The sequence below is a fragment of the Ranitomeya imitator genome, chromosome 2 (assembly GCF_032444005.1).
Source record: "Ranitomeya imitator isolate aRanImi1 chromosome 2, aRanImi1.pri, whole genome shotgun sequence".
Classification (NCBI taxonomy): domain Eukaryota; kingdom Metazoa; phylum Chordata; class Amphibia; order Anura; family Dendrobatidae; genus Ranitomeya; species Ranitomeya imitator.
In genome coordinates this window covers 763,135,156-763,259,581 of record NC_091283.1, presented here as the reverse complement: position 1 = coordinate 763,259,581, position 124,426 = coordinate 763,135,156, and the positions used below count along the sequence as shown (strand labels likewise).

At 45.1% G+C, this 124,426-nt stretch overlaps 1 protein-coding gene across 4 annotated transcripts; it reads right to left on the bottom strand.

Moving 5' to 3' along the window:
• Positions 1–20,186: 20,186 nt before the first annotated feature.
• Positions 20,187–111,721, bottom strand: PDLIM1 (PDZ and LIM domain 1). Of its 4 annotated transcripts, XM_069753397.1 has the most exons (9): positions 111,473–111,721; positions 75,542–75,693; positions 57,430–57,514; positions 39,389–39,459; positions 38,222–38,530; positions 33,917–34,068; positions 23,470–23,529; positions 22,040–22,151; positions 20,187–20,588 (listed from the first exon to the last, which is right to left on the bottom strand). In XM_069753397.1, exons 1-9 carry the CDS (start codon positions 111,566–111,568, stop codon positions 20,402–20,404), a joined length of 1,224 nt encoding a protein of 407 aa, XP_069609498.1. In that variant the 5' UTR covers positions 111,569–111,721; the 3' UTR covers positions 20,187–20,401. The 4 variants fall into 4 exon arrangements, with proteins under 4 accessions (XP_069609498.1, XP_069609495.1, XP_069609496.1 ...); XM_069753394.1 differs by lacking the exon at positions 23,470–23,529 and having other exon boundaries at positions 111,473–111,691; XM_069753395.1 differs by lacking the exons at positions 38,222–38,530; positions 39,389–39,459 and adding an exon at positions 39,715–39,905 and having other exon boundaries at positions 111,473–111,684.
• Between the last annotated feature and the right edge of the window lie 12,705 nt (positions 111,722–124,426).

Sequence of the window (124,426 nt, the reverse complement as noted above, 5' to 3'; positions counted from 1 at the left end):
ATACACCACCAGAACCACCATCAGTTTTGTGCAAGCTCTATTTGCCCCATGCCGGACGCAAAACCTATGAAATATATTCCTTTATCTGAATGGGGTCTGTTTATTTTCCATTAGGGCATCTGCCAAATGCTGGGCACTTTAATTGAAACCAAACAGCCACCATTATAGTTAAACTATATAGTTTCCATGACTGTCCTTGGGTTTGACATTAAAACTATAGGACATCAGAGATGAATATTGCCATTGTTCCCCGTATTGTGTAAATGGTCTGCAAAAAATTATTTTATATCTAACTTTGAAATTGCACTCCCTTACATACACCAATTTTTATTTTGCTGCCATTTTTGCTGAAAAATGAAACAATTCTAGAGGAAGAGGTCATGACGGTATGTGTATACGATCCAGAGTTGCTGCGGGTTGGACACTGCGTACTTATTCAGCGTCCAACCCGCAGCGGCCAGCTGTGACAGCATAGTGGATGGGATTTCTAGAAATCCCATGTCCACTATGCGTCCATAGACACCTGCAGATCAAGCATGGAGACTGACATGCAGCGCGTCTTTCTAGATCGTAGCATGTATTTTTCTTGCGGAGACCCTAGTCTCCAACAGAAATTTCACCAATACAATGTATTGGACGCTGTGAATCCGCACGATTCAGTGATCACATGCGGATTCTCCCGCGTTCAAAAGACAGCAGCACTTTGGATGCAGAGAACATGCAATGCATCCAAAGCTCTGCTACTTCTGGATCGTGTGCACCCGCCCTCAGAGCTCGTTACCTAACCCATCGGTGGTGGAGGGGAAGGGCGTTTTAGATGTCCTGTTACCTTAATCGGATCCATTCCTTTGCTTTACGGTTGGTCTGGCTGGGCAGCATGGTGGCTCAGTGGATAGCACTGCAGCCTTGCAGCGCTGGGGTCCTGGGTTCAAATCCCGCCAAGGACAACATCTGCAAGGAGATTGTATGTTCTCCCCGTGTTTGCGTGGGTATCCTCCGGGTACTCCGGTCTTCTCCCACATTACAAAGACATACTAATAGGGAATTTAGATTGTGAGCCCCATTGGGGACAGTGATGATAATGTGTGCAAACTGTAAAGTGCTGCGTAATATGTTAGCGCTATATAAAAATAATTATTATCATCTGCGTAGGTCACCAAACTACCTTGTCCCGGCCCTGCATAAGGCTATGTGCACACGTTGCGAATTAGGCTTAGGAATTTCTGGTGCGGATTCTGCCTCTCCTGTCAGAAAACGCACCTGTGGATTTGTTGCGTTTTTTGTGCGGTTCCGCAGCGTTTTTGCTGTGGTCTTCTTGCGGATTTGCTCCGTTTTTTACCCCTGCGGTTTTCTATAATGGAATGGGTACAAAAACGCTGCAGAGTCACAAAAAAGTAGTGACATGCTACTTCTTTTAAACCGTAGGGGGCGTGGTTTGCCAAGGGAAGGGAGCAGACGTGTCTCACAGGAGCTCCTGACAATCTCCCTTAGAAAGCCTACAAAAAGCATACAAAAGTGGAATTTTGTCTGCCTGGATCACTCATACTATGCCAGGAGCCAGTCAAGCCAAGAAGGGATGAATTCCCAAGAAGTTTAATACAGCCTGGAACCAGAGAGGAGCTAAAATGAATGGAGGCCTAAAGTCACAGGAAAAGACGCTGACTGGGTATGCCGAGACCAAGAGGTCCCCTCCCCTCACCCAGCACAAGCCGAAGAAGCAGGAAGCACCACCGCACAAAAAGCCCCTTACCGGTAATAAACCCACCGCTGCCGCGGCCCCGGATCATACCTGCAGCGCCGAGCACAGAGACCGGGACGAAGAGGTAACTCAGCATGTCAGATGCGGAGCGGGAAACAAGATGGCGCCCGCCCCGTCGCGGCTGAGGCACAGCGCTCTGGTGTTTGTGCCGAAGCTGCGGACGGGAACCAAATCAGCGGCGCCAGTGAGAGAGACCGCGACGAAGCAGCAGGGAAGACCCGGTGACCCTTATAATGGTAAGGAAGCGGGAGCCCGCAGTGGAACATTCCCGGAGGCAGGAGATTGCAGGGGGGAAGATAAAATGGCGGCGGCTGCTGGCTACGGGACTCTACAGGGGGATGGGGACACCCACATACTCCGGAGGTCTTATGGAGACAAGCTATCTGCACCGGCAAATGGTCAGCATACTAACGGACTAAAGGCTCACAACATGCCCACACAGTTGAAATCTAATGGGGAAGACAGTGCTGCACGGTGCACATCTGACACAGCGTACTCCACACCGCTCCAACAACGCGACGGTATAGTGCAGCCCCATAAACTTCAAACGAGGTGTGCCACCCCTAAATCTCCTAATACGAGCCTGAAACTCACAGGGAACTTACAGGGGGACAAGACCTACAGGGACATATCAGTCAAAAGACAATATACAGAAAATTCTGGAGATGACAATCACAACTATAATCATAAAGAAATGCAGCTAATGGCAGATGCAGGATCTCCTACTGAGCCCTATGTAGCACCTCACACTTACTCTACAACAGGGGAGGACATCACCCTTTCCCCTCCTGACTCTTCCTGCGGCCCTAATGAGTTTAACCTTGACGAATGGAAGGTATCATTCGCAGAACTGCTTAGAAATTTGAATTTTAAATCATCTCAGGTCTCTGGAAAGGAGTCGGTCCCTACTATAGGAGATGGAAATGATATGGAGGAACATTTGGAGCTAGTGACTTCATGCCAGGTCGCACACCCTGACTTCGACGTCCTTTCTGACTCTGTGGGGGAGATGGGGAGTATCTACTCGGAGGACCTCTCAGATACGGCAGAGTCCTCTTAGGAGGGGAGTGAGTTTTTGTATGGGGAAGAGTCTTCCTGTTCCTCCTCTTTACACTCTTACTCAGAGGGCCCTAACGATCCCCAAAATCCCAACTCTCAGGGTTCTCTTTCACAACACTCTACTACAGAGAACCCTAATCTGAGGCATACTTCGAGGGAGTCTGGGATAAACTCCCATAATTTGCTCATAATGGACAGCATTCCCGCTTCAAAAAATTCTCCATCTGTCGGATTTATGGTTAAAATATGTGAGGCCTTTTTAGCATCGGCGAACACCACAGGAGGAGACTTTGGCATCAAATACAATATGACATCTGACCTTGAAACAACGGCCTCAGAGGCTTTTATCAAAAACTACTAACAGACACACTGTCAGCCATTGTGAAAGCCCCCAAACCTATTCCCACTAAGGCCCACAACCTCTCTTTACTCACTTCAACAACAGCAGACAAGATACCACAAAACGGTAAAACCCCACCTCCAAAGGAGACTAACAACCCGTCCCTATACTCAGACTCCATGGAAAGGATAAAAAACGACATCCTCTCATTTAGGGAAGACCTAACCAAATATGAGGACTTTAAAAGAAAAAACAACTTAAAAATCAGAGGGATCCCGGAGGCGATCCAACCCTTCCAATTAAAAAACTACATCTCCACCATGATATCCAAACTGTTACCAACCTCAAGAGTGACGAATCTGGTTGAGAGGTCATACAGAATCCCAAGGCCACCATCTCTCCCTCCAGACGTTGCAAGAGACGTTATAGTATCCTTTTACCCTGGGTGGGTTAGGAATGACCTTTTAGACTTGGCAAAGAATTCAAAAACCCTCCCAAGCCCATATGACAAAATAACTCTGTTTAAAGACTTGTCTAAAGCCACGATCCAAAAAAGGAAATCATTTGATTGCGTTACTAGAGAACTACTACGCACAGGAATTCCCTATTATTGGTCTCAGACTTCCACCATACGAGTCAAATATGCATCAAAACTAACTCTCATTGCAACTCCGGAAGAAGGAATCGTCTTTTTGAAAAAAAAAAATCGGCATACTTCACTCATCGGCCTCTCATAACCGCTCTTTCTCACCCTCAACAGACTCTTCTTATCCCATGTAATATCTCTTCTTGGCCTACAAGTAGTCCAGCCAACTAACAGTCCTCATGCTATTTGCTAATTCTCCACTTACTAATCTTACTGATTTGAACCGGACATTGCCCCACCAACGGACCGAGGGTTATATGGAGATGACCTCGCGTCGACAGACCTTTACATACTATCCATTTTTACTGAGCAGTTTCAGAGTTGATACATACCATACATTAAGCTAAAATTTATAACAGACTTTCGTATACTACTACCTACTAGTTAATCATTATGGTATTAGATGCTTACTCAACGATTCTACATAAAACTTTACCTATGTTAGTTTAATAGCTTATTGCGTTATTCCATCCTAAACTACTATGTTTTAGCAAAACTGCACAAAGTACTTATTATCTTATTATGTTTACCTAAGTCAGTTTAACAGCCTATTGCGTTATTCCAACCTAAACTACTATGTTTTAGCGAAACTGCACAAAGTACTTGTTATCTTATTATGTTTATACAATTCTACTGTATGATCGCCTGTCTCCCCTATTGCCAGGGGATTTGTTTTTCCCTACCTCCATACCCCACCCTTTCCCCTCCTCCCTTCCCTAACCAATCCTTACCGGTTAAAGTTAAAAATTTAATAAAATATTTTGAAAGTAAACCGCAGCCTTTCCGCAGCGGATTTTCCGCAAAGTGTGCACAGCATTTTTTTTTTCTCATTGATTTACATTGTACTGTAAGTCAATTGCGGATCTGCAGCGTTTCTGCACCGCAAAAAACGCTGCAGATCCGCAGAGAATCCGCAACATGTGCACATAGCTTCAGACATACATTTATGCCGGGTCCTCCTCTTTGATGCGAGCTCAGGCAGAGGCATTGTCTGCGAGCTTGTTCAAATAAATGTATTATACGATCATGTGCTGTCCCATATGCAAAACTGCTGGCATACAGACAACGCACTGACATGAGCGTTTCTATGCACAGGCCAATGGTCTGCATGTAGAAAAAAAAAATCTCAGTATGCACTACTGTGATCCATATTCTGGATCAGACTTGCCCACTATATGTCACTGGGGACGTAAAAAATCGGATCACTTATGGGTTACCATTCGTATATCATACTTTTTTTTTTTTTACATCTTAAATGTAATGGATCCGTTAAAAATGTATTTGTCCTTTATTAAATTGTGCATCTAAAAAAATGGCCGCCATACGATTGGACATACGGATGTAAAAAACTGGAGGCAAAACAGGTAATTTTGCATACACATGTGAACCTGGCCATAATTCAAACAGCATCTGCTCCAACAGCAATGGGTGGATCTGAGCTCTGCTCGCTGCTAGGGTTGAGCGAAACGGATCGTTCATTTTCAAAAGTTGCCGACTTTTGGCACAGTCGGGTTTCATGAAACTCGACCCGATCCCTGTGTGGGGTCGGCCATGCGGTACGCGACTTTCGCGCCAAAGTCGCGTTTCAATGACGCGAAAAGGGCCATTTCTCAGCCAATGAAGGTGGACGCAGAGTGTGGGCAGCATGTTGACATAGGTCCTGGTCCCCACCATCTTAGAGAAGGGCATTGCAGTGATTGGCTTGCTGTCTGCGGCGTCACAGGGGCTAAAAAGAGGCGTTCCCGCCGACCGCCATCTTACTGCTGCTGATCTGAGCATAGGGAGAGGTTGCTGCCGCTTCGTCAGAAGCAGGGATAGCGTTAGGCAGGGTCCATTAACCCCCAAACCGCCTGTGCTGTAGCGATTTCCACTGTACAACACCACCTTTTGTTTGCAGGGACAGTGGAAGCTACATTTTTTTTCCTCAGCGCTGTAGCTCATTGGGCTGCCCTAGAAGGCTCCCTGATAGCTGCATTGCTGTATGTACACCGCTGTGCAAACCAACTGCTTTTTTCAAAGCACAAATCCTGTTGTTCCTTCCTTTCTGTACAGCTATCTTTTTTGTTTGTCCACACTTTTGATTTAATTTGTGCAGCAGTCCACTCCTTCTTATTGCTGCCTGCCATACCTGGCTGAGATTACTGCAGGGAGATAGTAATTGTAGGACAGTCCCTGTTTTGTTTTTGTTTTTTAATTCTCCCTAAAAAAAAAAAGTAGTGGGAAATTAAGATTGGCATTTCTGCTAGAGTGCCAGTCCTGCGTGTGCCATCTCTCTCCAATTTTGGGGCACAGAAAGCCTAGTGTGTAATACTGGCCCTGATTTCTTGGCAATTCTCCCTAACCAAAAAAAGTAATGGGAGATTAAGGCCATGTTCACACGATCCTTTTTTTCATGCGGAATTGCCGCGATTTTCCCGCTGCGGGTCCGCAGCTGTTTTCCATGCAGGGTACATTACATTGTACCCTATGGAAAACAGGAACTGCTGTGCCCACAATGCGGAAAATCAAAAAAAAAGCCGCGCTGAATAGCTGCGGGAAAAAAGAAGTACCATGTCACTTCTTTTTTCGGAGCCGCAGCGGTTCTGCACCCATTGACCTCCATTGTGAGGTCAAACCCGCAGTAAAACCCGCAGATGAAAAAAATATCTGCGGGTTTTACTGCGGTTTGTGGTGCAGAACCGCTGCAGCAGGAAGTGCGGGGAAGCGGGCGGAAGTGCGTGGGCGGAGTGTGGCTGCCCCCCCGTGCTCCGATCCCGCCCCCCGTGCTCCAATCCCACCGCCCCGTGCTCCGATGGCCCCCCCCAGTGCTCCGATGCCCCCCCCCCGTGCCCTAATCTCCCCCCCTTATACTTACCCGGCGTCCCGGTGTCCGTCCGGCCGTCTTCTCCCTGGGCGCCGCCATCTTGCAAAATGGCGGGCGCATGCGCAGTGCGCCCGCCGAATCTGACGGCCGGCAGATTCGTTCCAAAGTGCATTTTGATCACTGAGATATAACCTATCTCAGTGATCAAAATAAAAAAAAAATAGTAAATGACACCCCCCCCCCCCCTTGTCACCCCCATAGGTAGGGACAATAAAAAAAATTGAGAATTTTTTTTTTTTCCACTAAGGTTAGAATAGGGGTAGGGTTAGGGTTAGGGGTAGGGTTAGGGGTAGGGGTAGGGTTAGGGGTAGGGTTAGGGTATTTTCAGCCATTTTAACCCTAAAAAACTTCCTAGAAAACACACAGACTCTGCATAGAAAACTGCATAAAAAAAGGATCAAAAAAAGGATCAAAAACGCATCAAAAAACGCATCAAAAAAGGACCAAAAAAAGGACCTGCGTTTTCTGCCAAGAGCTGCAGTTTTTTAAAAAACAGTCCTGAAAAAAAAAGGATGGAAATCAGGAACGTGTGAACATACCCTTAGATTGGCATTTCTGCTAGAGTGCCAGTCCTGTGTGTGCCATCTCTCTCCAATTTTGGGGCACAGAAAGCCTAGTGTGTAATACTGGCCCTGATTTCTTGGCAATTCTCCCTAACCAAAAAAAGCAGTGGGAGATTAAGCCTAGTGGGTTTTTTTTTAATTTGGTTTATAAATTCTCCCTGACAAAAAAAAACAGTGGGAGATTAATATTGGCATTTGTGCTTCTGTGCCAGTCGTGTGTGCCATCTCTCTCAAATAGTGGGCCACAGAAAGCCTAGTGCCTGTTTTTGGTTTTTAAATTCTCCCTTAAAAAAAAATAAACAGTGGGAGATTAATATTGGCCTTTGTGCTTCTGTGCCAGTCGTGTGTGTGCCATCTCGCTCAAATTGTGGGCCACAGAAAGCTTAGTGTCTGTTTTTTTTGGGGGGAAGGTTTTAAATTCTCCCTGAAAAAAAAACAAAACTGGGAGATTAATATTGGCATTTGTGCTTGAGTGACAGTCCTGCGTGTGTGGCATCTCTCTCATTTGGTGCCACAGAAAACCGAGTGTGTAACATTGTGCCTGATTTTCCTTGCAGTCTCACCCACCTCTAAAGGGATATCTAAATCCTACAGAAGTTAGAGTTCACCTTGTAAGTTGTTTTACAGTAACAAATACCGTTACTTTGGTTACGTTTTTAAAACAATGAGGAAGTCTGGTGGAAGAGGTCGTGGTCGTGGGCGTTCATTGCCAGCTGGTAATGATGGTAGTGGTGGTGGAGCATCAGATGGTCGTGGGAAAAACAATATAGCACCTAAGTCTCGAGCTGTGGAGCCAGGTTCGTCGTCTGGCTACACAAGGCCTCGAACGCTCCCTTTTCTGGGAGTAGGAAAACCGCTTTTAAAGCCGGAGCAGCAAGAGCAAGTTTTGGCTTACCTTGCTGACTCAGCCTCTAGCTCTTTTGCCTCCTCTTCTGAAACTGGTAAATGTAAAAGCAGCACGTCGTTAGTGGATGTTCACGGTCAGGGACAAGTCGCTTCCTTGTCCTCTTCAGCAAACACAACAACAGAGAAGTCTGGATCAGGACGGGCTCCTGTGCTCCGCTTTCGATGGTCTGGTTGGTGAGCTGGCTGCGACTTTTTTAGTCGTTTTTTTTTTTTTTTTTTGTATCAACAGAGAAGGATGCGGCAGGCGACAACGGGTTACTCCATGGAGCTCTTTACACATACCGTCCCTGGCTTAGAAAGTGAAACAGTTAACAGGCCATGCCCATTACAAGTTGAATCGGACATGGAGTGCACTGATGCACAGCCACAGCCAGATTACTATGCTGTTCCTTTGACTCAGACCACAACATTGCCCTCGCAGTGTACTGATCCAGAATCAGACCCTGATGAGACTATGGTGCCCCGTCACGAACACTATACCACCGACTTACACGGTGACACAGACGAAGTTGCACACGAGATAGAAGAGGAGGTTATAGATGACCCAGTTGTTGACCCCGATTGGCAGCCATTGGGGGAACAGGGTGCAGGCGGCAGTAGTTCTGAAGCGGAGGAGGAGGGGCCGCAGCAGGCATCAACATCGCAACAGGTTCCATCTGCCGGGCCCGTATCTGGCCCAAAACGCGTGGCAAAGCCAAAACCTGTTGGAGGATAGCGTGGCCATCCGGTTAAAGCTCAGTCTGCAATGCCTGAAAAGGTATCCGATGCTAGAAAGAGTGCAGTCTGGCATTTTTTTTAAACAACATCCAATTGATCAGCGCAAAGTCATCTGTCAAAAATGTTAAACTACCTTAAGCAGAGGTCAGAATCTGAAAAGTCTAAATACAAGTTGCATGCATAGACATTTAACCACCATGCATTTGCAAGCCTGGACTAACTACCAAACGTCCCTTAAGGTTGTAGCACCCTCGGCCAATGAAGCTAGTCAGGAACGCTACATCCCTTCCGTCACTGTAAGGCCTCCATTTTCCGCACCACATGCAGTATCTGTGCAGGTTTCGTTGCCAGGCCAAAGCAGTCAGGGTCAGGGAATCACCAGTTTCGTAGTAGGAAACACTGCATCTAGGGCACCGGCGGCAACAATACCGTCTCTCAGTCTGCCATGTCCACCGGCACCCCCGCTAGTTCCACGATCTCCAGCTCTCCAGTCCAGCTCACCCTACATGAGACTATGGTTAGAAAAAGGAAGTACTTAGCCTCGCATCTGCGTACACAGGGTTTGAACGCCCACATAGCTAGACTAATCTCGTTAGAGATGATGCCCTACCGGTTAGTTGAAAGCAAAGCTTTCAAAGCCCTGATGGACTACGCTGTACCACGCTACGAGCTACCCAGTCGACACTTCTTTTCTTTTTTATGGGGCAGCTACTGGCAAGCGTCAGCAGGCTGTATTGGCTATGAAGTGTTTGGGCGACAACAGACACACCGCGGAAGTTCTGTCCGAGTTCTTGCAGAAAGAAACGCAGTCGTGGCTGGGCACTGTAGATCTTGAGGCAGGCAAGGTAGTGAGTGATAACGGAAGGAATTTCATGGCTGCCATCTCCCTTTCCCAACTGAAACACATTCCTTGCCTGGCTCACACCTTAAACCTGGTGGTGCAGTGCTTCCTGAAAAGTTATCCGGGGTTATCCGACCTGCTCCTCAAAGTGCGCGGACTTTGCTCGTACATCCGCCGTTCGCCCGTACACTCCAGCCGTATGCAGACCTATCAGCGGTCTTTGAACCTTCCCCAGCATAGCCTAATCATCGACGTTGCAACAAGGTGGAACTCAACACTGCACATGCTTCAGAGACTGTGCGAACAGAGGCGTGCTGTTATGTATTTGTGGGAGGATACACATACACGGGCAGGCAGTAGGATGGCAGACATGGAGTTGTCAGGTGTGCAGTGGTCGAAGGTACAAGACATGTGTCAAGTCCTTCAGTGTTTTGAGGAATGCACACGGCTGGTTAGTGCAGACAACACCATAGTAAGCATGAGCATCCCCCTAATGCATCTGCTGATGCAAAGTTTGACGCACATAAAGGAGCAGGCGTCTGCAGCAGAGGAAGAGGAAAGCCTTGATGACAGTCAGCCATTGTCTGGTCAGGGCAGTGTACAGGACGAGGTAGCGGGCGAACAGGAGGAGGAGGAGGACGAGGAGGATGATGGGGATGATTATTTTTGTAATGAGGAAGTTTCTCCGGGGCCAATAGCAACTGGTGGCGTTGCAAGGCCGGGGTCTGGTTTTTTTAGGGAGACAAGTGACTTAGATGTGCCTGAAACTGCCCCTCAACCCAGCACAACCGCAGATTTGACAACTGGAACTTTGGGCCACATGGCGGATTATGCCTTACGTATCCTCAAAAGGGACACACGTATTTGTAAAATGATGGCCGATGACGATTACTGGTTGGCCTGCCTCCTTGATCCTCGCTATAAAGGCAAATTGCAAAATATTATGCCACATGAAAACCTGGAACAAATGTTAGCAACCAAACAATCAACTCTTGTTGACCGTTTGATTCAGGCATTCCCAGCACACAGCACCGGTGATCGTTATCACACGAGCTGCAGGGGGCAGCAGACCAGAAGTGTTAGAGGTGCACAAATCAGAAGTGGCGTTGGACAGAGGGGTTTTCTGACCAGGTTGTGGAGTGATTTTGCTATGACCGCAGACAGGACAGGTACTGCAGCATCAATTCAAAGTGACAGGAGACAACATTTGTCCAGTATGGTTACTAACTATTTTTCATCCCTTATCGACGTTCTCCCTCAACCGTCATTCCCATTTGATTACTGGGCATCCAAATTAGACACCTGGCCAGAATTGGCAGAATATGCATTGCAGGAGCTTGCTTGCCCAGTAGCTAGTGTCCTATCAGAAAGAGTATTCAGTGCTGCAGGTTCAATATTAACCGAAAAAAGGACTCGTCTGGCTACCCAAAATGTTGATGATCTAACCTTCATTAAAATGAACCACAACTGGATTTCGAATTCTTTTGCCCCACCTTGCCCGGCTGACACCTAGCTTTCCTATGAAAAGGTCTTGCTTGTGGATTGCTCTGACTGACTTTTCCAATCTCGTAATTTGCAGCAGCTGTTTGTCCAGCATACGACATGTTTACACCTCCCTAAATGGCCAAACTCCCCCCACAGGACCGTGGTCTCGCCACTTGGAACATGCACCCGTGAGAGTGCCGTTTGTCTGAAGAGGTGGGTGCACGCTTTTGGTCGACGGCACTGCCACTGGGTCCCTCATAGTACAATAAAGTGTCTCTGGCGGTGGTGGTGCGCACCCAACGTCAGACACACCGTTGTAACATGAGGGGCCCTGGGCCTGTACCGCCGGCCACAAGAGAGTTCCCCCCCCCCCCCAGGTCAAACAGTGCTCTACCACTTGCAAAATTATCTCTCACAGTTCCACCAATGTTTAGTCTATGCACTGACATCCTTCAGTGCCTGGCACTGACAATACCATTGTGTTGACATGTATGATGGTACTTAAAATAGTCAGGGGCAGTGTCCTATATTTACACCAGTAAATACTTAGCGCCAAATTACTAGGTCTGAAACTCAGCAGAGGAGCCCACCCCTGTACCTAAGTATTCCACCCTTTTGTGTTTTGGTTTTGTTGTATTGCGAGACATTAACATCTATTTATTTTTTGTGAGTACTAACTGTCAGACACTCATTACAATCAGCCTCCGCTGACAACACCAATGCTGCCTGTGTACCCCTGCAAGATAATTCCAAGTGTCTACAGCCCACTTTTGTTATGTTAGGCCTACTAAGCCTGTCTGCGGTCCCTCCTTCCACTAATCCTCCACTGACCAGACCACTGCTGCCCGTGTACCCCTGGAACCTATTTTAACCCCTTACCGGCATCGGATGTACTATACTGTCCGATGCCGGCTCCCCTGCTTTGATGCAGGGCTCCGCGGTGAGCCCGCATCAAAGCCGGGACATGTCAGCTGTTTTGAACAGCTGACATGTGCCCGTAATAGGCGCGGGCAGAATCGCGATCTGCCCGCACCTATTAACTAGTTAAATGCCGCTGTCAAACGCAGACAGCGGCATTTAACTACCGCTTCCGGCCGGGCGGCCAGAAATGACGTCATCGCCGACCCCCGTCACATGATCGGGGGTCGGCGATGCGTCTGGATGGTAACCATAGAGGTCCTAGAGACTTCTATGGTTACTGATGACCGGTGGCTGTGAGCGCCACCCTGTGGTCGGCGCTCACAGCACACCTCCATTTCTGCTACATAGCAGCGATCAGCAGATCGCTGCTATGTAGCAGAGCCGATCGACTTGTGCCTACTTCTAGCCTCCCATGGAGGCTATTGAAGCATGGCAAAAGTTAAAAAAAAAAAAGTTTAAAAAAATGTGAAAAAAATAAAAAAAACATAAAAAAGTTTAAATCACCCCCCTTTCGCCCCAATCAAAATAAATCAATAAAAAAATATCAAATCTACGCATATTTGGTATCGCCGTGCTCAGAATCGCCCGATCAATTAAAAAAAAGTATTAACCTGATCGCTAAACAGCGTAGCGGGAAAAAAATTCGAAACGCCAGAATTACGTTTTTTTGGTCGACGCGACATTGCATTAAAATGCAATAACGGGCGATCAAAAGAACGTATATGCACCGAAATGCTATCATTAAAAACGTCATCTCGGCACGCAAAAAATAAGCCCTCAACCGACCCCAGATCATGAAAACTGGAGACGCTACAAGTATCGGAAAATGGCGCAATTTTTTTTTTTTTTTTTTTTTTTTAGCAAAGTTTGGAATTTTTTTTCACCACTTAGATAAAAAATAACCTAGTCATGTTAGGCGTCTATGAACTCGTACTGACCTGGAGAATCATAATGGCAGGTCATTTTTAGCATTTAGTGAACCTAGCAAAAAAGCCAAACAAAAAAACAATGTGGGATTGCACTTTTTTTGCAATTTCACCGCACTTGGAATTTTTTTCCCGTTTTCTAGTACATGACATGCTAAAACCAATGATGTCGTTCAAAAGTACAACTCGTCCCGCAAAAAATAAGCCCTCACATGGCCAAATTGACGGAAAAACAAAAAAGTTATGGCTCTGGGAAGGAGGGGAGCGAAAAACGAACACGGAAAAATGAAAAATCCCCCGGTCATGAAGGGGTTAAAGTGCCTACAGCCTAATTTTGTTATGTTAGGCCTACTAAGCCTGTCTGCGGTCCCTCCTTCCACTAGTCCTCCACTGACCAGACCACTGCTGCCCGTGTACCCCTGGGACCTATTTTAAAGTGCCTACAGCCTAATTTTGTTATGTTAGGCCTACTAAGCCTGTCTGCGGTCCCTCCTTCCACTAGTCCTCCACTGACCAGACCACTGCTGCCCGTGTACCCCTGGAACCTATTTTAAAGTGCCTACAGCCTAATTTTGTTATGTTAGGCCTACTAAGCCTGTCTGCGGTCCCTCCTTCCAATAGTCCTCCACTGACCAGACCACTGCTGCCCGTGTACCCCTGGAACCTATTTTAAAGTGCCTACAGCCTAATTTTGTTATGTTAGGCCTACTAAGCCTGTCTGCGGTCCCTCCTTCCACTAGTCCTCCACTGACCAGACCACTGCTGCCCGTGTACCCCTGGAACCTATTTTAAAGTGCCTACAGCCTAATTTTGTTATGTTAGGCCTACTAAGCCTGTCTGCGGTCCCTCCTTCCACTAGTCCTCCACTGACCAGACCACTGCTGCCCGTGTACCCCTGGAACCTATTTTAAAGTGCCTACAGCCTAATTTTGTTATGTTAGGCCTACTAAGCCTGTCTGCGGTCCCTCCTTCCAATAGTCCTCCAATGACCAGACCACTGCTGCCCGTGTACCCCTGGAACCTATTTTAAATTGCATAGAGCATCCTTTTTTTAATAGTAGGCGTACAAAGTCTGTCTGCGGTCCATAATTGAAATTATTCTCCACTGAACAGACCAATGCTGCCTGTGTACCCCTGTAACCTTTTTTAAACTGCATTGAGCCAAATTTTGTGTTTAATGCCTACTACCTGTGTGTCTGCGCCACTCAATACAGCGGTCCTCCTTTTAAAAAAGCTGAGCGTCAATAGTCTGGTTTTCAGCCTATAGGAATTTGAAAACTGCATTGGGGCTACTACTTCGGTAGGGCCTACTAACGGTGTCTTCCACTCCAAGGTGTTCCCCAGGTTTCCTCTCCATAGCTTCGAGCTTCTAGCTCTCGTTTAGTAGTTGTTGAAAACAACACTGCATTAGGCCTACAAGTTGGGTCTGGGTTGTAGAGACTGTGTCTGCCGCTCCAAGGTGTTCTCCAGGTTGCCACATAATCGAAGCTGCATAGAGCCTATTTTGTAATTTTACGCCTACAAAGTCTTTCTGCGGTCCCTCCTTCCAAATGTCCTCCACTGAGCACACCAATGCAGACCGTGTACCTATGTGACCTTTTTTAAACCTGCATCGAGCCAACTTTGTGGTTTAAGGCCTACTTGTAGTGTCTGGCTGCGCCACTCAATACAGCTGTCCTCTTTACAAAAAATGACCTACAATTATCTGGTTTTCAGCCTATCAGAATTTTAAAAATGCAGTGGGCCTACTAGTTGGGTTGGGGCCTTCTATCGGTGTCTGCCGCTCCTTGCTGTTCTCCTCCAGTGAACAAAGCTGTGCCGCCTGTTTACTACTGTTGCCAATTTTGAACTGCATTTAGACTACTTACTGATTTGGGCCTACTCTCTGTGTCAGCCTCTCATTCCACTTGTCCTCCACTGAACAAAGCAATGCCCCCTGGTTAGTCCTGTTACCAATTTTGAACTGCATTTAGCCCACTTTATTCTTTGGGCCCATATCTGTTTCCCCCCTCATCCTGCCCATTGCCCAGCCATGGATAGATGAGTCTGCTGGTACATTGACCCAGAATGCTACATTCCCCATGCACGCTACACAGCCAGAATGTGACCCTGCTGAAAGTCAGGTTCCCCTTCCCGCATACCATACCACCTTACACGGGGACAAAGAGGAAGGTGCAGATGAAGGTGCAGGTTCCTTCATCAGGTGGGGGGAGGAATACTCGTTGGCGACGTCACTGGCACAGGGCCCCTCATAGTACGCAAAAGTGTTGCTGTCGGTGGGAGGCGCCCCCGCCGTGCAAACACACCGCTGTACTTTGAGGGGCCCTGTGCCAGTGCCAACGAGTGGGCCCCCCCTGCTTGCTCAGGACCACAGCACTTGCAAAGTTGAAATACGTACCTCTCCCTGCTCCACTGCCGAGACATGGTCCAGATTTCCTGGGCCCACTAATTACTTGAACCAGCCCTACCCCCCACAACTTTAGCCAAATGACCCCCAATTTCCAATGCCTTACTATTATTATAAGGTAAATTAAGATTGACAAGCTTCAGTAACAAGAATGGATGTTTTTGCCATTAAAATGGGCTCTGTACATGTTTTCCTGGCCTCCACTCACTGCCGACTATGCTCCCCCATTGACTTGCATTGGGTTTCGTGTTTCGGTCGATCCCGACTTTTCGCGATAATCGGCCGATTCCACTCGACTCGACTTTTGAGATAGTCGGGTTTCGCGAAACCCGACTCGACTGTAAAAAAGTCAAGGTCGCTCAACCCTACTCGCTGCTGTTAACCTCTTAAATGCTGCAGTCTCCGAAAGCTGTATTTAATGTGCGCAAGCCGGGCAGGTGCGATTACAGAATGCTGATGGGATTCTATGGCAGATTCTGTGAAGACCTGTATATAGTTGGGCTTCATAGGAGAAAGAAGAAGTGCATACAAATAGTTTAGAAGTCATAATAGGTCCACATCCTCGAAAGATTACGTAGTTATCTTGTCTTCCTTACATCACGCACTTAATTTTTTAAATATCTAATCAGACAGGATATTCTGGTAACAGGGAGAAATCAGAGAAAATATACAGGAGTAAGGTGAGATGTTGTATATTACATGAGAGATGGAGAGAATCCTTCGGGTTGACGCACCATGCCATTTATTCATTCATTCATTCAATCTACTTGCAACCCCACTTCATCCAACTTGTAATGTGCATTATGCATTGCCCTAAACGTAAGATGCCAGTCACTACCTTCAGGCAGGACCACATCAGTGCATTTCTGGGAAAGGTCCTCCTGTATCTAAATACCAAGTGGTCCATCAATCTACCTTTAGAGCAGTGTTCCCCAACTCTGGTCCTCAAGAGCCACTGCAGCGTCCCAGAGACCTGGTCATTGCAGTAGTGTCGCTCTGCCACTAAGGGGAGTGATGGTACGTCTGATGGCACTAAAGGAGTTCATCTGACCAGGTATCACCAGCACACATTACACTTCACACTCCGGCCACTAGGGGGAGCAAAAGGCTTTATTTATTGGGCCACTCCTCACTGGTAAAACTAGGGGTTGGATAGGAAGTTAGTCAGAAGCTGACTGGGTTTTGTCCAGGCAACATCCCGTGGCAGGGGGTGTTGCGGGGAAGATTCAGGGGGGTCCCTGTCAGGCGTGGGAACCTGGCAGGTACCTAGCGACAAGGCAGAACATTACAGAACCGCGCCTGCACTACCTTGCGGCGGTATCCTAAGAAAAACACGAAGCAAAGGATATTGTGGACAGTGAGAAACAAGATCAAGCACAAAGGAGAGCCAGTAGGAGTCGTGCCCGGAGAACGGCAACATCCTACTGAGGTGCGTAGCCGGTGCCCGGAACACCGAGGAAGTAACTGACTTTATGCCTTACTTCAAATACCGCAGGACAGTTAATTGTAGGTTGGCTGTCTACCTTACATCACCTAAGCAGACATAGGGGGCAACACGTGGAGAGGGGCGTCTCTAGGGTCCCGGAAGAGCTCCGAGCCTACCCGTTAAACGGGTGCGTCCTAGCCATAACACACTTGGGGGACGGAGAATAGAAAGAACTGGAACGAACGAGAACAGAAGTTGTGAGGACTATCCCGAATTCTCAGCAGGGAAGCACTACAACACACAGGCGCTAGTGGTAGGCAACGATTTCCACCTGCAAAGGGAACTCTGGATGTGCCTTCGGACTGGCCGGTCTCAGACAGCCCTTTTAACTGTGCTCTGGATTGCGGATCCCGAAGTCATCAGTAAAGAGGTAAAGAGGCTGCAACCCTGTGCCCTCGTTATTGTCTGCACCTCACACCATCACCATCACCATCCACCTTACTGGGAAGCCCTGGGGACATACTTCACCTGTGGGAAGGTTTACCATCTAGCTGCCATCACATCACCCCAGTGGACCCCAAGCAGCGTCGGTCACCCTGACCGAATACCACAGGTGGCATCACAAAACCTTGACAAACTACTATCACCCTTTTATTGGACGCCCCTTAGCAGGGTCACGGACCAGGTCCAGCCACAGTGACATCCCCAGAACAGAGCTAGCAGAGGACCGGTACCGAGTAACCCACGGTCCTGCGTCTGGGGGAGCTCCACCACCAACAGGTCATGTTTTCAGAATTTCCTTAGAATTGCACAAGTGATAATGGCATCACCTGGACAGGCAAGCATTCAGTCACCTGTGCAATACTAAGGAAATCCTGAAAACATGACCTGTTGGTGGATCTTGAGGACCGGAGTTGGGGAACACTGCTCTAGAGCCACAATTGCTCCTCTTCCAATATATTAGACTTTACACCAGTGCATTTACCTTGGGAACTGTGCCTCTCCCAACATCTTGACAGGGGAAAGTTAAGACACCCCATACACATTAGATGGCTGTCTGCCGAACAATAGTTCTGTGAACTGTTCTGTGCGTGAAAGAGATGACCAAGATAGCTGCCGGCAGGAGTCAGAAATGCCAGATCCTTTAGGCTATGTGGATTGTGGATTGGCCACTGCGGATCCGCAGCAGTTTTCCATGTGCTGTACAGTACCATGTAAACGTATGGAAAACGAAATCTGTAGTGCACATGCTGTGGAAAATACCGCACGGAAACGCTGCATTGTATTTTCCGCAGCTTGTCAATTCTTTGTGCAGATTCCGAAGCAGTTTACACCTGCTTCTTAATAGGAATCTGCAGGTGTAAAACCGCAGGTGGAATCCGCACAAAAACTGCTGGAAATCCTCAGGTAATCCGCAGTGCGTTTTACCTGCGGATTTTGCAAAACCGGTGTGGAAAAATCCGCAACGTGTGCACATAGCCTAACTCTCCCGAGAATCAATTGTCTGAGGGACCCATACAAATTAGACTGTAGATCAAACCCATTGATATCTGTGGCTTTGGGCAACGGTCTATTCTGTATGGGGGTATTTAGCCAATCTACAGTTAGGTCCATATATATTTGGACAGAGACAACATTTTTCTAATTTTGGTTACAGACATTACCACAATGACTTTTAAACAAAACAATTCAGGTGCAGTTGAAGTTCAGACTTTCAGCTTTCATTTGAGGGGTATCCACATTAAAATTGGATGAAGGGTTTAGGAGTTTCAGCTCCTTAACATATGCCACCCTGTTTTTAAAGGGACCAAAAGTAATTGGACAGATTCAATAATTTTAAATAAAACGTTCATTTTTAGTACTTGGTTGAAAACACTTTGTTGGCAATGACTGCCTGAAGTCTTGAACTCATGGACATCACCAGACGCTGTGTTTCCTCCTTTTTGATGCTCTTCCAGGCCTTCACTGTGGTGGTTTTCAGTTGCTGTTTGTTTGTGGGCCTTTCTGTCTGAAGTTTAGTCTTTAAACAAGTGAAATGCATGCTTTTTTGGGTTGAGATCAGGTGACTGACTTGGCCATTCAAGAACATTCCACTTCTTTGCTTTAAAAAACTCCTGGGTTGCTTTGGCTTTATGTTTTGGGTCATTGTCCATCTGTAGTATGAAACGACGATCAATCAGTTTGGCTGCATTTGGCTGGATCTGAGCACACAGTATGGCTCAGAATACCTCAGAATTCATTCGGCTGCTTCTGTCCTGTGTCACTTCATCAATAAACACTAGTGACCCAGTGCCACTGGCAGCCATGCATGCCCAAGCCATCACATTGCCTCCGCCGTGTTTTGCAGATGATGTGGTATGCTTTGGATTATGAGCTGTACCACGCCTTCGCCAAACTTTTCTCTTTCCATGATTCTGGTAGAGGTTAATCTTGGTTTCATCTGTCCAAAGAATGTTCTTCCAGAACTGTGCTGGCTTTTTTAGATGTTTTTTAGCAAAGTCCAGTCTAGCCTTTTTATTCTTGATGCTTATGAGTGGCTTGCACCGTGCAGTGAACCCTCTGTATTTACTTTTATGCAGTCTTCTCTTTATGGTATATTTGGATATTGATACGCCGACCTCCTGGAGAGTGTTGTTCACTTGGTTGGCTGTTGTGAAGGGGTTTCTCTTCACCATGGAGATTATTCTGCGATCATCCACCACTGTTGTCTTCCGTGGGCGCCCAGGTCTTTTTGCATTGATGAGTTCACCAGTGCTTTCTTTCTTTCTCAGGATGTACCAAACTGTAGATTTTCCCACTCCTAATATTGTAGCAATTTCTCGGTTGGGTTTTTTCTGTTTTCGCAGCATAAGGATGGCTTGTTTCACCTGCATGGAGAGCTCCTTTGACCGCATGTTTACTTCACAGAAAAACCTTCCAAATGCAAGCACCACACCTCAAATCAACTCCAGGCCTTTTATCTGCTTAATTGAGAATGACATAACGAAGGGATTGCCCACACCTGTCTATGAAATTGCCTTGGAGTCAATTGTCCAATTACTTTTGGTCCCTTTAAAAACAGGGTGGCACATGTTAAGGAGCTGAAACTCCTAAACCCTTCATCCAATTTTAATGTGGATACCCTCAATTGAAAGCTGAAAGTCTGAACTTCAACTGCATCTGAATTGTTTTGTCTAGAATTCATTGTGGTAATGTCTATAACCAAAATTAGAAAAATGTTGTCTCTGTCCAAATATATATGGACCTAACTGTATATGTGTGCTAAATAAAATGGATGAGTTTATTTAGATGGGCACAAATCATAATAAAACACAAGTGACACAGGTCTCTGTAATAAAGATTTTTTGTATTGAATATCAACAAAAGCAAGGATGAAAAACATCATAGATGTTGGTTTGAAATAACTATCATGTATAAAATTTCCACAGGTCTCCCCCAGTATATTCTCAAGAAGCTTTACTGCCAACATTCATGTTCAGGTGAATTGGAGGCTCGCTTAGCATTAAACAGGCTCCAAAATGTCACTTCTGTGCTCCGAGAGTTTACTTGGGGTATACGGTAACCACGTCATAGCCTTCCGGTGGAGTCATACGTTCCCGGGCATGCTTTTCACAGTATATCTTATCCTCGACAAAAAAGTGCCCCTTCTGTTTGAGATTGACTCCACAGTCAGTACACACGTAGCATTCAGGGTGACGCAGCTTGTCTCTGATCTTCACAAAGATTCCCCTGAAAAAAAAACAAAAAAAAACCATATCATTCCTAGAAGGTAAAGTTAAGTGTGTTGTCTCCTTTCAAAAACCTTTGCCCATAGGTCAAATTACAAGTTAAAAACTAAACTAAGCTTTACTTAGTCTCCTTGGATTCAGCAAATTATCTCCACCACTGCTCTGGTCAATCTTTTGTATATCAGTTAAGCTCAGGAATTAGCTGCAGTGCTGTTGATGCGAGGTCACCGCTGCAGTCAATCACTGAGCTCAGCTGATATACATGGCAGCATTAGAGACAGCGCTCGTTCCATGGAGGGAAAGTAAAGCTCACTTAGGTTTTCATTACAAGTATCTGAGTCTATGAGCAAATGTTTGTCATTAGCGGTAAACTCCTTTTAGAAATCTGAAACGTCTCTTAGGCTCCTTTCACACTTGCGTCGGTATGTGGCCGTCGCTAAGCATCAGGGCGACGTACCGACAGACGTTGTGACAATTCGGCACAACGTGGGCAGCAGATAGTTTTTCAACACATCCGCTGCCCATTCTAAAGACCCGGGGAGGAGGAGGCGGAGTTCTAGCCGCGCATGCGCGGTAGGAAATGGTGGACCCGACGTACGAAAAAACGTTCAAGGGAACGTTTTTTCGTGACGGTCTGCCAAAACACGACGCATCCAGTGCACGACAGACGCGACGTATGGCCATACGTCGCGATCCGTCAGCAATACAAGTCTATGGGGAAAAAAAGCATTGCGCGGATCTAAAATGACGCAAGTGTGAAAGTAGCCTTAGGCTTTATTCACACATCAGTATCTTGTATCAATATTTGTAACAAACTTAGAAGCGAAAGCTACTGTACTAAAAGAGCAAGTACAGGAGCAGGGCTCGTGGGGTTTGTTAGGTCATGGGTGTTAGAGGAGAAGGTGTATGGAACTCCAGTTGGCCAAGATCTAGAGGCACAGGGCTAGGGCAGGTGACGGAAAGCCTAGTATTAACCTTAGAAACATTGAGCCCTCAAGCAGAGTGTTTTAAAGCTCGTCTTTAAGGTGTCTTTTCAAGCACATTCCCCTACATGGCGTAATGGCAATAATTAGTGATGAGTCAATATACTCGTTACTCGAGATTTCCCAAGCATGCTCGGGGGTCCTCCGAGTATTTTTTAGTGCTCGGAGATTTAGTTTTCCTCACGGCAGCTGAATGATTTACATCTGATAGCCAGCTTGATTACATGTGGGGATTCTCTAGCAAGCAGGCAACCCCCACATGTACTTATGCTGGCTAACAGATGTAAATCATTCAGCTGCAGCAAGAAAAACTAAATATCCGAGCACTCACAAATACTCAGAGGACACCCGAGCATGCTCGGGAAATCTTGAGTAACGAGTATATTCGTTCATCACTAGCAATAATTAATGGTGAGATTATATATACAGTATTTCATATTGCACAAAGTGTTCTAGAGATGCCACTTACACAATCCCATTTCCACAGTGATCACATGTTGGCAGTTTCTGGCCATTGCCGATGGAGGCAGCCACTTTAGTAGTAGGAGCTCTTACACTACGGAAACCCGAAGGTTTCTCCCCTGCACCATAAATGGAGAAATACGTACAAATTAGACATAAGAATTGGCATACAAGAATACTGTATATTGCACATTTCAACATGGGAAACGTAGAAGCTGAATTGCCTTTGAATTTGTGAACTGTGCATTCAAGAAGCTGCAGGAGGCAGTCAGTACATGAGTCATTATGGCAGTGACCACACTTTCTTCCAGTTATTTAAAAAAAGAAGTTTTTTTAATAATGAATACTAGCGTTATAGAAATAGATTTACAATTACTTAAAACAGTTTCCAAATACTATTTGTGTAGGTAGCTATGGGGGACAGACACACCAGCTCCAACTGTCTACTACTCACAACTTTTATGTGTCCTGGAGTAATTACATATGCTGCAAATGCAGTTGTAATGCGCTATCAGTGGAGAATTGCCGTAGATGCTTTGCCAGATTTACATATTCCAAATCTACGAGATATCAGATTTTTTTTCCCCCAGTTGTGCAGTGCGAGTACTAATCATATTTTATGAGGCCAATTCTGGCTTATTCTTTGTCTTTTTTTAAATGGGAATATATGGGATATTTCTGTCGCATGTGAAGGGAATTGCGGAAATCCTTTTCATAAGCATGGGATGTAGAGTATTGTTGATATTAACATGAACGTTAGTGCAGAATCCACATTGAAATTTGTCAAATCCTCGACTCATGAATATACCCTTACTGATATTGTTTCTATGCTGTGCTGGTTTCTCTGGCATGTTTGCTACCGTTTTAATGTTTAGATCTACTATGCTCATTAGTTTGGAGGGATAATTGCTTTACATCTAAAGAAAGAAAGGGGTGGGTAGGAGCTCACCATGTCTGTAGAGCAAATTCATTAAATGATTCCCTGAAAGGTGCCAGGATCCAGCTGTCAGATCACAGCCGAGGAACAACGAAGAGCAGGAGTAGACGGCACCTCAATTTGGTAAAAGGAATCTTTGAGTGTCCATTAAAACCAGGATACAAAAAGGAGGAATTTTAAAACCGGATACATTTCTGTTGCATGGAAGCGATCTATGATTAAAGGCACTTCCATGCGCCATAAATTTTAAACCTCCAAACAAATCTGAAGAACTAGAAGTAATGTATTTATAGCAGCAATTTTCCGTAGATTTCTGTGTAATGTAAAACAGATAACAGAGCAGATGCGATCCTGGTCACTGCCATATCATGTACACGGCACTGCCTTCCCTTCATAGACACACCATGCAAAGGGCCAGAGGAATAGAGCACGCGGAGATAGACGTGACAGCCTTCACGTGCATGTGAGAACGAGCAATGGTTCGGCATAACGTCCTCTACCTGGGTCTATAAAATAGTCACCTCCTGGACCTGTGTATGCAAGTTCTGTGCCCTCAAAATCTGCACCAGGAAAGAACAGTAAATCGTTTATTAATATATTTATTCCCTGTTTGTACAGTGCTATAAAGTATGTTTGCGCTATATAAAGAGATTTATCTTTCACATCAGACCCTGTCCCAATGACGCTGGGCTCAATTTAATAGGAAACCAATTGACCTCTTCTTTCTTGAGTATGGAAGAAACAGGAGAGAGGAAATCAACCCAAATGGGAAAGCGTACAAAACCCCATACAGTTTCTTGCCCTTAGTCACATTCAAACCAAGGACTTTAAAAAAAAATATAAAGCAACCATGTTAAGGTACCGTCACATTAAGCGACGCTGCAGCGATATAGGCAACGATGCCGATCGCTGCAGCTTCGCTGTTTCGTCGCTGTGTGGTCGCTGGAGAGCTGTCACACAGACAGCTCTCCAGCGACCAACGATGCCGAAGTCCCTGGTAACCAGGGTAAACATCGGGTTACTAAGCGCAGGGCCGCGCTTAGTAACCCGATATTTACCCTGGTTACCATTGTAAATATAAAAAAAACCAAACACTACATACTTACATTCCGGTGTCTGTCCCCCGGCCTCAGCTTCCCTGCACTGTCTCAGCACCAGCCGGCCGTAAAGCAGAGCGGTGATGTCACCGCTGTGCTTTACGGCCGGCCGGCGATCACAGTCAGTGCGGGAAGCTGACGGCGAGGGGACAGACACCGGAATGTAAGTATGTACGGTTTGTTTGTTTTTTACATTTACAATGGTAACCAGGGTAAACATCGGGTTACTAAGCACGGCCCTGTGCTTAGTAACCCGATGTTTACCCTGTTTACCAGTGAAGACATCGCTGAATCGGCGTCACACACGCCGATTCAGCGATGTCTGCGGGAGATCCAGCGACGAAATAAAGTTCTGGCCTTTCTGCTCCGACCAACGATGTCACAGCAGGATCCTGATCGCTGCTGCGTGTCAAACACAACGATATCGCTAGCCAGGATGCTGCAACGTCACGGATCGCTAGCGATATCGTTGTTAAGTCGCTCAGTGTGAAGGTACCTACTAAGGTACTAGTCACATAGCCACCAGGGGAGCCGTTCTGTAGTCAGTTTCAACATTTGGAAGCTAATTTGTCCAGTAAAGTGATGAACACCAAACTAACCCTATTGAAATCAATTAGGTCGGTTTGGTGAAGTTTGTATCATGTTATATTTCTTCTCTGAATAAATTTGATCTTTATGTTTCTATAAAGAACCAAAAACACAGAATTCCTAACACCGGTGAGGCCTCAGCAATAGATATTTGTTATTGTACAAAATGTAAGGGTAAAAGGTACCCGGTGAACCATGAGCCGATGAGCAAGCAGATATGAAGATGTATGGACTCCTTGAACCTTGGATGGGTGTAAAGGATCCACTTGATGTTATAAACTTATCAAAATAGAATTCCCACACATTTGCATAGTATCATTAGAGAGTGAATACAATTATTCAAGAGGACAAATCACAGAGGTTTACGTACTGTAGCCCCCCAAAGTCCCGGAGTGTAGGAGAATAAAGTGGCAAAATGATTAGCAAAACGGGTATGCACTTAATAAGGGTCTGATCGCTCTCCAGCTCTACTTGTATTTCCTGTAATATTACATTTCTGGAGCATCTTTCTTAAAGGTCTGCCATTTCTATTTTAATCCTCCTAGAAGTTGATAAATAAATTGACAAACGGGTGTTACCAGTGAGGGGTATGTCCCTACACAGTCTGACATGGCAAGCCACGGCTGATGGTAGATACTTTGCTGAGACTCACCCCATTGACAAGTAATGGTAACACCCAGCTGTCAGCTGATTCATGAATAATCAGGAAGAATGAATAGTAACAGCACAATGTAGAGTTCTAAGACAAGATGTCCCAGAATTGTTATTTCTCAAGAACTTACATATAAGGAAAGCCAAGGGCTCTTTAAATCTCTGGCATTTAAAGAACTAAATCTAAGCCTACCAGGCTTCTTCCATTTGGGGCATGTGACATGGAAGAAGCCTGGTAGGCGAAACGGTGCTGTCGGGGTGGCAGCAAAAGGGCGCATATTGCAGCACATTCTCCTTAATGTACCGTAAGTCCTTAGCTATTATATACAGTGCACCCTGCATTTTGGCAGTTTACTCTTTATTCACAGAGACTTTATTTCAGCACTCTGTTATTTACACCAGTACTTTACCTTATAAAAATGTGCAGCCTGCATTTTGGCAGTTTATCATCCACAGGGTTTTTAGTTCAGCATTTTGCTATGTATACTAGCATTTACCAAGCCATGATTAAATTTATTTTATCGGAGTCTGTATATATGTACATAATCAGTCACTTGACTATAATATTACTAATATATATTATCAGACCCATGTATTAGTATTGCAGCACTTTTTGCACTTTTTTTTGCATTTGCACTTTTTTCTTGGCATTGGATAGGACTGTATAATTTTTTCAACAGTGAGCATCTCCTTAATATAATAAACCAAAATATTAAAAGACCAGTAGCGCTTCTAACCTCAAAAACCCACAGCAGGTAATGATACAAATCCACCCTTTTGTATCGTAGTCTATAAGAATGATAGATAATATAATAATACCTGTGCTGGGTAAAAAAAATCCTCCACTCTATATCAATATGACCAAATGTTACCACAAGAAAAAACAAGATGTAGAATTCACCAGACACTAACCAAACTATTGTGAAATTGAACACAAAGGAGCGAAAACCAAGCTATGTAAGAGACCAGGACAGCTTTGTCTCAGAATACATCGATAGTGCAGATGATATAGACTTTTACCTCTATTTTCTACAGTGGTGACGTAGGGTCTTCTTGTAGTGCTCTGTTTAGGAGATGTCAACTGTGACCAAGGGTCCAATGGTAATCTTTAGGTAGACCGGCTTTGGACGCTGCCCCGGCCGGTGGCAGAACGCTCCAGGCCCGCCTACCACGTGGAATGAATGACCGCTTGTAGAGCCGCTAGGTTCTCTGCCGAAGCAGGACCTTCCGTGACGTCACGGTCACGTGAATGTTCACGTGACTGGGCTAAGGAGAGCGAAATTGACCAATTCCAACGCGTTTCGGAACTGACGTGTTCCTTCCTCAGGGATCATCATCATGATCATCATCATCATCATGATCCCTGAGGAAGGAACACGTCACATATTTGCTGCTGATATTATCTCAATGTTATAATATACAAGTTGTTTCCCCCATTTTTGCTGCCTTCATCAAGATTTTTTTGCCTGGAAAGATTTTTTAGAAAGATTATTTTAAATAATTTATGTTATAAAATATTTGATATTTTATTTTTTTCTTTGTTGTTGCCTCTTTTCCCCTAATATTATTTTGGGATGTTGTATTAAAACTTTAAACTTGCAGGTTCAACTTTCCTAAGAGAACTTTAAAATAAAAATTAATTTTTGATGCAAAAAATATAGAAATATACACACACCTCTTGAATCGCCTCAATTTTTCCAGTGTAAAACTAAAAAATCATATTTAGTATTGCTGCATTTGTAAAAGTCTAATCTATCAAATTATAACGTTAATTAATACAGTAAGTGCCATAAAAGAAAAAAATCAGAACACTAGAATTCTTCACATCTTCATAAAAAAATGCAATAAAAATCGCTTAAAATGGTATGAATAAAAACCATCAACTCCCCGCATAAAAAAAACTAACCCCCATACTGGAACATTAAATGACAAAGCCTAAAAATCTTAGAAAATGTCAACGCAAACCAAATTTTTCTGTTGCCAAAGTTCTGAAATTTTTAGCCCAAAAATAAATATATATATATTAAAAAAAAAAAAAAAAAAAGAAAATCACACTACACAAATTCAGTATCGCCCCCGTAATCATACTGAGTTGAAGGATCTGTTATGTCATCTTACGGCACAATACAGGTCAACATCAAACCTGCAAGTGTTTTTTTTATTTGATGTACAACTTCCAATAATTCCTGAAGTTACTGATCTTTGACTAAAGTTCACATTGTGCCATCAAATGATCTTCTGCTTTTATTTGTCATTGTCATGTCGTCCTTTATAACCACTCGTCCTCTCTCTCACAGAGTTTGTAATGCTTTCTAGTTAATGCATGCCTACCAAAGCAGGACAGATTTTAACTTTTCAAGGCAAAAAATATAGCGGCACTCACCGTCGATCTTTTAAATACCCTATGGAATAAGGATACAGAGAAAAACAAGCTATGGCCATTTTACATATATATGTTTATTGGTTATTCCCAAAACTCTTGTTGTGAGAGCTTGGTAATGCACATAAACCTCCCTGCCTTCATCTTTAACCCCTTCAAGACCCAGCCTATTTTGACCTTAAAGACCTTGCCGTTTTTTGCAATTCTGACCAGTGTCCCTTTATGAGGTAATAACTCAGGAACGCTTCAACGGATCCTAGCGGTTCTGAGATTGTTTTTTCGTGACATATTGGGCTTCATGTTAGTGGTAAATTTAGGTCAATAAATTCTGCATTTATTTGTGATAAACACGGAAATTTGGCGAAAATTTTGAAAATTTCGCAATTTTCACATTTTGAATTTTTATTCTGTTAAACCAGAGAGATATGTGACACAAAATAGTTAATAAATAACATTTCCCACATGTTTACTTTACATCAGCACAATTTTGGAAACAAAATTTTTTTTTGTTAGGAAGTTATAAGGGTTAAAATTCGACCAGCGATTTGTCATTTTTACAACGAAATTTACAAAACCATTTTTTTTAGGGACCACCTCACATTTGAAGTCAGTTTGAGGGGTCTATATGGCTGAAAATACCCAAAAGTGACACCATTCTAAAAACTGCACCCCTTAAGGTACTCAAAACCACATTCAAGAAGTTTATTAACCCTTCAGGTGCTTCACAGCAGCAGAAGCAACATGGAAGGAAAAAATGAACATTTAACTTTTTAGTCACAAAAATTATCTTTTAGCAACAATTTTTTTATTTTCCCAATGGTAAAAGGAGAAACTGAACCACGAACGTTGTTGTCCAATTTGTCCTGAGTACGCTGATACCTCATATGTGGGGGTAAACCACTGTTTTGGCGCACGGCAGGGCTTGGAAGGGAAGGAGCGCCATTTGACTTTTTGAATCAAAAATTGGCTCCACTCTTTAGCGGACACCATGTCACGTTTGGAGAGCCCCCGTGTGCCTAAAAATTGGAGCTCCCCCACAAGTGACCCCATTTTGGAAACTAGACGCCCCAAGGAACTTATCTAGATGCATAGTGAGCACTTTGAACCCCCAGGTGCTTCACAAATTGATCCGTAAAAATGAAAAAGTACTTTTTTTTCACAAAAAAATTCTTTTAGCCTCAATTTTTTCATTTTCACATGGGCAACAGGATAAAATGGATCCTAAAATGTGTTGGGCAATTTCTCCTGAGTACACCAATACCTCACATGTGGAGGTAAACCACTGTTTGGGCACATGGTAAGGCTCGGAAGGGAAGGAGCGCCATTTGACTTTTTGAATGAAAAATTATTTCCATCGTTAGCGGACACCATGTCGCGTTTGGATAGCTCCTGTGTGCCTAAACATTGGCGCTCCCCCACAAGTGACCCCATTTTGGAAACTAGACCCCCCAAGGAACTTATTTAGATGCCTAGTGAGCACTTTAAACCCTCAGGTGCTTCACAAATTGATCTGTAAAAATGAAAAAGTAATTTTTTTTCACCAAAAAATTCTTTTCGCCTCAATTTTCTCATTTTCACATGGGCAGTAGGATAAAATGGATCATAAAATTTGTTGGGCAATTTCTCCCGAGTACGCCGATACCTCATATGTGGGGGTAAACCACTGTTTGGGCACTCGGCAGGGCTCGGAAGAGAAGGCGTGCCATTTGACTTTTTGAATGGAAAATTAGCTCCAATTGTTAGCAGACACCATGTCGCGTTTGGAGAGCCCCTGTGTGCCTAAACATTGGAGCTCCCCCACAAGTGACCCCATTTTGGAAACTAGACCCCCCAAGGAACTTATCTAGATGCATATTGAGCACTTTAAACCCCCAGGTGCTTCACAGAAGTTTATAACGCAGAGCCATGAAAATAAAAAATAATTTTTCTTTCCTCAAAAATGATTTTTTAGCCTGGAATTTCCTATTTTGCCAAGGATAATAGGAGAAATTGGACCCCAAATATTGTTGCCCAGTTTGTCCTGAGTACGCTGATACCCCATATGTGGGGGTAAACCACTGTTTGGGCGCACGGCAGGGCTCGGAAGGGATGGCACGCCATTTGGCTTTTTAAATGGAAAATTAGCTCCAATCATTAGCGGACACCATGTCACGTTTGGAGAGCCCCTGTGTGCCTAAACATTGGAGATCCCCCAGAAATGACACCATTTTAGAAACTAGACCCCCAAAGGAACTAATCTAGATGTGTGGTGAGGACTTTGAACCCCCAAGTGCTTCACAGAAGTTTATAACGCAGAGCCATGAAAATAAAAAAAAAAAATTATTTTCTCAAAAATGATCTTTTAGCCTGCAATTTTTTATTTTCCCAAGGGTAACAGGAGAAATTTGACCCCAAAAGTTGTTGTCCAGTTTCTCCTGAGTACGCTGATACCCCATATGTGGGGGTAAATCACTGTTTGGGCACATGCCGGGGCTCGGAAGTGAAGTAGTGACGTTTTGAAATGCAGACTTTGATGGAATGCTCTGTGGGCGTCACGTTGCGTTTGCAGAGCCCCTGATGTGGCTTAACAGTAGAAACCCCCCACAAGTGACCCCATTTTGGAAACTAGACCCTGAAAGGAACTTATCTAGATGTGTGGTGAGCACTTTGAACCCCCAAGTGCTTCATAGAAGTTTATAATGCAGAGCCGTGAAAATAATAAATACGTTTTCTTTCCTCAAAAATAATTATTTAGCCCAGAATTTTTTATTTTCCCAAGGGTTACAGGAGAAATTGGACCCCAAAAGTTGTTGTCCAGTTTCTCCTGAGTACGCCGATACCCCATATGTGGGGGTAAACCACTGTTTGGGCACACGTCGGGGCTCAGAAGGGAAGTAGTGACTTTTGAAATGCAGACTTTGATGGAATGGTCTGCGGGTGTCACGTTGCGTTTGCAGAGCCCCTGGTGTGCCTAAACAGTAGAAACCCCCCACAAGTGACCCCATTTTAGAAACTAGACCCCCCAAGGAACTTATCTAGATATGTGGTGAGCACTTTGAACCCCCAAGTGCTTCACAGACGTTTACAACGCAGAGCCGTGAAAATAAAAAATCATTTTTCTTTCCTCAAAAATTATGTTTTAGCAAGCATTTTTTTAGATTCACAAGGGTAACAGGAGAAATTGGACCCCAGTAATTGTTGCGCAGTTTGTCCTGAGTATGCTGGTACCCCATATGTGGGGGTAAACCACTGTTTGGGCACACGTCAGGGCTCGGAAGTGAGGGAGCACCATTTGACTTTTTGAATACGAGATTGGCTGGAATCAATGGTGGCGCCATGTTGCGTTTGGAGACCCCTGATGTGCCTAAACAGTGGTAACCCCTCAATTCTACCTCCAACACTAACCCCAACACACCCCTAACCCTAATCCCAACTGTAGCCATAATCCTAATCACAACCCTAACCCCAACACACCCCTAACCACAACACTAACCCCAACACACCCCTAACCCTAACCACAACCCTAATTCCAACCCTAGCCCTAAGGCTATGTGCCCACGTTGCGGATTCGTGTGAGATATTTCCGCACCATTTTTGAAAAATCTGCGGGTAAAAGGCACTGTGTTTTACCTGCGGATTTCCAGTGTTTTTTGTGCGGATTTCACCTGCGGATTCCTATTGAGGAACAGGTGTAAAATGCTGCGGAATCCGCACAAAGAATTGACATGCTGCGGAAAATACAACGCAGCGTTCCCGCGCGGTATTTTCCGCACCATGGGCACAGCGGATTTGGTTTTTCATATGTTTACATGGTACTGTAAACCTGATAGAACACTGCTGCGAATCCGCAGCCAAATCCGCACCGTGTGCACATGGCCTAATTCTAAAGGTATGTGCACACGCTGCGGAAAATGCTGCGGATCCGCAGCAGTTTCCCATGAGTGTACAGTTCAATGTAAACCTATGGGAAACAAAAATCGCTGTACACATGCTGCGGAAAAACTGCATGGAAACGCAGCGGTTTACATTCCGCAGCATGTCACTTCTTTGTGCGGATTCCGCAGCGGTTTTACAACTGCTCCAATAGAAAATCGCAATTGTAAAACCGCAGTGAAATGCGCAGAAAAAAACGCGGTAAATCCGCCATAAATCCGCAGCGGTTTAGCACTGCGGATTTATCAAATCCGCAGCGGAAAAATCCGCAGAGGACCAGAATACGTGTGCACATTCCTAACCCTAACCCTAGCCCTAACCCTAGCCCTAACCCTAACCCTACCCCTAACCCTACCCCTAGCCCTACCCCTAACCCTACCCCTACCCCTAACCCTACCCCTAACCCTACCCCTAACCCTAACCCTACCCCTATTCTAACAGTGGAAAAAAAAAAATTTCTTTATTTTTTTTATTGTCCCTACCTATGGGGGTGACAAAGGGGGGGGGTCATTTATTATTTTTTTTATTTTGATCACTGAGATATAATCTATCTCAGTGATCAAAATGCACTTTGGAACGAATCTGCCGGCCGGCAGATTCGGCGGGCGCACTGCGCATGCGCCCGCCATTTTGGAAGATGGCGGCGCCCGGGAGAAGACGGACGGGACCACGGCTGGATCGGTAAGTATGATAGGGTGGGGGGGGACCACGGGGGGGGGATCGGAGCACGGGGGGGGAATCGGAGCGCGGGAGGGGTGGAACGGAGCGCGGGGGGCGTGGAACGGAGCACGGGGGGGCTGGAATGGAGCACGGGGGGGTGGAACGGAGCACGGGGGGGTGGATCGGAGTGCAGGGGGGGTGATTGGAGCACGGGGGGGTGATTGGAGCACGGGGGGAGCGGGCACGAGCACGGGGGGGAGCGGAGCACTGGACGGAGGGGAGCCGGAGCAGTGTACCGGCCAGATCGGGGGGGTGGGGGGGCGATCGGAGGGGTGGGGTGGGGGCACACTAGTATTTCCAGCCATGGCCGATGATATTTCAGCATCGGCCATGGCTGGATTGTAATATTTCACCCGTTATAATGGGTGAAATATTACAAATCGCTCTGATTGGCAGTTTCACTTTCAACAGCCAATCAGAGCGATCGTAGCCACGAGGGGGTGAAGCCACCCCCCCTGGGCTAAACTACCACTCCCCCTGTCCCTGCAGATCGGGTGAAATGGGAGTTAACCCTTTCACCCGATCTGCAGGGACGCGATCTTTCCATGACGCCGCATAGGCGTCATGGGTCGGAATGGCACCGACTTTCATGACGCCTACGTGGCGTCATGGGTCGGGAAGGGGTTAAAGGGACTGTCACCTGAATTTGGAGGGAACAATCTTCAGCCATAGAGGTGGGGTTTTCGGGTGTTTGATTCACCCTTTCCTTACCCGCTGGCTGCAATATTGGATTGAAGTTCATTCTCTGTCCTCCATAGTACACGCCTGCGCAAGGCAAGATTGTCTTGTGCAGGCATGTACTACGGAGGACAGAGAATGAGGATTGCCTTGTGCAGGCGTGTACCACGGAGGACAGAGAATGAGGATTGCCTTGTGCAGGCGTGTACTACGGAGGACAGAGAATGAGGATTGCCTTGTGCAGGCATGTACTACGGAGGACAGAGAATGAGGATTGCCTTGTGCAGGCATGTACTACGGAGGACAGAGAATGAGGATTGCCTTGTGCAGGCGTGTACTACGGAGGACAGAGAATGAGGATTGCCTTGTGCAGGCATGTACTACGGAGGACAGAGAATGAGGATTGCCTTGTGCAGGCGTGTACTACGGAGGACAGAGAATGAGGATTGCCTTGTGCAGGCGTGTACTACGGAGGACAGAGAATGAGGATTGCCTTGTGCAGGCGTGTACTACGGAGGACAGAGAATGAACTTCAATCCAATATTGCAGCCAGCGGGTAAGGAAAGGGTGAATCAAACACCGAAAACCCCGCCCCTATGGCTGAAGATTGTTTCCTCCAAATTGAGGTGACAGAGTCACTTTAAAAAAAATGTGTCAATGCCATGAAAATGCGCCACTGCTGTTCATAGGCCGTGTCTGGTATTGCAGCTGAATCAGACAATACTGCACACAGCCCATGAACTCGAGTAGTTTTGTTTGTTTTTTACACTGCTATACACTTCAAAGTAGGAGACAGACATCTCATAGACAAAATATAATTTTCCTACAAAAAAAAAAAAATTCCAATGACCATGTTAGAATTGCCTTTCCGTTCAGCAATTTTGGGGGTTTTGTTTTTGGCTTTTGATAAGTGTTACTTGCCTTTTTCATCAGTCTCTAAAATTTCCTGCAATACTAAGAATGAGGCCGATTGCCTCGGTGGTTCATTGGATTCTTGATTCTCCTGCAGCATCTTGTAAACCTCAGAATCTTTGTCAATTGGTCGAACACTGGTTGGCTGCGGTTGCTCCACACTGAATGCGACAGAAAATGAAGACAAGCAGAAGTCTGAGTACACCTTGCTTTTATGGCACTTTTTTTATATAAGGGTTGCCGGAGATTTGTAAGAAAGGGCCTTTTATTTCGTTAAAGGGGACCTGTCATCAGGTCAGAAGCGTCTGTTCTTATTTTATTCCCGATGCTCCCAATGTTTGTTTTTTGTACAAATCCACCATAAGGTTCCAGAGATCCAAGCCTTTATTTATTGCTAACTTTTCTGGTGTTTAGTACAGAGGTGGTTGCTCGGGGGTAATAATGCAGAGGAACTAAAAGACACGCCCCCAAGGAGTCCAGTGAGCCACTCCCCCTTCGTCGAAACAAAAGAATTAGAACTAAATTAAAAACTTTTTCTGGATCTGATTGGCAGATTTGAAAGCAAAAAAATAATACTCAGGGGAGCAGCGGGAATAAAAGAGGAGGAAAAACTGTCCACTTCTGACCTGGTAATAAGTCTTCTTTAAATGTCTATTCCCATCGTGTATATTTTTTAGCATACCCTTAGGTTATGCCATAAATGTCTGATAGATGTGGATCCCATCATCAAGCCTCGATCTCAACAGCGAGGCCTGATCAGACTCAGCTAGGTGGAGAAGTGGCCATGTATATGCGTCTTTTTCCATTTATTTTACGGAAGTTCTGAATACTGACAAGCACGCTTGTACTGTAATTTTCAGAACTTCTATACCCGTCTATTCGTGGCAGCATGTGATGGGGCCCCATTCTCAAGATGGATGCGGGCTTCACACCCACACGTATCAGGCATTCATAGCATATACTGAGGATGCATCACAAATATACAAGAACGGACAACTCCCTTTAAAGCAGTGCAACCTGTCCATGGCTTATGCCTGGTGTTACAATTTATCCAGATCACTGGAGCTGAGCTGCAATACAAAACACAGCCCCTTGATTAGGGTGGCGCTGTTTCAAAGAGGGAAAAAAAAACTAACAGAACCTGTTTTCCAATCTCTGCCAACCCCCTGGACATACCCATGCATTGACAATACCAGCACTACAACTCCAAAAAAAGAAATAAAAGCACGTAGAAGCACAAAACTAGAAGAAATTCATCATTTTTTTCAGATGGTTGTTACTTACCAGTTAAACATTTACTTTGCATCATATTAGCAGTTTTTGGTGTACATTCATTTTCCTCCCACTGTAATGAACTGAACACTATCATCCTATTACTATCCTCCGTAGTACACGCCTGCGCTGTGCAAAGTTGCCTTATGCAGGCGTGTACTACGGAAGACAGAGAATGAACTTCAATCCAATATTGCGGCCAGCATGCAGCCAGCGGGTAAGGAAAGGGTGAATCAAACACCCGAAAACTCCGCCCATATGACCGAAATCTGGTCCCGCCAAATTCAGGTGACAGGTTCCCTTTAAATCAGCAGCTCAAGCAAGCTGGTAGCCCCATAACCATGTGTAGAAAATGGGATGAATAAAAATCTTGCTTCAGAAAACAAACAACAACAAAAAAAGTTTTGTAAAAAAAAAAAAAAAAAAAAAGCATTTTAGTAACAATCTGGTTTTAACCAGTAAGGCCATGTTCACACGTTGCTTTTTTGCTGCATTTTTTTTTACATGCATACTAAAAGCTGTGTTTTACAGTAAGCTATGAGTTTTGAGAAATTTCATGCACACCCTTTGGGTTTTTTTCCTGACTGAATTGGAAAACTGCTGCCTTTTTGAAAACTGCAGCATGTCAATACTTTCGATGTTTTTGCATTGTTATTTTTTCACCCGTAGAAAGCAATTATAAAGTGCAAAAAAAAAGCAAATAACACCGCCATCAGTTTTTGCAGTTTTTTTGTGTGGAAAAAGCAGGTATAGTAGTATGTGAAACCCATTTATTTTTGTGATTTTCCCAAGTTTAAACCAAAATTTCATGTCTCGCCTCACCCAAGAATGGCAGTTAGTATTAATTAAATGTATAGTTTAATTAAATTAGTGATATGTGTTAAAGTAAACTAAGGGTACCGTCACACTATACGATTTACCTACGATCACGACCAGCGATATGACCTGGCCGTGATCGTAGGCAAATCGTAGTGTGGTCGCTGGGGAGCTGTCACACAGACAGCTCTCCAGCGACCAACGATGCCGAGGTCCCCGGGTAACCAGGGTAAACATCGGGTAACTAAGCGCAGAACCGCGCTTAGTTACCCAATGTTTACCCTGGTTACAAGCATTAAACTAAAAAAAAACAAACAGCACATACTTACATTCTGGTGTCCGTCAGGTCCCTTGCCGTCTGCTTCCCGCACTCAGTGACTGCCGGCCGTAAAGTGAAAGTGAAAGCACAGCAGCTGTGCTCTGCTTTCACTTTACGGCCGGCAGTCACAGTGCGGGAAGCAGACGGCAAGGGGCCTGACGGACACCAGAATGTAAGTATGTGCTGTTTGTTTTTATTTAGTTTAACGCTTGTAACCAGGGTAAACATCGGGTAACTAAGCGCGGTCCTGTGCTTAGTTACCCGATGTTTACCCTGGTTACAAGCGAACGCATCGCTGGATCGCATCGCTAGATCGCTAGATCGGTGTCACACACACCGATCTAGCGATAACAGCGGGAGATCCAGCGATGAAAGAAAGTTCTAAACGATCTGCTACGACGTACGATTCTCAGCAGGATCCCTGATCGCTGCTGCGTGTCAGACACAGCGATATCGTAACGATATCGCTGGAACGTCACGAATCGTACCGTCGTAGCGATCGAAATGTTATAGTGTGACGGTACCCTAAGCCTGAGCACCCAATGCCCGACCATTGTGTGAGACTAAACAATGCCTGACCAACTAAATGGCCCGCAGGCCTGAGGTTCCCTAACCATGTCCTAAAAACAAGAAGTAGGACTCTAGAGTAGCCTTAGTGGCCAGTGTGGAAAACTGCAAGATCTAAAATAAAAAAAAAATAAAAAAAATTGTATAAAAATGTTTAAAGAAAACCCTCAAAAACATACATGCAGGATGTGATTTCCACACTAGGTCATTTGTGAATGAGAGCTGTCGCACACTTTACTCCAGATCTCCACTCATAAATGAAGAAGAGTAAGGACAAGCTGGACATGGCATGCTTTGTCTAAACTGAGCCAGCTTAGCTTTGTCTCAGTCCTAAGATTAAACCCCATTGAGGCTGATAAGCAGCATTTTTACATTATAGACCCAACCTGCGCCTGCAAATGAGTTAATGGCTCCTCCTAAGGCTATGTGCACATTAGGATTATGCCACGTCCCTGTGGCTCCATTGGGGCTTCTGTCTGATGCCTTAAAAAACGAATAGCCGCACTTAAAAAGATGGACCCTGCCGGAACGGAGGCCACGCAGCATGCAGTGGCTCCAATGGGGGTTATATCTGAATGACGTTTTTCAGGGCCTTAAAGGGACACTGTCACCTGAATTTGGAGGGAACAATCTTCAGCCATGGAGGCGGGGTTTTTGGGTGTTTGATTCACCCTTTCCTTACCCGCTGGCTGCATGCTGGCTGCAATATTGGATTGAAGTTCATTCTCTGTCCTTCGTAGTACACGCCTGCACAAGGAAATCTTGCCTTGCACGAGTGTGTACTATGGAGGACAGAATGAACTTCAATCCAATATTGCAGCCAGCATGCAGCCAGCGGGTAAGGAAAGGGTGAATCAAACACCCAAAAACCCCGCCTCCATGGCTGAAGATTGTTCCCTCCAAATTCAGGTGACAGTGTCCCTTTAAACAAAAGCCTCAATAGAGCCACAAATGTGTGCTCCAAATGTGATGTAAACCCGGCCTAAACCGGTGAACGACATAACCAAGGAGAACCACAAGTGGTGATAGAAGTTATTGGTGCTCCTCAACTATTCACGGAATCCTGAGTGTCCATTAAAAAAAAACACCCAACTTTTCATCAAAACTGCAGTATTGGTATAAAAATGCTCAAATATTACACGTTACACAGATTTATAGGCATTGCAAGACAGTACATTGAGAACGGCACATAAAATCAGACAAAACGGTGCATTCTCCATGACACGGAGGAGTTCAGAGAAGATTACATGGTATTACGAGGAGGTGCCGAATGTGGAGCAAGCAGTGCCAATCCACAACACATGCAGGGTGCCAGGTACTTGTGCCGCAGGCAAGGTTACCTGGAGTAAGTTGGGTTAATGCAAGAGATCTGCCCCTGCAATGTGTCCAGAATGTTTTCCTGAGAATAGAGTTGTAATGGGGAGTTAAACTGGACGTGGGCGACTTTGAGTCCAGGAATTTCCACTTCCATAAGACTGTTGGGACAGATCTGTGCAGCTTGTTTTAACTCTTCAGGTACCACGCGCACTTGATTTGGGATGGAGGAGGTGCTGTGCCTTCTTTGTAAAGAGGCAGGGGTAGTACGTGACTGGAGAGGGTTAAAGACAGAAGCCGAGGGAGCCTTAAACATGGCAGAGGGAGAAACGGGACTAGAAACCAGGATGAGGTTAAAGAGAATAGAGAGTGGTATATGACAGGTGAGCAAGAAAAGGAAGGAAATGGAAAAGTTAATATTTTATGACACAGCAATGAGGTTTGTACATTAGGTGCCTACATACAGAACAATCCTCTGTGACACTGAAGTATGGGGTTTGCATAAAAATGCTAAAATACTTCACAATTTACTAATAATACAAATATCACCTGGGCAGTTACACTGCTTATGACGTTCGTTGTGCCAGTCACTGGCATTATACTGCGGCATGGTACTTTAACTAGAATGGCCATAGGCTCTCTCATGGAGAATAACTTTAAAAGGGTATTTCCATCCCAAGATCCTATCCCAATAAAAATAATATTAGCAAATAGCTCCAATTAGAAATGTAGTATAGTTCTTCTGATTTGCTATGTTGCTTACCTCACGTGCAGGGATTGCAGTGTCTTAGATATCCATAATTATCCATTATTAGGTATCCATGGTTACAACCACATATAGTGACAGTTAGAAGTTAGTGGTTGTAACCATGAATAACCTAATCTATTGCAATGCCCTGCACATGAGGTAAGTCACATAGCTAATCAGAAGAACTATACTTCATTTCAAACTGGAGGTATTTGCCAATATTAATATTACTACACCTACTACATATTGGGATTGGATATTGGAGATGGAAATACCAGCATTAACTGGGGGAGAAGCCATTTTCCTGATAAAACAATCAATTATTTAGGATCTAGTGGCATCACAGGGGCACTAACTTTTCCAGTCTGGTGATTTAGCTCAATCTTGCGTCACGCTAACTAGTCTGGTATAAACTAGGAGCAGACTGTTTTGAAGGAGAAAGCACCTGATGGAGCCTGGTGGTGATTTTAATGGCTGGTAAGTCATGCTGAAAGCACGCCGAAATTGGGCAGGTCTCTGGTAAATGAAGAAAACAAAAACATACGGTTAGTTTCCCATCTGTCAATCCTCAGTAGATGGCTTGTGAAGAGAGAGAAGAAAATGTCAGAAGTTAAGACACTTGTACAGAATTCTCAGTAACATTTGTAACCTATGTAATTGCCTGAAAAGGAAAAATCACATTAGTGACCGTGGTAAAATGACAAGAAATCATAGACAGTCCTGAGGGTGAACACTATAGAACATACAGACCATTATCACACGGATACTTACACTTGACTTGGCGCTTGGGCACCAGAGGATTTGGTCTCCAAAGTGTTATTGAAGTTTTGGATATTGTCAGAGGAATAGAGGCCGGCTGGGTTGTTGTACTGAGCAGTGATCACTTTGGGGGTGTTGGAAGCGGAGGCGGCAGTGAACGGCATAGCACTTCGGTTGTGTGCAATTCCTATTTGTTTTATTTCCTGCATGCAAAGGGACCAGAAGGAAAATCAGAAGTGTCTAACATGCAGGCGTGGAGTGACAAGACAGCCAGAAGTCATGCAATGCCGAGTTACAACTCCACGTGTCAGCCAGTGCCGGCCACGGGCAGAACGGAAGGCTCCAGATGCATCACACATAATGGGAATATGTCAACTCCAACATCGCTAATCAAATAGCTGAAAAGAGGATTATTCAGAATCCGCCATTCTTATCTAGCTACTCATTTACCGTACATTTCTCCGCTGTAAGCAGGGAATGTACTGAATGCTATTGATGGAGACCTAGGACTTGCATGAAGCATGAAGATAGTGGCCCCTAAAGCAAAATCTCCAACTGGGACCCCAACTATTATGGGTCTTTATTAGTGATGAGCAAGTGTACTCGTTGCTCGGGTTTTCCAGAGCACGCTCGGGTGGTCTCCGAGTATTTGTAACTGCTCAGAGATTCATTTTTTGTTGACTCAGCAGCATGATTTACAGCTGCTAGCCAGCCTGAGTACTTGTGGGGGTTGCCTGGTTGCTAGGGAATCCCCACATGTATTCAAGCTGTCGATCAGCTGTAAATCATTCAGCTGACGTGACAAAAACTAAATCTCCGAGCACTAACAAATACTCGGAGACCACCCGAGCAATGAGGTTACTCGCTCATCACTAGTCTCTATAGTATTAGTCTGTTAATATGGGCCAAGGACACCCTTTGGTCCTGATGAGACAGCAGTCCTTCCTAGGAGCGCTCTTCATTAAAATTGAACACTTAGATGTCCTCTCTAATACACCTGCACACGCCACACCGTCCATACGCACCACACCATCCATACGGAGGCTTAAATTGGGGGAATGTAGATTCTAAATTTAAAGTCAACTTGTCACTAGGTTAGAGTGGCCAGTTTTTGTGCTTATTTTATTCCTGCCGCTGCCCTAAGTATGCTGTTGATTTTTCTGTTTTAAATCTGTCATATGGATGCAGAGATATGGGGCTTTATATTTAGAATCCATTTCTATGGTCTTTACTAAGGGGGCATGGCTCACAGGCTAATTATGCAAAGCAGCCTAAAGACACACCCTCTTGCTCCACCCTCTCCCAAAATATGGTGAATTTTACCAAAACAGAAACTGGAATACTCAGGGGAGAAGGGGGAATAATATGTGAGCAAAATCTGGTCACTGTTGGCTGGAGCTCTTTAAATTAAAGTTCTGAGTGTCATTCTTAACTATTTATTGAATTATATCATTTAGAGTTTGGAGGCATCACAATTCTCCCAAGATCTGATTTCAACATTTTTCTCCTAAAAACTAGGGCATAAGGGTGAAATTTTTTTTTCGACAAGTCAACCCAGCGGCATTAGCATGATACTGGCTTGAACTGTGGGCTATCCCATCCAGCCAGCTCTTGAGCAGTGCTTACAGGCTCTATAAAAAGAGCTTTTAAGCGCTGTGCTCCAAATCTCGGAGAACTCAGACTGCGGCGATGTCCGATAACCTTGGCTTTGAGCAATAAAATTTAAAAACCCTACATTCTTTAGAACGGAAATTTTCAATAAAAAGCAATTTACAAATTTGCTCGTTTCTGCTCGTACTTTACAAGTTTACCCATTTATGATAAGACCACCCCTTTAAAAATCAAATTAAAGATATATGTAAATGACTTGTAAAGAGCATACAACATTCATTGCCCTTTGTACAAAAGACTTCTTGATCAGATTAATTGGATGCAATATTCTGTACAAGCAACTTTCATAGGATAATTTATCACATTAGAATCAAGTGCAATATTGTCAAATTTATTTTTAATTCTAAATAGTATTGAAAAATATTCACTTGGATTTTCTTGAAAGATTCAAATCAATATATTCTAAAATAACGTAGACCAAAAATGAGTTATTCACAGTACGGGCAAGTATAATTTTGGTTTACATTTATTTTACAAAAATTCTAGGTTTAGTTTTCCTTTATGTAGGAAAGCCGTGGAGACACCATCACGTGTTTCTCAATGCAAGCAATAAATAGCCTGGTCTTTCACCGGGAAGGAACAACCACGGGAAGGGCAGCATCCAAAAAGGAAAACCACCTATGCCAAAACATGGTATCCATCCACAGACAGCTGTTTCGGGGTATTTGCCCCTCATCAGTGTGGAGTAGGAAACTGGCTATTAGGAGCAGTGCCTAGCAAAAGGACTATAAACATAAGGATGAATGACCTCGAGGAGGATTTTCTGCGCCAGAGGGGGAAAGCCGACAGCCGGGGGCCAATATTTGTAGCCTGGGAAGGGGTTAATACCCATGGCCCCTTTCCAGGCTATGAATATCAGCCTGCAGCTGTCTACGTAGCCTTTACTGGCTATTAAAATAGGGGGACCCCCCAAAAAATGACGTGGGGTCCCCCTATATTTTATAGCCAGAAAGGCTACGCAGACAGCTGCGGGCTGATATTCATAGCCTAGAGAGGGGCCATGGATATTGCCACACCCCCCCCCCCCCAATTCCGGCACTTAGCCCCTCTCTTCCCACTCCCGTGTAGTGGTGGGATATGGGGTAATAAGGGGTTAATGTCACCTTGCTATTGTAAGGTGACATTAAGCAGGGTTAATAATGGAGAGGCTCAATAAGACGCCTATCCATTATTAATCCTAGAGTACTGAAAGAGTTAAAACAAATAAAGACACAGCCAGAAAAAAATATTTTATTATTCTAAATTTAACCATACTTACCATACTTGAGCGCCTGCAAAAAACATAAAATAAACCGTATACTTCCTGTCCGACACAGTCCAATTAACAACGAGTGTCCCACGACGATCTCCCCTATAGAACAGTGACATCGGGTGATGTCACTGCTCTATAGGACCCTCAGTGACACACTGACAAGAGACAATGGCTCCTGCAGTGCATCACTTAGAGGTTACTGTAGTTCACTGGTCTCACTTTATGGCATTTGCTGAGTGGGAACTTTCTCACACAGCAGAGCCAAAAGTGAGACTAGGGACTATTTTTACAATGGCGGAGGAATACACAGTGCGGTGGATATTTATTGGATTCCTGGAGCCCCTGGAGAGCGGTCGCATCAGCTGATGCTCTCCACGGGAGATTGTCGTGGGACACTCGTGAATTCCTGCGGATCGGAGAGTATAGTGTTTGTTATTTTAATATTTTTTACAGGTGACACTGGCTTCGGGGAACAAAGTGACAAGTGATGGCGAGTATGTACTCTTATGTGCTGTATGTTATATGTATGTATTGTGATGTTCGTCCTTCGTTTTTTTTCGAAGATGACCATGACTTCAGGGTTAGAAGAGAATTAATAGTTATGGGTTCAGAGGTGGCTGATGAGTCCAATCCGGGCCCTGAAGGTTCACCCACATACTTGACATACGAAAGCAGATGTGGTCAGTACACCAGATTCTGCTTGTGCCTTGCGTACAGCACGCTTTCTTTTTGCATCACAGATTTTCCCATCTTCAGCTGCACGTGCTCCTGAGGTGATCCTGCCCCGCCAACCTGGATGATCCAGGGCAAGCTCTTCCCATTCATTGGTGTTGACTTCCAGGTTTTTGAGAGACACCTTAAGGCAGTCTTTATAGCGCTTCTTCTGCCCCCCAACTGCTCGCTTTCCTTGGCACAGTTCTCCGTACAGCAGTTGTTTCGGTAGTCGGCTGTCCGGCATTCGGACCACATGTCCAGCCCACCTGGCTTGGACTTTCAGCAGGAGAGTGTAAACGCTGCAGAGCCCAGTTTGTTCCAGAATTGCCGTGTCTGGGACATTGTCTTGCCACCTAATGTGGAGGAGTCTGCGGAGGCAACTCATGTGGAAATGATTAAGCTGTTTAGCATGCCGGCTGTACACTGTCCAGGTCTCGCTAGCATAGAGAAGTGTAGTGAGGACCACCGCGCAGTAGACCTTCAGCTTGATGGTAAGGCTGAGTCCCCTTCGTTCCCAGACGTTCTTACACAATCTCCCGAAGGCGGCACTGGCTTTGGCGATTCTGTTGTTAACCTCAGCGTCTATGGTTACTTCACGGGAAAGTGTGCTGCCTAAGTAGGTGAAGTTATCGACTGCTTTGAGGTTTTGCTCCTTCACCGTGATACGTGGCTCCTTGTACAGTTTTCCTGGAGCCGGTTGATACATAACTTCGGTTTTTCTAATGTTGATCTCGAGACCAAAACTGTCGCAGGCTTGCGAAAAACTGTCCATTTCATGCTGCATCTGCTGTTCCGTGCTAGCGTTAAGTGCACAGTCATCAGCAAATAGTAATTCACGGATAACAGTCTCATGCACTTTCGTAACCACCTTCAGGCGTTTTGGTTTGAATAGCTTGCCATCAGTCCTGTACCTAACCTGGATTCCATCTTCACAGTTGTTAAAGGCATCACTTAACATTGCAGAGAACAGCATACTGAACAGGGTTGGAGCCAACACACAGCCTTGTTTTACACCATTTGTTACTGTCAAAGCCTCAGATACGTCTCCATCGTTCAGAACGTTCACCATCATGCCATCATGGAACTGCCGGATGACTGAGATGAACTTGCTCGGGCAGCCGAATTTTGCCATGATCTTCCACAGGCCATCTCTACTGACTGTGTCAAAAGCCTTGGTCAAATCAACAAAAGTTACATAAAGGTCACGGTGTTGCTCCTGGCACTTTTCCTGAAGTTGACGTGCTGAAAAGACCATATCTACTGTTCCACGTTTAGCACGGAAACCACACTGGCTTTCGGGTAATAGTCCTTGCTCAAGGTGATGTAAAAGGCGGTTGAGCAAGACGAGCCAATATCTTGCCTGCAGTGGACAGAAGGGAGATGCCTTGATGGTTGTCACAAGATTGGCGATTACCTTTCCTCTTGTATATGTGGATTATGCTGGCATCTTTCATCTGTTGTGGAACCTGTTCCTTTGTCCACATATATTGGAATAGTTCGGTCACCGTTTGCATCAGAACAGGGCCGCCAGATTTATATACCTCAGCAGGTATAGCATCATTTCTGGGTGCTTTTCCACGAGAAAGTTGTTTTACTGCTTTCCTGACTTCATCTCCACTTGGAAGAACATCAAGCTCCTTGTTGATTTCTACCTGGGGCAGGCGAGCAATAGCCTCATCATTGATATTGGCAGGGCGATTAAGATTATTATTAAAGTGCTCAGCCCACCGTTCCAGAATTTGTTTCCTTTCTGTCAGCAGCTTAGTTCCATCTGCGTTAAGCAGAGATGAAGAGCTTGATGACTGGGGTCCATATACAGCTTTGAGCGCATCGTAGAAGCGTTTCTGATCATGGGTATCTGCATAGCCCTGAATTTCGTCGGCCTTCTTGCTAAACCAGATATCCTTCATCTCGCGTAGCTTGATTTGTACCTTTCTTTTTATGTTGGTAAAGGCACCTTTCTTAGCCAACGACGTGGGGTCATTTTGGTACACCTTATACCGCTGATGTTTCTCTTCTAGGAGTGTCTTTATTTCCTCGTCGTTTTCATCGAACCAGTCTTGATTATTTCTGGTTGCTGATCCAAGATGCTCCAGAGCAGTATTATAAACAGCATCTCTCAGAATTGTCCACTGTTCCTCAACGCCAATCTCCTCTGCCTGTAGTATATTTAACAGTCTGCCATCAAGGTCATTGGCAAATTCCCTTGCAATTCTTTTATTTTGCAGCTTATAGATATTCAGCCTCTGTCGTTTTCTGCCCTTGGGGTCTCCTCACAGGCAGGATGCGGAGCCTGCACTTAGACACAATGAGGCGATGGTCAGTCCAGCAGTCTGCACCGCACATGGCCTTCGTCACTCAAGTCCATCTCATCCCTTTTCCTGGCAATGATGTAATCAATGAGATGCCAATGCCTCGAGCGTGGGTGCATCCATGATGTCTTCTTGCGGGTGGGTAAGCGGAATAAAATGTTGGTGATGACAAGATCATGTGTGGCACACATCTTGAGGAGCAGCAGGCCATTGCTGTTACACTTGCCAGTGCCGTGTCTCCCAATGACCCCTTCCCAGTTTTGATGGTCTGTTCCCACTCTGGCATTAAAGTCTCCAAGTATAATGAGCTTGTCTGCCTGTGGGATTGCTGAAATAAGTGTGTCAAGTTCATCATAGAACTTATCTTTAATGTCATCTGGATTAGTCATCGTGGGAGCATAGGCACTGATCAGAGTCGCGTGTTTCTTGTTTGTAAGTGGGAGCTGAAATGTCATCAGACGGTTGTTGATGCCCTCCGGAAGCCAGGTAAGTTTACGAGCAAGATGAGTTTTGATAGCAAATCCCACGCCTGCTTCTCGTTTTTCAGTGCTGCCTCGACCACTCCAGAAGAATGTATATCCACCACTATGCTCTGTCAATTGACCCTTGTCTGCCAGGCGTGTTTCGCTGAGAGCTGCTATATCAACCTTGTAACGAGCTAGCTCCCGAGCAACCAATGCCGTTCTTCTCTCTGGTCTGTCTGCCTTGGTATTATCCAGCAGAGTTCTCACATTCCATGTGCCAAGGTTGAGTACCATCATTTTCTTTTTCTTTATTGTGTGTCGACCGCTGTATGGGAAACCCGCCAGCTGCGGTAGGCTGGCCAGGTGAAATGAAGCAGACTATGTTTGAGGCACCTTTTCTAGCCCCTTCCTCGATTGAGGTGAGCAGAGTGATCCTGAACAGGACTGCTCAGACACCCAGGAGGCTGCCGAACTCCACTGCTGCTTCGGTCCAGTAGAGAGCGACCATATGGCCTGGGCCGCCTGTGTGCAGGTTCGTGACTACAGCTTCCAGTGACTCCACACCTGCTGCTTTGCCACTCTCCCATCGCCACAGGACTTTTTGTTACGCAGTGGTTGAAGTCATGACTTGCGCTTGACTTGGATTAAAGTGAGGAGGAGTTGCGCAGTCGTCAACCTCACTCTCTCGCCCGTACCTATCGAGCCCCAGTGGCAAGAGCTAGGCGAGACAACGGGGTATATGGGGTATCTAGATAGAGATAGCACCTCTGGTGGAGTGCTTGCCGTGTCCTCTTTGGACAGCTCTTCCATCTTTGGTCCTCATCTGATGCTCAACTCTCACCTGTACCTCCAAGTAGCTGCTAGCATGCGGCAGCGGGTACACCCCGGAACACCGCCTCAGCAGGCGGGCCAAACCAGGTGAGGGTAGCTGTTGGGTTTCTTTGAGACCTACAGTGATTTTCAAGGGTTTGCCTACCCTTGCATGTGAAGACTGGATATGGCAGACTGTGCGGAAGAAACCAAGGTTCAACGGACAGACAAGAGATTTCCAGCACAGTGTTGTGGAGCGCTGAGAGGGCGCAGCGAGGCACGTATAGGACACTGCTGGCCATCCACTGCACCTTGACCTATCTCCAGTATATATTGTATGTAATGTATGAATGTACTGTATGTATTGTATGTGTACATGTATGTATGTTATGTCATATGTTGTATGTTCTGTCATATGTTGTATGTACTGTCATATGTTGTATGTTTTGTTGTATGTTCGCGTTTTTTTTTGTTTTTTTTTGTACATTCAACACATTAGCCGGATGATGGGACTACTACTGTCCCATCATTGGCAAGTGTGTCAATCATTGTCACTGGGAATTGTAGTCCCATCGGACGATGCCTGCACGCGCACACACCCCCAAGGACTCCCCACAGCCTGACAGCTGTGCACAGACACCCCATTGCCCGCCGCAGCCCCGCAATCGCAGCAGACACAAACACCCGCACACAGACAGGCACATCTTCCCCGAACACACACTGTCTCCGCCCACACTCTTCCCTCCCTCCCGATCTGCAGCGTTTCTCACAGCAAAACCGCAGATCTTTTTTAGATCTGCGGATTTGCTGCGGATGTGCCCGACTCAATGCAAGTCAATGGGTGCAGAAACGCTGCAGATCAGCACGAAAAAATGACATGCTCCTTCTTGTAACCCGCAGCGTTTTCAGTGCGGAGTTTTCCGCACCATTTTTTTTTCCATTGATTTACACTGTACTGTAAATCACTTGCGGATCTGCAGCGTTTCTGCACGGTAAAAAACGCTGCAGATCCGCAGGAAATCCGCAATGTGTGCACATGGCTTAAGAGTCACAATGGATGAATCAGACAAAAATATCTGGAAACCTCGTCCACAATGAGGAACATAAAAACAAAACAAGAGAAAACAAACAACCTTCTGAAATTAAAAGAATAAAGGCACAAATGAAAAACAGGAAGAAAAACAAAAAAAAAGTAGACAAAAAGGTGCAAATACAATAATGAATAGCAAGCAGAGATTTTAAAGATCTTTAGGAATTTATATATTTATTGAAAAGATTTATAACGTTTCATTTTCACATATTAAACAGTCGCTAAAATCTGTTAGGACACAAGTGACTTTTCCATGTCAGACAATCCCCTACATGATGGGCCATGACGGTGTGAGGTCACCTCCCCACAATCCATACCCCGACATTCCTTACCCATGAGGAAATGATGAAACAATAGTCCTGTTATATCTTGTGCCTGTTATTCCATTCTTATCACACCTAGCGCTGGTTGACGCACCCTTGTAATTACATCACGTCGCTCAGGAAACAGATCAACAAGGACAAATACAGCACAAAATGATGAAACCACAATCATGGCACACCACGAACACCGTGTGCGCTGACATTTCCTCTGCATTTCTATACATGAGATTTCACAGGAAATTACACCGCAATAAACTTTTAAACAACTCTCCAGTAAATGAACTACAATTGTGTCCTATGGGCTGGTGATAAAAGCCGGCGGCCATGAAGGAGATTTCTCAGAGGTTACTGTAAAGGCAACGTCAGTACCCAGATATTGGCACCAGGGGGTGCTACTTTATCATTAAGTTTATGGAGAGGGAATGGTCAGCCGATTTGTGGACCACAAACTAATGTCATCTACGCTAGGCCTCAATAAGGCTCTGTCCACACGTCCAGTAGTCAGGATGGCTCCTGCGGCAATCTTAAAAAAGTTGACAGCCTGAAACAAAAAAAAACAACAACTGGATTTCAGATGGATCCATTTTTTTACATTGAAGTCTATGGATAACAGATCCGTTAAATAGGCATCTGTTTTCCCATTTGAAAAGGATCCTTTTTTGGCTTACTGGATCAGTTTCAAATAGAGGATTACTTGAAAGTTTACATGTCCGTAGTAAATGATACGGTATTTATTTTTCCACCTCCACTAAGCAGCAGACAGAACCTTTTCAAGTGGATGAAAAACTGATGGCTATTTAACGGTTTAGTTTTCCATAGACTTCAATGTTAAAAAACAAACCTGATCCAGTTGAAACCAGTTATTTTTTAGAAGGACAAAAAAAAATTGTGACCGCACTTTTTCTGCCAATGGTTTGCTGCTGGATCCGTTCTAACTGCTGATTACGGCGCTGCAGGGATTCACCAGTGTCGGACCGTGGAATGGAGGGTACGTATGAGTTATAGAAGTGTATGGAGAGAGGCCGCGCTCACTGGCCGAGGATATGTATAACTCGTACACACTCTCCATTCCGGGGTCTGCTGGGGGGATTCATGTCTGCAGTCACACATACTGTTTTAGCACTCCATGTTTCTGTTTCAGAGAAATCCCTTGTCCAATTTTTATGCTAATCAGCTGCACGTGCTGTGTACTCCAGTCTGCATTAACAGCTCCCCCATCCTCTTTTCCCACCGGCCACATGTCTGACAAGTCAATCTCAGTGATCTGCTCCCCGCTGGAGGTTTGTGTAAGCGCCATCATTCCTGGAGGCGACGTGTGCGCAGATCACTAGTGCAGCATTCGCAGTGTCCCGAGGGACTCACCGCCGCCAGAATGGCAGCTCTTACACGAGATCTCCGTCTGGGATCAGATCACTAAGAGAAGAGTGACCTGTCAGTCAGTGACAAAAGTCCTATGGTGGGTAGGAAAAGAGGCGGGAAAGCTGTAAGTGCAGGGCCAGGCCCCCTGCAATTGTGGCTCATTAGCATAAATATTGGTCACCGGATTTCCCTGAAAAAGAAATCTGGAGTGCTTAAATGGTGACATGGACTTATTCGCCATCATAGTGCCTTACCATAGATGATTTTATTTTGGGGTACAAAAACCCCAAACTTTTGTTCATTGAGCATTTCAATGTTCCTCTAGGAAATATGTAAATCGTGTCTTCGCTAGAGATCTAGTCCCCTTCCTCTCCGCCATCTATAGGATGTAGCAAACCCAAGTGTCAACATCGACCCTCCAACAAGACTTGTCACATGACTTAGGATAAAAGCCAAAACCACCAAAATCTTAATTTGCAGACACTGCGTTTCAGAGTACGGCCCCTCTTTAGTGCAGTGTCCGCAAATTGAGGTTTTGGGGTCTATCCTAAGTCATGTGACAAGGCTTGTTAGAGAGTCGATATTGACTTTTAGGATTTCTACTTCCTGACTGACAAGTGCTCAATGAAAGTCTATGAAAGCCGCGTTCATCAAGACTAGCGTCCAATATGGCATTTTTGATGAATCGGGTCCATAATGCCAAGATATATGACAAACTTAGCTCTGCCATATCTGACTGAAAATAATTGTCTCCATGTGTTGTGCAGGATATAAGAGATGCCGTGTGTCAGGAGTATAATGTTATCCTGGATTGGCCTCGCCATTTCTATGATAAATGAGCTCACAAAGGTTCAGATTTGGAATGAAACTAAAGTAAAATAGTAATGTATTTCCCCTGTGCGCTCACCGCATTACGTCAGTTTCCTACACAGCACTGGAAGAATTACTTCTCTATAAATTATCTAGAAAATTACCACAGAAAAATTAAGAAACTTCCTTGTTTGACAAAGATTTGAGGCGGTCATACCTGCTCTAGCTCAGTATACTAAAGCATACTAATAGTGATGAGCAAGCATACTAATAGTGATGAGCGAGTATACTCGTTGCTTGGGTTTCCCCGAGAACGCTCGGGTGGTCTCCGAGTATTTATGACTGCTCAGAGATTTAGTTTTCATCGCCTCAGCAGCTTGATTTACAGCTATTAGCCAGCTTGATTACATGCGGGGATTCCCTAGCAACCAGGCAACCCCCACATGTACGGACCCTGGCTAATAGCTGCAAATCATTCAGCTGCCGTGATGAAAACTAAATCTCCGAACACCAACAAATACTCGGAGGACCCCTGAGCAATGAGTACACTCGCTCATCACTACATACTAATGTTACCCCAGGGGCATAGCTGAGGGGGTGGGTGGTCCAGGTGGTGAGAGACAAAGACTGCGCCAACAGGCCACTTTGCATTGGTCTTGGTATTAATATACAGGGCTGGGTCAGCATGTAAGCTTTGCCCCAGGAAAAAGAAAGCTGAGCTATAGCTCACAGTGAACCTGTTAAAGTTTTTATGATGCTCCCACCTTATATTTTACTGATGGCAATGAAAATGCAGTTCAGTCTACAAGCAGCATGTTACTACACATCAGATGAGCAGAAAAGTCAGTGGCGGGAACTCCTCTGCCTCCTCTCCCTGCCCTCGCAGCAATGACTGATGGCTGACAATGTGCACAGGCGTTTACATTACAAAACCGTGACTAGAGTGCAAGAAAGTCTCATAAAACATAACATCTTTTATTAATCTATCATTTAAAAATATGAAAAACACATACAGAAGAACAGTATTCCTACAAATGCCAGTACACACCAAGTGTAGAAAATGTATAAACTTGAAAAGACAAAAGTTTAGAACATGCAGTGACCACCCCTAGTGTAAGAGCTTAGTGCTATGACTATCCATAGAAAATCTGGTAAAATAATGAAGGCAAGTAGTACTTACACCTAAATGTTATGTACAGATGGGGAGAGAGTTAAGTGTGTACTGGTTCAATGGCCCCTATGTGCGTTTCACCCGCAGCTTCATCAGGGGACATACATTAGCAGCTGCCAATCATTGATGAGGAAGTTGAGCAAATTTTTCAATATCCGGTTCGAATTACGATCGGTGGTGAAAATTGAATTTGCAATATTCGCCGAACATTATTTCAGTCAATGGGAGGAGAAATTAATGAATATGTTCAGCACCAATTATCAAACATAAATTTGGCACAAATAGGGTACCAATATGGCAAATTCAGATTCGCCAATCATTTCTGAACATATTTGCTCAACTCTAGTCCTGACAGGGCCAGGACATGCATGGGAAGCAATGTTATACACGTTTATTTCCTTTGTGGGTATTGGAACAAAAAAAAAGAGGCAAATTGGACATAATTTCACACAAAAACCCCAAAATGGGCAGGACAAAATTGTTTCACGCCCTTTGAAATAAATACCTGCAATCACTTCCTATAACCATTGATCATCAGCTTCTTACATCTCTCATCTGGAATTTTGGACCACTTTTCTTTTGTAAACTGCTCCTGGTCTCATATTTGAAGGCGCCTTCTCCCAACAGCAATTTTAAGATTTCTCCACAGATGTTCAATGGGATCTAGATCCTGACTTATTGAAGACCCTTCAGAACTCTCCTGCGCTTTGTTTCCATCCGTTTCTGGGTGCTTCTTGAAGTATGTTTGGGGGTCACTGTCCTGCTGGAAGTTGTGTGTGAAATTATGTACAATTTTTCCCCTCATTTTTTGTGTTGTTCCAATACACACTAACGAAATACACGTGTAACTGCAATAATTTTCTGGGAGAAATACTTCATCTTCTGGAAAAATTTCAGGGGTGCCAACACTTTTGGCCATGACTCCTATATTATGTTGTTTCTTTTAATGAATATTCTTACGTAATATTTTATTACAAAATTTTAAAGCCATGAGATAGTTACAGAGGGATACATTTTATTTTTTATTTCCCAAGGGATTAATGTGGCTCAAAAACTTGGAATGTATTTATCGCCTTCCCAAGTAGAAATAACATTCATGTTGGTTAATAAGAATGCCAGACAATAGAAATGAGGTCCAAGTTATAATTGCTTCAATATCCCTCTTATGTGTGCAGTTGACTTTAATAAGGCTGAAGTAAAAGGTTGAAGTAAAAGGTTGAAGTAAAAGGTTGAAGTAAAATGTTTAATTGTGCCCACTACAAGGAAATCTGGCAGCAGGTTTCTGCTACCTCATCTGGAAGCAGCAAAATGTAAAAATAGAGAGACCCTGATTCCCAGTGGCGTAACTTGAGACTCATGGGCCTTGATGCGAAAGCGCCAACGGGGCCCCCAAATATTTTAAATCTTTAATAGCAATAGTCTTTTTTATAGGTCAATGCAATGCAGAAGAGCTGAGAAAGCTAACCCCCCCTCACACACACACACAAAGCTCCCCATGTATATTGTCTATTGACAGTGAGCTGCATATCACAGAAGGGGCGGAGTTGGACCTGTAGCTGCTATAGGTCAGGCAATGATAATCACCACATGATAAAACCTTCAGTGTAAAAGGGGGTCAGACCAGCAAGCACACACCAGCTAGTCACAGCAATGATAATGTCCTAGTGATAAAACCTTCATGGTAAATAAACTACAGAACACAGCCTGAAATGACATCACTGAATTCAGTGCTTTAACCCCTACCTCATGCTGTCCTCAGATAAAAATTAAAATTATGAAATGCTAAAAACTTACTGAGGTTTTTTTTTTTTTTAACTATATATACACACACACACACACACACACACACACACACACACATTCCCTCTGTAAGCAAACCCTGTTAACTGTAAACAGGACAAGTCCAGATATTTAAAAGGGTTAGTCACAAAAATCAAGTTCTCCACTAGCGATAGGATAGTGGATAACTTGCTGAAAAGCTGGTGCGTGACCACAGGGAAACACAGCGATTCATAGATCAGGGCTCTGGAACCACAAGAACAGATGCATCAGTGGAGTAGAGGTGCACATGCTTGGCCTCCGCCCCATTCATTATCTATGGGACAGAAGGACAAAGCAGAACACGTTACTAGTCAGCTCCACATAGATTAAATCGAGTGAATGCCGAAAATGCACTCCCCCACTCCATTCAGGACAGGTCTGCAGAGCCCCATTCTTGAGTTTCCAGAGCTCCGTTCTTGGAATTGCTGTGGCTCCCAACAGTAGGACCCCAGCGATCAGCAAGTTGTCCACTTTCCTACGGAAGTCTGGATCCTGATCAGCATTATAGGGGTCAATTAATGGGTAATATTTTAACAATATTCTATTTTAATAAGAATTTTACCAAGCAACATTTCTGTACAACTTTAAATAGTCTTACAAGCTGAATTTACCATAAGCGGTCTTAACAGAAGTGATTTATAATGTCTTGTAATTACAAAATATTTGTGTCTACAAAACAGACATTAAATGAATAAAGTTCATGCTCTTGTAATGCAAAAACTAGCAAACGCCAAGTCACACAATCCCATTCCATACAGTGGTGGTGCAACACATGCAAAATATCCCACGTTGTGATTTATTAAACTTCTTTGTGCAAAAAAAAGGATTTCTACTGTGACGAGAAAATTACCAAAATATGACTTATTACCGTAACTTTACATGCCAACATCCACCTCCTAACATGCAAAGTGCAAGTGTAGTCCTCGTTCGAGTGACTGCTTTATTATTCTCATTTTATTACAGTTCTACGTATAGAGATTTGTGAGACAGTTCTAGTAAGTGTAAGGCCGCGAACTTCACCATCCGTATAAAGACCACAACACCTGGACTGACCGTGGGTCTCCCGGCCCCAGAGGCCACAAGTCTGGGTTGGGAGACTAGCATTCAGTTGGGGCTTTGCGGTCTATATGCAGGCTTTGAAATGCGCCCAGCCTGATCAAAGATTGCAAGCAGCGAGGTTACAGGGCTAAACCACCAGACCGCCTGTTATTTGTCAGGTAATGTAAGATCTAATGGACATAGCGTTATTATAGATCCCTGTATACATCTGTAAAAGGCCATCCATAATAAAGCTATGTTAACCTTTTTCACAAAAATTCTGTAAGAAAAATATGACATACTCCATCATGTCACATTATGGATGCATTTTCTCCCAGAGGCACTGCATTTAGGGTAAAATATAATACCTTACATAGATATCATAAAAAGAGGTGAATAGTGTGCCTGTTAGACCATAACCTAAACCTATAGGGTTTTGCGGTGCTCCCATAAAGTTGCCCAAACCCACCAACATTGGTGGGCTCAGCCATCAATCTAAGGTGTAACAGGGTGATAGACTCTACCCCGGCAAATAATGTTTGGACAGAAGGATCTAGCATGTTCAATTTTGTAGTCTGGCTTTCGTAGAGACCACAGGAGCGCATGGCTGAGCAGGTTGCTCCTGTGTATGCTGAACAGATGGTGGGCCGGCAGCTAGTCATCCTATATCTAAGGGGTGCCTCTGACAGCTAGTCATTGTGTATGGAGGGGGCCACCGACAGCTAGTCATTGTGTATGGAGGAGGGGCCCACAGCTAGTCATTGTGTATGGGGGGCCCACAGCTAGTCATTTTGTATGGAGGGGGCCGACAGCTAGTCATTGTGTATGGAGGAGGGGCCCACAGCTAGTCATTGTGTATGGAGGAGGGGCCCACAGCTAGTCATTGTGTATGGGAGGCCCACAGCTAGTCATTGTGTATGGAGGGGGGGCTGACAGCTAGTCATTGTGTATGGAGGAGGGGCCCAAAGCTAGTCATTGTGAAGGGGGGCCGACAGCTAGTCATTGTGTATGAAGAGGGGGCCCCAACAGCTTGTCATTGTGTATGGAGGAGGGGCCCACAGCTAGTCATTGTATATGGAGGGGGGCCCACAGCTAGTTAGTGTGTATGGGAGGCCCACAGCTAGTCATTGTGTATGGAGGGGGGGCTGACAGCTAGTCATTGTGTATGGAGGAGGGGCCCAAAGCTAGTCATTGTGAAGGGGGGCCGACAGCTAGTCATTGTGTATGAAGAGGGGGCCCCAACAGCTTGTCATTGTGTATGGAGGAGGGGCCCACAGCTAGTCATTGTATATGGAGGGGGGCCCACAGCTAGTTAGTGTGTATGGGGAGGGGCCGACAGCTAGTCATTGTGTATGGAGGAGGGGCCCACAGCTAGTCATTGTATATGGAGGGGGGCCCACAGCTAGTTAGTGTGTATGGGGAGGGGCCGACATCTAGTCATTGTGTATGGAGGGGGGCCCAACAGCTAATCATTGTGTATGGAGGGGGCCGACAGCTAGTCATTGTGTATGGAGGGGGGCCGACAGCTAGTCATTGTGCATGGGGGGGCTTTATAAAAGTTTAAAAAAAAGAAAAAATAGCCTTTTGGTTTTAGTCAACAGTATGTGTACTATAAGCGTAAAAACATCCTATTTCCTCCTGGTAGATGAGAGCATAGTTTACATTGTGTGAAGGCGCAGCTGTGCTCTATATAAACACATTCTTTAGGTAGGGAAGTATAGAAGAGGTGCAAAGCAGCATGACGCACGGCTAGAAGGATCTCTATATACAGCAACTCCACTGGAGAATCCATCATTCTTAACAAGCAGAAATATTCTAAGTGCACTTAGTAATTGTGGAGGAACAATTACACTGTTTACAATGTGTGTCAGACACTTCTGGTGCTGAAATATTACAGCAAACAAGCAGAAAATTAGTTTTATTACTTATTAATTTGACCTTCCATCCTGAAAATGAAAAGTGACTATACATTTCTCATCAACAATACTACTATGGTGCCATCTGTTTGCCTGCAGCTGCCCAGATGGGTGCCACCCTGCTTGTAAGATGGGTACAGAGGCATGGGATGTGCAGTGGTAAGGCTGAACCATGCCGCCACTGCCTTTCCTGCTGGATTGTAAAGGTGTGGCTAAGAGTCAATTTACACTGCAAGATTACCCTCACTGCCAAGGACAATGATAGAGGAGGATGGTGACTGGTGAGTAGAACACTAAGGTCAGGGAACTTAGATTATTGGCACCACTCCAACACTGAAAAAAAACAAAAAAAAAAAAACAAAGAAATGCAGGAGTGGTGCTTTCAACTACCTCTGACAGATAAACATGCTGCCAGTCAGCAGCTGCTTAACGCTGCACGGTGAAAATTGACTCTAAGGTCACATTCACACGTTCAGTATTTGGTCAGTATTTTACCTCAGTATTTGTAAGCCAAAACCAGGGGTGGGTGATAAATACAGAAGTAGTGCATATGTTTCTATTATACTTTTCCTCTGATTGCTCCATTCCTGGATTTGGCTTACAAATGCTGAGGTAAAATACTGAGGTAAAATACTGAATATGGCCTTATGATTTACTGTTGCACTCCCCATAACACTGTGGTGACAATCTTAGAAGAAGGAGGAACGGAACACCGATCTGAGGAGGCAGCGGGAGGAACAGTAGGAATCAGGTTGAGGGACTATTTGTGAGAAATGTCACTTTTCAGTTTCTGGTTGGAGGATCACTTTAACCTAAGGCAATGGTTTAGTTTACTGCACAAGTACAAGCCATCAACTTGTGCCCTCACTGAATATGGAGCATGCTGAAATCGTGATTATTGCCTGAAAATTACCTTTCAGTTTTATTAATAGTTCCCCTAACAGTAAAGCAAAGTGTTCATGATATAAGGATATACCTGAGGATTTGCTGCCAGGTTCATCTTATACGGGTTAGTTTTGCCTTCTTCAGTTACAAGAGGCGACCATATTTTAGACTCAACCCTATAAGAAAAAAAAGAAAAATCAGCTTAGTTTAGTCTTTGTAATCTTACAGGCATTTATATAAGAAGATATACATAATGTCCCTTTTTTTCAACCTAATTTTCTGGTATTTCCTACATCCAGCAAATCTATTGTTTCTATTCATAGATATTTTTCTGTAAGTGCATGATAGTCATGGAAGATACTAATTCGTCTCCTAGACTAACCAGTCCATATGGTGAGAAAGGTAGGAATGGCACATCCAAGAATCATTATTCCATCAGAATTAAAATATCCACATGTTGATGAATAAAATAGACTCTAGACTAACTATAGGCTATCCAGTCAGGTGCGGTCTTTGGCTTGACAACCAAGTTGGAGATAGTTGTTGGTTTCTATGTCACACTTTGTGCAATCAAAGTGTAGGTAAATCCTAAGATCTGTGTGTTGTCCTATAAATGATCATAGACATACGTTTTCCTTCACTGGTATATCTTATTCCAATCTCAGGGTGTCTATACAGCTGATTTTCCATGTTCAATATTTATTAACCCAGTACGCACCCTGATGTCTGCACCAGCGTGGATTTCCTGACCTGAACTCAACAGTCCCATAAAAGCCTATGAAGCTGTTACATTTAAGTCCGGTGACCTGTGATCAGTCCAGTCATCGCTACCAGGTCTCGGACTGAGTGTCTGACATAGCAAACTGACCATAGGCAGAGGGTTCAGCCAACAGCTATTCCTCCCTACTACTCATACACATGCATGCACGAATAAGGCGAAGAAGCTTCTGCAGGACACATCCGGCAGGGCCCATCTACTGTCACACACCCCCATCCCCAACAGCTGCTGAAATGTAGATAGCTGCAATGATTGACACCAAAATGTATTAAAAGATGCATGGGTTTTAAGAAAACTGGAGCATTTTTTAACTTGAGAAGCATAAAGTCAAGTCTTTGTTCACTTTGTGAGAACGGCAACAAAATTTGCTCCTTTATTACTAGACATCTCACTTAACACATCAGACATAACATTGCCTTGGAGAGACCAAGCCCAGTTTTCTTGTCACTTTCCAAATTGGTAAATGTCCTAATTCATACCAAATCTTTAAGTGATCTGCATGATAAATACAGACCAGTTCTCCCCAGTGTATTAATTTTTATTTTGTTCCTTATTACTGTTTTATGCAAGAACCAAGCTTGTTATTTTTTTCTGTTTTTTTTTTTTTTGGTATAGAATATATTTGCGTTACTATCACTTGAAGATAACCAGCATCCATACGTTCTATTAGGCCCTATGAACATCATAGAGGGGAAGGTCCTCGGTGAGATCCCCCAGGAGTTAGGGTACCGTCACACAGTGGCATTTTGATCGCTACGACGGCACGATTTGTGACATTCCAGCGATATATCCGTGACGTTCCAGCGATCTCGCTGTGTCTGACACGCTCCTGCGATCAGGGACCCCGCTGAGAATCGTACGTCGTAGCAGATCGTTTGAAACTTTCTTTCATCGTCTAGTGTCCCGCTGTGGCGGCATGATCGCATGGTGTAACAAAGGTGTGCACGATATTGTATACGATGTGCGCATAGTAACCAACGGCTTCTACATCGCACATACGTCATGAAATTATCGCTCCAGCGTCGTACATTGCAAAGTGTGACAGCAGTCTACGACGCTGGAGCGATATTGTTACGATGCTGGAGCGTCACGGATAGTGCCGTCGTAGCGATCAAAATGCCACTGTGTGACGGTACCCCTAGAACCGAGAGACGTTCGGTCATCTGAACGATCGCCATGTGATATTACAAAATCAACAGTTTGTTAAGGTTGTCTGTTCCCACATGAAAATGGCAGCGTATGCCGAGACCACTCATTTATGCACATTTAGAAATGGACGAGTTTCTTAACATTCCAGGCGCACAACTTAATATATGGGGCTTTAATGTATTTTTTTCATCTTGTGAGTTCGTGTTAGTTTATGTTTCACAAGCGTTCCTTCCAAGAATGACAAGTAATGGGAATGGGAAAACTAAGATACCAATGTTAACATTCAAAAACATAATCCAGTGTGATAAATAACAGGATGTCTTGGAATCTAAAGAAAAATACTACTCAATATAACTGCTTATTTATATCTGTCCTGTGCCAAGCAATAAACAGAGGTTCTGAAATTTCATGAGAAAAAAATTACATTAATTACTGCTAGGAAACGTCCTAAAAGGAACTCTTCATTTTTTAAGTTGGAAATCGGAAATATAAAATGAAAACCCTTTAAAAAAAATGTAAATAGGAAATAGAATCCTCCAGGTTGCCTTTCTTAGTAGTTCCCTACAAAGTAAACATAGGTCATGCCACATGGTGCAGTGGTTATGATGTCATGTCTTTGTAGTTATTTGACATAGTCATTAGAATGGAACTTCTTTTTGACAGGGGTTGCCAGGGACTTTAACTCTAATGGCCTATCCGGTCTGATCGGTGGGGGCACTACACCTAGCACCCCAGCCTATCAGCTACACAATTCAGTTCTGTCGACTGTATACTGGCCGTGGCTGGGTACTGCACATCCATCTGCAGCGCCCCAGAGTCCTGGTCATTGCAGTAATGTCGCTCTGCCACTAAGGGGAGTGATGTTATGTCTGATTGCACTAAAGGAGTTCACCTGACCAGGTATCACAGTCACACATTACACTTCACACTCCGGCCACCAGGGGGAGCAAAAGGCACTATGTATTAGGCCACTCCTCACACTGGTAAAACTGGGGGTCGGATAGGAAGTTAGAACCGAACGCAGCCTGGGAGAGCTCCAGGGAGGACCTGTCAGGGGTGGGTTCCTGGCAGGTACCTAGCAGAAAGTAGAAAGTGACGGAGCCGCGGCTGCACTACCTTGCGGCGGCATCCTAAGAAAGGACATGAAGAGAAGGATATTGTGGAGAAGTGAGAAACAAGATCAAAGCACAAAGGAGAGCCAGTAGGAGCCGTGCCTCGAGAACGGCAACATCCTACTGAGGCGCGTAGCCGGTGGCCGGAACACCGAGGAAGTAACTGACTCCAAGCATTACTTCAAACAGCGGCAGGACAGTTGATTATAGGTTGGCTGTCTACCATATATCACCTAAGAAGACATAGGGGGCAAGCGTGGAGAGGGGCGTCTCTAGGGTCCCAGAATAGCTCCGAGTCTTCCCGTCAAACGGGTGCGTCCTATCCAGATAAACTTGGGGGACGAAGAGAGAGAGAGAGAAAGAACGAACACGAAAGTTGTGAGGACTATCCCGAATGCTCAGCAGGGAAGAACTACAACACACAGGCGCTAGTGGTAGGCACTGATTTCCACCTGCAAAGGGAACTCTGGATATGCCTTCGGACCGGCCGGTCTCAGCCAGCCCTGTTAACAGTGCTCTGGATTGCGGATCCCGAAGCCTTCAGTAAAAGGTAAAGAGAGTGCAACCCTGTGTCCTCGTTATTAACCGCGCCTCACATCACCACCTACACTACTGGGAAGCCCTGGGGATATACTTCACCTGTGGGAAGGTATTCCATCTAGCTGCCATAACACCACCCCAGTGGGCCCCAAGCAGCATCGGTCATCCTGACCGAATACCACAGGTGGCGTCACTAAACCTTGGCCGACTTTCATCACCTTTCATTGGAAGCCCCTTAGCAGGGTCACGGACCGGGTCCAGCCACCGTGACAACCTCAGAACCGAGACAGAGAGGACCGGTTTCGAGTAACCCGCGGCCCTGCGTCTGGGGGCGCTCCACATCCCAATTAAAATTAAATAGGGGGTGAAAGTAGTACCCAGCCGTGGCCATTATTCTGGAGCTGTGCTGCGCAGGTTCACAACTGTGCATTTCTTGCCACTAACATCGGGAACCGCTGATCGGCGGGTGTGCTGGATGTCACATCCCCAAAGATGAGACAATAGATAACTTATCCTAAGGATCAGTCATTAATATTAATGTCCCGTACACAGGGCCGCCATCAGGGAATTACAGCCGTGACTGGCGTAAGGGGCCCGGTGAGCAGAGGGGGCCCGCATCGGGCCCCCTCTTACCTGCTCACCGGGCCCCTACCGGCAGCCGCAGGCTGAACCGGGCCCTTAGCGGCGGCCGGCGCTGCAGCTGTACGCTATTGACATGCGGGCCCGCGCCCGCACGTCAATAGTTAACAGCCGCCAGCCGCAGCGTGCAGGTCGCCGGCGTCTGACGTCATTGTCAGTCGCCGGCGAGTGCACAGTGCAGCTGCGTGGAGAGAGGAGCGCGGCAGGTAAGTAGAACTTTTTTTTTTTCTATTAAGAGCGGAGAGCGGCGATCGGGGGGGGGGGGGGGGTTTGGGCAGAAGGCCGCTGGACACAGAGGGGGCAGAAGGCAGCTGGACACAGAGGGGGCAGAAGGCCGCTGGACACAGAGGGGGCAGAAGGCCGCTGGACGCAGGGGGGCAGAAGGCCGCTGGACGCAGGGGGGCAGAAGGCAGCTGGACACAGGGGGGCAGAAGGCCGCTGGACACAGGGGGGCAGAAGGCAGCTGGACACAGGGGGGCAGAAGGCCGCTGGACACAGAGGGGGCAGAAGGCAGCTGGACACAGAGGGGGCAGAAGGCCGCTGGACACAGAGGGGGCAGAAGGCCGCTGGACACAGGGGGGCAGAAGGCCGCTGGACACAGGGGGGCAGAAGGCAGCTGGACACAGGGGGGCAGAAGGCCGCTGGACACAGGGGGGCAGAAGGCAGCTGGACACAGGGGGGCAGAAGGCAGCTGGACACAGGGGGGCAGAAGGCCGCTGGACACAGGGGGGCAGAAGGCAGCTGGACACAGGGGGGCAGAAGGCAGCTGGACACAGGGGGGCAGAAGGCAGCTGGACACAGAGGGGGCAGAAGGCAGCTGGACACGGGGGCAGAAGGCAGCTGGACACAGGGGGGCAGTAAAGCTGGACACAGGGGGGCAGAAGGCAGCTGGACACAGAGGGGGCAGAAGGCAGCTGGACACAGGGGGGCAGAAGGCAGCTGGACACAGAGGGGGCAGAAGGCAGCTGGACACAGGGGGGCAGAAGGCAGCTGGACACAGGGGGGCAGAAGGCAGCTGGACACAGAGGGGGCAGAAGGCAGCTGGACACAGAGGGGGCAGTAAAGCTGGACACAGAGGGGGCAGAAGGCAGCTGGACACAGGGGGGCAGAAGGCAGCTGGACACAGGGGGGCAGAAGGCAGCTGGACACGGGGGCAGAAGGCAGCTGGACACGGGGGCAGAAGGCAGCTGGACACAGGGGGGCAGTAAAGCTGGACACAGGGGGGCAGAAGGCAGCTGGACACAGAGGGGGCAGAAGGCAGCTGGACACGGGGGCAGAAGGCAGCTGGACACAGAGGGGGCAGAAGGCAGCTGGACACAGAGGGGGCAGAAGGCAGCTGGACACAGGGGGGCAGAAGGCAGCTGGACACAGATGGGGCAGAAGGCAGCTGGACACAGAGGGGGCAGAAGGCAGCTGGACACAGGGGGGCAGAAGGCAGCTGGACACAGGGGGGCAGAAAGCAGCTGGACACAGGGGGGCAGAAGGCAGCTGGACACAGGGGGGCAGAAGGCAGCTGGACACAGAGGGGGCAGAAGGCAGCTGGACACAGGGGGGCAGAAGGCAGCTGGACACAGAGGGGGCAGAAGGCAGCTGGACACAGGGGGGCAGAAGGCAGCTGGACACAGATGGGGCAGAAGGCAGCTGGACACAGAGGGGGCAGAAGGCAGCTGGACACAGGGGGGCAGAAGGCAGCTGGACACAGAGGGGGCAGAAGGCAGCTGGACACAGAGGGGGCAGAAGGCAGCTGGACACAGAGCGGGCAGAAGGCAGCTGGACACAGAGGGGGCAGAAGGCAGCTGGACACAGAGGGGGCAGAAGGCAGCTGGACACAGAGGGGGCAGAAGGCAGCTGGACACAGAGGGGGCAGAAGGCAGCTGGACACAGAGGGGGCAGAAGGCCGCTGGACACGGGGGCAGTAAAGCTGGACACGGGGGGGGGGGCAGAAGGCCGCTGGACACAGAGGGGGCAGAAGGCAGCTGGACACAGAGGGGGCAGAAGGCAGCTGGACACAGAGGGGGCAGAAGGCAGCTGGACACAGAGGGGGCAGAAGGCAGCTGGACACAGAGGGGGCAGAAGGCCGCTGGACACGGGGGCAGTAAAGCTGGACACGGGGGGGGGGCAGAAGGCCGCTGGACGCAGGGGGGCAGAAGGCCGCTGGACGCAGGGGGGCAGAAGGCCGCTGGACGCAGGGGGGCAGAAGGCAGCTGGACACAGGGGGGCAGAAGGCCGCTGGACACAGGGGGGCAGAAGGCAGCTGGACACAGGGGGGCAGAAGGCCGCTGGACACAGAGGGGGCAGAAGGCAGCTGGACACAGAGGGGGCAGAAGGCCGCTGGACACAGAGGGGGCAGAAGGCCGCTGGACACAGGGGGGCAGAAGGCCGCTGGACACAGGGGGGCAGAAGGCAGCTGGACACAGGGGGGCAGAAGGCCGCTGGACACAGGGGGGCAGAAGGCAGCTGGACACAGGGGGGCAGAAGGCAGCTGGACACAGGGGGGCAGAAGGCCGCTGGACACAGGGGGGCAGAAGGCAGCTGGACACAGGGGGGCAGAAGGCAGCTGGACACAGGGGGGCAGAAGGCAGCTGGACACAGAGGGGGCAGAAGGCAGCTGGACACGGGGGCAGAAGGCAGCTGGACACAGGGGGGCAGTAAAGCTGGACACAGGGGGGCAGAAGGCAGCTGGACACAGAGGGGGCAGAAGGCAGCTGGACACAGGGGGGCAGAAGGCAGCTGGACACAGAGGGGGCAGAAGGCAGCTGGACACAGGGGGGCAGAAGGCAGCTGGACACAGGGGGGCAGAAGGCAGCTGGACACAGAGGGGGCAGAAGGCAGCTGGACACAGAGGGGGCAGTAAAGCTGGACACAGAGGGGGCAGAAGGCAGCTGGACACAGGGGGGCAGAAGGCAGCTGGACACAGGGGGGCAGAAGGCAGCTGGACACGGGGGCAGAAGGCAGCTGGACACGGGGGCAGAAGGCAGCTGGACACAGGGGGGCAGTAAAGCTGGACACAGGGGGGCAGAAGGCAGCTGGACACAGAGGGGGCAGAAGGCAGCTGGACACGGGGGCAGAAGGCAGCTGGACACAGAGGGGGCAGAAGGCAGCTGGACACAGAGGGGGCAGAAGGCAGCTGGACACAGGGGGGCAGAAGGCAGCTGGACACAGATGGGGCAGAAGGCAGCTGGACACAGAGGGGGCAGAAGGCAGCTGGACACAGGGGGGCAGAAGGCAGCTGGACACAGGGGGGCAGAAGGCAGCTGGACACAGGGGGGCAGAAGGCAGCTGGACACAGGGGGGCAGAAGGCAGCTGGACACAGAGGGGGCAGAAGGCAGCTGGACACAGGGGGGCAGAAGGCAGCTGGACACAGATGGGGCAGAAGGCAGCTGGACACAGAGGGGGCAGAAGGCAGCTGGACACAGGGGGGCAGAAGGCAGCTGGACACAGAGGGGGCAGAAGGCAGCTGGACACAGAGGGGGCAGAAGGCAGCTGGACACAGAGCGGGCAGAAGGCAGCTGGACACAGAGGGGGCAGAAGGCAGCTGGACACAGAGGGGGCAGAAGGCAGCTGGACACAGAGGGGGCAGAAGGCAGCTGGACACAGAGGGGGCAGAAGGCAGCTGGACACAGAGGGGGCAGAAGGCCGCTGGACACGGGGGCAGTAAAGCTGGACACGGGGGGGGGGGCAGAAGGCCGCTGGACACAGAGGGGGCAGAAGGCAGCTGGACACAGAGGGGGCAGAAGGCAGCTGGACACAGAGGGGGCAGAAGGCAGCTGGACACAGAGGGGGCAGAAGGCAGCTGGACACAGAGGGGGCAGAAGGCCGCTGGACACGGGGGCAGTAAAGCTGGACACGGGGGGGGGGCAGAAGGCCGCTGGACACAGAAGGGCAGTAAAGCTGGACACGGGGGGCAGAAGGCTGGACACGGGGGGCAGAAGGCTGGACACAGGGGGGCAGTAAAGCTGGACACAGGGGGGAAGTAAAGCTGGACACAGGGGGGCAGTAAAGCTGGACACAGGGGGGGCAGTAAAGCTGGACACAGGGGGGGCAGAAGGCTGGACACAGAGGGGGCAGTAAAGCTGGACACAGGGGGCAGTAAAGCTGGACACAGAGGGGGCAGTAAAGCTGGACACAGAGGGGGCAGTAAAGCTGGACACAGAGGGGGCAGTAAAGCTGGACACAGAGGGGGCAGTAAATCTGGACACAGAGGGGGCAGTAAATCTGGACACAGAGGGGGCAGTAAATCTGGACACAGAGGGGGCAGTAAATCTGGACACAGAGGGGGCAGTAAATCTGGACACAGAGGGGGCAGTAAATCTGGACACAGAGGGGGCAGTAAATCTGGACACAGAGGGGGCAGTAAATCTGGACACAGAGGGGGCAGTAAATCTGGACACAGAGGGGGCAGTAAATCTGGACACAGAGGGGGCAGTAAATCTGGACACAGAGGGGGCAGTAAATCTGGACACAGAGGGGGCAGTAAATCTGGACACAGAGGGGGCAGTAAATCTGGACACAGAGGGGGCAGTAAATCTGGACACAGAGGGGGCAGTAAATCTGGACACAGAGGGGGCAGTAAATCTGGACACAGAGGGGGCAGTAAATCTGGACACAGAGGGGGCAGTAAATCTGGACACAGAGGGGGCAGTAAATCTGGACACAGAGGGGGCAGTAAATCCGGACACAGAGGGGGCAGTAAATCTGGACACACGGGGCAGTAAATCTGGACACGGGGCAGTAAATCTGGACACGGGGGGCAGTAAAGCTGGACACGGGGGCAGTAAAGCTGGACACGGGGGGGGCAGTAAAGCTGGACACGGGGGGGGCAGTAAAGCTGGACAGGGGGGGCGGGGCAGAAAGCTGGACACGGGGGGGGGCAGAAAGCTGGACACATGGGGGGCAGAAAGCTGGACACATGGGGGGCAGAAAGCTGGACACATGGGGGGCAGAAAGCTGGACACATGGGGGGCAGAAAGCTGGACACATGGGGGGCAGAAAGCTGGACACATGGGGGGCAGAAAGCTGGACACATGGGGGGCAGAAAGCTGGACACACGGGGCAGAGTGCTGGACAGAGATGGGGCAGAGTGCTGGACAGAGATGGGGCAGAGTGCTGGACAGAGATGGGGCAGAGTGCTGGACAGAGATGGGGCAGAGTGCTGGACAGAGATGGGGCAGAGTGCTGGACAGAGATGGGGCAGAGTGCTGGACAGAGATGGGGCAGAGTGCTGGACAGAGATGGGGCAGAGTGCTGGACAGAGATGGGGCAGAGTGCTGGACAGAGATGGGGCAGAGTGCTGGACAGAGATGGGGCAGAGTGCTGGACAGAGATGGGGCAGAGTGCTGGACAGAGATGGGGCAGAGTGCTGGACAGAGATGGGGCAGAGTGCTGGACAGAGATGGGGCAGAGTGCTGGACAGAGATGGGGCAGAGTGCTGGACAGAGATGGGGCAGAGTGCTGGACAGAGATGGGGCAGAGTGCTGGACAGAGATGGGGCAGAGTGCTGGACAGAGATGGGGCAGAGTGCTGGACAGAGATGGGGCAGAGTGCTGGACAGAGATGGGGCAGAGTGCTGGACAGAGATGGGGCAGAGTGCTGGACAGAGATGGGGCAGAGTGCTGGACAGAGATGGGGCAGAGTGCTGGACAGAGATGGGGCAGAGTGCTGGACAGAGATGGGGCAGAGTGCTGGACAGAGATGGGGCAGAGTGCTGGGCAGAGATGGGGCAGAGTGCTGGGCAGAGTGCTGGACAGAGATGGGGCAGAGTGCTGGACAGAGATGGGGCAGAGTGCTGGACAGAGATGGGGCAGAGTGCTGGACAGAGATGGGGCAGAGTGCTGGACAGAGATGGGGCAGAGTGCTGGACAGAGATGGGGCAGAGTGCTGGACAGAGATGGGGCAGAGTGCTGGACAGAGATGGGGCAGAGTGCTGGACAGAGATGGGGCAGAGTGCTGGACAGAGATGGTGCAGGATTGGAAACAGATGGGGCAGGATGGATACGATGGAGACAGATGGGGCAGGATGGGGAGATCATATGGGGTAGAATGGATACTCATGAGGGCAGGATGAGAGAACATATGGCTGGAGCCTGAAATGAGACACACGGTGGCCAGGATGGCGAATATTACCATAGGGGCTAATTAAGGGATATTATTATTGCAGTGATGTATTTATTTTATTTTTTGAGTATACTGTTTTAAATGGGGGGGAGGTCCTGTTACTGTGTAGAGTGATACTATGTTGCCTTCTTCATGTGGTGTAATGTAGAAGTTGGGAAAATTAAGTAATGTGTTCTACAAGCGGAACTCGAGATAACTGTTTTATTTCCTGCAGAGACGAGTCCTGGCTGGATAAAATGATGGCGGTCTGTGCTGGATGAAAGATGAAGGACTTCACCTAGAGACGTCACTGGTGAGTCAGTGTTACCTATACACTTACACTATACACTGTATACTATATACAGAGGTCCTGTGTACAATGTCACCAGTGATCACTGTATTATCTATACATTATATACAGAGCTCCTGTGTGTAATGTCACCAGTGATCACTGTATTACCTGTACACAGACACTGCTTACTAATTACAGATCTCCTGTGCATAATGGCACTGATGGTGATAGTATTGTGGGTTTTTTTTGTATTACTGATCAGTATTGTAGTATTCAGTCATTGTTGGTAATATGTGGTCTGGTCATGATGTGGAGGTAATATGTGGTCTGGTCATGGTGTAGCGGTATTTGTTCCTTGTATTTTATATTATTCGATCACTGTGGTGGTAATATGTCATCTGGTCATAGTGTTGTGGTATTTGTTCCTTGTATGTAGTATTATAGGTCATTTTAAAAATTGAAAAATAAATAAAAATATACCTAAATTGTATTGCATATTTTAACAAATATTTAGTAGGTTACAGTAGAGTAGGGCCCGGCCAAAAGTGTCTACCTTGTTGTGGTGGCGGCTTAAAAAATCTTTTGGCCAAAACAAAAGCTGCCGGCTATATGTGTGATCTGGTGATGGGAACTGTCAATGTGTGATAGGTGAGAAGTGGAGATTTTCCAAGAGAGTGGTGGGACTGTGGACAGTTCGTGGGGTGGAGCCTGGAGGCGGGGCTGGGGTGGAGCCTGGGCGGAGTTTCAAGGGGGCCCCGAAAATTTTGCCAGTATGGGGCCCCGAAATTTCTAGTGGCAGCCCTGCCCGTACAATCCCTTTAAAAAGGACCCCTCAGTCCTGTCATCTCAGCTAAGGACTCTGATATTTTTCCTTTTTGCATTTTTGTCTTGTCTGCTCTATATTCCAAAAGCTATAACAGATAAAAAAAAATGTCCAACTCCGCTATATGAGGTCTTGTTTCATTCTTTACTGTTTAAAAAAAATAAATTCAGAACCTTGTGGAAAAAAAATATTTGTAATACCATTTTCTGAGACCTGTAACTTATCTTTTTGTCTATGGAGCTGGTTGAGGCATTGTTTCTTCTGTGCTGGGTTGTAGTTTTTTAATTATACTATTTTGTGGTATATATGAAGTTTTGATCTCTTTCTTTATTGTATTTTTTTTAAGAGATGTGCAAAAATAAAAAAACTAAATTCTGGAATTTGTTATTTTTTTTTCCTTTTTGACATTTAAGTGTATAGACACAAGAATACCCAATATGTTTTGTTTGTTTTTTTTAAATGGGGAAAAGTATGGAGATTCGAAATTTTATATATTTAATATTCCATATTTTATTAAATTCTTAAATTTATGTTAGACACTCCTAGGTGACTTGAACTGAAATTTGTTTGTGCACTTAAAGGGAACCGGTCAACCAGCAAAAAAGGTATTAACCTGCAGATATGGTGGTTAATATGCAGGTTAATGGTGTTATTAGCCTGCCTGGCGCCTGCACGTAGCTGAGCGCTGCAGAAAGAAAATTAAGTTTACTGTCCCCGGTTGCATTGGGTTTCAGTCATGGGTGTGTTGTCAGCACTGGTGCAGATTAGCCCCATTTCTGCAGGTTAATAGCAGCTACAAAATATCCAAATGGCTCACCAGGATCGTTTTGCGGAGGGGCCAATGGGAGCCAATGTGCGGGTGCACAGACAATCGTGCCATTTAAATGCCACTGATAGCAGTATCTAAATGGTTAACAGCAGTCATTGGTGTCCACTCCAACCACTTCTGTTACAACCTGCTAGTATAAGTACTCTCCCAAAGAAGCGATTGTGAAACGCGCGTTGGGGTTTCTTACCTACAGCACCCAGGTCAATAAGATGAGTATATTTTTCCCCCTGCTTAACTAGGTTCATTCTACCATATTGTCCTAATAGGCTGCAGCATTGGTCTGCTCTGACTTGTGTCTCATGCCTTAAGACTATATGTATTAATTGGTTGATTTACTTTACATACCGTATATATTTTTCTTCACACGTCATCTGCCCCTTTGTATATACTTCTTCCAATCACTATCTTTCTCTGGTTCTTCATATACTATTTCCACTTATTAACTTAAAGGGTTAATATACTGTGTCTGAACACAGGGTTTTTATAAGCCACTGCTTGCAATAATACGATTGGTTTCTGACATGTTTGAGGTTCGTGTATCTGGTCTTACTCGATTGCATGAAGATGCTTTGCTACTGTATTCTTTTATGTGCATCATTTTTTAATTATGCTTTTATAAATTATCACAATAAAAATTATACTTTTTAATATCTAGTGCAATACTTTATTTTGTTTCGGATTTCTGCATCTTTGGAAGTTCAATTAATATAGACCACCTATTTTTTGGGTAATACGGAGTTATTTTTACTGTAGAATTTTCAACTATTATTTATTTTAAAAAAAAATTTTCAATCATTAATTCATCGCAAAGGATCGGATAAAACTCTGAAGTACAAAGCAGGTCTTCCATTTTTCATACATTTTCAGCAATTCCGCATAGGCAGAGTAGGATCCGAAAAAAAAAAAACGCTTCTACCAACATAATTTCTCCGGGTCGGTAAGAACCATGTTCCCCAACTCTAGTGATCATTGAGGGGTCTGATCATTGTAATCTAACCCCTTTAGATACAACATGGTGTAAGCACCAGTGGTCTGATAGCTAGTGGCTTAGAATTTTTTCTTTTGCTGGTTCCAAACAAAATTGTTTGCAATGATCTACAGTAATTTCTTTAATAATGTTCATATTGATTAATCTATAAAATAGGAGATTTGTAGAAGTAAATTATTTCATCAGATTAAACTAAAATTTAAGGGAGGATTAAGCAAGTCGTTTAATTAGTGACTTCAATTACAATGAGTGAATGAGTCAGTAATAAGGCCCAACTCACGGTCTGTGCAGCGCCATCCTGTCCATGGCTTCTTTCCATTCTATTACGGGGTGGCTTTCTCTGCCTTTTGCAGGTTACACCTTTATTACACTCAAATAAAAAAATCTTTTGCTTCAACGAAACGGTGACAATCCCTGAACAAACACCACTTGGCAGAGATGTAGACAATACTAGAAACTATTACGTGGGGTTATTACGTGCATATGAACATAGCAACAACAGGAAAAGACTTTACAGACAAAGAATGTAATGCAGCATTCAATCCAGGCTCCTTACATCTCATATAGCCAAGAAGTCCAGTGCTGGCCATACACATTAGAGGGCTGTCGGCCGAGTCATGCTTCTGCCGATCGGTTGGCACACAGCCATCTCTCCCATACACAGGAGCACTCGCTCGGCTGAGCATTCCTATGCTCTGTATGAGAAAGCTGTCAACTGACACATCAGCCAAAATCGGATAGGAGCGATCAACAGCTCTCCCCGACCATCAGTCAGCTAGCTAACCCCGTACGAATGAAACCATCGGCCGAACCCATCAATATCAGAGGGTTGAGTCAACATTTGTCTAAATGTGTATGGGGGCCTTAAGGCTATGTGCACACGTTGCGGATTTCCTGGGGATCCGCAGCATTTTTTTCCGACCAGAAACGCTGCAGATCCGCAAGTGATTTACAGTACAATGTAAATCAATGGGGGGGAAAAAAATGATATGCTAATGGTGCGGAAAAATCCGCACGGAAAACGCAGCAGATTCAAAAAAGGACCATGTCACTTCTTTTTGCGGATCTGCAGCGTTTCTGCACCCATTGACATCCATTGTGTCAGGCACATCCGCAGCAAACCCGCAGATGTAAACAAAAACCATCTGTGGTTTTGCTGCGAATAAAACGCTGCAGATCGGGAGGGGGAAGAGAGTGGGCGGAGTGTGGGCGGAGTGTGGGTGGAGTGTGGGCGGAGTGTGGGCGGTGACTATATGCGTGTATGTGTGTGCCGGTGTCTGCATGAATCTGTCTTAGGCTGCCGTCACACTATCAGTATTTGGTCAGTATTTTACATCAGTATTTGTAAGCCAAAACCAGGAGTGGAACAAATAGAGGAAAAGTATAATAGAAACATATGCACCACTTCTGCATTTATCACCCACTCCTGGTTTTGGCTTACAAATACTGATGTAAAATACTGACCAAATACTGAACGTGTGACGGCAGCCTCTGTGTGCGTGTGTGCGTGTGTGAGTGTAAGCAGCCATTGTCTCATGGGATTACTGCTCCCATCCGGCAATGAATGCACAGTGACAGCATTGTCGATGATGGGAAAGTTTTTCAGTTTTGCTTTTCGCTCCCCTCCTTCCCAGAGCCATAACTTTTTTTATTTTTCTGTCAATATCACCATGTGGGGGCTTATTTTTTGCGGGACGAGTTGCTCTTTTGAACAACATCATTGGTTTTACTATGTCGTGTACCAGAAAACGGGAAAAAAATTCCAAGTGTGGTGAAATTGCAAAAAAAAGTGCAATCCCACACTTATTTTTTGCATGCCGTTTTTGCTAGGTTCACTAAATGCTAAAACTGACCTGTCATTATGATTCTCCAGGTCATTAGGAGTTAATTGACAACAAATATGTCTAGGTTCTTTTTTTATCTTAGTAGTGAAAAAAAATCCAAACTTTGCTTAAAAAAATATATAAAAGATTGCGCCATTTTCCAATACCCGTAGCATCTCCATTTTTTGCGCGCCAAGCTGATGTTTTTAATGATACCATTTTGGTGCAGATACGCTCTTTTGATGGCCCCGTTATTGCGTTTTTACTTTTTTCCTCGATATGCCATTTAGCAATCAAGTGAATCCCTTTTTTTATTGATAGATCGGGTGATTCTGAATGCGGGGATACCAAATATGTGTAGGTTTGATATTTTTATTTTATTTTGAATGAGGCAAGAGGGGGGTGATTTGAACTTTTATATTTTTTTTAATTATCATTTTTAAACATTTTTTTTTTTTTACTTTTGCCATGCTTCAATAGTCTCCATAGGAGACTAGAAGCTGGCACAACTTGATCGACTGCTACATAGAAGCAATGGTCAGATCGCCTCTATGTAGTAGAATTGCTGAGTTGCTCTGAGCGTCGATCATTGGATGGCACTCACAGCAATCCAGCAGTGACAACCATAGAGGTCTCTAGGAGACCTCGGGTTGTCATGCCGACACACCTGTGACCCGCGATCATGTGACGCGTGTCCCCAGTGTGCGTATTTCCGGTGCGATTGTCCTAATTAATATCAGCGTGAACAATTGACCGTCATACATAACACAGTCCACTATTCCAAGATTAAGGATACCAAATACAAAGGGAGAAATACCAGAAGCGCCATTTAAATGCCGCATAAATCTGCATCCAGGATCCGATTTATGGGGTCTGTGGTTTGAGCAAGACGAATTAGCTGACAGGTTCCCTTTAATATACCATAATCCCTACAAGAATAAGCCTGCAGCTGTTGTATACGCCACTAGGACCTTTTTATTTATTAAACATATAAATTGAACTGTGAGGCAACAAAAAGACCCATATAATCATAAAGCAAACAGTCCCTGGATTACTTATTCACATGATTGTATGTAATGGCTGTATAGTGTGTGATTTTAACACATTTGCTGCCCCTAGCTTGTTTTTAATAAATACCTGAGAATCCCTTTAAGATACAAAGCACATCTTCGTTATTTCTGGGATTGTGCCGTCATATAGTGCTTAGCCTGCCTGAAGCACTGTCTGGATTATTAGATGCAGTGTTACAGGTTACATGGCTGAGAATCATTAGAAAAATTGCCTTCATAGCGCCGACTGGCTGATTTTTGTTTCGCCAGGTCATGGACTCTGCCGCCTTTCTTTGTCTCTAGGGCGTAAGTGAGTATGCTAATAAGTAACATATCATGGTGAGGTACTAATACAACTCCCATCATATTAGTTGACGAAAGGATGAATTGCTGCAGCAATTGATGACCTTCGTTAACGATTTATGCAGATAATGATGAGCTTTAACATTCATGACTTGCTCATTTCTTTCACTTTACATTCTGGCTCTACTCATATCTTTTCCCTGTGCTACTTATCGAAATATTTAATCAAATCCTCATTTTTCATGATACGGTTAGAAAGATAACTGTGATCGTACTTGACGTGTCTGTTTTAGAAAATACATGTAATTTCCCAAGAAATAACAGTTCTGTAAAAGATTTTCTAAAAATTCTGCGTTTTTGGGTATGTGCACACGATTCGGAGTTGCTGCAGGTTGGACGCTGCATACTTAAGAAGCATCAAACCCGCAGTTGCCAGATGTTACAGCATAGCAGATGGGATTTCAAGAAATCTCATGTCCACTATGCGTGCAGTGACGCCCGCAGACACCTGTGGAGACGGACATGCAGCGCGTCTTTCCAGACCGCAGCATGTCAATTTCTCTTGCAGAGACGCTGGTCTCCGCAACAGAAATTACATCAATAGAATGTATTGAATGCGGTGAATCCGCCCGGTTCAGTGATCACATGCGGATTCATCTGGGTTCAATAGACGGCAGCGCTTTGGAGACAGCGAACATGTGCTGCATTCAAAACGCGTGCACCCAGCCTTACAGTTCCTCTGTTCCGCTTACAAATTTATGAATAAATTAGGTTTTACTATTCTCCTTGAGCAATGTGTCTGTACACAGGTCCAATGTTCTAAGAAAGGGTGCTTCAAAATGGTTATTTCATGGGGAATGCAAGTATTTGCTAATACAGGCACATCAGGAATAGGGTTGGATAATTTTTAATCTGTCCAAAAATATTAAGTTTTCCAATGTCACTGATCATTTTCTACTTATGGGAGCGGACCGACACTCCCTTGACGTTTGCTGTGGGGCGAAACTCTATATGGATTCAGCAGGTTGGGTTACTCCTGCCCGATCTTATTTTTACCATAGAGATGAAACAGTGTTATACGTTTCTGGTAGCTGCTGTTCCTTCCTGTTCTGCTGAAACAACATGCACTTTCCACCACCTATGAATGAGAAATCTAGGATTTGTATGGTCTTAAGAACATGAACCACTTTACCTAGAGAGGAGTGAATTGACTGGCAAGATCAGGCCCAGGTGTCACATCAGTATTCCGTGGACGTCCATGGGGAACTCTTGGAAAGATCCCCAGTGTCTTCCATGATTTGTACGCCTGGGGTGAGATCATTGCTGCAGTGTGACATTACATTACATTACACATTACGCTGGGCCTAATAAAAGAAAAAAGGCGCCGGGAATTCTATCCGACAGCCATGGACTACTGAAGTCATCACTGAACCAGGAGCCTGCAAATTGATTTGGTCATTTCTGTGTTTAACCTTTGAAGGCCATACGGAAATTAAGTTCATTCTTCATTGTGCCAGACTTACAGAACAGGACTACATTCCTAACATACAGGACAATCCGCTTTATTTCACCCCTTTTTCTAAAGCAAAGCTCAGGGATTTAACAGCTCTGTGCATTTAGCGTCAAAGTTGTCCTGACAAATCATGCTCCCAAGTGTCATGGGCAGACCACAGGAATGTATAAGGTGTCCTGTTCGAACATGAGCGGATGGTAAAACACTTGGACTAAAAGTCAGCAGTTATGGGAAAGGTCCTCCCTATATGGGTACAGATATTGACGGATACCTGTTTATCGTCAGGCAAAGTTCATCTTCACAGCCTTTGATTTTATTTTGTGCTTCTAAATGAGTCATCCCATCTGTGTTTTCTCCATCGATCGATACCACGACATCACCGATGCATAGATTGGCCTGTGCAGCCTTGCTCCCTGGGTTCACCTGCAAGAACACGAGATATTCGGTCACAGAGTTACAAATCAGATGCAAAAGTGTATTTTATTTTTTTTTAGAACTGAAACAACTCCTGTATCTGTAAATAAAACACACATAAATGGCTTATAAAACAAACATCTATCTATATAATCATCTAGTACTACATAGGCTGTGCTATATTCTGCGCCCTGAACCCCCGACATCCTGCGCCCCGAACCCCCGACATCAGGCACAGTCCGGCCATGAATTAGTGCGAGATTTGAACCACGCTTCGCTGACTGGCCAGCCGGACGCGACCAATCAGCGATATTGGCGCGGGATTTAAGCACTGCTTCGGTGATTGGTCGTGCCCGGCAGGCCGTGACCAATCAGCGACAGGCGCAGTCGGCCGTGAATTGGCGCGAGATTTGAACCACGCTTCGCTGATCGTCCAGCTGGGCGCGACCAATCAGCGATATTGGCGTGGAATTTAACCCCCACTCATAGCGCGACAGACATACATACATACTGTACATACATATTCTAGAATACCCGATGCGTTAGAATCAGGCAGCCATCTAGTTGTTAATAAATATTGACTTCCATTGGGCCCTAGGTGTGTGTATCAGTGATGCAGCAGTGTACCTAGAGGGCACAAGAGAAGCGCAGTTATACTGCTGGGTTTTGTCAACAAGAAGTCAGATTTTTCACCCATTCTTAAGGTACCTTCACACTCAGCGACGCTGCAGCGATACCGACAACGATGTCGATCGCTGCAGCGTCGCTGTTTGATCGCTGGAGAGCTGTCACACAGACAGCTCTCCAGCGACCAACGATCCCGAGGTCCCCGGTAACCAGGGTAAACATCGGGTTAATAAGCGCAGGGCCGCGCTTAGTAACCCGATGTTTACCCTGGTTACCAGCGTAAACGTAAAAAAAACAAACACTACATACTTACCTTCTGCTGTCTGTCCCCGGCGCTGTGCTTTCCTGCACTGACTGTGAGCACAGCGGCCGGAAAGCACAGCGGTCACGTCACCGCTGTGCTTTCCGGCTGGCCGGCGCTCACAGCCAGAGCAGAGAAGCACAGCGCCGGGGACAGACAGCAGCAGGTAAGTATGTAGTGTTTTTTTTTTTACGTTTACGCTGGTAACCAGGGTAAACATCGGGTTACTAAGCGCGGCCCTGCGCTTAGTAACCCAATGTTTACCCTGGTTACCAGTGAAGACATCGCTGAATCGGCGTCACACACGCCGATTCAGCGATGTCTGCAGGAAGTCCTGCGACGAAATAAAGTTCTGGACTTTCTGCAGTGACCAACGACATCACAGCAGGATCCTGATCGCTGCTGCGTGTCAAACTGAACGATATCGCTAGCCAGGACACTGCAACGTCACGGATCGCTAGCGATATCGTTCAGTGTGAAGGTACCTTTAGGCCAATTTCACTCTCTCATTTGTTAATGCAGTTCTCATGCAGAGGTGTGAACAACCACTCAATGGCAAAGAGAAAATGATCATGCAGAACTGGGAGCTCAGCTGTATGAGCTGCCTCTGTAGCACCTATGCTCTTAAACAAGGTGTAAGATAGCGCTTACTGCATGTGTTGGGGGGATACTTGCTTAGCAACGAGATTAAGGCACATGGACACATTTTTCACACAAAACAGTCCATGTGGTTTATTTAGGACTCAGACTGCCATGTTACACATCCCACATCGTTCATAGCACTTCATAGTATACGGCTTCCTTCACTTTTCAAACACTACACCCACCAGCCCTCATCTGACCAGTTCCCGGGGTTGTCTATGAGCTGTATCAATGTCTCTACTCACATAGCATTACACAACATTAAGTTGCAGTCTCTAAACACGCCGGACCTCACTCCGTCCAGTTACCGTGGGAGACCACACAGTTCATTAACTGACCCTCATCAGTGCACACAGTTCCCCATCTCTGGGTTACCTTCCTGGAGCTCCTGCTCCACATGCTGACTCCTCGTCAGTCCTCACTCCCAGGGAAGCTGCCTAACTGGGATCACCGTCCCGGACCGTGTCTTGCTCACCAGGCCACATGACAGTTCCAAACCCACAGAAGGAAGGTAGCTTCCCCAACACAGCCGTCACTGACTCTGCAGGACCATGGCCTAACCCCGTGCTCTTCAGGAATCCAGTCCTACTCACAGGACCTTCCAACACAGAGGCCATCCAGGTCCATGGCCTCTCCGTGTGCTATTCAGGATGTCCGTCCACTCATAGGACAGTCCAACACAGGAGGCCTTCAGGTCCATGGCTTCTCCATGTGCTCCACAGGAATCCAGTCCCACTCCCAGGACATTCCAACACACCGGCCATCCAGGACTTTACACACTGACACTAACCTTGTGACCAGACCTCAGTCATATTATATCACAGTAGCCACTCACATAGGTGTGTGTGGTTAGTCAGACCCACCCAGCTCTCAGACTAAGGCCGGCGTCACACTAGCGAGTTTTACGGACGTATGAGAGGCGCAAAAACGACGCATTGCACACGGACCAATGATTTTCTATGAGTCAGCTCCTATCTGCCGTATATTTCTCAGCTGTATTTTACGTGCGTAGAAACTCTTAGCATGCTGCGTTTGTCAGCGTATGGCGCAAAAAATCCGCCAATGAAAGTCTATGGGGGCAAGAAAAATATGGATTACACATGGACCATCAGTGTGACTTGCGAGAAATACGCAGCGGTGTTCTAGAGAAAAGCCGGCAATTCAGCACGGTGTACAGTAAAAATCACACTGACAGGTTAGAATAGAATAGATCAAATTAATGTCTACATATAGTATAGGGAGAGATATATTTTCATACAGCGCTAGCTAGCAGAAAAGCCGGTAATTCAATTGCCGGCTTTTGCTATCTCCTTCCCAAACCCGACAGGATATGACACATGGTTTACATACAGTAAACCATTTCATATCTTTTTTTGCATATTCCTCACTAACAATGTTAGTAGTGTTTGTGTGTGCAAAATGTGGGGGATCTAGCTGTTAACTAGACGCCAAAAAATTAGATATAAAGTAGGGAAAATTATAAACTGTGTAACATGTTGTCCCCTTAAAACAATGACTTTATTATTATTATAAATACCATAAAAATACCTAATCCCGGTGAAACACAAAAAAACAAAAAAAGATCTAATTGTGCATCTAACCTAACATATAACCCTATGCTTAGCTGCTGTCCCTTCCTAGCAGTGGAGGTTGGCACCCTGATAGAAGCGATTTTGGCGCCCACACTCAGCGGCGGCAGTCCCCAGCTCACCCTGTTAAGTTCCTGACAAGCTATAGGTGGGAAAACAATAAGCATATGAAAGAAATGAAAGAAAGCATAGGGTAATAAACTAAAGTACACAAAAAATATATATATATAACCCCCATACAATATCCTACAACAAAAATTATTATATGCACTGCAACTGAGCAATAGTATAAACATATAACTACTCAGCTCATAACGTACTGGCTAATGGTCACTAGATGTACAAATACAGCCAGCACTAAATGGGGTTGCAGACAAACATTAGGGATAATAGTAGCAGGGGGAGGTAAAATTACCTAATTATTAAAAACCTGGTTCAAGACACTACTAGACTGTACAAAGCAACCAATCTTGGATAGCCTTAAGAAGCATGCGCCATTAGTACATTTAGATGGGTAATCAATGATAAAAAGTATAGTTCATCTGTCTTAGACAGTATATAACACTGTTGATGCCACAAAATACAATAGGAACAGACTTTTGACCGAAAGACACTGAGCTGCATGCTGGTTGCTCAAATACTCATAGCTAACAATGGCTACTCAGATCAGGTTTTAAATACATCAGATAGGGATTATATTCATTAGATAGGACTGCTCTATAAGGGTATACCTTGACGATTGGTGGACCAACTTAGTATACATTTTTTTGCAAAAAAAAGGTATCAACTAAATACCCTGTTTTTTCCCCCATCTTTTGACAAGCACTTGCTTATTACTGTGATTTTTTTACAACAGAGTATTTTTGAGCTCACTATGCTCTTTTGGGTCTTCAGATATTAATAGCCTAGAGAGGGACCATGGATATTGCCCCCCCGCCTGCCCAAACCCCCCCCCCCCCCCGGCTAAAAACATCTGCCCCCAGCCACCCCAGAAAAGGCGCATCTGCAAGATGCGCCTATTCTGGCCCTTAGCCACTCTCTTCCCACTCCCGAGTAGCAGTGGGATGTGGGGTAATAAAGGGTTAATGTCACCTTGCTATTGTAAAGTGACATTAAGCCAGGTTAATAATGAATGGAGAGGCATCAATAAGACACCTATCCATTATTAATCCAATAGTACAAAATGGTTAATAAGACACATACACATTAGGAAAAAAGTATTTTAATGAAATAAAGACACAGGGTGCTGTAATAGTTTATTATACTCTTAATCCAAATGACGACCCTCGTTCTGTAAAAAAGGAAAAAAAAAAAAAAAAAAACAACAATATCCCATACCTTTCCGATGTTACAGTCATGTCCCACGCTGTAAATCCATCCGCAGGGGTTAAATAATTTTACAAGCAGGAGCCTGCTAATGCAGCTGTGCTCCTGACTGTAAAATCTGGGGAATTAATTGAAAGCAGGTGAACGTAGCTACCTAGACTTGCGGTGCTGCGCCCCCTGCTGGCATAAACTCATATGAACTGTAGCGTAGGAATTTTTCTGAATATTTTCTCACGCTCGAGTTCATATGAGGTTATGCCTCAGTCACTGGCTTTCCCACTCTGGCGGAGAAAATTGAGCGGGAGCCAACGCCAGTTTTTTCAGCGATTCAACACTTTATTTTAACAGCTAGAGCCCCCAAATTTTGCACACACACACTACTAACATTAGTAGTAAGGAATAAGCAAAAAAAAAGGGATATGAAAAGGTTTACTGTATGTAACCATGTCTCATATCATGTCGGGTTTGGGAAGGAGATAGCAAGCGCCGGCAATTGAATTACCGGCTTTTCGGCTATCTAGCATATAAACACACACATATATATATTTATTTATATTTGTTTTCACGAATATTTGAGGCCATGGATCCATTTTGCAAGCCTACGAGAAAATCTCGCTGTACGGATGCCATACAGAGGATGACATGCGTAAAATACGCTACCACACCCTGCCTACGGATGACATACGGATCACTGTTTTGGGATAATTTCTGCGTATTACCCATGTAAAATACGGACCGTATTTCCATACGCTAAGTGTGACACCGGCCTAACCCTTTAAGCCTCCCTTTACAACTACACAAATAGTTGAGGGACTACAGGTCCCAAAGCAACATTATTGGCTTACAGCGCAGAGGACATTCTCCGTCTCTGCGACACATACTGGACATTCACAATGACACTAGTCACTGTTTCACGACAGCCATGCATTCCAATGGCCTCAATACACCTCCGTGCGTATTCTGAGAACATACAGCGCCCCTAGCTGTAACAGGGGTCACTGCATCACAAAGGGGGCCTAGAAAAATTGCAAAAATAATTTTCTGACTCCGGATTATAACAATACAATGAACTGTAGCACAGAGAATATATTAGATACTAGATTGTGGCCCGATTCTAACGCATCGGGTATTCTAGAATATGCATGTCCCCGTAGTATATGGACAATGACGATTCCAGAATTCGCGGCAGACTGTGCCTGTCGCTGATTGGTCGAGGCAACCTTTATGACATCGTCGCCATGGCAACCATTATGACATCTACGTCGATACTGTGCCCGTCGCTGATTGGTCGAGGCGAATTCGCGGCAGACTGTGCCCGTCGCTGATTGGTCGAGGCAACCTTTATGACATCATCGTCGCCATTCTGTGCCCGTCGCTGATAGGCCTCGACCAATCAGAGACGCGGGATTTCCAGGACAGACAGACAGACAGAAAGACCCTTAGACAATTATATATATAGATAGACAGTGGGTACACGGAAAATATTCAGACCCCTTTAAATTTTTCACTCTTTTATTGCAGCCATTTGGTAAATTCAAAAAAGTTTATTTTTTTTTCACATTAATGTACACGCTGCACCCCATCTTGACTCAAGAAAAACAAAATTTAGAAGTTTTTGCTAATTTAATAAAGAAAAATTGAAATATCACATCGTCAGAAGTATCCAGTGTATTTGCTCAGACACATTTAAGTCACATACTGTCCATTTCCTTGTGATCCTCCTTGAGATGTTTCTACTCCTTCATTGGAGTCCAGCTGTGTTTAATTAAACTGATAGGACTTGATTTGGAAAGGCGCACACCTGTCTATATAAGACTTCACAGCTCACAGTGCATGTCAGACCATATGAGAAACATGAGGTCAAAGGAACTGGCCAAGGAGCTCAGAGACAGAACTGTGGCAAGGCACAGATCAGGTCAAGGTTACAACAGAATTTCTGCAGTACTCAAGGTTCCTAAGATCAAAGTGGCATCCATAATCCTTAAATGGAAGAAGTTTGGGACCACCAGAAGTCTTCCTGGCCATCTAGCCAAACTGAGTAATTGTGGGAGACAAGTCTTGGTGAAAGAAGTAAAGAACCCCAAGATCACTGTGGCTGAGCTCCGGAGATGCAGTAGGGAGATGGGAGAAAGTTCCACAAAGTCAACTATCACTGTGGCCATCCACTAGTCGGGCCTTTATGGTAGAGTGGCCCGTCGGAAGCCTCTCCTCAGTGCAAGACATATGAAAGCCCGCATAGAGTTTGCTAAAAAAAAAAAAAACAACACACAAAGGACTCCCAGACTATGAGAAATAAGATTCTGTGGTCTGAGACGAAGATAGAACTTTTTGCTGATAATTCTAAGCGGTATGTGTGAAGAAAGCCAGGCACTGCTCATCACCTGCCCAATACAATCCCAACAGTGAAACATGGTGGTGGCAGCATCATACTATGGGGGTGTTTTTCAGCTGCAGGGACAAGGACGACTGGTTGTCATTGAACAAAACATGAATGCGGCCAAGTACAGAGATATCCTGGATGAAAACTTCTTCCAGAGTGCTCTGGACCTCAGACTTGGCGGATGGTTCACCTTCCAACAAGACAATGACCCTAAGCACACAGCTAAAATAACAAAGGAGTGGTTTCAGAACAGCTCTGTGACCATTCTTGACTGGCCCAGCCAGAGCCCTGACCTAAACCCAATTGAGCATCTCTGGAGAGACCTGAAAATGGCTGTCCACCAACGTTCACTACTCAACCTGACGAAACTGGAGAGGATCTGCAAGGAAGAATAGCAGAGGATCCCCAAATCCATGCGTGAAAAACTTGTTGCATCATTCCCAAGACGACTCATCATGGCTGTACTAGCTCAAAAGGGTGTTTTAACTCAATACTGAGCAAAAGGTCTGAAATACTTATGACAATGTGATATTTCAGTTTTTCTTTTTAGATACATTTGCAAAAATTACTACATTTGTTTTTGTTCAGTCAAGATGGGGTGCAAAGTGTACAGTAATGAAAAAGGAAAAAAAAAAATTTTGAATTTACCAAATGGCTGCAATGAAACAAAGTGAAAAATTTAAAGGGGTCTGAATACTTTCTGTACCCACTGTATATATTTGGTAATAGGGAGAAGGGCCTATTATATGTGGCTCTGGGTCCCTCTGCCATGAGCAGATTATAGCTTGCCGGCCAAAACAATTTCTTGCGTTCCGCAGCCGGCTGGACATGACCGAAGAGCGGCATATGCCCCCCAGGCTGGTCGTACTGCAGCTGTTAGGGGCTGCCCAATCACCTACTGCCTTAGATGGCACAGCAGGACACATAAAGGACGCCAGACGGTTCCTATAATAATCGATTGGGCCCCTATGCTTCTGTTTGTTTCCGTTAAGCAGCAGATCAATTTTATGCATAAAAGGTATTGTCCAGGCAGAAAATTTTGATAACCTATAATAGGTCATCAAAAGGATATTGAATTGGGTCCGATTCCTAGCACCCCCAGCTGAAAACCGCTCTGGCAGCTTCACTCAATGTGCAGTGGCTGCCGCTGGGTTTTGCAGGACAGCTATTACGGTTTTGAACAGGAGCTGTGCGGCAGAACCTTGCAGAGGCCGCTGCACATAGCGATGCGCTCAGCAGCTCCGTTCAATGGGTTTCCATAAGTCACGACTCTCCCCAACCTACATTTAACAATGCCGCTCGTGCAGAAGCAGCGCCATCTTGGAGAAGGATTCTTTTTTCTCCAGTAAGAAGCCGCCGCCTGTGCATGTGCATTAGCAGCTATCGGGTCACAGCTAGACACAGATAGCAGCTACTTCGCAGGCGCCATTTTCACATAGATTTTTTTCCCTCTAGCTGAATATCGTGAACAAATATGCACAGATATTCATTATATAAACTAGGGGGTAGGTCAGTGAGGGTCAGTGACCTGTCAGCAGTCTGCATTATGAATACCTAATCAGAGCACCACATGAACCAACCCCGCCACACAGGCCGCCCCGGAGCACAAACATATCATTAACTTAAAACTGAAAATAAAGACTAAACAACCACAAGACAGATTTCATCACCCAAGGTATCATTGTAATCAGTATAATGGCGCCGACCTGACACGGTCTGTAGGTTACAGTGCACAATCCTGCTGACAGGTTACCTTTAAATATGTCAGATGCCCTACCCACATCTATGCCTTTTATTCAAAAGACGTCATTAATTTGATTTACTAGCTGATATAGATATATGTGGATTCAACATGTGGCACATGTTCACACTGGCCACTAAGCAGACAAAACTTAAAATAAAAACAAAATGAGCAAATAATTATATACAGTATATATTAGCTTTTGTTTTTTACATTAACCAATAAAAAAAATAAACTGTAGTAGCGAGTGTCAAATCCAATCCCAATTATTACTATTGCCATATTGCATTATAGATGATGAAGAGAGAGAGAAAAAGTTATGACTGACTGATTGGAACATACCGTACTAAAAATCTGTATTAAACTCAGTAACAATAAATATAAAAATAACTATACATTTATTTAAAACAAATAGAAAGTGAAATTCTAACATGTGGGTTTTTTTTTCCAAATATTAAAAAGCTTTTATTATTTTGTGCCCCTATCGCTCCTATCCAGTGTGCAGTGGTCCCGCTCCGTTTTCACAACAGTGATGGATTGGATCTTCCAACTACACATGGAAGTGGAGGGATGCTCATTGCTTTTATGGCTTTGTTTTAACCTGTGCCGATGTCTAAATATGGAGCACAACGGCACGGACAATGTTTGCACTAACCAAGCAGCTGCACCAAGTATAGTCAGCCTTGTACCCACAACAAGGTGTCCTTTTGTCAGGTTCATTCAGGGACAACAATAATGATGCTAAAAAATCATGAACTAGTAATCCTGTTTTGTTTTTCTTACATTTAACCATTTACATGCCTGAATAAATTTATTAAGAACCTCCCGCTGCTGTAAAACTTGAATTTCTGCCGAATAACTTATCTGACTCGATTAATTAAGCAAAATGTATTTTACTACCATTGAATCTGCATCGCGATTCTAACCATTATTCATGAACCGATGCTTTACTTAAAATGAATCAACCAATTTTCGATCCCAATTATATCATTGTGTAAAACTGACAATATTCAAATCCAAAACAAGTCCCTAATTGCCATGAAACGCAAAAAAAGACTATAAACACAATGTACTCAAATAAATCCATATAATGATATTTATTAAATAATTTACTTTCGGTAATAAAACACACAATTAATATAAAGCAGAATAAAACCTCCAATGTAAAGGAACAGAGATACCACGGAATATCAAAAATTACACACTCAAATACATCATAAGTCTCACTAAAAGGACCTGCCCATCCAGCTAATCACTTACAACAGGGCGGCATTTCCTAGTCCAAACCTTTTGGTGAATGCAGGTGCTCGACTGTGGCCCGACCAAAAGTATTCACTGCTATAAAAGCATATATAATGAAAAATTCACTACCCCATATAAATTTGCACCATTAGGCTCAATTACCAGTCAACAAAAGTGAGCTTTTGATTACTTACATAGTGCCCGATGTCCGTGTATCCGTTCCTTCACCCCGACGCGCGTTTCGTAAACACTTCCTCAGGGGGCGTGAGGAAAATGAGTATTAAATCTAGAAATAATGCAGTTACTAATGGCCTTTTATGGTAAAGCACAAACTATGGAAAAAGCCATTCAAAACCCTTTTTGGATGGGTTGGGGCATTTGGTTTGTGTTTACAGGGATTTTCCAGTGAAAACAAGTTATCACCTACTGATCAGTGGTGGTCCAACAGCTGTGAACTGCAGAGAGGGGAATTTTTTATCCCAGTTATAAGGCTACGTTCACATGTCCAGTAATCAGAATGGATTCAGCAGCAATCCATTAAATAAAAAAAACAAAAACAGATCCAGTTGAAATCAGTTTTTGTTTAGCTGGACAAAAGAATTGTGTCTGCATAACTTTTTTGTTAAATTGCTGCTGGATCCTTTCTAAGTGATGGTTATGATGAGACATATGATCATAGACTAAAAGGGAATAAGTGACCGGCAACGCTGCTCCGTTCAGTCTCTATGGAGCTGCCAGAAACAGCCGAGTGAAACCCCATATGAAATAAATGGAGCAATGGTCAAGCATGGGCACTGCTGCTTCTTTATAATGAGTATAAAAGTTCTCCGTTCTGTTAATCAGTGTTGGTCCCAGCAATCGGACTCCAACAAGTTATCAACTATCCTGTTAAAGGGGTTGTCAGTGAAATCAAGTTAAAACACAAATGTGCCTGTTATCTGCTCATGTTTAATGTATTTGTCTATATTTGCCTCGTATTCACATGTAAAGCGCCATGGAATAAATGGCGCTATAAAAAGCATTAAGCTACTTACTGGTAGCGGCATTTTTCGGAGGCCCATGACAGCACTACGAGAGAGGGGATCCGCCCTTCAGGAACAGGAAACCTACAGATACAAAAGGGCGGTACCTCTCCCCATGCATCAGTTGTATATTAGAGCCTGAGAGGACTACCGCGGTTAGTAGCACACAAATATACAGTTACTGTACAAAAATAACCAATCATAATGAACTATATACCACACGAGAGACGTGTCTATCTCATTATATACATTATAGGAAGTGCAACCCCCACGTGAATAGGGAGGGAACTAAGGGTGCTGTCATGGGCCTCCGAAAAATGCCGCTACCAGTAAGTAGCTTAATGCTTTATTCGGACTCCCATGACAGCACTACGAGAGAATTACAGAGATGTAAACTACCTTAGGGAGGGACTATAGCCTGTAGCACCCTTAACCCGAAGGTGAGATCAGAAGAGAACCCCAAATCCAACCTATAGTGCTTGAAAAAGGTGGAAGGGGATGACCACGTAGCCGCCTTACATATCTGGTCGATGGAAACTCCAGATCTCTCAGCCCAGGATGCAGCCATGGCCCGAGTGGAATGTGCCCTCAGATTCTGCGGAACAGGACCTCCACCTGCAGTATAAGCCAGAGAGATAGCCTCCCTAATCCACTTTGCTAACGTGCACTTTGACACTCTAAGACCTTTCCTGGGACCTTGGAAGGATAGAAACAACGCCTCCTCTCTCTTCCAAGCATCAGTGACTGATATATATTCTAAGAGACATCTCCTAACATCTAACGTATGGAGTAACTCCTCTTTGGAATTAGAAGGATTAGGGAGAAATGATGGTAGAACTATCTCCTGAGATCTATGAAAATCTGAGGCCACTTTAGGTAAATAAGCTGGATCTGGTCTGAGGACTACTCTGTCCTGTAGAAACTCTGTATAGGGGGAGAGCCTAGAAAGAGCCTATATGTCTCCTACCCTACGAGCAGATGTAATTGCCACCAAAAATGCTGTTTTGAGGGATAGTAATTTAAGTGAGGCTGAATGTAAAGGCTCAAATGGTTCTTTAGTCAAGGCTGAGAGGACTAGGTTGAGATCCCAAGGCATTGACCTATTCCTGTGTATAGGTCTGGATCTACTAGCTGCTTTGATGAACCTTGATACCCAATAATTACCAGCAATGTTACAAGAAAATAGGGCCCCTAGGGCTGAGACTTGTACTTTTAGCGTACTCGTGGATAGATTTAGCTCTAGCCCCCTCTGCAGGAATTCTAGAATCTGGTTAATTGGTAAACCCTCTTCGATATTAAAATTTGAAGAGGCCAGAAACTTCCTCCAAGTTCTAGAGTAGATCTTAGTTGTTATGAGTTTTCTACTCTTCATAAGGGTATCAATGAGATTTGGAGAAAATCCTCTGTTTTTTAACAGTGACCTCTCAAAGACCATGCCGTCAAATGGAGACCCTTCACTTGTGGATGGTTGATCGGACCTTGATGAAGTAGGTCCGGGATGTCCGGCAGTACCCAGGGGTCTTCTACCGACATGGTCCTGAGCCAGGAGAACCAAGCCCTTCGGGGCCAGAACGGAGCGATCAGTATGATTCTCGCTTGATCCTCCCTTATCTTTCTGACCACCAGAGGCAACAGGTTTAGCGGGGGAAACGCATAAGCCAACCGGAAATCCCATCTGATCAGGAAGGCATCCACTGCCAGCGGATATTCCCTGGGATTCAAGGAACAGAATTTTTTCGCTTTTCTGTTGTCCTTGTTGGCAAATAAGTCCACCTCTGGATGACCCCACCTGCGGACAATCTGGTTGAAGATTTTTGTGTTCAGAGACCATTCTCCTTGTCTTAAGGTGTTTCGACTTAGAAAGTCCGCCCTTATATTTTCCTTCCCTTTTATATGTACTGCTGTTAAAGATAGAGGAAAACCATTTTCTATCTGGAGCAGGCGGTCCGCTATTTCCATCAGGGACTCGGAGCGTGTTCCACCTTGGTGATTCACGTAGGCCACTGCCACCTGATTGTCGGAGAGGATTTTGACATGGTGACCCTGTAGATACACGAGGAGTTCCTTAATTGAGGATTCAATTGCCATCAACTCCTTCTGATTGGAAGAGGCAGATGTTTGGGGGTCCCATAGACCCTGGACTACAACGTCACCCATGTGTGCCCCCCACCCCGTGGGGCTGGCGTCTGTTGTGATTACCCGAGTCACCTGAGTCACCCAGGGAACTCCAGCTGACAGATTGTCTTCCTCTAGCCACCATCTAAGAGATGCAAGAACCCCTGAACTCAATGTCATCTGACCCTGCAAGGAACCCTGTAAGACTCTATCATAATGTAGTACGTCAAACTGTAAAGGCCTGGAGTGGAATTGGGCCCAACGGACGGCGGGGATACAGGAAGTTAGGGAACCTAACAAAGACATAGCCTGTCTAAGGGTCATGGATGGTTTATTAATTGCTTTTAACACCTGTTGTTGGATATGAAGTAATTTATCAGGCGGAAGACAGCATTGTTGGGACTCGGAATTTAACAGCAGCCCTAGGAACCTCTGGGTCTTTAGGGGTTGCAAACGGGATTTATCGTAATTTATGATCCAGCCCAGATTTTCCAGTTTAAATATAGCTGTTTTAACCTGAGCTAGGCAATGGTCTGAGTTCCCCACTATTAGGAAATCATCCAGATACGGGACAATGAGGATATCGGATTCACGTAAGTGCGCCATAACCTCCGCAACTACTTTAGTAAATACCCGGGGAGACGCTGAGAGGCCGAAGGGAAGGGCTCTAAATTGAAAATGGCGAACAAACCCTCCCATAGACACCGCCACACGTAGAAACCTCTGGAAGTTTTCGTGGATAGGAACATGATAGTATGCATCCTTTAAGTCCACAACTACCATGAAGCAGTGTTTAAACAACATCTTTATTGCAGAACTGATTGACTCCATTTTAAACGTGGTATTAACCAGGTATTCATTAAGGGATTTAAGATTGATAATAGTCCTGAACGACTTGTCTGGTTTTTGAATCAGAAAAAGAGGAGAGTAGAATCCTCTTCCTCTCTCTGACTCCGGAACCTCAATCAGTACATTTTTATGGCATAAAGTCATGACCTCTGACTCTAGGGCCGTCTGCTCAATAGTGGAGGAACGCAAGGGGGTTAGCATAAACTTATCCCGAGGCCAGTGAACAAATTCCAATTTTAGACCTTCTGATATAATACCTCGGACCCAGTCACTATTTGTGATGTTAGTCCATGCGGAAGAGAAGGTTGACAATCTCCCTCCCACAGGGATCGCTAGTCATTGGTCTGGTTTCTTACGTTCTTTTGAGGAACGGCGAAACATGTAACCCGTACCTCTCCTGTGTCTATCCTCCCATCTAAAATTTTCTCTAGAGGGTGAGGACGCGCGCTTCCTTCCACGACCAAATCTCCTCCTGTTGAATGGACGCCGGTAAGAAGCTGATGACAAATTAGGGAATTTTTTCTTATCATCCCCAGCCTTTTCGAGCAGCTCATCCAAAGTTGGTCCAAAGAGATATTCCCCTTTACATGGGATAGCGCATAACTTGGATCTTGACTGGATATCCCCCGACCAACACTTCAACCATAAGGCTCTACGAGCCGCGTTGGAGAGTCCTGCTGCTCTGGCTGCCATTCTGACCGAGTCCACCGACGCATCCGACAGGAAAGCCGCAGCATCCTGAATCACTGGAAGCGCACCTAGAATAGAATTCCTGGAAGCGCCTTCTTTAAGCTGGGATTCCAACTGTTCCAGCCAGACCATTAGGGATCTGGCTGTACAAGTCGCAGCCACTGCTGGCCTCAAGGATCCGGCTGCCATCTCCCAGGTACCTTTAAGGAAGGTATCCGCCTTCCTGTCAAGGGGGTCTTTAAGGGAACCCATGTCCTCGAAAGGTAATGCTGCTTTCTTAGATGCCTTCGCCACCGCAGCATCTAATTTAGGGGCCTTGTCCCAGGTATCCACAGCCGCATCTTCAAAGGGATACCTGCGCTTTAAAGCCGGTGGCAAAGAACCTTTCTTCTCCGGTTTTTTCCATTCCCGGAGAATCAGGTCTTGAATTTTATCATTCACCGGGAAGGATCTGCGTTTCTTGTGTTCCAAGCCGCTGAACATTAGCTCCTGACGGGAAGGCTGAGTCTTAGGCTCTTCTAGGTCCATCGTACCTCTGACCGACTTGACTAGTTTATCCACCCGGTCTAGAGGCAGACAGAATCGGCCAGAGTCCTCTTCTGATGACGAGGAAGAGAGAATTGAGCCATAAGAACCCTCCTCTTTATCTTCCTCCGAAGAATCTGAGATCACCGAAGCTCTTTGTTTTGAACTTCCCGCCTGGGACAAAGACCGCAGGGATTCCTTAACTTCCATACGGATCATCTCCTTTAGACTAGCCGTAGAAGCAGATTCTTCCGCTACCTAGGGGAGGACAATAAGGGAGATACCATCTATCTAGCCTGATGTCACTCAACCCCTCCACTCCTGTAGACCTCACCGTCTGATGTATACAGGAGGCACACAATTTTTTAGGGTAGGAATCTGGTAAAGGGACTTCACATAGGGCACACTCCTTATGTTTCGACTTTGCACTTCTCTTCCCCTAGAATGACAAAGTATAAGGGGCCCGCGTCACTGAGTGAACATTCACGTAGATCACTTACCAGTGTACGCCAAAGAAAAAGGTACCGGAACACGAGGGGGCTCCTTGCCAGTCGAAGCTCTAGATCCTTGCCTGGACGAGCTTTTACGGCTGGACTGGTCACTTCTGATATGCTCCTTTCCCACGGCTTCCTGACGCACTTTATCCAGAAGCTGAGGCTGCTGCTCACCATCATCTGCCATGATGAGACTGTGGCCAAAAGCAGGGTTCTATCGCCAACACCTGCTTATATCCCCTGTATTCCGGTCAGCAGGCCACCTGGCGTGTTCCCCATTGGTTCCTGATGATCAGGCTGCAGCTGGGATGTTAGCGGTGGTAATACAGAAGAACCGGCGACCGGACCATGGGCGCCGCCATTTTGGAAAAGACCGCGCATGCGCAGCCCACCCGCAAACCGGAAGCGCCTGCCGGCTCCACCCCCTGGCGCCCCAGCGTTCCGGAAACGCTCAGTGAGCGATGCAGGACGCCGGGAATGCCCAGCAGTGCTCCGGATGGCGCTCCACTTCCGACGCCGCAACCGCACCACCGCACCTCACCGCCGCCGCCTGACCCAGGGGGGGAAATGAAACATACCAACGCCGGCTTCCGGAGACAAGGAATCCTCCGGACCCTGCTCCCTGCTGCCAACGCCACTGACGTGCAGTCCAGCCTGGACCACCGTGGCGTCTCCAGGACTTTCCGCACCGGTCGAGGTAGGAGACCCCCCCGCTACCAGATTCGACCGGCCGGCCTGGGCTCCTTACGAGATGAAATCTGTAGGATCCTGTCCCTCCAGGAACAGGAAACCAACTGATGCATGGGGAGAGGTACCGCCCTTTTGTATCTGTAGGTTTCCTGTTCCTGAAGGGCGGATCCCCTCTCTCGTAGTGCTGTCATGGGAGTCCGAATAAATGTATAATAATAATAATAATAATAATAATAATAAAATCCAAACATTACACCCCCTATCCATCAACAAGGGTTTTCCATACCGTTCGTTTATGCTCTATACCATTAAATTCCATTAGGAACTAAATGATACAGCACACAGCGGTACAAATACAAGAAATGAGGACAAAATGGAAAAAGGAAGCACAGTTCTCTATACAGAGGGACCTGTGAAGGTACGTGCCCATGATCAGGAATTGCTGCGGTTTTGACGCTGCGTATTCATGCAGCATCAAAACCGCAGCGGCCAGATGTTAAAGCATGGTGGATGCGATTTAGAAAAATCCCATGTCCACCATGTGTCCACAGACGCCTGCGGATCAACCGCGGAGACATATGCATTAAGCCTTTCCAGACCGCAGCATGTCTATTTCTCTTGTGTAGATGCCAGTCTCCGCAATAGAAAATGTCATCAATAGAAATGTATTGAAAGTGGTAAATACGGATAGCTCAGTGAACACATGTGGATTTACGTGCGTTCAATAGAACACAGAAAATAGGCTGCATCCAAAACGCTGCTACTTCCGGATGATGGGCACATAGCCTAGGATGGGAATGCACCTTCAACTGTTTATCTTTTGGATGTAACAACCCAGGCATAGGTCCTGCTACTTTGATTTTAGCAAAACCAGAATAGGTCCAAAACCATCACAACCGATATAGAAGGGGCACACAAGTACTGTAATTCACCAAGACATGAAATGGTCGGATAAAGTACAAGACACCAAATACTCTAATATCAAATATAAATGACAAAAGAGACTGCGCTAGATTTAATATAAGACATAAAACGGATTCCATAATGAATTATGGACTAAATTTAACACGTAGTTCAGATTGAGACTGTTTAGAAATACAGCACTTTTTTTTTTTGGTAATAAGGGAAGCTGGAATTGTAATACAAAGGATTCTGTCATAATGAAGGAAATACTGAACAAATAACATCATCTCTGCCTCTCACGCACTTCCAATCTATAGCTAAGTGTATATTCCAAGAAGATGACGCCTGAAAGATTGGACCCTCAGATATCAGACATTTTTGGACATATCCCATGGATATGCCTTAAATATCTAAGATATGAATAATTCTTTAAATCAGTTCCATTCATGGGAGATAGAAATAGATTTCTCCAGGAGGATAGATGATCTGCCATACACTATTTATTGGACTATGGGAAATTAAATGGTTACTACTTATCCGGAAAACTCTATATAAAGTCAACAATACAGGATTTTTTGCTATACATCTTACAATAGAAGCACACCTCTTCTCTATGAGCAACTCAAACATACCGAAATAATCTGTGTGTCAAATGTGTATGTGTGCACTGTGTATGCCAGACATAGCAGCTAGTCTCCCTTCACTAGCTCAGAGTCAGCTGGAAATTAAAGTATAGTCAGCAAAAGAAAAATTGCAAAAACGCATAGTAGAAGTAAAATAATGGCCAAAATAGTGCCATTTCTTCAGTAAACACACATGACACCTTATTCTGAAATTATTCTTTAAGAATCATTGACTGATGAAGATGTACAGTTTTAGCCAAAAGTTATGAGAATGACGCAAGTTTGCATTAACTCTGATGGTTATGAAAAGTGGCCACCTGAATGGCCAAGTCATTCCTTGCCATGAAAGTATCTCAATTACGAAAACCCCATTCAACGAAAGGTTACGTTCCTGTGAAGGTTTCAGCGAGCCCAAGAAAATCCAAGTGCCAAGACTATCGTCTGAGGAGGATTCAGGTATAGAATTGTTTCAACACCAGTGCAGAGCTTGCTCAGGAATGGCAGCAGGTAGGCATTGGTACATATACACATACATGGAGGCAAAGGCTTTTGAAGGCTAGCCTGTTGTCAAGAAGGGCAACAAAGAAGCCACTTCTCTCCAAGAATGGAATTGAGGACAGTGACATTCTGCAAGAAGTACAGGGATTGGGCTGCAAAAGACTATGGTAAACTTATATTCTCTAATGAAGCAGCCTTCAGACTGTTTGGGACTTTTGCAAAAATGAAAGCCTAGAGAAGAAAAGGAGAGTACTGCCACATGTCCTGTGTCATGTCAACAGTAAAGCATTCTGAGACCATACATGTGTGGGGTGGCATGTCATCCAATTTTGCTTAAGAACACAGCCATGAATAAATTAGATATTAGAAAAAACTTTTTGACAGTTAGGGTGATCAATGAGTGGAACAGGCTGCCACGAGAGGTGGCGAGTTCTCCTTCCATGGAAGTCTTCAAACAGGCTGGACAGACTTCTGTCTGGGATGATTAGTGAATCCTGCTTTGAGCAGGGGGTTTGGACCAGATGACCCAGAAGATCCCTTCCAACTCTACCATTCTATGAATCTATGAATAAAGAATGGGATTTAAACGTTAAAAGAGCAACTTCTCCCAACCATCCAAGGGCAATTTGGTGATGAACAATGCTTTATCCAGCATGATGGAGACCATGTCACAAGACAAAACTAAATGGCTCGGTGAACAAACTGACATTTTTTGGGCCATGGCCAGGAAAATCCCCAGATCTCAATTACATTGAGAACTTATTGTCAATCCTCAAAAAGTGATTGGACAAACAAAAACAAAGATTGTGCTAAACATCAATCACAGATCACACAAAAATTGTAGAGATCTTGAAAATTGAGAATAAACACTGAACAGATCTAAAAAAGGATCTAAAAACACTGAAGCCGCAAATTGTGAAAACCATTTTAAGTCTCAAAACATTTGGCTATGACATATTTGCAGATTTTGGTCTGCTGTCACCAGTATAGAATAAAACAAAATAGAAAACAAAGGGAAGGAAAGAAGATAATCTACACAATGGGAGATGTTTAATGACAAACTTCAATGGAGAAATGATGCAATTCCCTGCACAGCAGGTGAACAGAAACAACACTATGCATGGAAAAAGTCAAAAGGGAATTTTCTCTTTTTGTACTTTTGGATTAGCAGTAATAATAATAATACTGATCTTTATTTATATAGCGTCAACATATTTCACAGTGCTTTACAGTTTAACAGTTCACACACAAGTCATAAGTAACAACGTTAAAAAAAATAATACAATAATTAATGAATAAGATGACCCTGTCCATAATAGCTTAAAATCTACAATGAAGTGGGGGGAGACAAAGTACAACGGCTCATTTAAAATGATGGTCCAGCCATCTTGAGGGAGTGGGGGATAAAGGCTGCATGAGCTGATCACCGGACATTATGTGCTGCTATTGGAAGCAGCGGAGTTTGATGGAAGGCGATTCTCAGATAGTGAATGGGCCACACACACACACACACACAGATTAGGGAACACAATAGGCCGCCCTAAACAGATGTGTTTTGAGGGAGCGCCTAAAACTGTCTAAATTGTGGATAATCCTAATTTCTTGGGGTAGAGCATTCCAGAGGATTGGCGGACCCGGGAGAAGTCTTGGAACAAGGAGTGGGAGGTACGGATTAGTCCAGAGGTTAGTCTAATGTTGCTTGCAGAGCGTAACAAGCAGGTAGGCAATCACATAGGTTTGATCCCTACTATTAACAATATGTTAGTCCTATCCTAAGAATATGCCACATCATAGAAATACCACCTTAACCCCTTTCTGACATCCGACATACTATCCCGTCCATGTGGGCTGGGCCTGTATGACCATGGACGGGATAGTACGTCAAAGCCGATTGGCCGCGCACACAGGTGGTGTGCGGCCAATTGGGGCTGGGTGTCAGCTAACTATCACAGCTGACACCCGGCACTAAGTGCCAGGAGCAGTCACGGACCGCTCCCGGCACTTTAACCCCCGGAACACTGCGATCAAACAAGATCGCAATGTTTCGGTGGCATAGAGAAGCATTGCACAGGGAGGGGGCTCCCCTCAGAACAACACGATATGATCGTACTGACCCGAAGAATAAAATTGCTTTATCAATTTTACCACATGCGGAACGGTATAAATGTCCCACCCAAAATGAAAATCATGAATTGCTGGTTTTTGTTCATTCTGCCTCCCAAAAATCGTAATAAAAAGCGATCAAAAAATGTCATGTGCCCAAATGGTACCAATAAAAACGTCAACTCATCCTGCAAAAAACAAGACCTCACTTGACTCTGTGCGCCAAAATATGGAGAAATTCTAGCTCTCAAAATGTGATGCAAAAACCATTTTTAGCAATAAAAAGCGTCTTTTAGTGTGTGACAGCTGCCAAACATAAAAACCCGATATAAAAACCGGCTATAAATAGTAAATCAAACCCCCCTTTATCACCCCCTTAGTTAGGGAAAAATAATAATAAAAAAAAAAAAAAAAATGTATTTATTTTCATTTTCCCATTAGGGTTATGGCTAAAGTTATGGTTAGGGATAAAGTTAGGGTTAGGGTTGGGATTACATTTATGGTTGGGATTACAGTTAGGGGTGTGTTGGAGTTAGGGGTGTGGTTAGGGTTATGGTTGGGATTAGGGTTAGGGGTGTGTTGGGGCTAGGGTTGGAGTTAGATTTGGGGGGCTTCCACTGTTTAGGCACATCAAGGGCTCTCCAACATGACATGGCGCCCGATCTCAATTCCAGCCAATTCTACGTTGAAAAAGTCAAATGGCGCTCCTTCCCTTCTGAGCTCTGCCGTGCGCCCAAACAGTGGTTTACTCCAACATATGGGTTATCGGCGTACTCAGGACAAATTGTACAACAACTTTTGATGTCCAATTTCTCCTGTTACCCTTGGTAAAAGGAAATAAATTGTATCTGAAGTAAAATTTGTAGTGAAAAAAGAAAAGTTAAATGTTCATTTTTTTTAACATTCCAAAAATTCCTGTGAAACACCTGAAGGGTTAATAAACTTCTTGAATGTGGTTTTGAGCACCTTGAGGGGTGCAGTTTTTAGAATAATGTCACTTTTGGGTATTTTCTACCATATAGACCCCTCAAAGTGACTTCAAATGTGATGTGGTCCTTAAAGGGAACCTGTCACCCCGTTTTTTCAGATTGAGCTATAAATACTGTTAAATAGGGCCTGCGCTGTGCGTTACTATAGTGTATGTAGTGTACCCCGATTCCCCATGTATGCTGAGAAATACATTACCAAAGTCGCCGTTTTCGCCTGTCAATCAGGCTGATCAGGTCGGGTGGGCGTGTTCACAGCGCTCTTTTCTTCCCCAGCTTTCCGTTGGTAGCGTAGTGGTGTGCGCATGTCCAAGGTCCGAATTCCCTGCGCCCACGTGAAGACACAGCGCGCGATCTGCGCTGTCATCCCTTTCATCGGTTGGGGCGGCCATCTTCCTGGGGCCGCGCGTGCGCAGATGGAGTGCTCTGCTGCACGGGGCTTCAGGAAAATGGCCGCGGGATGCCGCGCGTGCGCAGAAGAGATCGCGGCGGCCATTTTCCCAAAGCCGAGTTTGCATCTCAGTTTGTAGATTTAGCGTATTTGCAGACGATCAGTAAACACCGTGGGATGGACGCTGCATACTTGTGCAGCATCGAACCCATGTTTTGAACAGCTGACATGTGCCCGCAATAGCGGCGGGTGGAATCGCGATCCACCCGCCGCTATTAACTAGTTAAATGCCGCTGTCAAACGCTGACAGCGGCATTTAACCGGCACTTCCGGCCATCGGGCTGGAAATGAGCGCATCGCCGACCCCCGTCACATGATCGGGGGTCAGCAATGCATCTGCATAGTAACCATAGAGGTCCTTGAGACCTCTATGGTTACTGATGCCGGATTGCGATGAGAGACACCCTGTGGTCGGAGCTCATAGCAATGCAGGATTTCATCTACATAGGAGCGATCTGATGATCGCTCCTATGTAGTTGAGCCGTTCCAGTTGTGCCAGCTTCTAGCCTCCCATGAAGGTTAGTGAAGCATGGCAAAAGTAAAAAAAAAAAAAAAGTGAAAAAAATTTTTAAAAAAAAATTATATATATATATATATATATATATATATATATATATATATATATATATATATATATATATATATATATATATATATATATATATATATATATATATATAAAATTTTGAAATCACCCCCCTTTCGCCCCATTCAAAATAAAACAAAAAAAAATTACACATATTTAGTATCACCACGTTCAGAATCGCCCGATCTATCAATAAAAAAAAAAAAGGATTAACCTGATCGCTAAATGGCGTAGCGAGAAAAAAAATTTGAAATGCCAGAATTATGCTTTTTGGGTCGCCGCGACATTGCATTCAAATGCAATAACGGGCGATCAAAAGAACGTATCTGCACAAAAGTGGTATAATTAAAAATGTCAGCTCGGCACGCAACAAATAAGCCCTCACCCAACCCGAGATCACGAAAAATGGAGACGCTACGGGTATCGGAAAATGGCGCATTTTTTTTTTTAGCAAAGTTTGTATTTTGTTTTCCCCACTTAGATAAAACAGAACCTAGACATGTTTGGTGTCAATTAACTCGTACTGACCTGGAGAATCAAAATGGCAGCTCAGTTTTAGCATTTAGTGAACCTAGTAAAAAAGCCAAACAAAAAAAAAGTGTGGGATTGCACTTTTTTTGCAATTTTACCACACTTGGAATTTTTTTCCCATTTTCTAGTACACGACATGCTAAAACCAATGATGTCGTTCAAAAGAACAACTCGTTTTGCAAAACATAAGCCCTCACATGGCCATATTGACAAAAAAATAAAAAAAAGTTATGGCTCTGGGAAGGAGGGGAGCGAAAAACGAACACGGAAAAACAGAAAATCCCAAGGTCATGAAGCTGTTAAAGAAATCCCATGCTTACTATGCATCCAGAGACGCCCGTGGCTCACCCACGGAGACGGACATGCGGCACGTCTTTCCAGACCATAGCATGTCACTTTCTCTTGTGGAGATGCTAGTTTCCACAAGAGAAATTTTACCAATAGAATGTATTTGACGCACCCACAGGGCCGTGGGGTACTCAGTACTGGGTCCTGTGGTTCACAGGGGGATGTCACGGTGGCGACCCGATCCGTAGCCCTGGGCACCAACGTTAAAGGGAAAGGTCTTTAAAAGGGAATAAAGTTTATGTTTGTGACGCCACCTGTGGTGTTCGGTCAGTGGGGACCGACGCTGCTTTAAGGGGTCCACTGGGGTGATGTTATGGCAGCTAGATGGTATAACTTCCCACAGGTGAAGTGTTTCCCCAGGGCTCCCGTGGTGTAGGTGGAAGATGGTGAGGAGTGCAGTAAAGAATGAGGACACAAGGTTGCAGTCGCTTTACCTTGGTTTACTGAAGGCTTCAGCATCCACAGTCCAGAGCACCAGATCACAGGGCAGGCAGGGTCTGGCCGGCTTGAAGGTTAGTTAGGAGTCCCCTTACCCAGGTGGAAATCAAAAGCCTTCCTCTAGCGCCGTGGTGGTATAGAAAAAAAAAATATATATATATATTTTAGGATCAAAGGCTCCCCCTGGTAGCCTGGAGTGTGAATGTGTTGCATGTTTGTTGTACCTGGTTGCAGTGATCCCTTCTTGCCTTCATGCATAACATCACTCTCCCCGTGAGGAAGGCAATGCTACTGTGACGACCAGGACCCTGGGGTGCCACACGGTGAATCCACACAGTTCAGTGAACACATGCTGATTCACCCATGTTCAACAGACGGCAGCACTTTGGACGCAGCGAACATGCACTGCGTCCAAAGTGCTGCCACTTCCGGATCGTGTGCACTCGGCCTTCAAATGAAGCAGAGATGAGAAAGCTGACCCCATGCCCACAAAGGGTTCTTTGTGCACAAAGTCCATAGACAGTAAGCAGCCTATCACAGGAGGGCAGGAGGAAGTGCAACAGGACTAAATGTAGTTCAGCAATGTTAATCTGTGATACATCCTTCACAGTTAGTAAACAGCATGCACTTTGAAAAGTGGTATCTTTGAATTCTGTGTTTCAGCCTCTATCTCCTGCTGTCTTCAGATTAGATAAGAAATCCCTGCTTACAGACTCCCTTTAAGGGTACTGTCACACAGTGGCATTTTGATCGCTACGACGGCACAATCCGTGACGCTCCAGCATCATAACAATATCGCTCCAGCGTCGTAGACTGCTGTCACACTTTGCAATGTACGACGCTGGAGCGATAATTTCATGACGTATGTGCGATGTAGAAGCCGTTGGTTACTATGCGCACATCGTATACAATATCGTGCACACCTTTGTTACACCATGCGATCATGCCGCCACAGCGGGACACTAGATGACGAAAGAAAGTTTCAAACGATCTGCTACGACGTACGATTCTCAGCGGGGTCCCTGATCGCAGGAGCGTGTCAGACACAGCGAGATCGCTGGAACGTCACGGATATATCGCTGGAACGTCACGAATCGTGCCGTCGTAGCGATCAAAATGCCACTGTGTGACGGTACCCTAAGTCAAGTTCACAAATCGTGGCAACAAAATGGACAAGAACTGCATCAGCATGCAGTTTTACCACAGACTATTTGTATATCACGCATCCAGTTTAAGGGCCAAGCATTATTTAGAGAGTTGGGGGCCTACAAGGGGAATACACCTGTTCCCTTGTGGGCCTGCCTTAGACACATTTATTATTATTTAATTGCCTTCAAACCATGGTAACTCGTAGGATGAACGATCTGTAGGAAGTTCCATCTTTTGCCAGCCTAGATAGGTCCAGCAAGGTCTTCTCCGCTGTTATCTTGGATTTTATCAAGCCATTGGGTCGTTGGTCTTCCTCGTCACCTTGTTCCTTCTATTCTTCCAAGGAGGATGTCCTTCTCCAGTAATTGTTCTCTTCTTGACCCATTTGAGGAGACTAATAAAGACTAATAGTCTTAAATATACCCAAGAGTTCGAGGGTCAAGCTGCAGACTTTTCATTGGGCACACAAGCCTTGAGTTACACCACTGGCTGTTGCCCTGCTGTACGAGGACATCTCATTGGTCTGTCCTTTTTACACCAGGTGACAATGCTGGATATGCACAGATAACTATCAATTGTTTCTGAATCTTGATGGTAAAAAGATGTCCACATTTACAGAAGTTTGGCATCCTCTCCCACTGATATTTGCATGGGTACTGTGGAAAGACATTTGACTAAGCTACGGAAACGCACAGCCAAACATTTCTATGTAAGAATGAAGTGTTCAGCAGACCAGGCTGATCTTATCAGAGACACAAATAACTTTTCCACGAGAACATTCTTCTAGCTAATCAGAGAATTTTTTTTTCGGTATACAGGAACAAACCCAAACTTCTGAGAAATGCTATGACAGCTTGGAAATTATTACAATCTGGGAAAACCATCTTCAAAGTCCTACATTATATTTACTGCTAAGGTCATGAAATGATAGGGAACCTAGTTCTCATGTACAACACACTACAGAAGGGGATCCAAAAAAGCAGAGCGTGCATTTATTTAACAGTTTGCAGCATTCCATGAGGAAGTTCCAACTGAAAAACATCCCTCATATTTTTGACCTCCTTTTTGGTATCTATCTTTAGCTGGACACAATACTATGGCAGAATAATCCTTTCTGAGAGGATAAAGATCAATTCAATGGAATCCAAAACTTGCCTCATTCAAGTGTAAATGAAGCCATGGAATGTTAGGAAATAGAGGGCATCATTATGAAATTGATCATTTACATATTAAGTTATCAGGCTGTAACTATTCTGGTTAACACTGTTGTGAGGGAAGTCTTCTGCCTGAGCGAGCAAGGAGAGTATGAAGAGTCCGATGAAGGGGCCGGGGAATCACAGACAGGGAGGAAAAGACCCCGTGTACAGTCCAGCCCCTGTGCACCAAAATCTAAATTATCAGAAAACTTAAAATGGTGATAAAAGAACAAAGCGGATAGCTTCAAAAGGTATTAATTTAATCTGTATTTAGCACCATTACAGCCATGTCTTTACATTAGAATATTGTGCTGACAGGTTCTGTTTAAACAAGAAAGAACATGAATAAATAGTCAAGGCCCAGGGGAGAAGGTGCAATCCTCTTATGTTCTGTAATCAGCCACTTCTAGCATCAAACAGCAATAAAACATCTATGTAAATAAAAGGTCAGCAATTTACACTAGTAGATTCAAGGAATAAGGACTTTATACATGAAAGGTTTCGGGGTGAGCACAAACTGGTTTCACATTGTTAGGACCATAACTTAGTAGCTATTGTTTCCTTTCCTGTTTGTCTCCCTGTTCTGAACATTGAAACTTTTACTGTTTACACAGTGACTCAGGGCAACACAGAACTGATAATGGCCTGATAGAAACCTGCATGACACCCGGTCCATTACACTGCACGATTACCGGGTACCAGTGTTCCTAGGAATGCTCATTTGGTTGAAATTAGCTTTTGGGTTGCTTAAAAAAATAAAAATAAAAAAAAAAATCATGGTTTGATGCAAACAGGACCTGCACGGCCGAGAACAATGGCAGCCTGGGCTGTGCACCATCTACTACAGATCATTCAGTAGGAGTCTCAAGCCAGGTCAGCCTGTACAGACAGGCTATGAAATGACCACAGATCGACAAACATATCGCCGGTCAACACGTGTTTAACTTTGTGATTAGGGCGGTTTAAATGGACCCTTATAGAAGTTTTATTGGACACCAGTCTGTTTTCTCATACACTTTGCTAATTATTTTTAAATAACCTATTTATTTTTAGTTATCACAAAGATCAGTACAAAACAGAACATTTAAATATTTAATAAAATGTTCTATAGTAAGAAAATAAGTTTTGCAAGGATAAGTTGAGTTAAAAAAAAAATGATTGTGACAATTCAGGATTAGTGCAGATGAGGACTGGACCTTCAAGAGCAACAATATATTTAAAAAAATTACCGTATTAACTACACCAGTAGAAAACAATACTTTTGTTTATACAACCCTTGGCAAAAATTATGGAATCAGCGGCCTTGGAGGATGTTCATTCAGTTGTTTTATTTTGTAGAACAAAAAAAAAAAAAAGCAGATCACAGACATGGCACAAAACTAAAGTAATTTCATATGGCACCTTTCTGGCTTTAAGAAACACTAAAAGAAATCAAGAACAAAAAAACAAAAACAAAACAAAACAAAAAGATGTGGTAGTCAGTAATGCTGAATCAACTACTGAATAGCTGCAGCGGTCACCTCTGCTGTATTTATCACATCACAATTACAATTTTTGTCAAAAAAGATGGGATCAGCAGGGGAGGGGTGTTGCTGGAACGTGAGTAATAGCAGCACATTAAGGCTGCCATCACACGTTCAGTATTTGGTCAGTATTTTACATCAGTATTTGTAGCCAAAACCAGGAGTGGGTGATAAATGCAGAAGTGGTGCATATGTTTCTATTATACTTTTCCTCTGATTGTTCCACTCCTGGTTTTGGCTACAAATACTGATGTAAAATACTGACCAAATACTGATAGTGTGACGGCAGCCTTATTTTGCGTCTTTACAACTTTTTGGACCTGCTTGACATGGGATGTGGACAACGAAACGGGGATGGAGAAAAGAGTTTAGCCTAAATTGCGATCCTGTGTGCCAATCTTTGGCATAACTAAGCTGACCAAAGAAAGTCAACTAATAGACAGTATAAACTTAAAGTACTAAAGATGCACCACATTTACTAAACAGACAGAACCACTATGATAAATCTGGCGCATTTTGAGACAGTGTAACCCCAGTCTGTAAGTCAGTGTTAGTTAATCAGTCCCAATATGTACCGTACTAGGATGTCCGATCCCAAAACAGGATGGGTTTACCATTACACATATGTTGGGGATACCAGAAAGCAGCCTAATATAGGGATAAGCAGTTAAGGGAATAAAAACAAATGTGACTGTGCAATAAGAAACTGCAAAAAAAAGTATTTTGTTTTTGTTTTTTTGTTTTGTAACAATTGAAGATAATGGGCACCATATTTAGTTGTCCTGTACATTTAGTCGCATAGGTCCTTTGGAGCCAGAGCGAGCTTGTTTTCATATTTCCAAAAGTGTGAAAGGTAAGTAACCATCCGTTTCAGTAGCTTCCTAGCTTGTCGCCTCTCCCTGCTCAATGCATTGCGAGATGCAGCGTCGACTACTCGTGCCACAGCGGGACACGAGCGACTAATAATGTAAGAATTTTACGCTACTAACTGAAGGTTAATAGATTTTATCTCCACTTTTTTACTTTTTTATGGATCATGCATTAAACAAACTGCATTGTTCTCTTCCCCATGTCTTTCCACATACACGGACAAGAGTATATGGGACTGTATAAAGTAACGGGGGGCAGTGCAAGACAAGTTCAATTAAATAGTGACATTACCAAAGGAAAAGGAGAAGCTATAAGCAGATATTAGTGACTGGTTTCTAGTAATGATACATGTTTACGGCGAGGATCTGACAAGCAGATGCGATTTCTCCGGGAGGAGAAGTCTGGATGTACAGAGCAACATTGTGCAACACAAATGGAAGCAAACCACACAAAGCCAGCAGAGAGAGTGATGTGTATTCAGGAGAAAAAGTAACAAGAAGAATATTCTGGTATTTTCACAAATACTTGTATGACGCATTGAGAGTGCTACCACCTGTATAAAATATATATATATATATATATATATATATATATATATATATATATATATATATATATATATATATATAAATATGTTATATCAGTGTCTCGAATAGCCCCGCTCTCTGAAAATGCTTGCAGAGGGCAGTTTGCCATAATCCAGTATATTATTATTATTACTATTTATTTATATAGCACCATTAGTTCTATGGTGCTGTACATGAGAAGGGGTTACATCAAAATACAAATACCGTATATAAAAAAGGCTGTTCTTTACACATGGATTCATATGATGTTGCATTCTCACCCCTTCCTACGTAAGGGTGCAAAGTGGGGCTACTGACTTCCATAGGTGAGTGTCAAATGAACATGGCCATTCATGGGGCCAAACATGCAAAAAAAATAATAACGATTGCTACAAGTCATTTACACAATTATTGTTCAGACTGCATAGGTGTAGAAATATTAAACTGGTGCAAGAGAAAAGAATATGAGTCCGCCATCAGATTCTAGGTCTTCATGTGCAACTCCTCCACTTTATCCTTAACGCAGTTAATATGAATCTCTCCCCCCATTATCTTCACAGGTTGCTCCAAAGTCTAAAAGACTGGAATGAAATTGTACAGGGTATCTAAGAGATAAGAGCACCACAGAAGGAGATACTCAAGCACATCCATTATTGCTGTCCAATAAACATCTATGGACAGCATGGTGGCTCAGTGGTTAGCACAGCAGTACTGGGGTCATGGGTTCTAATCCCACCAAGGACAACATCTGCAAAGAGTTTGTATGTTCTCCCTGTGTTTGTGTGAGTTTCCTCCGGGTTCTCCGGTTTCCTCCCACACTCAAGACATACTCATAGGGAATTCAGATTGTGAGCCCTAATGGGGACAGTGATGCTTACGACTGTAAATTGCTGCGGAAATGGATGGTGCTATAAAGTGAGTAAAACGAAAAACTGATGGTGCTTGGCTTAGAACTACACTCTGATCTTACAGCTCTGTAGGATAAATACTTTGCATTTAATTTGGAATGTGACCACAATAAGAACCAGTTCTAATAGCCAGAGGTGATAGCGGACATTTGATATCCACATTTTTGCAGTTTTTCTGCACGACAATACACTTTACTTGCACATGATAAGCCCTGGCCTGTCTAATATTGAGATTTACACTTCAGCCCTTGTGAAACCAATGAGCTCACTTGGATCTCTGCCAAGCCATAGTCCTAAATTCAAGATTACAGTGAAGTCATATATAAAACTGATCAGAGATTTTTGTCTTTAGAAGCAATGCCAAATTCAAAATATCTATCTATATAATCGTCTAAGGGGTGCTTCCGTCTGTTTGTCTGTCTGTAACGGAAATCCTTCGTCGCTGATTGGTTGTGGCCAGCAGGCCGTGACCAATCAGCGACAGACTTAGTCCAGCCGCAATTTGGCACCTCCCTACTTCCGTCTGGTCAGTGTCCCCTCCAGTCAGCGTTAGTGTGCTGCCCCATCCCGGACCAACTTTTCACAAAACTAAAAAGATATGTTAAAAATAATGAATCATGCTATTCTCACCTTTCGTCGCCTCCGCAGCTTTCCTGCTCCTCCTGATGGGAACAGCAGCTTCCTTTCCCAGAGATGCACTGCGAAATTACCCAGATGACTTAGTGGTCTCGCGAGACCACTACGTCATCTGGGTAATTTCGCAATGCATCACTGGGAACGAAAGCAGCCAGCCGCATCGCGAGGAGCGGGAAAGCTCCGGTGGACGACTGAAGGTGAGTATATAACTATTTTTTCTTTTAATTCATTTTTGCACAGGGATATGGTGCCCACACTGCTATACACTACGTGGCTGAGCTATACACTACGTGGTTGCGCTATATACTACGTGGCTGCGCTATATACTACGTGGCTGTGCTATATACTACGTGGCCGCCCACAACCAATCAGCGATATTGCCGCGGGATTTAGACACCGCTTCAGGGATTGGTCGCGGTTAGCCGCGCACGACTAATCAGCGAAACGCAGTCTGGCTGCGAATTGATGCGGGATTTCAACCACGCTTCACTGATCGGCCGCGACAAATCAGCGATATTGGCACAGAATTTAACCCCCACTTACAGCGCGACATACATACATATTCTAGAATACCCGATGCGTTAGAATCGGGCCACCATCTAGTATTTTCTATAAGATCTATAGTTCTATAAGAGAACCACAAAGGAATTCACATACTTACAGAAACCATAATTCCCCTGACACCATTACTGCTAACAGCACTGATGGTTCCTCTGCTTGGGACATTCATGTGTACAGGCGTTTCTAAATTAGTAGCCTCAGCTCCCATGATGAATATTTGGTGTGGGGTTTTTTTTCCCGTTGCTTATTTTGTGCACACAAAAAAAAAAAAAAAAAAAAAAAAAAAAAAATGCAGCTTATTACAGTTTCATTAAAGTAGAGAGGTTTATATAAATTTCATGGCCACTGTGCTTTTCTTATGCTATGTAAAATAACCACAGTGTGTTGATTTCCCTTGTGATTAACATGCAGTTTATAAATACATTTCCCCATAAACTTAAATGACTCAAAATCCACAGATAAAGCAGCATGCAAATTTTTAGTGCATTTCCATTCGGAACTGCAAAAACACCCCGCATGTAACACATACATGACATTACCAATAAAGTTTTATATTAAGTAACAGAAAGTATCCAAAACAAAGCAGTGTAAGGCTAGTTTCACACTAGCGTTTTGGAGGAGCTGCGGAGGGCTGCGGACTTCCTCAGTGAAGCCCCGCCCTCGGCCGCTAGCTCCGCCTACTTCTGCATGTGGCCTGCGTACCTATCTTTAACATTAGGTACTCAGGTTGTGCCGCTGTATGCGGATGCTTCCGCATGCGTCGTTTTGACGATGCTGAAAAAAAAAAAAATTGCTACAAGCTGCGTCTTACGCTGGTCGCCGCATCGTCTGCAGCCCTCCGCAGCTCCTCAAAACGCTAATGTGAAACCGGCCTAAGGCCACGTTCACACAATCAGTATTTTACATCAGTATTTGTAAGCCAAAACCAGGAGTTATGTGCAGGTTTCTATACTTCTCCCATTCCTGGTTTTGACTAAAGGTACCTTCACACTGAGCAACTTTAGAACGATAACGATAGCGATCCGTGACGTTGCAGCGTCCTAGATAGCGATATCGTTGTGTTTGACACGCAGCAGCGATCAGGATCCTGCTGTGAGATCGCTGGTCGGAGCTAGAAGGCCAAAACTTTATTTCGTCGCTGGATCACCCGCTGACATCGCTGAATCGGCGTGTGTGACGCCGATCCAGTGATGTCTTCATTTGTAACCAGGGTAAACATCGGGTTACTAAGCACAGGGCCGCGCTTAGTAACCCGATATTTACCCTGGTTACCATTGTAAATGTAAAAAAACAAAACCACACACTACATACTTACATTCCGGTGTCTGTCGCGTCCCCTGGCGTCAGCTTCCCTGCACTGTGTCAGCGCCGGCCGGCCGTAAAGCAGAGCACAGCGGTGACGTCACCACTCTGCTTTACGGCCGGCGCTTACACAGTGCAGGGAAGCTGACGCCGGGGGACGCGACAGACACCGGAATGTAAGTATGTAGTGTGTGTTTTTTTTTCATTTACAATGGTAACCAGGGTAAACATCGGGTTACTAAGCGTGGCCCTGCGCTTAGTAACCCGATGTTTACCCTGGTTACCCGGGGACTTCGGCATCGTTGGTCGCTGGAGAGCTATCTGTGTGACAGCTCTCCAGCGACCACACAAAGACTAAACAGCGACGCTGCAGCGATCGGCATCCTTGTCTATATCGCTGCAGCGTCGCTTAATGTGACGGTACTTTTACAAATACTAACTGTGTGATTGTGGCCTTGGTTAAAACATGATAAAAAACAAACAAATAAACAAACATGCAGCTGGAAAAAAATAAACACAAAAAAAAAACTCAAGTAATCTAATTAGTTAATGAGTGCAGAAAATCTTCAGCATCAAAAATGTACCAAGTGCTCATGAAATTTAGAACACACACACACACACGTTTCAATAATTATGATCTGAAAGATTCTAGATACTTCTCATAATTTAAGGCTACACTCACACATGCATTGTACAGATACGTCTCCTATCTGTTTTAAAGCAGGCAGCACACAACCCATAGGAGGTTTATTGATCCATACAAACAACTGTTTGTAAAAGACGGATCTGTGTGTGCGACTGAGAATGTCTTATTCTCATCCATTTAAGTCTATGGGGATCCGTTAAAGGGAACCAGTCACTTGTAAAAAAAAAAAAAAAAAAAAAAAAAAAACTCAACCTGTATATATTGGGTTAACCTGCAGGTTAATAGTTTCCTGAACTTGACCAGCGCCGGCACTGAAAGGCCCATTGTCAGTAGGAAATGAACTTTATTCCTCCCGGCAGCATATGGCCTTCAGTTGCAGGAGTGGCGCAGGTGCGGGTTCAGTCACCACTCAGTGTATACCCCCTGCATTGACTGGTAGCTTGCTCATCATTGGGGACGGCTGTCAGTCAGTGCCGACAGACCACTGCCGCCACTCTCTATACGCAGAGCAGAGACTGAAATTTAATCTACGCCACCCCGATGACTAAAAGACCGAGTCAGCCGGTTGGGGGGGGGGGTTGGATAAAGTTCATTTCCTCCCGGCAGTGGGCTCTAAGTGCAGGTGCTGGACACTTTTATCCTGCAGATTAACCCTTTATCTGCTAGTGTTTTTTTTTTTTCACGTGACAGGTTACTGATAAACAGTAGTAAAAACTGAAGCAGGTAGATTCTGCTGCCCAGCTTAAAATGGTGAAATGTTGAAGTGGTGATGATGTCAGATTATCGGGCGTAGGAGAAATGCATTTATTTCATTTATGATACCACATAAAGTCCATACAGTTCCCTTTAGCTACTCTGAGGTCCTGTTTACGGGAGAAAATATGGATCCTATACAAGCCCAATTTCACCCATTTATGTGTCCATATTATGGCCATATACAATTTGCCTCTTGAGTGGAAGAAAACTTGAACTCTATTGCGCCGCCTGTTGGAAGAAGAAGAGATTGGCGCTAGAGTTCAAGTGAGTCCTGTACCTCTCTGAAGAGGAAAGTTGCATATTAAATTTCCCAGAAGAACATTGCACAGCAAATAAGCCTCCTTATATTGGCATGCCAGAGTCAGTATGTCACTCCCCACAAGGAGAAACGTTACCCTTTAGACCTCATATTATGGCCAAAGCTTCTAGTTTGACTCTAGGTGTAGTCACAAGAACAGCTTAGGCTTCTTTCACACTTGCGTCGGTACGGGGCCGTCACAAAGTGTCGGCGCAACGTACCGACGGACATTGGTGATTTTCTGCATAACGTGGGTAGCAGACGCAGTGTTTCAACGTGTCCGCTGCCCATAGTAAACTAACATGGAGGAGGGGGTGGAGTTACGGCCGGGCATGCGCAGTTTAAAATGCAGGACACGATGTACGAAAAAAACGTTCCCTTGAACGTTTATACGCTGCGACGGTCCGCCAAATACCGACACATCCAGTGCACGACGGACGCGACGTGTGTCGCGATCCGTCGACAATACAAGTTTATGGGGGAAAAAAAACGCATCCTGCGGGCACATTTGCAGGATGCGTTTTTTTCCCCAAAACGACGCATTGTGACGGATCTAAAAAGACAGAAGTGTGAAAGTAGCCTTATTGTAGACTGGATTTTAGCAGAGTGATCGCTGCAATATTTCACAAGTGTCAACTGAAGATTCTCACTTGTCCCATGAAAGTTCTGTTGCAATGAGATGGTTATCATAACACAGCAAATATACACTTTATTGAAATATCTTTGCATCTCAGCTTAAATACAGCGGTATTGTAATAGTCACATCTTATCCACATGAACATTCACACGACCATACTGTCCAGGATTAGAAATAATACAATTAACGGTAAGTTCACATTGTTCAGCTGCGTTTTACAGTACCAGCTCTGTGAAATTTCAGAAATCTCATGCACACACCTTGGGTTTTTCTCATAAATATTTTGCATGTTTTTTTGCACAATATAGCATGTCACAATGTTTTTTTCAGAGTTTTTTTCCCCCATTGACATGAATGGGTGGTGAAAATACGCTGAAAACCAGCAGCAAAAAATGCAGGTATCAGATTTTGCTGCATTTTTTTGTGCCAAAACCTGATTCTGTAGAACAGGACTTTGTGTTGCACTCAACTTTATCAGCAAGCACAAGAGACAAATCTAGCATGTCAAAAAAAAAAAAAAAAAAAACCATGCAAGGAAAAAAACAAGCAAAACATGTTTTTTTCTCCTGCCGAGAGATCAGGTTTTGCTGCAGAAAAAAAAAAACGCCTAGTGTGAACTTACCCTAAAGCAGCCTGGAATATAACAGTCACTTTATGAAACGTCCCAATCCTGACAACTATGTGCAGTTTTGCTCATCGGCGAGTTGTCACCAAAACTCATTTTGGAAATGGTGTCACAACCTCTAATGATTTATCAGGGATTTGGAGTATTAATTCCAATAATCTATCCAGGAAAGGTGCTAATACCCCAATTATACTGGTGTGTCCGCGCCCTGTCGGTGCATTGTGTAAGCAGCCAGGTGTTTCCAGCAGAACAGTGGAGGCTTTCCTGTAGATTACAGTGTGACATTCTGAATAATGGCGCAATATTGCACATTTACCATCTTAATGACACTAATAGGATCACAAGTAATAGTATGGAGACATTAGCCCTCAGAACCAGCAGAGAGACAGAGACACAGCTGTTAGCAGACACTTACCCTAGAAATAGTTAGAGGCTGATCAAAGTCCTTTCCTCCCACCAGCCTGAATCCCCAAGGTGCTGGCCCTTCAATAGTAATGTGCTTGGTTGCCATTATAGGGAATATATGGGGAAGGGTCCCTTCTCTCAGTTCCTTCCAGGCACAAGCTGTTCCTGTACAGCAGGAGCTTTTCCTGATTACTGAGCCTCTAGCACACAGGGGTGTGGTGTCTGACAGCCAGGAACACCCATACAAAGGCTCAGACTCTGCAGAGAGAGTGGATGGATGGGACTCTCTTTGTTTTGGGATGGCCCCTTATCATCACCTCCCCTCTCTGACACTGCACTGTTTCCTTGTATGGAAGAGCAGGGATCCCAAACCAGGGAAAGTTTACACAACTCTGCATTCCTGCCCCCTCCCATATGGGATTAGTCAGGAGCCAGCGCTGCACCTTCAGCAGAGACCACTGCAGCCATAGCTCCTCCACAGGGGGGCCGCATCCAGATGTGTTACATTGGGAATACATTCTGCTTAATCTACAAACAGCTATGGTTAGGCCTCTTTCACACTTCAGTTATTTGGCGTCAGTCTAAAACCGCCATTTTCCTCAAATAACGGATCCGTCATTTTTTTTGACGGATCCGTTATTTTCCCATAGACTTGCATTAGTGACGGATTGTGACGGATGGTCGTCCGTTCCATCCGCCATGCGACGGATCCGTCGACATTTGGCGGACGTTTTCTGAAAATAGACGGACATTGGAACGTTTTTTGTCAACGCCGAAATGGCGGATCGCGACGGATCCGTCGCGTCCGCCATTCCATAGAATGGGCGCCTATGGGCGACGGATCCGCCGCAACCGTTTTTTCGGCGGATCCATCGCCCCAATCCGTTTTTTCAATTGCGCATGCTCCAAAAAGTAGATACTTCTCCCAGACAACCCCCAAGTAACGGATCCGTCAAAAAAAACGGATCCGTTAGAACCGTTTTCGCAACAATTGTGACGGATCCGTCAATCCGTCACTATGTCGGTAGTGACTGACGCCAAAAGACTGAAGTGTGAAAGAGGCCTTAGGCGACGTGCACATGTTCAGTATTTGATCAGTGTTTTACCTCAGTATTAGTAAGCCAAAACCAAGAGTGGAACAATCAGAGGAAAAGTATTTTGCATTTATCACCCATTCCTGGTTTTGGCTTACAAATACTGAGGTAAAATACTGACCAAATACTGAACGTGTGACTGTAGCCTAAAGGTACCTTCACACATATCGATTTCGTTAACGATATCGTGGCATTTTGTGACGCAGCAACGATATCGTTAACGAAATCGTTATGCGTGACAGCAACCAACGATCAGGCCCCTGCTGGGAGATCGTTGGTCGCTGGGAATGATCAGGACCTTTTTTTTGGTCGCTGATCACCCGCTGTCATCGCTGGATCGGCGTGTGTGACGCCGATCCAGCGATGTGTTCACTAGTAACCAGGGTAAATATCGGGTTACTAAGAACAGGGCCGCGCTTAGTAACCCGATGTTTACCCTGGTTACCATTGTAAAAGTAAAAAAAAAACAAACAGTACATACTTACATTCCGGTGTCTGTCACGTCCCCTGGCGTCAGCTTCCCGCACTGACTGTGTCAGCGCCGGCCGGCCGTAAAGCAGAGCACAGCGGTGACGTCACCGCTGTGCTGTTTTACGGCCGGCCGGCGCTTACATAGTGCAGGGAAGCTGACGCCGGGGGACGTGACAGACACCGGAATGTAAGTATGTAGTGTTTGTTTTTTTTTAACTTTTACAATGGTAACCAGGGTAAACATCGGGTTACTAAGCGCGGCCCTGCGCTTAGTAACCCGATGTTTACCCTGGTTACCCGGGGACTTCGGCATCGTTGGTCGCTGGAGAGCTGTCTGTGTGACAGCTCTCCAGCGACCACACAACGACCTAAACAGCGACGCTGCAGCGATCGGCATCGTTGTCTATATCGCTGCAGCGTCGCTAAATGTGACGGGACCTTTAGGTTATGTGCACGCGATGCGGATTTGCTGCGGATCCGCAGCGGATTTTTCTATGCAGAAACGCTGCAGATCCGCACTGTGATGTACAGTATAATGTTATTCAATGGCAAAAAAAAAAGATGTGCGGATTTCAAAGAAGCGCATGTCACTTCTTTTGTGCGGATCTGCAGCGTTTCTGCACCCCTCCATGTTAAAATTCCGCAGTGGGAAAAAACGCTGAAAATCTGCACAAAATCCGCATCAATTCCGCGCAAAATCCACATAAAAACCCGCGGTAAATCCACGGCCGCAGATTCTGCCAGGAGATGCGGATTTTGTGCAGAAAATTCTGCACCTCTTTTCCTACGTGTGCACATACCCTAAGAGTAAAAATGGAGGCCAAATACATGATCCCCTTAAGCTCTAGTTATTCTGACTCATGGATATGTAGAACGTAGTGGTGTCTGGATAGACCTTTCTTTTTAGGCGCTTCCGTATTCACCTGTACTCACGTTCATACCGATTAATCAGACAGCTTAACTCAGCCACGATCTCATGTAAGAAGACTCCAGGAAAAGAGGGTTGCTTTAACTGAAATTCTTGTATTATGATGAAAGTAGCAGGTAAAAAGGAATATTCAACAGAGGACATGTAGTAGGATGCATACAGATGGAGGAATGATGACAAAATGGAGAATAAGGGCGAGAACAAACATACATCACAGGACTACAGTGAGAGAGTTGGGCCAAAATACAGGGAAAGGCAAACTTCTGCCTAGAAAGAAGGATAGAGCACAAGCAATGCAAACATTGAATGATTTCCTAAGTCGTGAGACATGACACTAGTTTGAAGTCACAATAATTTCTGGAGTTGAATAGCAAAATATTAAATACAGCGTTATCAAATTTGTCTTCGTAAGACCAGGATGTCACCTATAAAGCCACGGTCAGTATTTGGTCAGCATTTTACCTCAGTATTTGTAAGACAAAGCCAGGAGTGGAACTATCAGGAAAAATTTTTTTAATAGAAACACATCACCACTTCTGTATTTATCACCCACTCCTGGTTTTAGCTTATAAATACTGAGGTAAAATACTGACCAAATACAGAACGTGTGAACGTGGCATAAGGCCGGCGTCACACTCAGCGTAGGGAAATACGGTCCGTATTTTGCATGCGTTGTACGCAGAAATGTTCCCAAAATAGTGATCTGTATGTCATCCGTAGGCAGGGTGTGTCAGCGTATTTTGCGCATGTAAACCTCCGTATGTAATCCGTATGGCATCCGTACAGCGAGATTTTCTCGCCGGCTTGCAAAACGGACATACAATGGATCCATGGGCTCAAATATTCATGAAAACATATATACAGTCTATATATATATATATATATGTCAGTGAGACACATATATATACATATTTATATTTAATACAGCGCTAGCTAGCTTAAAAGCCAGTAATTCAATTGCCGGCTTTTGCTATCTCCTTCCCAAACCCGACAGGATATGAGACATGGTTTACATACAGTAAACCATTTCATATCCCTTATTTTTGTACATATTCCTCACTAATAATGTTCCAAGTGTCTGTGTGTAAAATTTGGGGGCCCTATTAAAATAAAGGGTTAAATCACAGAAAAAATTGGCATGGGCTCCTGCGCAATTTTCTCCGCCACAGTGGGAAAGCCAGTGACTGAGGGCAGATATTAATAGCCTAGAGAGTGACCATGGTTATTTCCCCCCCCCCCCCCGGCTGAAAACATCTGCCCCCAGCCACCCCAGAAAAGGCATGTCTGGAAGATGCGCCAATTCTGGCACTTAGACACTCTCTTCCCACTCCCCTGTAGTGGTGGGATATGGGGTAATAAAGGGTTAATGTCACCTTGCTATTGTAAAGTGTCATTAAGCCAGGTTAATAATGGAGAGACGTCAATTATGACACCTATCCATTATTAATCCAATAGTATGAAATGGTTAATAAAACACACACACACCTTATGAAAAAAGTATTTTATTGAAATAAATACACAGGGTGTTGGAGTAGTTTATTATACTCTCAATCCAATTGAAGACCCTTGTCACCTGAAACAAAGTGAAAATAAAAAATCAACAATATACCATACCTTCCGTTGTTCAGTCTTGTCCCACGCTGTAAATCCATCTGAAGGGCTTAAATAATTTTACAAGCAGGAGCCTGCTAATGCAGCCACCCCTGCCTGTAAAATCTGGGGAATGAATGGAAAGGAAGGGAACGTAGCTACCTAGACTTGCGGTGCTGCGCCCCCTGCTGGCATAACCTCAGATGAACTCGAGCGTGGGAAAACTCCGCTCATATGACCAAAAACTGGTCCCGCCAAATTCAGGTGACAGGTTCCCTTTAAGCCCACCATACACAATAGAAAGCTGTAAGCTGAACATTCAGCTAGCAGCTATCTCTCCCAAGTGCCCAATCACACAGGAAAACTCGCCAGCATTCTTGTGTTTCCTTGGAGACAATAAAAGAATTGAAATCGAACATGCCGGCTCATTCTTGACTCCATCATCCTCTGTTAATAGAGTCAGGAAGCCTCAATATACAGTAGACTGTTGGTCAAGCCCGCCGATATCAGTGGTTTCGATATACATTAATCTAATGTGTATGTGCAAAATCAACTATATTAAGACCAATATTACCAATAATGTCACATACATGGAACAGACAATACCACCATACTGACCACATATTATCACCACCACATAGTATCTGAATATAACCACCATCCCTTTACTGAACAAAATCCTCTATACCAAGACCATTATTCCTAATAACACCACATACAAGGAACAAATAACACCTCAACCTCATATTGCCAGCATATTCAGTGGAATAGCACCATATTGATCAAAGCCACTGTACTAACACTATTATTATCACAAGGCTCCTGAAGAAACTTGGTTTAGGCAAAACAGCTGTCGCTTACTTACCTCTTTATTTCTCCTCTCCTCATGTGACGCCCACAATAAACTGCTCTATTTTCACGTATCAGTGGTGAGTGCCGCTCTCATTTAGTATTTCATGCTGTTTTTGCTCACAATTTTGTACTGCTTTATCTCCATCTGAGCACCACTATATCTAGCCATCAGCTAGTTATGTGTGTCTAAATGCATTCCTGGAGGGAGCGTTAGAAGTGCCAGTTTTTCTGTCTTTCAATTACTATACATATTGAGGCTCTGTTGCTAATGTTGACTCCTCAAGGCCTAGATATATCTTCTGTTACTCTTAGAGATATGTGCCGGGGGAAAAAGAATTTTAAAAGCCAAAACCCACATGCATCTTTCAAGGTGCCTCATTTGCTTCTTTTCTGTACTTTCTGAGTCATATATTGCTTTTGTGCTAAACCCGAACGGGAAACTATCAGCAGGTTTTTGCTACTTCATCTAAGACCAGCCTGATGTAGGAAAAGAGACCCTTAATCCAACGATGTATCACGTAGTTTACTGGGTGCTGTGGTTCTGATACAATCACAGTTTTTAGATTTAGAAATGCAGCTGAGGTGAGAAAGCTAACCCTGCCCACACCAGGATCTCTTTGCACATTGTCAATAGAAAGTGAGCTGCTGATCACATAAGGGGGTGGAGTCAGACTAGCATACAAGCACTGCAGTATCTGCTGTGGTCCAGGCAATGATAATCACCAGGTGATAAAATCTTCAGCGTAAGTGAACAGTGCACAGCATGACATGACACATGGTTGAATTCTGTGTTTTAACCTCTACCTCTTGCTTTCCTCAGGTTATATAGAAAAAAAAATTGCTGACAGATTCCTTTTAAAAACCCTACTTGCAAAGCTGCAAGAAAATGACCTATATGTTAGATAGGACACTAGGCTCCTGCTTCCTATTCTTTTAGAATAGTGTTCCCCAAACTCCAGTCCTCATAACCCCCAACACATCATGTTTTCAAGCTTTCCTTAGTATGTAAAATACAGTGGCCCATTTTCATCACTGTTTGAATTAGATTTTCATCAGTGTTTGGTCAGTTTATCACTTTTTTTCATAAGTATTTCATCAATGATTTTCTCATTATATTTGCCAAAAGAAAGAAAAACTGCAAAGCATCTCCTATACATTACAATATTGAAAACTGACAGTGCAAAGATTGCACATGGATGGCATTTTGGGTTGTCAGTGGACAAGTGAACAGAACCATAGACTATAATGGGTATGTGTTCTATCCGTGAAAAATACTGATCTTCAAAATCGATGTGTGAATGAGGCTTTAGCTGTATTGAAGTATATAATGACCATGTATTGGATTATAGCAAAGCTCATTATAAAGGGAGGGGAAGAGGTGAGCTGTGACATTAATTATTGTGTATGGTGGACGTTGTGTTATCTACTGTATATCAAGGTGTAACCGTTCATTGTAAACCTGTCTGTGATGACTATGAGACATCTGAAAAGTATCCTGTAAAAGACAGGAAGTTTGAGTCTAAAGATAAGTGTCCGGTAAAATTGCAAGATTTCTCTTGAGTTTTTTAAAATACAGATTGTGACATGGAAAATTGAAAGAGAGTCATGCACTGACCGTCATGTGGATCTCCTGACTCGAATTTGGCAGCATCATATATCATGAGAACCAACGAACAAGGCAATGGATCAATTAAATAGTATCAGAAAGAATATAAATTCGTTCAAAATATGACTGTGCAGAAAATCCATACCAGATAGGGGTTGATAGTTAATCAATACAAAATTTATTATTTAGAAAAATATAAATTCACACAGACAAAAATAAAGGCGTGAGTGAGCAATAACAGCTAAAACAGTCAGTGTACCTAGATGGTGTAAAGTGCATTGGTAGACAACACAAATATCCTGACGCAACACCTGCAGTATGCAATGCTTTACAATCATGAGTACAATAATCAGAGTGCCAGGGAGACTATGCTGAAAATTGAATGAATGGGCTTCATAGCTAAACACCCAGAATGATAAGTGACTAAAGCATTAATGCAACCCAGGGTAGCTGGTGATAAATTTCTACCGATCATGGCTATATACTAGTACCTTGGGACATGATGGCAAGAAAGTGCAGGCGTGCTGATAGGATAAGATGGAGCATGGATGCGCGTTTCACCGCCTTGGCTTTGTCAGGAGGCGTGGTCAAAAAAAGAGGGCTGGAATATTTATGTGGGAGTGAGAAGGACCCTTAGCGAATCGGCGCGCAAACCCATCATGATGTGTACATGTGGCACCCCAGGAGTTCGGGTACCACAGTAGTACTGCCTTCCTCTCGGGGAGGGTAGTGGCATGCCTGGAGACAAGAGGGATTCTTTTGACAGGTAATCTCTCACACAACATCTTCTGAATCCAGTCCAGGAGGGGGAGCTCAAAACCCGGTTTTGGGGCAGCTTCCCTGAATAAAGATCCTGGTCTGGAGGAGGAGTGAAGTCAGTTGAGTTGGGTTCAGTCTGGAGCAGATAGGAAAGGAGCAGAGGTGAGATTGAGGGCTCAAGGAGGCAACAATTAAGCCCCTAAGAGCCAGAGTGCAGAAACCGGGCACCGGGAGCCAGAGGTTGTGGATAGCTGTAAGGTCCACAGCAGAGCCGGAGGGCATAGTACTATAAGTATACTGCCCATACCATACCTGAGGCAAAGCAGGAGATAGAGCTTGGAGTCACCGTGTCAGAGACTCCCAAGAGTACAGCTCAAGCTGCCTGCAGTGCAGGTTCTGCCCCAGGACAGGAGAGAGAAAGGATTACTTTGCCAGCAAACCACAGGTAGCAAGGTACGAGAAACCCAGCGCATAGAGGAAGGCTCCCAACCTGACCTGCCAAGGGGACTTCCTTCTTGTTTCTGGGTTGGCTGGACTCCTTCTGTACCTGTTGCCGGTGCCCTGGACTGTGGCCTGCTACCAACAGTAAACCAGGTAAAGACGGCAACCCTGAGTCCTCTGTTATTTACCGGCAACACATCATCCCTGCCATATACCTTGGGAGCCTTGGGGACCCCGCTTCACCTGTGGGAAGCGTCACCATCCAGCCGCCATACCATCACCCCAGAGGACCCCTTTAAGCGGCGTCGGTACCTACTGACCGAGAACCACATGTGACGTCACGAAAATAGACTTTCCCCATACCCCTTTAATTGAGTCCCAGGGCCACGGACTGGGTCGCAGCCACATGACATCCCCTTTAAAAGCGACCGGACCCAGTACCGAGTATGTTATGAATAGGTAATTCAGAATCACAATGGACCTTGAAGTTCAGAGCACACAAAGTGACCTGACAATAACCAAAAAACATAGGACGAGCTCTGAGACGTGGGAACTCTGCTGACCGCAATCCCTAATCCTATCACACCACACTAGAGGTAGCCGTGGATTGCGCCTAACGCTCCCTATGCAACTCGGCACAGCCTGAGAAACTAGCGAGGCCTGAAGACAGAAAAATAAGCCTACCTTGCCTCAGAGAAATTCCCCAAAGGAAAAGGCAGCCCCCCACATATAATGACTGTGAGTAAGATGAAAACACAAACACAGAGATGAAATAGATTTAGCAAAGTGAGGCCCGACTTACTGAATAGACCGAGGATAGGAAAGATAGCTTTGCGGTCAACACAAAAACCTACAAACAACCACGCAGAGGGGCAAAAAGACCCTCCGCACCGACTAACGGAACGGAGGTGCTCCCTCTGCGTCTCAGAGCTTCCAGCAAGCAAGAAAAACCAAAATAGCAAGCTGGACAGAAAATATAGCAACAAAAAGTAACACAAGCAGAACTTAGCTTATGCTGAGCAGACAGGCCACAGGAACGATCCAGGAGGAAGCAAGACCAATACTAGAACATTGACTGGAGGCCAGGATCAAAGCACTAGGTGGAGTTAAATAGAGCAGCACCTAACGACTTAACCTCATCACCTGAGGAAGGAAACTCAGAAGCCGCAGTACCACTCGTGACCACAGGAGGGAGCTTGATCACAGAATTCACAACAGTACCCCCCCCTTGAGGAGGGGTCACCGAACCCTCACCAGAGCCCCCAGGCCGACCAGGATGAGCCATATGAAAGGCACGAACAAGATCGGCAGCATGGACATCAGAGGCAAAGACCCAGGAATTATCTTCCTGACCATAACCCTTCCACTTAACCAGATACTGGAGTTTCCGTCTCGAAACACGAGAATCCAAAATCTTCTCCACTATATACTCCAACTCCCCCTCCACCAAAACCGGGGCAGGAGGATCAACAGATGGAACCACAGGCGCCACGTATCTCCGCAACAATGACCTATGGAATACATTATGGATGGAAAAAGAATCTGGAAGGGTCAAACGAAAAGACACAGGATTAAGAACCTCAGAAATCCTATACGGACCAATGAAACGAGGCTTAAACTTAGGAGAGGAAACCTTCATAGGAATATAACGAGATGACAACCAAACCAAATCCCCAACACGAAGTCGGGGACCCACACAGCGTCTGCGATTAGCGAAACGTTGAGCCTTCTCCTGGGACAAGGTCAAATTGTCCACTACATGAGTCCAAATCCGCTGCAACCTGTCCACCACAGTATCCACACCAGGACAGTCCGAAGACTCAACCTGCCCTGAAGAGAAACGAGGATGGAACCCAGAATTGCAGAAAAACGGTGAAACCAAGGTAGCCGAGCTGGCCCGATTATTAAGAGCGAACTCAGCCAACGGCAAAAAGGACACCCAATCATCCTGATCAGCAGAAACAAAACATCTCAGATATGTTTCCAAGGTCTGATTGGTTCGTTCAGTCTGGCCATTTGTCTGAGGATGGAAAGCCGAGGAAAAAGACAAATCAATGCCCATCCTAGCAAAAAAGGCTCGCCAAAACCTCGAAACAAACTGGGAACCTCTGTCAGAAACGATGTTCTCTGGAATGCCATGTAAACGAACCACATGCTGGAAGAACAATGGCACCAAATCAGAGGAGGAAGGTAATTTAGACAAGGGTACCAAATGGATCATCTTAGAGAAGCGATCACAAACTACCCAAATGACCGACATTTTTTGAGAGACGGGGAGATCCGAAATAAAATCCATAGAGATATGTGTCCAAGGCCTCTTCGGGATCGGCAAGGGCAAAAGCAACCCACTGGCACGAGAACAGCAGGGCTTAGCCCGAGCACAAATCCCACAGGACTGCACAAAAGAACGCACATCCCGCGACAGAGACGGCCACCAAAAGGATCTAGCCACCAAATCTCTAGTACCAAAGATTCCAGGATGACCAGCCAACACCGAACAATGAACCTCAGAGATAACTTTATTCGTCCACCTATCAAGACCACCACGCGATGCTTAGCTCCTTCAAGCCAATGACGCCACTCCTCAAATGCCCACTTCATGGCCAGCAACTCTCGATTGCCAACATCATAATTTCGCTCAGCAGGCGAAAACTTCCTGGAAAAGAAGGCGCATGGCTTCATCACCGAGCAATCAGCACCTCTTTGCGACAAAACAGCCCCCGCTCCAATTTCAGAAGCATCAACCTCAACCTGGAACGGAAGCGAAACATCTGGTTGACACAACACAGGGGCAGAAGAAAAACTACGCTTTAACTGTTGAAAAGCTTCCACAGCAGCAGAAGACCAATTGACCACATCAGCACCCTTCTTGGTCAAATCGGTCAATGGTTTAGCAATACTAGAAAAATTACAGATGAAGCGACGATAAAAATTAGCAAAGCCAAGGAACTTTTGCAGACTCTTCAGAGATGTCGGCTGAGTCCAATCATAAATGGCCTGGACCTTAACAGAGTCCATCTCGATGGTAGAAGGGGAAAAAATGAACCCTAAAAATGAAACCTTCTGAACACCAAAGAGACACTTTGATCCCTTCACAAACAAAGAATTAGCACGCAGGACCTGGAACACCATTCTGACCTGCTTCACATGAGACTCCAAATCATCCGAGAAGACCAAAATATCATCCAAGTATACAATCAGGAATTTATCCAGGTACTCTCGGAAGATGTCATGCATAAAGACTGAAATACTGATGGAGCATTGGCAAGTCCGAATGGCATAACTAGGTACTCAAAATGGCCCTCAGGCGTATTAAATGCAGTTTTCCATTCATCGCCCCGTTTAATACGCACAAGATTATATGCACCACGAAGATCTATCTTGGTGAACCAACTAGCCCCCTTAATCCGAGCAAACAAATCAGATGGCAGCGGCAAGGGGTACTGAAATTTGACCGTGATTTTATTTAGAAGGCGGTAATCAATACAAGGTCTCAGCGAACCATCCTTCTTGGCCACAAAAAAGAACCCTGCTCCCAATGGCGATGACGACGGCCGAATATGACCCTTCTCCAAGGATTCTTTTACGTAACTCCGCATAGCGGCGTGCTCAGGTACAGATAAATTAAACAGTCGACCCTTAGGAAACTTACTACCAGGAATCAACTCGATAGCACAATCACAATCCCTATGCGGAGGTAGGGCATTGGACTTGGGCTCATCGAATACATCCCGGTAATCAGACAAGAACTCTGGGACCTCAGAAGGGGTGGATGATGAGATAGACAGAATGGAACATCACCATGTACCCCCTGACAACCCCAGCTGGACACAGACATTGATTTCCAATCTAATACTGGGTTATGGACTTGTAGCCATGGCAACCCCAACACGACCACATCATGCAGATTTTGCAACACCAGAAAGCGAATATCCTCCTGGTGCGCAGGAGCCATGCACATGGTCAGCTGGGTCCAAGCCTTTGGCTTATTCTTGGCCAAAGGCGTAGCATCAATTCCTCTCAATGGAATAAGACACTGCAAGAGCTCCAAGACAAACCCACAGCGCCTAGCAAACTCCAAGTCCATCAAATTCAGGGCAGCGCCTGAATCCACAAATGCCATGACAGAATAGGAAGACAAAGAGCAGATCAAAGTAACGGACAAAAGAAATTTCGACTGTACCGTACCAATGGTGGCAGACTTAGCGAACCGCTTAGTGCGCTTAGGACAATCGGAGATAGCATGAGTGGAATCACCACAGTAGAAACACAGCCCATTCTGACGTCTGTGTTCCTGCCTTTCAGCTCTGGTCAAAGTCCTATCGCACTGCATAGGCTCAGGTCTATGCTCAGATAATACCGGCCAAATGGTGCACAGATTTACGCTCACGCAAGTGTCGACCGATCTGAATGGCCAAAGACATAGACTCATTCAGACCAGCAGGCATAGGAAATCCCACCATGACATCCTTAAGGGCTTCAGAGAGACCCTTTCTGAAGATTGCTGCCAAAGCACATTCATTCCATTGAGTGAGCACAGACCACTTTCTAAACTTCTGACAATAAATCTCTATCTCATCCTGACCCTGAAACAGAGCCAGCAAATTTTTCTCTGCCTGATCCACTGAATTAGGTTCATCGTACAGTAATCCGAACGCCAGGAAAAACGCATCAATATTACATAATGCAGGATCTCCTGGCGCAAGGGAAAATGCCCAGTCTTGAGGGTCGCCACGTAATAAAGAAATAATGATCTTAACTTGTTGAACTGGGTCACCAGAGGAGCGAGGTTTCAACGCCAGAAACAGTTTGCAATTATTTTTGAAACTCAGAAATTTAGCTCTATCTCCAGAAAACAAATCAGGAATAGGAATTCTTGGTTCTAACATAGAATTCTGAGCCACAAAGTCTTGAATATTTTGTACTCTTGCAGTGAGAAGATCCACACATGAAGACAGACCTTTAATGTCCATCACCACACCTGTGTCCTGAACCACCCAAATGTCTAGGGGAAAAAAAAGGCAAAACACAGTGCAAAGAAAAAAAAATGGTCTCAGAACTTCTTTTTTCCCTCTATTGAGAAGCATAGTACTTTGGGCCTCCAGTACTGTTATGAATAGGTAATTCAGAATCACAATGGACCTTGAAGTTCAGAGCACACAAAGTGACCTGACAATAACCAAAAAACATAGGACGAGCTCTGAGACGTGGGAACTCTGCTGA

Bases quoted from the DNA above. Each gene is read 5' to 3' on its own strand.
- PDLIM1 (XM_069753397.1), bottom strand. From the start codon at position 111,568: ATGGCAACCAAGCACATTACTATTGAAGGGCCAGCACCTTGGGGATTC. The intron at 57,515-75,541 runs GTATCCGTCAAT...TTTTTCTTATAG, and splicing joins CTTTGCCTGACGATAAACAG to GGTTGAGTCTAAAATATGGT. The intron at 39,460-57,429 runs GTATATCCTTAT...TTCATTTACCAG, and splicing joins ACCTGGCAGCAAATCCTCAG to AGACCTGCCCAATTTCGGCG.